This window comes from Sminthopsis crassicaudata, chromosome 2 (assembly GCF_048593235.1).
Source record: "Sminthopsis crassicaudata isolate SCR6 chromosome 2, ASM4859323v1, whole genome shotgun sequence".
NCBI lineage: Eukaryota > Metazoa > Chordata > Mammalia > Dasyuromorphia > Dasyuridae > Sminthopsis > Sminthopsis crassicaudata.
The window spans coordinates 132,511,537-132,655,715 of record NC_133618.1 but is presented as its reverse complement, the minus strand read 5'-3'; the positions used below and the strand labels follow the sequence as shown (position 1 = coordinate 132,655,715).

Here is a 144,179-nt window from a genome sequence, read left to right as displayed (position 1 = left end):
AGGAGGGTGGGGCCCCTCCTAGACTGGAGGTATTGAGATTTTAGGGTTCCTCTAACCCAGGTCCACCTCCCACCAAAGATTAAGGAGACACAGTTTACCTCATATTATCTCCAAAAATAAAAAGGTAGCTTGAAGAGATGGCTAGGTAAAAAGGAAGATGAAGACCTCTTGCCTAACAACTAAGAAAATAGAAATGACATTTGCTCTTACTATCCCTTCACATCCATCACTCCATCTCTCAGCTACATACCTTTGCATTATCAAATTACATATCTGGTAGGCATGCCCTCATAGGACACTTAGTTGCTTTCAAAACTAAGGGATATAGTAGGTGTTGGGAGTAGGTTTGTGAATTTTAAGAGGAAATTAAGAAGGAACTGCCAAACAAGTAGGGAGAGGAACTGGACAGCAGCTCTAAAAGGAGGGGCTAATTAGCAATGTCACTAATGAACTTTCTGAGGATAATAAAGACTACTGGATTTGGCAGTTGAAGCCATTGGTGAATAACAGAATTAGAGTGGGGAGAGAAGGTGATTGCTGGGAGAATTTGCAGAGTGCTTGAAGTAGGTAGGGAGGAAATCATGGTCAATGTAGAGAACTCATTTTAGAATTTTAGAAACAAAAGGGAGGCAAGATACAGGGTGATAAGACCCCAGAAAAAGATCATATTCCTGCTAGCAATCCAGAGTCTAGGTGAACCTTAGAGAGGGACAGAAGCAGTTAAGGCTAGGAAAGCCAAACTACTCCAGGGCAAGTTGGCATTATCAGGATTATCTAGACGCAGTGGTCCTCAAACTTTTTATATAAGGGACCAGTTCACTGTCCCTCAGACTGTGGGAGGGTTGGACTATAGTAAAATCAATAACTTACACTTTGTCTCCGCCCTTCAGCCCATTTGCCATAACCCTTAGTTTGAGAACCCTGATCTAGTCCTTAAATAGGCTTTTTGTTAAATGGGCCTTTATTTGCATTAGGCCCTTATTGAATCCCTAGCATTCTTTGCAGAGTCTTGACCCCAGTTACTGTATCCACTCTGAAGGCCAAATTGCAGATGTCAGCCCCCAGTTATTTTTCTCCTATAAAAGAACCTACTTGCCCCATGCCTCTTTTCGGGTTCTATGTAGGAACTACGTAGCTTATGGCAGCAAGTTCTCTAGGAGCTTTGCCACCTAAGCGCGAACTTGCCCCAACCTATTGGCATTTTCCCTCTGTTAACAGTGAGTTCTGCTAGGGAACTTAACCTGAGTCTTTCCCTTGTTAATCCTTAAGCTCCCTTTTGGAAATTAACTTGTAATCAGCAGCTTAATAGAGAGTTTGCCTCTTGATTTAGAGATAGTCTAAACCTATAGATTCTTTTGACACACCTTGCAACACAAACCCCAATACATTTTGGGGGTTCAGTCCCAACAGGTTGATGGTGTGATAGGATAGAAGAAAAGTGTTTTGAATTTTTTTGTTTATTATTATTTTAGTGCTGGCAATTTGAATATTTGTAGGCCATCAGGAAGGAGCAAGTAGAAAGGGAGAAATTGAAGACCTACGAGGAAGAGAATTGTTTTTGGTTGTTTGATCATAATTTTCTATTGTTTCTGATTGTCTGCTGATTCTTTGTGACCACTTTTGGGGTTTTCTTGACAAATATACTAGAGCATTTGCCTTTGCTTCTCCAGTTCCAGATATAAGCTCTCTAGCTTTTACCTCAGAAAACTGAGGCAAACAGGGTGATTTGCCAAAGGTCACACTGCTACTAAGTGCCTGAAGCTGGACTTCATTTACCGTGCAACCTACCTGCTCATTCATAATTTAGCAAACATTAAATAAAATTAGCATTTCCACAGATATTGTAGAAAAGAAGACTGTGGATGAAAGTATGAATCTATTGTGTTGAGCTTTCTACTTTTCCATAATAGTATTAATGTCAATGGAAAATGTCATTCACATTCAGAGAGAACTATGGAGACTGACTGTGGATTGAAACAGTGTTTTCACCCTTTTTTCCTCATGGTTTTTTCCCTTTTGGTGTGATTTTTGTTCTAACAGAACAAATATGGGAAAATGTTTAAAAAGATTACACCTATATAACCTATATTAGACTGATGTCCTCTTGGAGAGAGGAAATGAAGAAGGGAAGGGAAAAAATTTGGAACATAAAATTCTTACAAAAATGAATGTTAATATTATCTTTCCATGTATTAGAAAAATTAGAATATCGAAAATACAAAAACAAAACAAAAAACCTTAACCTTAACATATAACTTTCACAGCTATCTGATTTGTCTTTCTGACCTTCCTTCTATTCTTATCTGGGTTAGTGGACAGAGGGTGTTAGACAGAGAAAGAGAGGAGACATATCCCCTCTCTTCCTCCCTGGAATTATCATTAGAGCAAGGTCCCAGAAAAAACAGAACCTTGAAACTAAGATATCCTTTTAGTAAGATATTTTATGTGGCACTTGTGTTTAAAGAGGGGAAGGAAATGACCATTTATATAATATTTATTCTGTGCTAAATACTTTACAAATATTACCTCATTTGGTCTTCATGACAACCCTGAAAAAAATAGGTGCTGTTATTATCCCCACTTTATAACTGAGGAAACTGAGGCAATAGAGTTTAAATGATTTTCTTAGGGTCACACAGCTAATAATCATCTGAGGCCAGATTTTAACTCAGATTTTTTTAGCTTCACTAAAATAGGTTAAGTATACTTCATATTTAGGATTGCTTTCAAACTATTTTCCATTTTCTTTGGAAGAATATTCCAGCTTTTAGTACTGGCCAAAGATATGAAGTGTAGGATTATGGATAGTTCCAAGTGGAAAGAAATCATATATGTGGTCAATTATTTTATCAAGAGCAGGACAGATCATCAAGCTTGAATAATAATTTTTTTAATGAAGAAAACAAAACCAGGAGAATAATTTATTTATAAAATTGCTAGAGTGCTGTAGAAATAAATAGATCTGAAAGACTCTTATGAATGACGTGATCAGTTGTGATTCCTGAAAACCAAAGATGAAGAATGTTTACCTCCTAATAGAAAAATCATATTTTTGGATATGGTCAATGTGGGAATTTATTTTTTTCTTTTTCTTTTTCTTTTTTTTTTTTTTTTAATTGAAGCTTTTTATTTTCAAAACATGCAAGGATAATTTTTCACCACTGATCTTTGCAAAACTTCGTGTTCCAATTCCCCTCCCTTCCCCCCACCTTCTTTCCTTGATGGCATATAATCCAGTATATGTTCCAATACAGGCATATGTGTTTATACAATTATCTTGCTGCACAAGAAGAGTCCTATCAAAAAGGGAAAATAAATGAGAAAGAAAATGAAATGCAAGCTTGAATAATATTGTAAAAAACAAAATATCTTACCAAGAACTCCACTGACTCATTGATGAAGCAGGCAAGATTTATTTTACAATCTTGCAAGAATGAGTGCCTAGTGGAGTAGATACACTTTTGGAACTGAAAAGGCAATGTTTTATTTCCTATCCTGAAGAACTAGTCCCTCTCCCATTCTCCCTTAATTGGATGTTACAGAAGTCATAGAATGTGAATCTTTACCTCTCATTTCACAGCCATTCTCTGCCCCCAAGGAGCTTACATTCTTAAGGTTATCTTAAGATAACCCAAAATGCCAAGGGCAAAGAACAACAGATTTCTGGCCACTGCTCCTAATTACAAAAATATTTTCACAATTATAATAGCCAACAAATATTTTAGGTTACAAAGTGCACTCTTCCTCTGGCCTTTGGATTGTAAAGAATGGTACAATCCCCCTTTTCTGGATTTGGCCAGTCAATAAAATGCCAAGAAGAGTGCCAGGAGACAGAAAAGGAACAATATCTGCTTTCAAGGCCCTTACATTCTATCAGTGACTCTGATAAGCAAATACAGAGAATATGAAATAAATTTGAGTTGGGGAGGGGGGTGGATGAGGATGGAGGCGGGGATAAGGGGGGACAGAACTGACTAATGCAGGAATTAGGTAAATCCTTCAATATGAGTAAGTGCCTGAGCTGAGCCTGGAAGAAACCCAGGGGTGAGAAAGGTTTTAATTTTGACTTTAGGATTGTTGAGGTGGAAAACACCCCAAAGATATTAGGGTCCCCAGGTCAACGTTTGGGGTTAGTTTAAGATTTATTATGCAGGCTAAGTTCCAAAAGGTACTTTATGGGTAAAGAGTTTATTATTTACTAGTATTCTTTTGTTTCTGGGATAGATTTCTGTCTGTTTAGAGTGTAAGCCTGTACTCCTCAGCAAAGGGAGAAAAGGGGTCATATAGTCGTGTGTTTTGCAGTTTGTGCTTTGTACTCCTTTACTGATGACAACTTGTCTGTTAGGAGTTGCCCTTTCCCTTGAGATTGTAATAAATCCTTTTTTTGTTTTTTATCTTGAGAGTCTGTGATTTTAATTTGGGTTGGAGTCATAGCTGTTCCACACAATAAATAATAAACTTGTAATAATATGTAACATATAGTAATATAATAATAAATAGATGAGAAGTAATATGTTATAATGAATAGCTAAAGTTAGGAAGAAGTTTTCAAGTCTTGCTTCTGATAAAACGCTGGCTGAATGACTGGATAATGATAAAAAATGACTTGGTGCCCTAGGTTTTCAGCAGGAGATTTCAGAGAAGATATTAATTTATATATGGTTGAAATAATTTCCTTGTCTGGGAATTTTCTATATCATTGAAATGACAGATATATTTTTTTAATATTCTGACATCTATATAGTGCTTTAAAGTTTACAAAGTGCTTTATAGCTATAATCAATTCTAAGCTTCATAAAAAACCCTGAAATAGGTGTTATGATTTTTCCAATTTTACAGATGGAAAAAATATAATTTCCTCATGACGAAACTTAGCCTGAGAGAGGTTAAATAACTTATCCTGAGTAATAGTATTCTAACCTATTTTCCTGCCTCCAACCCCATAGCTCTATGCTCTACAATTGATGTATCTCAGTAAAATAATTTTTAAATAATTTAATTGGGATGTCATTGAATATAGGTAAAACTTCTGTTTTTAGAATTACATTGGTTTCAACTACCATAGTTGATGAATATTTCTCTAATTATTTAAATTTAACTTTTTTTGTAAAAAAAAAAAACAAAAAACAAAAAACAAACAAACAAAACAATTTTATGTTTATCTTCACATAGTTCCCATGTCTGTTTGGCAGGTATGCTTTCAGATTTTTCTACTATGTAGTTATATTAAAGATCCAAAGTGATATTGAATCACATTGGTGACAATGTTTTCTTATTTTTATCTTTTAATTAAAACTATTTTAACTTTAACTTTGAGATCATGATTACTATCTCTATTTTTTTTTATATAATAAATTCTACTTCAGCTTTTTAATTTTATTTCTGTGTTTCATTTTTATTGTGTTTCCTAAAAGCAGCATATTGTTGAATTCAGATTTTTAATTCATCCTGCTATCCATTTTCATTTTATGGATAAATACATCTAATTTACATTCTAAATGATTATTTGTGTATTTATTTATCTCCGTCCTATTTTTTCTCATTATCCATCTCTGTTTCTATTTACTTCTACTCTAATATGTCTTCCTATTTCTTAATGTACCCACTTCTGTAAGAGTCCCTTCCTTATGCTCTCCTCTTAACATCCACCTTAATCTATTTATCTTTCTAAGAGTTTCTCCTTTATCCCCTCTGGACTCCTGATTTTTAATGTGCACAACCTTCTAAAAAATCCCTTATTCATGTCCTATCCCCTCACTCTCACTTCTTCCTAAATTTTTAAGACTTTTATGCTCTTCTAGATGCATATATTACATCTCTTTAATCCATTTCTGATGAGAGTTAAGTTCTAGCACTACTAGTCCTTCCCCCTTCACTTGATTCTTCCTTTCATGCCTTATTTGTATGAAGTAATTACTCCATTTTATCTTGGTTTAAATTTTTTTTATTTTTTTTCTAGAATCACCCCCATCATACACAACTCAGACCAAACCTTTCTTTCTAACTACCCAAACGATGACAATCATAAGAGTATTGATATTATTTTCTTCTGGAACTCTGTCTCCCCAGAAATCAGATGGAGTCAGGATTATCAAAAATCTTTATTCTTGGTCTTTTGAGGTCACAGTCAGGGGATTAGATCTAGCAATCTCCACACTTCCTCTCTTTCCACCGCCAGGAGAATGCCTCAATTTCCTCCTCCTATTCTACCCACACCTGTCACTTCCCCTGCTTTGTCCACCCCCCCCCCCATCCAGCCAGCACCGAATAGTTGGGGAGGGTCATCCTTCAAACATGTCAAGAGAATTGTCCAATTGGCAATTAGTCTCAAGTGCTCCATTATCCAAGTGCATTTGCTCAGGTCTAGCCCTTTACAATTTTCATATGTAAGAAGGAAAGAGTTTGATCTTATTGAGTCCCTTATAATTGATCTATAATGTTTACTTTCTATTTCTCCTGGATCTTATCAATTGAATTTTTCCATTCAAGGTTTGTTGGATAAGTTAGCCTGGGTTGCAACTTTAGTTCATTTGCTCTATGAAATATAATTGTTCTAAAACCTTTGGTCCTTCAATGAAATAGCTACTAGATCTTGTTCAATCCTGATTGTAGCTCCATGATATTTAAATTGTTTTTAAATTGATATTGGCAATATTTTTTCCTTAATCTGGGAGTTTTTAAACTTGGCCAGGATATTCCTATAAGTTTTCTTTTTGAGATTTTTTTCAATTTTTTTTCAATCTTTTTTCATTTTTAAAAAAATTTATTTTAGGTTATACATGTACATTCATTTTTTATATATTTCTATATGAGTTGTGTTGGGAGAAAAAATTAGAACAAAAGGAAAAAAAACATGAAAAAAAATAATGAAAATAGTATGCTTCCATCTGCATTCAGTCTCCATAGTTCTTTCTCTAGATGCAGATGGAATTTTCTAATTCCAACTGGAATTGCCTTGGATCACTAAATTGATGAGAAGAGCCAAGGCTATCATAGTTGATCATCATACGAACATGTTGTTGCTATGTACAATGTTTTCCTGGTTCTGCTTGCTTTATTCAGCCAGTTCATAATTTTTTATAGAACAATAATATTTCATTATTGTTGGATGCTTTTAGAGAGGCCTGGGGAGATTTACATGAACTGATGATAAGTGAAATGAGCAGAAGCAGGAGATCATTGTTCATGGCAACAACATGATTGTATGATGATCAATTCTGATGAATGTGGCTCTTTTCAACAATGAGATGATCCAGGCCAGTTTCATCTCGTGATGAAGAGAGCCATCTATACCCAGATAGAGAACTGTGAGAACTGAGTGTGGATCATATCATAACATTTTCAATCTTTTTGTTGTTCGTTTCCATTTTGTTTTCTTATTCATTTTCTTTCCTTTTTGATCTGAACTTTCTTGTGTAGCAAGATAATTGTACAAATATGTTTACATATATTGTATTTAACATATATTTTCACAGGAGATTACTTGCCATCTAGGGGAGGGGTTGGGGGGAAGAGGGGGAAAATTTGAAACAAAAAGCTATGCAAGGATCAATGTTGAAAAATTATCTGTGCATGTTTTGAAAATAAAAAGCTTTAATAAATTAAAAAAATAATATTCCATTACTTTCATATAACTTATTCAGCCATCTGGGATTTCTTTCAAGTGATTGGTGGATTTATTTTTTCTATTTCTGTTTTATTTTCTCATTCTAAAACTTCAGGGAAATTTTTCTTAATGATTTCTTATATTATGCCAAGATTCTTTTTTTTTTTTAAATCATAACTTTCAGGTATTCTCACTATTCTTATGTTATGTCTTATGTTACTCTTATATTATCTGTTCTCTAGATCAGTTGTTTTTCTGATAAGATGTTTCACATTCTCTATTCTTTTCTTTTGTCTTATTTCTTGATGTCTTATAGCATCATTAGCTTTCCTTTGACCAATTCTAGCTTTCAAGGAATTATTTTCTTTCTTACATTTTTGATTTTCTATTTCCAGTTGGTTGACTCTTTTCATATTTTTCTTGATTTACTTGGATTGCTCTCCCCCCCCCCTTATTTTTCCTTAATTTTTCTTATTTGATTTGTTAAAGTTCTTCCAAGAGCTCTTTTTGTGCTTGTGACCATTTGAAGTTTCTCATTGAAAAAGGGGCAGCACTGGATAGAGCACCAATCCTGAAGTCAGGAGGACCTGGGTTCAAATCTGACCTCAGATATTTAACATTTCCTAGCTAAGTGACTCTGGGTAAATCACTTAACCCCAAATGCCTCAGGAAAAAAAAAAAAAAAAAAAAAAGTTTTTTTTTTTTTTTTTTTTTATACTCCACAATCTTACACTAAATATGAACCCAGATCTTCTCTGTTCCCAGTAACTATTTTAATTTTATTGCATTTTACAGTTTGTTATTATAATCAAGTTCTAGTGTGGTATGGGCAATTATTTTCTGAGCTTTATCCCAGGGCCCAACCTTAGTCACTGCTTTTCAGGATAAACCATTAGTAGGTCCCCAGCTACACTGTCCTATAAATGTTCCTGCTCCCTATGGACCATTCTGCAGTGGCTGCAAACTTTAGCTGCCCTCTCTGCCCTAGGACTGAAACCAGGGATTCCCTCTCCCGCAAGTGCCCACAACCAGCTCCTTCTCCCCGCATCTGGTCGGCATCCTTCAGTCTTCTACTGGGCCTTCCCAATCCCCTACTGTCTATGAGGTGCCTCCTCAGCCAGCAGCCTCCCACACTGGTTGGGAACTGAGCCAGAGATATTTGTATTTGGCTGAAGCTCTGTCCCTGGAGGATCAGGTCCATCTTAGAGTCTTCCCAAGCTACTTTACCCTGATTTCTGTTCACTTCTGCTATTCCACATTCATCTTTTTTTTTTTTTTGGGAGGAAATTTGGAGAACCTCAAGTTTTCTGACCTCCTCCACCATCTTTCCACATCCTCACCTGTGGGCTGCCATTGAGCATCACAATTAATGCATCTATATAATTTGATGTAGAAGGCAGAGAGGTGGCTCAGTGGATAGCGCAGTCAGGAAGACCCGAGTTCAATTAGCTGGGTAACCCTGTGGTCTGCCATAATCCAATAGAGAAGGAAATGTCGAACTACTCCAGGATTTTTCCCAAAAAAACCCCACGGACATGGGGTCATAAAGAACTGGTCGTGACAAACAACACATTTTGATAAACCGCATTTCGTTGCAATATTTTGCCATATTTGGAATGATTACAGCAAAAGAGCAGGGCCACATTACACCCCGCTTTTTGAAAAAGGGCAAAGCACAGTTCTTTTTTTTTTTTTTTTTTTTTATAATTATAACATTTTTTGACAGTACATATGCATGGGTAATTTTTTACAACATTATCCCTTGCACTTACTTCTATTCAGATTTTTTCCCTTCCTCCCCCAAACCCCTCCCCCAGATGGCAAGCAGTCTTATATATGTTAAATATATTACAGTATAATTTAGATACAATATATGTGTGTAGAACCGAATTTTTTGTTGCACAGGAAGAATTGGATTCAGAAGGTAAAAATAACAGTTTACATTCATTTCCCATTGTTCCTTTTCTGGATGTAGCTGGTTCTTTCCATCATTAATCAATTGGAATTGGATTAGCTCTTCTCTATGTTGAAGAAATCCACTTCCATCAGCATACATCCTCGTACAGTATCATTGTTGAAGTGTATAATGATCTTCTGGTTCTGCTCGTTTCACTCAGCATCAGTTGATGTAAGTCTCTCCAAGCCTCTCTATATTTCTCCTGTTGGTCATTTCTTATAGAACAATAATATTCCATAACATTCATATACCATAGTTTACCCAACCATTCTCCAATTGATGGACATCCATTCATCTTCCAGCTTCTAGCCACTATGAAAAGGGCTGCCACAAACATTTTGGCACATACAGGACCCTTTCCCTTCTCTAGTAGTTCCTTGGGGTATAAGCCCAGTAGTAGTATGGCTGGGTCAAAGGGTATGCACATTTTGATAACTTTTGGGGCATAATTCCAGATTGCTCTCCAGAATGGTTGGATTCTTTCACAACTCCACCAACAATGCATCAGTGTCCCAGTTTTCCCACAGCCTTTCCAACATTCATCATTATTTGTTCCTGTCATCTTAGCCAATCTGACAGGTGTGTAATGATATCTCAGAGTTGCCTTAATTTGCATTTCTCTGATCAATAGTGATTTGGAACACTCTTTCATATGAGTGGAAATAGTTTTAATTTCATCATCTGAAAATTGTCTGTTCATATCCTTTGACCATTTATCAATTGGAGAATGGCTTGATTTCTTATAGATTAAAGTCAATTCTCTGTATATTTTGGAGATGAGGCCTTTATCAGAACCTTTAACTGTAAAAATTTTTTCCCAATTTGTTACTTCCCTTCTAATCTTGTTTGCATTAGTTTTGTTTGTGCAGAAACTTTTTAATTTGGTGTAATCAAAATGTTCTATTTTGTGATCAATAATGATCTCTAGTTCTCCCTTGGACACAAACTCCTTCCTCCTCCACAAGTCTGAGAGGTAAACCATCCCATGTTCCTCCAATTTATTTATGATTTCGTTCTTTATGCCTAAATCTTGGACCCATTTTGATCTAATCTTAGTATGTGGTGTTAAATGTGGGTCCATGCCTAGTTTCTGCCATACTAATTTCCAGTTTTCCCAGCAGTTTTTGTCAAATAATGAATTCTTATCCCAAAATTTGGGATCTTTGGGTTTGTCAAAGATTAGATTGCTATTTTTATTCACTATCTTGTCCTGTGAACCTAACCTATGCCACTGATCAACTAGTCTATTTCTTAGCCAATACCAAATGGTTTTGGTGACCAAAGCACAGTTCTTATCCCCAATTTGTCATTTACACATAAAGCCAGCACTAGACAGAGGCTATATTTAGATGAAATTTGTAAAACATGCACGTCCGCTACAGCAGTGACTTTCCACTGTAATGGAGTCTAAATGAACTGAGCAGTTGTGTGCCCTTACTTCCCCCTTCCAAAGACACTTTCGCGGGTTGTAGCCGGGCTGGGACGGCACTATTCCCAGCGAGGGACAAGGCGCGGAGAGACCTGCATTTCACGGCGATTCCAGGCAGAAGCTACAGTCCCGGACCGCCTGGCGAGCCCGCCGTCAGGTGTGGCTGCGTCAGTTTTCAGGCGCCGCACCGCGGGACTCAGCGCGGAGGCGGCGAGAGCACAAGCTGGGCGAGGAGCTGCCGAGAACGGCGGCGGTGCTCCAGCCCTGCAGACTGGCTGGGCTCTGAGCAGGGTGGCGCCCCAGGCTGACCGCACTCCTGAAGATGCCGCTTGGGCGCTTCCTTCGCCAGCGCCGTTCCTGGCGCTCTCTCATCCTCTCACTTCAGTTGGGCCCCGCTTCGGTTTAACGCTTTGGAGATGTACCCATCGGTGGCGCAGGGCCAGACCATGTAAGGATGCTTATTCCGGGGGGGCGGGCGCGGCCCAGCTGTCCGCAGTTCAAATCCAAGTATAAAAGCGGTAGGTAAAGTTCCCCATCATTCAGTTCCCCTAGAATGCGCCTCGGGGTTAGCTTTTTAAAGTTCCCCTCGGAGCCAGCGTCCTCGGTTCTTCCCTCAGAGAAAAGTGGCATAGAACTGCGGTTCTCTTCTCTTCCTCCCTCGCCGCTGCCCAAGCTCAGCTGCTCTGCAGCGCGGTCTCTTAGGAGCCTCTTAATGTAGGTGAGCACCGGCAGGTAACTGCCCCAGGACCGCTGCTCTTCCCCCTCCCCTTATGTTCCCCCTCAGTAACCTGGGAACATCTCCTCTAAGGGGCAATAGCAGCCCCCTTCCCCCCAGCCTTGTCCGAGGGTCAGCCCAGAGAGGAACTGCAGACCGCGGAGGCGTACGGGGGCTGACAGGTGGCCGGCTCCGAGAAGGTGGAGAGGACTCGGGCATCAGGGAAGAGCCGGCGGGGCGGTCTCCGAGGCGCGGCCTCAGAACGCCTGGGGGGGAGCGCTGGCTCCGCCCGCGAGGTCCGGCGCGCCGGGCGGGGAGGAGGGGTGGAAGGTGGCCTCCTCGTTCTCCTCGCGGAGCTGGGCGCCGGCGGGCCCGGGGCCGCAGCGGCCGCAGCACAGGGAGAACAGGAAGGCCAGCACGTAGAGCAGACACACCAGGCCGAAGACGGCTATGGCCACCACGGCCGGGAGCTCCCACCCTGTGGCCCGCGGCTCGCCGGGGAGGTTCATGATAACCGGGCCTTCCCGCAGGAGCGAGGGCTTCAGATGGCCGGGGGCGGGTGAACCCGGTGCCTGCGGAGAGAAAGCACTCGTGGCAAAGGCCCGTTTCGTTGTACTTCCCCTCCCCCCTCCCCGCCACCCCTGACCCCTCAGGCTGAGAGGCCCACTGTGGTCCTGGACTCTGCGTCCTCCCTCGTGACCTTTATGAACTGGGGACTCCCTATTTCACGATGTGTTATGGTACCAACTCCACGTTATTTGTTTCCCTCAAGAACCCTTTGCTTCTCAGCAAATAAACAACAACCTGGACTCTGTTTTTGTTTTTTCACTATTGCTTTTTGTTTTTAAAATATTATAAAATGTTTTCAACATTCACCCTTGCAAAACCTTGTGTTCCAGAATTTTCTCCCTCCTCTTTCCCAACTCCCTCCCCTTTTCAGTAAGCAGTCCAATATGTGCTAAACATGTGCAGTTCCTCTACACATATTTCTACCTTTATCATCCTGCATAAAAAAAAAAAAAAAAAAATCAGATCAAGAAGAAAAAAAAAAGAGAGAGAAAGAAAAAAAAAAAAAGCCAACAAACAAAAAGTGAAAATGCTATGTTGTGGTCCACACTCAGTTTCTACACCTCTCTCTAGGTGTAGATGGCTCTCTTCATCACAAGATCATTGGAACGGGCCTGAACCACCTCATTGATGAGAGCCATGAATCTGGATTCCTATACTCCTGAAATTCTAGAGCTAGAAGGGACCTTCAGGAAGTGGCTGTGGGCAGTAGATGGAATGCCAGGTTTGGAATCAGAAGGCCTGGGTTTCAGTTATGACTCTCCTATGTGAGTTTGGGCAAGTCACTTAGTGTCTCTGGGTCTCCATTTTGTTACCCATAAAAATGTGGATAATGTTAATGAAGAGGGGACCCCGGAATTCTGAAAATCCTTGAAGGAGGAAATCTCCTTCAACTCTGCCTCAGGGAGGGACCCCACCCCGAGGGACAAACAGTTTCATCTTTGTTATCTAGGTGGGGTTTGGCTCAGTCCTGAAACTCACTGAATTCAATTCAAATTCTTGCTCAAAGCTGGAACCCAGCCACGAGCCAATCTGGGACACTACCCACGAGCCCCCTTCAGCTTGTAGCCAAAGCTCCCATTATAAAAGAGCCAAACTAAAACCCTCTCTTTGCAGAGGTTCCAAGCATGCCAGCCCTATGCTTGGCATGCCAAGGGCCTCTGTCCACTGGAATACTCTTTTCCAGTGCCATCCTCTCTTTACCCTCACCTATTTCCTTAACCAGACTTTAACCTTACTTCCAATCCCCATAATAAACTTCTTTTATCAATTTAGGTTTTCCGGTCTGTAAATTCTTTTACAGAGAACCTCCACACCGCCAGAAGGGAGTCCCTAAAACTCCCTACCCTTGCGCCAAATGCCAAGGGGGTGCAGGAACCTCTCCATTTGGCTCTCTGAATCCCAAATCTACCACTAGACCTTATCATTTAACTTCCTGACCACCAGAAATCCTAATTTCATTTTGGTTCCCTAAATCTAAACCTCATCACTAATACTACTCATATCTCATGGATCTGTTGTATTAAATGAGATAATAGATATAAATCACTCTATAATCCAAAAAGAGTTCTATAACTATCCACTATTACATAGTCCAGTGTCTTCTTTTGGTGATCAAAGATTCAGGGAATTTGATTTCCCCAAAGGTTTAAGTGGCAAAATCAAAGCTAGAACTCGTGTCCCTTGTTTCCCAGGCAGGGGTTCTTTCAGCCAAACTGTGGTGACAACAGACAAGCTGGATCTGCATCTCCTTAGATCTTGTAGAAAGCTTCAGACTAGTGGCTGCACGGCTTGCTAATCTCCCAGTTACTTTCCAGCTTTTTGGCTCTGTCATTCTCTGGCTGCCCTTAAGAATGCCTGGTTGGAAACATTTCCTAAATCCAGAGCTGGCAGAGAGATATTCTGATGGCAGCCAACCCTGCTCCTAACTAGGAGATGATGTCAGAAGAGAATTTTCTTGAGCTCTCCTTCAAACCAGAAAGGATAGAGCTAGACTCTCACCCTTCACCAAAATGTCAGCCCCTATCTGTGTGCATGGTACTCCGACCTGCATCTAATATTGGTAAGGAGCGATCACAATGACTCATTTTCATAGCACCTTAAGGTTACCCAGTACTTCTGTACAAGATCCTAAGTGGCTCAGTAGACAACAGGGAAACCATCAGAGAAGAGATCAAACACAAGTCGTTTCTCCCCCCTCCCCCCCCAACAAGTCTCTCTGAACTGCACAGCACTGACAGCTATCCTCTGCTGTGGAATAAACACTACAAATCATAATAGTTGGCTCTAACTTATATGGTGCTTTAAAGCACTTTATAAATATTATCTTATTTGATCCTCACAACAACTCTAGGAAGGAGTGGCTATTATTATTCTCATTTTACAGATAAGAAAACTGATGTGTAGAAAGGTCAAGGGATCATACAGCCCCTATCTGAGGTAGTATTTGAATTCAGGTCTTTTTAATTCCAAATCTGGTATTCTGATCTACATCCCCTCACTGCCTATACAGATTTCACTGAAGTAGTGACAAGCCCATACCTATCCTCCCATCCACCATTCCTAGGTAGTGCCCTGGTCTCCTTATGTCAAGCAAAGGCTAAAAATGGGGATCAAGGGAGTATGCAATAGTTGTAGTTGGAGAGTGCAGGATGACACGGTCTGCCCACCTACAGCATATAGCCGGTGGGTGCTTAATCAATGTTAGTTATTATTATTAGTTCCTTATATAACAGCACAACTAGGAGGTGGACGAATCCCCTCGCTACATAATGGGAAATGGACTGGGACTCTCTCCTTTGAATGACCCTTCCCAAACCATTAGATAGCCCCCCATCCCTGGCTGCAGCCCCAACCGCATCCTCAGATATTTCTCTTTCCCATTCTCAAACCCTCTTGCCCTCCCTGGTCAGAGGAGAGTGGGATGAAGGGTCTGGAGTTGTGTTTAATTGCTGGAAACAGAGACGGGGCCCAGTCCTTTGCCCCATCTGTTTAACGCTATGGGACAAAAAGCAATTAATTAATTAATTAATTGACCCTCTAGCCCCTACTCTCCCAGTCCCGAAGCCTGAAGAATTAGCCTGTTCTGTTGGAGAAAGCAGCTTATTTAGGGCTTCCCTACCTGTTCGGGCTCCTCCTCACAGTAGAACAGTCCAGAAGCAAACAGGGATCTCCTTCAGGCTCATTCTCCTCAGAGTCTACTTGAGCAGCCCTCCTCTTGCTTCTTCCGATCTGTTGACTTTTCCTTTGCCTTTTCCTCCTTTCTTTCCCTCTTTTTTTCTGATCTCATTCATTCGGAGGTACTTCTTGCCTGCTAGGCTGGCAGCCCCAGGGGACAGTGAGGGGATTTTGATTACTGTTGCTCTGGAAACCCTGTGAATTGAGGCTAGGTTCCCTGTGGCTAGCAGCCAGAGCTTTGAGGGAGCATCATAAGATCAGAAATTTAAGAGATTTAAAGCTGAAAAGGAACTTGGGTGTCATCTAGACCAGTGGGGTCAAACTCAGAAATGATGGTTGCTGGCCATAAATTGATTTAGAAAACCACAAATTAACATTATCTATGTTGTGCTGCATTTTTTAATAATAGCTTTTTATTTTTCAAAATACATACAAAAATCGTTTTCAACATTAACCTTTGCAAAACCTTGTGCTGTAATCCTCCTTTTCCCCTACCCCCTCTCCTAGATGGCATGTAATCCAATATATGTTAAGCATGGTAAAAAATATATATGTTAAATCCACTACATACATACATATTTATACAATTATCTTGCTGCACAAGAAAAATTAAATAAAAAGGAAAAAAAACTGAGAAAAATGTAAGCAAACAACAAAAAGAGTGAAAATACTATGTTGTGATCCACACTCTGTTCCTACAGTCCTCTCTCTGGGTGTGGATGGATCTTTTCATCACAAAATCACTGGAACTGGACTGAATCATCTCATTGTTGAAAAGAGCCCGTCCATCAGAATTGATTATTGTATAATTTTGTTGTTGCTGTGTATAATGATCTCCTGGTCCTGTTCATTTCACTCAGCATCAGTTCATATAAGTCTCTCCAGGCCTTTCTGAAACCATCCTGTTGGTCATTTCTTACAGAACAATAATATTCCATAATATTCATATACCACAACTTATTCAGCCATTCTCCAACTGATGGCCATCCACTCAGTTTCCAGTTTCTGGCCACTACAAAGAGGACTGCCACAAACATTTTTGCACATGTGGGTTGAAACCTTATTCTCTACCAAGCCAAGCCAGCATCTTAAAGACATTGCTGATAATGAGATTTGATTTTCTCCTCAATCTTATTACTCACATCTAGATGAGGAAGCCCCTAGTGTTCTACTCAGGTTTGAATGGGGATAAATTCTTTTTTTTTAAATTTTTTTATTAACTTTTATAATTATAACATTTTCTTTGACAGTACATATTCATAGGTAATTTTTTTTTTTTTTTTACATTATCCCTTGTACTCCCTTCTGTTCCAAATTTTTCCCCTCCTTCCCTCCACCCCCTCCTCTAGATGGCAGGCATTCCCATACATATTAAATATCTTATAGTATACCCTAGGTACAATATATATGTGCAGAACCGAATTTTGTTGTTGTTGTTGTTGCAAAGGAAGAATTGTATTCAGAAGGTAAAAATAATCTGGGAAGAAAAACAAACAAATAAACAAACAAAAAAAAATGCTCAGAGTTTACATTCATTTCCCAGTATTCCTTTTCTGGATGTAGCTGATTCTGTCCATCATTGATCAATTGGAATTGGATTAGCTCTTCTCTATGTTGAAGATATCCACTTCCATCAGAATACATCCTCATACAGTATCACTGTTGAAGTGTATAATGATCCCCTAGTTCTGCTTGTTTCACTCAGCATCAGTTGATGTAAGTCTCTCCAAGCCTCTCTGTATTCCTCCTGTTGGTCATTTCTTACAGAACAATAATATTCTATAACATTCATATACCATAATTTACCCAACCATTCTCCAATTGATGGACATCCATTCATTTTCCAGCTTCTAGCCACTACAAAAAGGGCTGCCACAAACATTTTGGCACATACAGGTCCCTTTCCCTTCTTTAGTATTTCCTTGGGATATAAGGCCAGTAGTAGCACTTCTGGGCCAAAGGGTATGCACATTTTGATAACTTTTGGGGCATAATTCCAGATTGCTCTCCAGAATGGTTGGATTCTTTCACAACTCCACCAACAATGCATCAGTGTCCCAGTTTTCCCACAGCCTTTCCAACATTCATCATTATTTGTTCCTGTCATCTTAGCCAATCTGACAGGTGTGTAATGATATCTCAGAGTTGCCTTAATTTGCATTTCTCTGATCAGTAGTGATTTGGAACACTCTTTCATATGAATGGAAATAGTTTCAATTTCATCATCTGAAAATTGTCTGTTCATATCCTTTGACCATTTATCAATTGGAGAATGGCTTGATTTCTTATAAATTAAAGTCAATTCTCTGTATATTTTGGAGATGAGGCCTTTATCAGAACCTTTAACTATAAAAATGTTTTCCCAGTTTGTTACTTCCCTTCTAATCTTGTTTGCATTAGTTTTGTTTGTGCAGAAACTTTTTAATTTAATGTAATCAAAATGTTCTATTTTGTGATCAATAATGGTCTCTAGTTCTTCCTTGGACACAAACTCCTTCCTCCTCCACAAGTCTGAGAGGTAAACCATCCCATGTTCCTCCAATTTATTTATGATTTCGTTCTTTATGCCTAAATCTTGGACCCATTTTGATCTAATCTTAGTATGTGGTGTTAAATGTGGGTCCATGCCTAGTTTCTGCCATCCTAATTTCCAGTTTTCCCAGCAGTTTTTGTAAAATAATGAATTCTTATCCCAAAAGTTGGGATGTTTGGGTTTGTCAAACACTAGATTGCTATTTTTATTCACTATCTTGCCCTGTGAACCTAACCTATTCCACTGATCAACTAGTCTATTTCTTTGCCAATACCAAATGGTTTTGGTGACTGTTGCTTTATAATATAGTTCTAGATCAGGTACAGCTAGACCACCTTCATTTAATTTTTTTTTTCATTACTTCCCTTGAAATTCTCCACCTTTTGTTGTTCCATATGAATTCTGTTGTTATTTTTTCTAGGTCATTAAAATAGTTTCTTGGGAGTCTGATTGGTATAGCACTAAATAAATAGATTAGTTTGGGGAGTATTGTCATCTTGATTATATTCGCTCAGCCTATCCAAGAGCACTTAATATCTTTCCAATTATTTAAATCTGACTTTATTTTTGTGGCAAGTGTTTTGTAGTTTTGCTCATATAATTCCTGACTTTCCTTTGGTAGATATATTCCCAAATATTTTATACTATCGACCGTTATTTTGAATGGAATTTCTCTTTGTATCTCTTGCTGTTGGATTGTGTTGGTAATGTATAAAAATGCTGAGGATTTATGTGGATTTATTTTGTATCCTGCAACTTTGCTATAATTCTGAATTATTTCTAATAGCTTTTTAGCAGAGTCTTTGGGGTTCTCTAAGTATACCATCATGTCATTGGGATAAATTCTTTAATTAGATTTTGCCCAGGGTAATTTGGAAGTAAATGACTTGATCAAGTCCCATCTCCCAGTGCCTCAATAGAATAAGTCCACCTGTCATTATAATATTCATTCTTCTCATTGATTGTTTACCAATCAGAGTTGTCTGATGGAACACCCACTCTTCTAAGGGCTTTTAAACATCCAGAAGCAGTCATAATTCCTCTTTGATCTTTGAGAGGCCAAAGAGCCCTTTTTGTTAAGCAATTGCAAGTTATGGTTGATTTAATTGATTATAATTTAGCCAGAAACTGTCTTTCAGAAGAATTTTTTATTTTTATTCACCACACACCCACCATATTAACATCCTGCAATCTGGCTTCCATCCTGACCACCCTACTGAAAAAGCCTTCTCCAACATCACTGAAATTCTAAATCCAACAAGAGCCTTTTAAATTATCTGTATCTTCTTGTGGCACTCAGTGACATTGGATGCTGTAGACCAACTACCCCTTCTTGAAACTCTGCTGCCTTGGCATCTGAGACACTGTACCTTCATAGTTATCTTACTTAATGATCCTTCTCTCTCTGTTTAACTGACTTCTGATCCTTATTTCAGCCCCATTTCTACCTTCCATCAATCAGATTTGATCCTTTTTCTCTTTTCTTTCCAAACTTCTTTCTTTGGTGATATTCTCTCCTGTGATTTTAATTATCACTTCTAGGTAAGCAACTCATATCTTTATCTCTACTCTAGTTTTCCCTCCAGAGTTCCAATCCCAAATTTTAGAGTCCTTTGTGCTTCTGTAGAAATTTTATCAAATGCCCTGGATGTGGTGACAATTTGTACCAGAAAAGTCTATTCTTAGAACCTTTCCTTTCAGTGAACACTCTGCCCCAGGCTGTCATTTCCAATTTCTGTGGGGGGCCTATGTACAGACTCAAACTTCCCAACCCCCAGTGCCTGCTGGTTTAGTCTTCTGAAAAAAAAAAAAAAAAAAAAAAAAAAAAAAAAAAAAAAAAACCAAAGAAAAATCCAGAATAGGCAATTATTCTTTTTTGTAGACCAGAGAAGAGGCTATACCAGAAGACCCTCTCCCTGAATCTCAGTCAGTCAATTATCAAAGAGCAATCAGGACCCTTGGAGCCAATCAGTTTTCCTGTCCTCTCAACAAAGGCATATTCAGACACCTCCCATTCAAATTCTGTTGCCTAGAGTTCCATGAAGTTCACTAAGGAATCCATCAAATTGGTTGGAGGGAATCCCCCTGCAATATCTTGGAGTTGTGCAAAAGAAATGAGCTTTGTGAGGTCAGTAGTGTTCCATCACCTGAGGTCTTTAAGCAGAAGCTGAATGAGGTGATAATCATAGAGGGGAGTCTTCTTCAAACAGGAATTGGAATTCTGAGGTAGTTTTGAACTCTAAGATTCTATGAAAAAGCTCTTGGCGTATTTTCCTGATTTCTCCCAGTTTCTCACTGACTTCCAAATATATAAAATAACAATCATGATCATTATTTAGTGCAGATTTTTTAAGGAAGAAAAATATATCAGTGAAATAGATACAAGTCAATTACTCTCTTGTTTCATAAACCTAACTATCTAAATCATTTGGGAAAATGAGGAAAAATTTTCTATCCCCCCTAAAAAAACCTAGAAAAATAGGAAATCAACTTGGCTACAAATAGTTTTTTTTTAATAATTTTTTATTATATATTTTTTTATAATATTATCCCTTGTATTCACTTTTCCAAATTACCCCCCTCCCTCTACTCCCTCCCCCCGATGACAGGCAATCCCATACATTTTACATGTGTTACAATATAACCTAGATACAATACATGTGTGTAAATACCATTTTCTTGTTGCACAATAAGCATTAGATTCCAAAGGTACATGTAACCTGGGCAGACAGATATTAGTGCTAACAATTTACATTCTCTTCCCAGTGTTTCTTCTCTGGTTGTAGCTACCTCTGTCCATCATTGATCAACTGGAAGTGAGTTGGCTCTTCTTTATGTTGAAGATTTCCACTTCCATCAGAATACATCCTCATACAATATTGTTGTTGAAGTGTACAGTGATCTTCTGGTTCTGCTCATTTCACTCAGCATCAGTTGATGTAAGTCTCTCCAGGCCTCTCTGTATTCCTCCTGCTGGTCATTTCTTACAGAGCAATAATATTCCATAACCTTCATATACCACAATTTACCCAACCATTCTCCAACTGATGGACATCCATTCATCTTCCAGTTTCTAGCCACAACAAAAAGAGCTGCCACAAACATTTTGGCACATATATGTCTCTTTCCGCTCTTTAGTATTTCTTTGGGATATAAGCCCAGTAGTGGCTACAAATAGTTTTGAACCAGCATTTGTACATTATGTCATAATAAGTTCCAAGTAGGTATACAATTTTTGTTTTAAAAGTCACATCAAAAATAATTGATGGAAAATGGATGAAGCTAACTTTCACAATCATGACTGGGACAAAATTCTTTATCAAAAGTTACGAGATATGAAGAGAAAAACAGACAATTTATTATTATTATTTTACTGAAGCAATTGGAGTTAAATGACTTGCCCAGGGTCACACAACTAGGAAGTATTAAGTGTCTGAGGCCATATTTGAACTCAGGGCCTCCTGACTTCAGAGGTGGTGCTCTATCCACTGTACCACCTAGCCCAAACAGACTAATTTTTATTACATGAAACTGAAAATCTTCAGTTTCAGTGAGAATTGAAAAACTGTTCAGTGGGAAAACATCATTATTTCAAATATTCCTAGTAAAGATCTAATTATTAAAATATCTGGGAAATTAGCACAAACAGAATAAGAGTCATTCCCCAATTAAAAAAAAAAAAGTTGTCAAAGGATATGAACAAACAGATCTCAAAGGAATTATTGTAAATTATTAACAACCATATTAAAGATTCCTCCAAATCAATAAAAATAATAGGAATGAAGTTTAAAAACAATTCTGAGTTTTTGTCTAATATAACAAACTGGCAAGGATGGAAAAAGATGGGATTCTGATAATGGAATAATCAGTGTTGCAAGGACTATGGAAGACAGGCTCACTACTAGACAATTGGAGGAGCTATGTATTAGTCTAAATATTCTGGAAAATGATTTGGAATTATGAGAAAAATAACTAAGAGGTAGAGCCATAGATGCAAGTTCTATCTTCCATCCAAGGAGGAAAAGATCAGAAATCTCCCATATATGCCACAAAATTCATAAATTCAGCACTTTTTGTGGTAATGAAGCAGATAACCTCTGATAGGGGGATGACTGAACTAACTATAGCCCTCCACATACTTTGAATGGTGGAAATTCTATTATATTTATTTTTATTACATCAGTCCTTTCTAGAAAGAACATCTGCAAATGATTCCATGTGGGCTGCTGCACAAATTCTAAGGTTGAGGCTACCATTGGCAAGGATCCTATTATGATAGAAAGAATAGCTGTAAAGATGCCCAATAACTCACAGAAGACAAGGACCAAAAAAAGAGCCAGAAATAAAAACTATGACCTTGCCTTTTAAGTTATGATAGTAGTTTCAGGAATAAAAAATGAGGGAATTTTTAACTTAAAAAAAAAACACAATAAAAAGCCAATCAGTTAATAAACATTTAGTGCTTACTATGTGCCAAGCACCAAGATGTCTATTCACAAATGCACAAAGCATCAATAACAAGCAAAGATAAACTTAAATTTCACAGGTATAACTGAGACTTGATGATTTGGAAACCATGACTAAAATATGACTCTGGAAGATTTTACCATTAGGAAAAAAAAAAAAAAATAAAGAAAGAAACCGAATGGATATATGTGAAGAAGAGCAGAGAAGAGAGAACTTGAATCTTATCAAGGTTGATAATTCTTCCATTGGTCCTTCTCTCTTATGACCCATCCATGAATTCTCCTTATATTCAATTCTTCCTGCTCCAAAAAACATCCATAGTTAGAACTTTTCTCTAGGTCTTTGGAGTTCTGTGTTTTGATCTAAGCACCATCCTTTAAGAAGGAAGGGTCTTGATAAGCTGGAGAATGTTGAAGGAAAAGTAAGCAGAATGACAAATAGCCTTGAGTTTATGCCAGATGATGTATTGATAATTGTGATTATGGTTTTTTATTGTGGGGGGGGTTAAGTTTAAAATTTCTAAAAAAAAAAAATTAAAATTAAAAACTTTAAAAACATTTCTTAATTCCTCAGGAATAGCAATGTTCTCCTTCCCCCAAATTAAAAAAACAACAACCCAACATCCAAAAACACAACAAAACTAGATCTGCTTCCAGTCCAGTTCCTATAGTTATCACTTAGAGAAGAAATCAATGTGGAAAAGGGGGCCCACCTTCCTTATGACTACCAGCAACAATTACTGCCCAACTGCCACCAATAGTCAGATGGGTATAGGAACCCTCAGAGTGGCTAAACTTCCCAGAGCACTTGTCTTGCTTCCTGGACAGCCTTCAATGCCATCATGTAAGACAGAGGTGTCAAACATGTAGCCTATGGGTCAAATCAAATTAAAATGCAGTTTCCATTTGATTTTAATGTGTTGGTATGTGAATAAAAAAACAAATATATATAAACATGTGGTTTTCTAAGTCAATATGTGTCCCACAGGGATCCTTATGTGTGTTGTAAAAGCCTGTTTTCTATTTGAATTTGACACCATTAATCTAGCCAGTCAGCTCCTGTAGAGAAGGGTCAACCATCCCCAAAAGCCAGCCACAGGGCAAAAAAAGACAGTCTAGCTGAAGCAACAAGACTCCTAAGGGAGAGGAAGCAATATATGCCGGGCAGATCAAACCACTACCACCTTAACTTCCTTTTCCTCTCAGATCTGATGGAGACAACCAGAATCTCTGAACCCAAGAACCTTGAGAACAGCAATGCTGGAAAAAATAATAGCAAAATTCATATGAAAGAAGAAAAAAATCAGGAACTTCAATGAAATAAGAGGAAAAATTATGTAAAGCTCTTATAATATAATTTAATAAGCATAAATTGTAAATTAGTAAGTATAAAATGGATAATTTCAATTATTTTAAATTAAAATTTTCTTGTAGACAAGAATAGAATGTGGGGGGAGAAACTTTTCATAGTTAATCTCTTAAATAGGATATGATCAGGTGAAATGAAGCGTGATGTAAGAAATGATGAGCTGCTTTTCAACACTGAGGTTATTCAAGCCATTCCCAATGGACTTGTGAAGAAGAGAGCCATCTGCACCCAGAGAGAGGACTGTGGAGATTGAATGTGGATCACAAAATAGCATTTTCACTCTTTTTGTTGTTGTTGTTTGCTTGCGTTTTGTTTTCTTTCTCATTTCCTTTGTGCACCATGATAATTGTGGAAATATATATGTTTTGTTTTCTTTCTCATTTTTTCCTTTGTGCACCATGATAATTGTGGAAATATATATGTAAGAATTGCACATGTTTAACATATTGGGTTACTTGCCATTTAGGAAAGGGAATAAGGGGAAGGGAAGGGGGAAAAAAAACTTGGAACACAAGTTTTTGCAAAGGTGAATGTTGAAAATTATCTATACATATCTTGAAAAGAAACAATTTTAATTAAAAAAGATAATGTCATTAAAGAAAGGAAATCATGAGCTGATTTAGAAAAACATGGACAGGGGCAGCTGGGTGGCGCAGTGGATAGATCACCAGCCTTGAATTCAGGAGGACCAGAGTTCAAATCTAGTCTCAGAAACTTAACACTTCCTAGCTGTGTGACCCTGGGTAAGTCACTTAACCCCAGCCTCAGGGAAAAAAAAATAGAAAAACATGGACAGACTTGAATTAATAAAGGAAGATGCTATGTACTTTCAGAGAAATAGATGAGGAGTGAGTGAAAATAAGTATAGTATGATTTTACATATTTGTGTATGATTGTATGTGTAAGTATGTTTTTGTTTATAAATATTTTTGTGTGTGAGTATGTATATATAGCTTAATTATAGCCTTCTTTGTGGAAAAGGGAAGTAAAAAAATATAATAAAAAATGTAGAGTAGAAAACAAAAGAAAAACAACAAGGGCAGCTTTGAAAACAATGTGTAGTTATTTATTACTTTTCTTGAAATGGAAATTTTTTATTTTACACTGAATCCTTTCTTATGTTCTGCTGTGTACATGGCAGTTTTCTCCTCATTTTGTATTTAAGTTAAAAATAAATTCTAAAATTTATTAAAAAGAGAGAGTCAGAGATAAAAAGAGACAAAGAAACAGAGGGACAGAGAGAAAGAAAAGCAATACTTTTAGCCCAGTGCCTTCAGCTAGCATCCTAGGAAGCAATAAACCTTTATAAAAACGCATCCTGGGAAATATTCCTGCAGCCACAGCTACTGAAAATCCATAAAACAAAGTTCTTAGCACCAAAGTTACTACCATTGTTAAATGCTTCAATGTCAGAAACTAATATTTCTTTATTAGTGGAAATGACAATTAAAGAAGAGACAATTGTGTCTCTGCATTCTAAGGACCATGGACACCTCCACCTAACTTGTAGCAGAAACTTTCTGTATATATTTTTTCTCCCATTGAAATGCGAGATCCTTGAGAGTGGGGACCAGCTTGCTTTCTCTAATTGTAGTCTCTCAACTCTTAGCAAGTATTTTGTACACAGTAAGCACTTAATAAATGTCAGTAATAAAAATGTAAGACAAATAATGTCTTAATAAATGTCATGAGAATCAGTTGAAGGAATAGCATGATGCAAGGATGTGATAGTCATCATGTTGCGTGGAAGAAGTATGGCTATGTGACTCAGTGGACAGAGGGCTGGACCTAGACTCAGGAGGACCTGATTCTACTCTCGCCTCTGACACTTACAAGTTGTATGACTCAGAACAAGTTCCTTAATCTCTGCTTCCTTAGTTTTTTTAATCTATTAAATGAACATAAAAATATCCCCAGTCTTCCAGATTTGTAAGGATTACCTAAAGTAAAATATATAAAGCACTCAGTAGAGTACATGGAACATAGTAGGTGCTATAGATTAGTTATTATTAAGGATTGCTCTTGTTAAATTTGGCCCTTTAGAACAGAACAAAGAGCAATGAGTGAAAGTTACAAAAAAAGGCAGATTTAGGCTTGATGTCAGGAAAATTTCCCTATCCGTTATAGTAATTCAAAAGTAGAGTCTCTTGTAAATAGAGTTTACCTCCACTTGTATTTGTGGATAGACCTCTTTGTGCCTGACACAGACATTAATAAATGTCTCACCAGAGGGCTTCTAATAAAGATTGGATACGTACTCGGCTGTATTTCAGAAAAGGTTCATTTTTGGATATGAGTTAGGCCAGATTATGGCTGAGGACACTTTCAACTCCAAGATGCTATGATATTTATATGATGTGAGAGCTAGCTTAGAACATGAGCTGTTCATCTATTATCTATTGCTTTCACTAAAGATTTAATTCATTTACTTTTTCTACTCATCTGTCTCTTTGTCACCACTCACACACAAGTTGTCTTTGGTGATATAGTGCAGCCTATTTATGCCCATCATATACCTCTCTCCTACTCTCTGCTGACACTAAATGTGAATGTTTCAGAGCTTTGTAACACTACATAATTTACAGCTATGTTGCATCATTAGAAAAATATTAACATAAAAAAGATGGGCTATTCAGAAAGAAGGTTGCAATCAGTGGGATTGATACATAATTGGCTGGGCAGCTAGGTGGTGAAGTGGATAGAGCATCAGCCCTGAATTCAGGAGGACCTGAGTTTAAATCTGGTCTCAGACACTTAACACTTCCTAGCTGTGTGGTCCTGGGCAATTCACTTAACCCCAGCCTCAGGGTGGGGGGGAAATAGATACATAATTGGCAAAGATAAGAAAGATGACCATAATCAATATTAGAGTAATTGAGGAAAAGGAAAAATAGGCAAACTCCACTATTGGTGGAACTATGAATTAGTCTGACTTTTGGAATGCAATTTGGAATTACACTATGAAAAGGTGACTAAAATATCCATGCTTTTGTGAAACTGAAGCAGTTAATGATTTTTTACTAAACATCTTGATTTGCTTGAAGAGCAAATTCAGAGGAAGCCAGACTGATTTGGGAACCAGAAGATAACTACAAACTCTTTAAGTTAAATGTATCAGAAATTCCTTGCAGTTATTTGCATGCTGAACCTGGAACTCTCCTTGCTATGTCACAAAACTAACTCAGATTGGTCAAATCTGGTATGACCACAACACTGCATCCTGAAAAAAGCAGGAATTTCTTTCTTGTAATCTTAAAAATGACCAATTGCCAAACTCCTTAATTACTGCTCTTTAAAACCTTGAGAATCTGTTAAGATGTCATTTTAGTAGTTCTATAATATTAGCTAACTTTATTTCTGTAGCCCTCAGCTTGGCCAGAACTAAGGTTCACAGGAAAAAATCAGGCTTTATCCCCTTAAAGCAAGATCTTAAGAGTCTTTCCCAGCATTCTAACTATAGGATGGAAGCTTTTTCTTGCTGGCTGCATTTTAAATCTTTCCAGGTAACAAAATCCAGCTTACAGAATAAACATGACAGAGACATTCTGCACAGAGACACAGTAACAGACAAAAATGACAGAGAAGACTGTCCCATCTTTGTCAAAAGCCATGGCAAAGGTTCCATAGGAGCTTTACTGAAAATTGCAAGAATTTCCAAGTCTGGGCATCTCCGGTTAAGGAAAATTTGCTGAGTGTAGAGCTCAAGATGACCCAAACAAGCCTTCTCCCAGGTGCTTGGGGTGTCCCAGCTATCTGAGTAAGGGATAAAACATGGGGGGCTTACTTTGACAAGAAGGGGATGAAGCCGGGGAGGCCAGACTCTCCCTGTACAGGACCAGCAAATGTTGAGATTTAGAAGGAGACCCCCAAGAGACTGGGGTTGCAAACCAGTGGCTCAAGGTGTCTCAAAGGAATTTGCAGGCTTGAACTCATCTCCGAGGCAAGGGGCCAAAGTTTATTGTAATTGTAATGGCAGTTGAAGTGGACTAAGTTTCAAAAGGATTTAGCAAAGAATGAAGAGAAAGAAGGTAAATTTGGGACAAAGTTAAAGAGACTAGAGCTTCATGTTCCTTATTTGCTAATTTTATGGCTTACAGTGAAATTTGAGGAGTGGCCTGTCTCAGGATCTTGGTTATCACTGACCAGCAGGTTATTTGACAGTCAGCAATGTTTATAGGACTACTATTTATTCTAAGACCAGAAGACTTCAGAGTCTTTAACAGACTGATTGTTAGAACAATAGCACTCTAAGGTCAGGGGACCTTAGAAGTAATGCTATATTTCCCTAGAAGCTGTACTTATCCATATTATTCATACAAACAACAAAAACACAGGCTTATACAAGTAGATGTAGAAAAGGATTTTGACAAAATACAATAAATACTCATTTATGTTAAAAACCTTAGGAATAAAAGTGCCTTTTTTGATATGAATAGAAGTATTTATATAAAACCAGGAATTATCACTATTTGAAACAGCAAAAGAGGAAGGTAGGAAAGAAGGGAGGAAGTAAGGGAGAGGGGCAAGAAAGGAAGGAAGAAAAGAGGGAGAGAAGAAGGTAGGAAAGGAAGGAAGAAAATCATTTCCTTTGAGTCCACCTGAAGGAAGAAAGAACTTTTATTAAATGCTTACTATGTGTTAGGTACTGTATTTAGTGCTAAGAACACAAATAAAAAAGACAGTTTTTACATTCTTTTCAAGAAACTTACATTCTTTTTTTAAAAATTACTCTTTAAAAATGATGTTTTCTTCACATTTTTAATAATGGCAGATAGAACTCTCTCAGTTTCCCACGACTGTCTACAAATATTTTTATATGTCTGTTATGTGCCAGGAATGTATGCAGTGAGAAAGATAAGAAAAGGACAAAGAAAAACAGGCCCTACTGTAGAGGGATAGAACTGAGCAAATGCACTTGGATAATGGAGCACGTGAGGCTAATTGCCAATTGGACAATTTTCTATTGATACATGTTTGAAGGACAACCCTCCCCAACTATTCGGTCCTGGCTGGATCCTTGGGTGTGGACAAAGAAGGGGAAATGACATGAGTGGGTGGAGTAGGAGGAGGAAATTGATTCATTCTCCTGGCAGTGGAGAGAGGAAGGAGGTGTGGAGATTGCTAGATCTAATCCCCTGACCACAACCGCAAAAGTCCAAGAATAAAGACTTTTAATTATCCTGAGTCCGGCTGATTCTAAGAGATCCAGGGTCCCAACACCCTGCCCTCAAAGAGCTTGCATTCTTGTGAGACAGTGTATATATGTAAAGTAACCAGAAAATGAATATAAGACAACCCAGAGGTATAAAGTACTCATGGAATACGCACAAAGTGGATACACGGGAGGAATAGCATTAGCTCCTGGAGGGGCCACAAGTGGTTATGAGAACAGTCTTGAACTCTTTCAGGTATGAGACAGACTGAAAACCCTCCATTTTGACAAAGAATAAAAAATAAATTCATTTTGTCCAATGAGTAATCTGAGGCCTAGAATGATAAGGATATTAAGGAACTTAACATTCAAATGGGGCAAGACACATAAAAGGGAGCTAGAACAGAATGGGTGTGATTAAGGGAAAGGGATACCCCCTATGTACTTTTCAATTATCCTCTTTGAGTCTCAGTTTTATCATCTGTAAAATGGTGATATTTATAGTAGTTACTTTGTATAATGGGTACAGTGCTGAACAGAGAAAATGCTCTTTAAAGCACTTAACAAATTTAGCACATTATCTCAGTCAGTCAATCCGAGAAGCAGAGTTTAATCCCCAATTAGTTACCTGCTTCACCTTGAGATGGTAGTTTGAATTCTGAGCCTTAGCTTCCTCATGTATGAAAGGAAGGCTTGGCCATCTGATCCCTTCTAGCTCTAAATTCCATGATCACTCGCCTATAAGATGAGTCACTGAACCTTGATGAAAGGCCACATTTCCTCACTTGTAATATGGGGATGAGAATATTTGTACTACATAACTCACAAGGTTGTGATGAGGCAATCCTGTTGTTCTGAGGTAAACCATTGTGTCATATAAATGTAACTTATTCTAGAACAGACAGCTGGTATTTTTTTGTGTGTGGGTCCACCTATTATGTATACATGTATGCATAATATGTGTGCTTGATGATACTGCCATTTAGTCTAGCTTCTACCTCCAGGTTCCATTAACATCTCTAACATTCAGTTCAACAAATGTTAATTATTAATTAAGCACTTCCCACAAACAGGTTCCAGGGAAGATGGAGCAACAAATTCCACAATCCCTGATTTCAAGAAGCTTAATATTTAAGGATAAGGCATGTAGATGGCAGGTGGGTGACAAAGTGGAGTTAGAGACACCTGACTTCAAATTTGATCTCAGATACTCAGGAAGTCACTGAACTCTCTTTGCCTTTGTTTCCTCCTTTGTAAAATGAGCTGCAGAAGGAAATGGCAAACTGTTCCAGTGTCCTTGCCAAGAAAGCTCCAAAAGGGGTCATGAAGGGTCAGACACAATTGGAAAAAACTCAGTACAACACATAGATAACCTATATGTCAAATTATAACAAATACATCACAGAGAGGCAGAATGATTACTTCAACTTGAATGACTGTGGAGTTTTCTTGACAGAGATCACAACTAGACCCCAACTTGGAAGATAGTCAGGAGGCAAAGATGAAGAAAGAAGCATGATTGATGAAAAGTTCAAGAGGCATGATCTCTGGGTAATTAATCATTTTATTAATTACAGCTACCATTTACTAAAAGAGGGTCATTTGGCTTCTCTCTCAAACTAAAGGCGGATTATGGTGACCAGTTGCTGCTTATATGCCTTTGGAAGAGTGGCTGTTCCTGACAGATGGTAATCAATTCTAACTGGTTAATAATTAATGAGTAGAATGAATGTGATGAGGTGGATTTATTCTAATGAGGAGGTGGGGGAACCCAACCTGGATTTTGTTTCTCATTCCCAGACTACCCTAGAGGCCACTCTAGACAAAAGCCACCCCCCCTCCGCAGAACCCAGAAGGAATCTCTCTCCCTCGTCCCAGCCCCACTCCTCCCCCAAACCTGAGTAGAACACAGGGGCTTCCCCAAGTGGGTTGGGTCTGAACAAGATTGAGGAGAATGTTAAATTTAATTGAGGAGAATGTTAAATTTAATCTCATTATCAATTTCTTCTTCAGGGGCTGCTGTGACCTGGGAGAGAATAAGGAGTTACGAAGAACCGGCTGCCCAGGGAGCCCCCTCCTTTTCAATCCCCGCGTGGTTTAGAACATAACCTCCCCGAGGGCAGACACTGCCCCATGTTTCTCGCGTTTATTTGCATGCCCCGCTCTTAGCCTGGCACCTGGCACAAGTAGGGCTTGGAAATGTCAGCTGCCTGCCCGTCTAGTCTGAAGGGCACTGGTGGGGTGAAAGGTTGGAGAGATAGGTCTTGACTGGCAAGCTACAAAGCGGATTCAGTTATTCGCTTCACTTGTATTCAGCGGGCCACGGTGAGCGCTCCGAGCTGCGGGTCTCAGACGCGGGCTGCTTATTCCTCGGGTGGGGCGAGCCTTCACTAGGGCAGCGGAGCGGATCTGCAGGAGGAACAGCCCAGCTGGAAGGGCAGGCCTGGGGAGGGGGCGGGGGGGGGGGGGCGGGCTGCAGAGGGCGCCAAGCTGCGCACCCCCGAGGCCAGATCCTTGCCTTCTGGAAGCTGAAGAAAAGTCTCCCACCCCCGTCACCTTCGTCATCTTCCCCGCGGGCGCTGACCCTCCCGGGCTTCCTGCAGCCCATTGCCACGCTTGAGGCAAGCTTCTCGCGTCAGCCGTATCTCAGCGCGCAGTCCTCTCGCGGGGAAATCCCGTCATCGAGAGTTCATTGCCTTGTTTTCTGCAGCTGCCCCGTCTGGAGGGCAGAGAGCGGCCCTCCCGCTCCCCGCTCCCCGTTCGGTCTCCGGATTTCTCAGACTTCCTCTCGGGGCCTTGGCCCTGGTGGAGGTCACTTGGCAGCTCTCCCCCCGACCCCCTCCCTCTCGGAGAGCACGGCGGCCCTTTGACGTCAGCCGCAGCCAGCGGGAAGTGTCGGGCCCTCAGTTTCCCCCACCCCCACCCAGAGCTGCCGTAATTCACACGGGGATGGCAACACCGGGACCTTGATCTTATCAGGGCTGCCTTTCTCCTGGCAGCCTCCTCCTCCGCCCCGCCCCTCCCCGCCTCCCGGTGACACTGAGCCCAGCTGGACCCTGTGCTGGACCCACGTGCTCACGTGTGCTCGCACCCCCACCCCCCCCTTTTCTCACTGTTCAATTACCGACTTCTTTAATATGTGAGGGGGAGGGGAGGGCAGAGGTTCTAGGCAGGACCCCTCAAGGCAGGGAGTAGGACAAAGGGGTTTTCCTCTCCCCCCCAGCTTTCTGCGGGTCAGCGATCTATGGGCGGACGTTCAGTGCCGTCTAAGTGCAGACGCTGTGCTTGTGCTCGGCGTCAAGGGAAGAAAAAGGATGCCCCAGTCTTTGCCTTCCTTTCACTTCCCTTCTACGGGGCAGACAAAAGAGGGACACGGAAAAATGCAGTAACAACTCAAGGCCACCAAAAATGGGGGGGCTGCTGAACGGCCAGGCAGGCCGGTGGTTAGAGCGCCGGCCGGCCCCAGGGACTCATCCAGTCCGGCCTCCCATACTCCCTGGCTGTGCGACCCTCAGCTCCTCATCTGTCAAATGAGCCGGAGAAGGACGAGGCAAACCAGCCGCTTCGTGTCTCCGCCTAGAAGCCCCAGGTGGGGTCACAAAGATCAGAGCCGCCTGAAACTGAACCAAGGAAAAATGAATGGGAAAGCGAAGGACTGGCTGCTCCGGGAAGCCGCGGCTTCGAGGCTGGCGGGCCTCATAATGAATCAGTGACAGAAAGCATTACTTTTATAAAGGGCGGGAGAAACAAATAGAAGCCCTGGCACGTTATCTGTCCTCCACGTGTTTGCGTTCCAGGGACACAGACCCCAGATCTGAGGGGAAGCCCGTGCTCCTCCGCGGGCTCCGGAAAGCACGGGCCACGCATCTGGTTTGATGCTTTGTTTTCCGGGGATCCCTCGGACAAGGCCTGCTTCATTCCTGCTCCTCCGGAGTCCAGGCTGCCTGGGGCGGGGGGGGGGGGGGGGAGGGAAGCAGAAAGATGGGTTCCTCGGGCTCAGGCAGGAGCCCTGCTAGGCTGCGCCTCCACAGGCGTTGCTTCCTGAGGGGGGGAAAATAGGGGGAGAGAGGGCAGGCCAGGCTCCTCCCTCCCTCAGTGGTCCTGGGGGGGGGGCGGGTATTGGTGAGGGAGGTGGGCCCCCTCCCGGGTGGTGGAGGTGCTGCCTGCGCTGAGGCTCGCGGGGTTGTGGGGGACAATCTGTAGCGAGGGCTTTCCCCACGTTACGGCACGTGATGCTGGGTTAGGGGAGCTCCGCTCCCCGGATCTGTGCTCTTCCTGCCCTCTAGGGTGTGAGAGAACGAGCCCCGTGCATCCCCGGCAGTTTCACTCCGGACTCCCAAACCCCTTGAAGCTCCCACCAAAGCGGAGTAAATGAGGAAGCGAGGTCCAATGCGGCCTTTAGGATCCCGGGGACCACTTAGACTAGAGCTGGGTGGGACCAATGGCTGCTTGGGTTCCGCTTCCCTTATCTTGCGATTAAGAAAGCGGAGGCTAGAAAAGCTCACTGTGAGGGCAGTTAGATGGCATTGTGGATGGAGCACCAGGATCCGATTTGTCTGCAGACACTTATTAGTTGTGTGACTGCGGGCAAGTCACTTCACCCTGCTTGCCTGATTGGTGGGCCACGCCCCCCAAAACATAGGTCATTCAAGTAGTTAGTCACTTTGAAGCCAGCGCGTTTTCCACTGCCCCACACTGCCTTGTATACTACAGGAGCTCAATAAGTGCATCTTGACTAAGTGAATGAATGAAATCTCCAAAAGCAGCAGAGAATCTCAAGAGCACGTGAGAGGCAGTTAGGAAAAAGGCAAGGAAGCAAGAAAGCAGAAGGTGCTATAACTGACCAGCTCTGGCTTCAGGCATGTGACTTTTTTTCTCTGGGCCTCAGTTTATCCATCTGTACAATGGAGGGTTTGGAATACAGAGTCTCTTCGGGTCTCTTTCAGCTTTATCTTTCTAACATTCTGTATTTGAAGGTTCCTTTGCCCTCTGATATTCGGGCTGGAAGACACAGTTCCTGCTGCAGTGCATAGCTTACCTCTCCAGACTCGATTTTAGTTGCTTCTCCTTGTTCCAATCCCCTTCCTTTGCACTTTCCTGGCCACAGCCACAAGCTGCAGCTGCAGGGTCTCCCCTCCCTTTTCCCTCCACCTTCCCCTCCTGAGCATCTCCGTGAAGCAATGTATCTCTATCCTTGACCCTTTCCTTCTTTCTGTGAATGATGGTCCCTTTATCTCCTCCTGATGGTGCTGCAACCTTCAGCTGTGGGCATTTAAGAGGGAGCACCCAGAGGCTCAAGAGCAGCTGCTGGACCGGGAGGCCGAATCTTCACAGGCCCAGAAAACTGCCCCGGGAAACAATGTTTTTGGCGACTTTTAAACTGTGTGCTGGGAGCTCCTACAGACATATGAGGAACATGAAGGGTGAGGACTCTGGGCTGGGACTGGGGACCTTTTTGAGGAGGGTCCTGGGGCTTTTGGACAGTAGGGTGCATTGGTAAGAGCACTTGGCTGGTAGAGTTAGATAAGACTGACACTAATCAGGCTTGGCAAATTCACTTCCTTTCCTTTTTTATAAAGGGACAAAGGGAGTTTTTCTGGTATGTGGATTTTCTGGGGAAGATCAAGGAGGATTTGAAGAAGGAGGCAAATTGTGGGTATTAAAGTGTAGGCAAAGGAGGAAGAGAATGAGGGGGGAATGGATAGAGTGGGAGAGCCATAGATAGGAGGGAAAAAGATGCCTTTGGTGGGAAGTAGTGCATTGATCCCATGCCAGAAGCAACTGGCCTCTCTCTGCCTCAAAACTGACCCGAAAGGGAGGTAATATGGAAGCCATGAATGGCTCTGTAAGATGCCCTCGGAATACCCAAAAGATTTAGTAATTCCAGTAATGAGGTTTCTGAAATGAAGTAGACTTGCTACTTTTCTCTCTCCACTTCTATCTCAACCTTCCTACCCCCAAAATCTGTAAAGGGAGAGATAGGAGAAAGGAATTACCAGAGACCAAAATAATTTGGGGAAGCAAGAAAGAAATCTAGATCTAAGTTCCAATCTTACTTCTGGCAAATTTACTTGCTATATTAACCATAAGCAAATCTTTTAATTTCTATTATGTCATCTGCAAAACAGGAATAATGAGAGGCATGTTAACTGCTTCAGGGCTGCTGTGAAATGATAAAGACATAGTCTATACAAAGAATTTTGCAAGCTTTCAATTTCAGGTTTTGGTTTTGATTTTGGTTTTTTTCTAAACTAAGGAGAGACATGAGCTGAAGAAAGAAATTTCATTTCCCCCTTGCTTTTAGTTTCCCCCTCTCTCTGCCCTTATGATCTCTTACCTCCCTTGAAAGTCACAAGCTGTAAGAATTGCCTGGTCATCTTAATAAAATCTACAGCTTCTGTCTCTGTTTTCTGAATGTCTCTGAATTGGGGCCAGGTTCTCTGAATGCAATTTATGGTTTCCAAGGGTGATTGGGTACCTGAATTTCAAGGATATTATGGATGACCATCAAATAATAACCTCAGTTATAAAGATACCAAGGTGACTCTGGCTACTTGTAACCTCAGGGAGATGGGGAGACAGGGATGAAGATGGCAGGTGAGCTAGCAGCAATCACAGAAATGCTTGGACAGGTATTCAAGAGGGAGGTTTCCTAGAAAAACTGAGCATAGACAATTTGTATAGATTTTTAGTTACTGAAACAAAGCTGCTCTGGCTAGGAAGGATGTCCAGTACAAGGAGTCAATTTTCCATTGAGTTCATTATCTAAAATCTGCTCTTGCAAAGTGGAGGGAGGTTTTTGGCTTTCATTGCCCTTGTCGCTAGCTTTGTCTTGGTTTTCATTGACCCCAAATGGGCTTTGTGCCCAGAATAAATATGAAGATTGAAAGGGGAATCTCCAGAAAGCATCTGGTCCAGCCTTCTGCTGCCAAGTGCTGAGCTACTCAAGATTGTAGTTTGTTTTAGATCTGGCCTTATTCATGTCCTAGCTGGGTGTTCCTGGGAAAGTCACTTAACCCCAATTTTTTTTTAAATTGTAGTCTGTGCTGGTTCTTACTTAGTCAATAGGGTATAGCAGAGACAGTAATGGAGACCAGGTGGAAGCCTGAAAATGTGTCCTGCAAGTAAGTCATCTCACTTGTCTAGGCTTCCCATTTCCCATTCATAAAAGAAAAGGATGGAATCAGGTGAAGGGAGAGCATCAAAGGATGAATGCTCGGCTGTGTGATCCTAAGCAAGTCACTTAAACTCTACAAGCTTCAGTCTCCTTATCTGTCAAATGGGGATAACTCCCTAAAAGAGTTCTAAGAGGCAAACGAGATGATGAAATAAAGGACTTGGTAAACCTTTGAAGTCCTATGTAAATATAAGCTCTGTTGAGCTCTGTCTCAGGCTTAACATTCTTGTTTCTCTCTCTCCTCCTCTCTGAAGGTCTAAGGCAACAGACCATTATGGCCATCAGCCAGGAACTGAGCAAGAGGGCACTAGGAGGCCCGTCACCCAGCGCCTGGATCAACCAGGTTCGTCGCCGGAGCTCCTTGCTCAGTAAGTGCTGGCGCCTCAGAAATTTTACCAGCTGGAGGGAAAATCTTACTCTAGCACCCAGGGGGCTTCTGCCCTTGCTTGTGCTCAGGGGGTTTCTGAGCAGAGAAGGTGACAAGCTGGTTTCCTAGAACCAGCCAGCCCTCTCCTCACCCCAGCATCCTTCACGTCTCTTTTGTCTGTCCCTACTTGCTTGTTGGAATCGGACGCTTTGGAGGAAGCTGAGGCTTCAGAGAACTGAATGATTAAAGCTAACGGGGGATAGAGCATGGCCCCGGAGTCCGGGGACCCCAATGAATCCAGCCTCAGACACTCAGTACTTACTGTGGCACCCTGGGCAAGCCCAGCCCCAGCTGCCTCGCCAAAAGAAACAAGTAGATAGACAAGACAGACAGAGATAAAGCTAATGGGAATTGGAAGCAGGTAGCCTGGAGAGACTATTGGGGTCCTGCCTTCCTCAAAGGGCCACTTTGCCTATAATCCCCAGGCTCTCGGCTGGAAGAAAGCCTTTACAGTGACCAGGACATGGCCTATCTACGACAGGGGGAGGAGGCCATGCAGAAAGCCCTGGGCATCCTTGGCAATCAGGATGGATGGAAGAATGAGATGGAGAAGGTAAGAGCGGGCATGCAGAGGACTTTGGTGCTTTTTTCCCCATAGGGATAGTGAAGTCTGCTTGAAACCCCACCCACATCTTCCCTGATTAAGAATAATCTTCTCCCCTTGCTCTTAAATCACCGACTGTATCATCCATGTCAGTTACTTAACAAGTATTGATTAGCCACCTGCTAAGGCATTGTGATAAGCCCTAAGGAGACAAAAAAAAAAGGGGGGGGGCAATTCCTGGCCTTAAGGAGCTTATTATACCTATATTCTCCTTAGATGTACAGAGGCAGCTTGGTGTGCAAAAAGCCCTGCATTTAGATTCACAGAGCCTGGGGTAGACTCCCAACTTTGATGTTTATTAGTTGTGACATGCAATTAGTAACTTGACTTTCCTGAGCCTCAGTTTTATCATCTGTAAAATGAGTGTTTAGAGATAAAGTCACTTTTAGGAAAGTGACTGGAAAGTCTCAGTGATAGACTTGAGATTTGGAACACAGATTTCATAGCAGGCTTCAGGATTCAGGATGGATAGGAATTTTATAGATCATTTAGGTCAGAGATTTTTAACTTGGGGTCCCTGGATCCCTTTTTAAGATCCCCTTAGGGGAGGTCTTGGATAGATTTCAGGGGTCCATAAACTTGAATGGGGAAAAATTAGATATTTTCACTAAGCTCTAATTGATATTTATCATTTTCTTCAATTGTGGGTTTTTAAAAATCATTCTGAGGAACCCATGACATGAAAAATATTAAAAACTGCTGATTTCATTTTACAAATAAAGAAACTGAGACCTGGGGAGGAAAAGTTATGCAGCTAGTTAGTGGCAGAGTTGGGACTTTTTTGCTTAATAAACGGTTGCTTTTTGAATGAATAAATCCTCAGTTACAGATGAGGAAACAAGTTCTAGAAAGGTAAAAAGAACTTTGCCTGATATCATAAGATAAATTACTGAATGGAAAACTTGAACCCAGTCTTCTGATCAAACTTGTGTTTTTTTCCCTGTAAGGTCATGTAGTTATTTATGTGCTCCTGACTATTCTACCAGTCAGTAGCTTTCCCTTGATGAATAGAGTTCAGAACTCTAGGGCCCTGTAAATTTGCTTAAGATTGGCCAAGATTGCCTTTCCTGAATCCAAAGGTTATTCCTATTTCCCATAACTCTGAAAACTTTTTGATCACCAATAGAAGCATTATTTAGAGATAGGATAGTGCTTGAAGGAGGATAATGATTGATAGGTTACATTCCTGAAGCACTTTAAGGTTTACAAAATCTTTTCACTGTACCAACATGGATATGTATATAAAGTTTCCATTTTCCAAATGAAGAATCTGAAATTCAGAGGTTGAGCCCGGTTACATAGTTCACCAGTTCTGAACTAAGACTAAATTCATAGGAGCAATATAAAGTGGTGGCAAGAGTGCTGAGCTTTGAATTGGGAGAGAACTGAGTTTGAACCCAACTCGATTTCTTAGTGGAATGACCAGATTACAAGTCATTTATCCCCAATGAACCTCCATTTCCTCAGCAACCAACTAGGAAAAAATATCTACTCCCTACTTCACAGGGCTGTTACCAGGATCAAAGATAATCTATGCAAGGTGCTTAGCAAATTTTTAACTTAATTACATTAATTTCACTTGTAGTTACCATTTCTATTATGCCATAATAGCATAGCAAGTTTGTGACTTTATCAATTACTTTCCCAAATTTTCTGGGATATTGGGCAATGGACAATCGGACTCACCACTAGTTACTTGGGGGAAGATGTGTTTGTACCTGTTTGGAAAGGAAAGATCACCATATCTCCTAGTAATATAGAGCTTTTTCTCAAATAACTCTGAGTGATCATCCAAGGTCAAGTCTGCCCTGGGCTGTGATAATATTCCCACTGGCATGGTCTGGGGGAGGCCATGGATGTTATCACATATTCCTGATTTTCTCATTCCCCCTTTGCTGCCCTACAAGAAGAGGAAAGGGATCTTCCTTCTTCCTCTCTGGACCCCCACCCACTTGACGGACCCCCCACCCACTTGACAAACCCCCTGCCAAGTTTTCATTCAGCCTCTGTAGAGGAAAAGTCTCTACCTTCAGCTTTTTACACCTTACTCTTAGTTCTGTTCTCTGGGCCCAAGCAGGACAAATGTAGCCCTTCTCCCATAGAACAGCCCTTCAGAAAGACCTTAGGATCAGAGCTAACAGTAATCTTGGTGGTCCTGATAACCAGCTCCCTCATTTGGGAGTTTAACTGAGGGCTAAAGAAACCAAATGATATTTGCCCAGCCTCCTGTAGCTGGTCTCTGAGGGGACCCTTCCTGACTGACAGCCCGGCACTGGACCCACCACACCATGCTGCTCTTCAGGTCCTCCCCCAAGCTCTGAATAGGCTGAGCTTTGGCTAGTCGTGGGGCATGAGCTCCAGGACCTGCGTTATCAGTAATTATGACTCTTCCTAACACGTGCTGTCAGGACTGAGTACAGCACCCTTGGGATGGTCTAACCAGGCAGAGTAGGATTTTTAGTAAGAAATAGTCATGGTTAAGGAAGACTCGGAGCCAGCTGCTTGGTGAAGGTCTCTGATGGATGCCAGTAACTCACTCCCTGGGCAGATGATTCGGGCTCCAGGGCCTTTTGAAGCCCTTTCTGACTCTTGGATATTCTGATTGTCTTACTCCCTCCCTTTTCTCTATGATCTTGTCTGGAACTGCTCTGAACCGAGGGGAAGGAAGTGTTTCTTCCCAAATGTGTTCCCAGCTCTCTGGTCCTTCTTCGTCAGGCAAATGGAGACAAAGTACTAAGCAAGATGGTCCCAGATGTGGGCAAGGTGTTCCGGTTGGAGGTGATGGTAGACCAGCCCATGGAGAGGCTTTATGAGGAATTAGTGGAACGAATGGAAGACATGGGGGATTGGAATCCCAATGTCAAGGAGATTAAGGTGAGGTGGTCTAGCCTTTAAAGCCCAACCATCATGCTAATTTCTTGCCTCCTTCCCTAATCCCTCTAAAACCCCTTACTTAACTCATTGTCTACTTTTTGAATTTTTCTAAAGTACATATTTGCAATATCACTTTGTCCCTTCATTAAAACCCTCCAAGGCTTCATGTTGACTGGGGAGTCACCTTGGCTGCACACCATGTCCCATGATGTAAAACATCCATGCCCATGGCAGGTATGTGCCAGGAGAAGACCTATGGGTCTGGGGCTTGGGTGCCAACCTAATTAAGCACAAAGTGATTCCCCACCACGATGAGTATTTCAGCCACAGCAATTCTTGCAGACCATATACTGAGGCCTAGAATGATTATGATCTTTATTGAGCAGAGGGTATGAACGGGTCCTTGAGATACTCGTTATTTGGGCACGTGTCTCCTATCCTAACCAGACGGGGACTGTATCTCCTCTATTCCTTCTCTCTCCCTCAGCACCTGGCTCTCTACACAGTGGGGTGTCAAGTTTTGGGGAGAGGAAGGGCCCCTCAGAAGCTGGAGTTGATGAGTCATTTCTCTCTTCCCTCCTTCTTGCTGACGTGTGTGCTTCTGTGCAGGTCCTGCAGAAGATCGGGAAGGACACGGTCATCACCCACGAGATCGCCGCCGAGACACCAGGCAACATTGTGGGGCCCCGAGACTTTGTGAGTGTGCGGTGTGCCAAGCGCCGGGGTTCCACCTGTGTGTTGGCTGGCATGGCTACCCACTTCGGGGATATGCCCGAGCAGAAGGGCATCATCAGGTAACCACCCTCGGGCCTCCACTTCCAAGATCTCTTCCAATGTATCTCTTGGATATGGCTGTGGAGTAAAGAAAGCTAAGAATTTCTCATGCCATCTTAGTCCCCTTCCCTTTCAACACCTCTCCTGCAAACCTCCCCCCCCAAAAACAGCAAAACCAAAACCCACACTCTTTCCACTCTGAAAAATGGGGGACCAAGGCAGGAAAACCCCAGGATAGGGCCTTCAGGTTCACAGGTATAGAGTACAGTCCCTTCATGTTACACACAAACAAACAGAGCCAAAGGGTGTAAGGCATTTGTCCAAGCTGACAAGTCCTAGAGCCAGCATCAAATCGAGGCTCACTGAACCCAAATCGATGCTCTTCAAGCGTCCTCTGCACTGGGGGCACAAACCCTGTTCTGACCCTTTTTAGAAGGACAGCCACCTCCTTTGGGTGGAAAATGCTATTGGCGTAGAGTGAGCTATGGAGACTGAAGGTAGATTGAAGCATCCTATTTTCACTTTCTTTCTTTCTCATGGTTTTCCCTTTTTGTTCTGATTTTTCTCTTCCAATATGACTCATGTGGAACACAGTGGGCAGAATTCCTGTCCTGAAGTCAGAAAACCTTGAGTTCAGATCCCACCTCACTTACTAGCTGTATGACCCTGGACAAGTCCCTTGACCCTGTTTTTCTCAGTTTCCTCATCTGTAAAATGAGCTGGAGAAGGAAGTGGCAAATCATTTCAGTATCTTTACCAGGAAAGCCCCAAATGGAGTCATGAAGAGTGAACATTAAAATGGGAATAGCAGCAAAGCGCCAAACTGTAAAGTGCTCTTGGCATAGTGACTGGCCCACAGTAAGGACAATACAAACACTAGCTGCCAGTATGAGGGTTCTAATATATATTATAGCATAGGTACTGGGTACTGTGAGTTCCTGTCTCATGACTTTGATTCTGCTCATCGCTCAGGGCTGAGCATGGTCCCACCTGCATGGTCCTCCGCCCTGTGACTGGGAACCCTTCTAAGACTAAGCTGACCTGGCTGCTCAGCATTGACCTCAAGGTGAGTGGGTTAGGACCACCCAACTTCAAATCTGGCCTGGGACCATGTGTGACCCTGGGCAAATACTTACCCTCTGTTTTGCCAGTTTCTTCAACCATACAACAGGAAGCATGGCAGTATCTACCTTTCAGGGTTATAAGGATCAGATCAGATATTTTATAGTGGTTGTTCTCTCCCTCCTCTCCCCTCTTAGGCAGCTGTAGTTTTAGTTTGGTGCCTCTTAGTTTTAGCTATCTCTTTACAAATTTTTCCAAGTTGGGACTGTGGTCAGTGAGGCTCTGGGACCAATATTACAAGCTGCCCTGATTTCCTGGGTAGCATTCACAAAGGGGATGGTCATCTGGAATTCCAACACACCACATAGTGATGTGGGGCTTGTGGTTGGTGGGCCATGGGGCTCTCCTTGCTAAGATCTTTTGGCTCAAAGGAAACCTTCTACCTGTCTCACAATACAGGGCTGGCTACCCAAAGCCATCATCAACCAAGTAATGTCCCAGACGCAGGTGGACTTTGCCAACCACCTTCGCAAGCGCCTGGTCTCCAGTTCCACTTCCGCCATCAGTTGTTGAAGACCTCCATACAGCTCCTAATGATCCCTTAAAAGCAGTGTTGCCTACACAACTGACTAGCAAAAACCCAGCTGGAAAAAACCTGTGGGTCTATGCAAAATCTCCTTTCTAGACCACATGATAGGTGGGGTGGTGAGAAGGGACTGGGGGTGGGGGGTTGGAGGGAACTGCTTATAGTACAGCAAGTTAAGGGCAAAACTTTCAGAGCCCAGAGAAACAAGCCCATCAAGAAACAAGAGCCTTCCAAGATCACGGTCAGGGGGTGCTGGAAGAGAGCAGGCAGTGACGAGGCTAGTCCAAGGCCTTTTAAGTCCTCAACTGCTAAAAACATTTTAAAGTACTTTTAGCCCCTTGGGTGACACTGAAGGGGAAGACGCGAGGAAAGAGTCCTGCCCTTGGAGTTGAAGCTCTGGGCTTGAATTTCAAGTCTACTACACATGTAGGCCATCCCTAAATGTTTGTGGACCTCAGCTTTCTCTGTTGAAAAGGGTCCCAGACTAGATGGCTTGTGATGGGAAGGTAGGGAAACTAAACAATTATTTCTTTGGCAAACTAAATTATAAACCTGAATCAGTTATAAAAACTTTCAAGTCAGAAATGAACAAAATGAACACCAAAGAATATGAATGTCTATTTTGTTTACTTAGAAGAAAGGAAAGAATGTTAAATAGAAAGGAAAAATAAGAATGCTAAGAAAGAAAAAAAAAAAGAAGCAGGGTAAGGTTGACCAAAACTATCATTGTAGCTGTTTCCCAATAGCTTAAAAAACAAAGATGATTCTTGTTGGAATAGCACCCAGAAAACCTGTTTTCAAAGTCCTAGGCTCTGCCACTTAATTGCTCTATGATCTTTAGCAAATTATTTTCCCCTTCTGCACTTCAATTTGCTCATGATAGCATTTCTGTTTGGGGTATTCAAGTTCAGTAAATTGTATGTTCTGTCTTGAGTCATAACTTCAGGAGACTTTAGGAAAGTAGTTATGTGTTGCCATAGCCTATCATTTAAAAGACTCTTTAAGCCTAATAGATATAGAAATTTTGGCCAAAGAATTGATATATTAATAAATTGATGCTTGACTTTTAGATGGTCTCTTTGCAAGTTTCAGGCACTTCTCAATTGGGGCAGGTTTTTTGTTGTTAAAAAGATTTGCAAGCAACAAAGAATAAATCTGTTCTCAAATATTTTCCCCTCTACTTCACAAAATGAAATAATTAATAGGATGGAAGGTGCATAAGATGTGGAAGCAAGGCTTTTATTTATTCAAAATACTATTTGGGACATTGCTATTTATTGTTTTAAGCTTTACAACTTAAGATGGTATTTATTACTATTTATTTTGATTATTCCAAAGAGCATGAACCAAACAGCTATTCTTACTTTGGATATAAATGTCAATTTATATGACTTGCCTGCCTAGAGTGCAAAGATCACAGAGGGAGGTGAATTATTATTAGCTCACATTTATCTAGTACATTATGGTATGACTAATTAACAACAATGACTTTCAGAGTAGAAAAGATCACTCCTTTTTTAAAAATACACAAAAGAACCTTAAATTAGAAAAGAGACAGCAATATGATTGCTGTTTTCAAGAGAAAGGAGAACAGACTCCTAAAAACACAGACCCAGGTTTTTTAGGACAACTAAAAGCTGTGGCATTTCAAGGATCATGGGACTTCAAGAAGGGATTCCTTCAACTATTTCCAAAACTCATTGTATCTATGCTTGAAATCTGACATGGTTTTAAGACTTTTAATTTTGGTTTGGAATAAAATAACCTGTTTGATGATCCTAACATGTTAATTGTCATCCTCAGGAGAATGTGAATTATAGGAATTCAGTCTTCATTCAAATAATCTTTTTCCCAAAGTATACACTCACTTTGAATGTAATAAACACACAGACAAGATCCCTCTACATGTGAACTCTGGGATGTAAAAAAGGCCAATATACAAAACTTGCAAAACATTACAAAAGAATTCACTTCGGGGTTTCTTTAGATACCATCACCCCAATTCTAAACTCTTCAGGCTAAGGATGGTAATCTAGGACCAGACTAGCCTCCTCCTTCTCCCCTTCATTCTCCAACATCATCACTTTATCCCTCAATGGACTTATTTCTATATAGAACCAACCCAGATTTGAAACTGTATATACTGCAAATGTCAAAATAAAAGGGACTCAATTACAATAGTCACTAACTTAATGAATACCTCTCACTTATATAAAGGCTTGGACACTCAAGGGACCCAGAGGTATGATATGCTGATATGCAGTGTGAAAAATTACCCCTATGTCCTTAGGGAGCCCCAGGGCGAAGGCTACCATCAGGACTGTAGACTGTCCAAGTTAGTGGATTTATGGTTGCAAAGCCAAGGCTTAAGAGCTCCTCTGATGTACTGTTTTATTTTGCTCCAAAAAAATGTCAGGGAGGCCATTCGGGAAGTTGATTTAACCTTGGGGGAAGGGAAGGAAGAGAAGAGGAAATCACATTCACCTCTGGTTCAGTCCTATTCAAGTACACTGGCAAACTGTCATTTAAACATCAGTTTTTAAAAAGGAACATAAGCTTGGTATAAGACAACAGTTAAATGCAGCAAAATCCATAAGGAAATAAAGGCTAATATATGTAGGATTATATCCATCCTTTGCATATAACTGCTGCTGCCATCCTAGTCAAACCTCACTCTTACCTGAGACCACTACAGTCATGTCCTTTCCAGTTTCCATACTTCTCTAATTTAGCCTATGCCTCACATTGCAGGTTTCCCCTCCACCAAGTGCATAGGTCTGATCATATTACCTCACCAATCAAAACTTCTGATGATTCCTTACAGAATATCATTTCCAATTCATTAGTCTAGTTTTCAAGGCCTAATCTACTTTTCCACTCTCATATCACTGTTTACACTATATCCTCTTTTCTTTTACTCCATTAAAATCTTAGCCTATTCTTCAAAGTCTTTCTTAAATTTTACCTCCTCTACATAGCTTAAGACCTTCCCCTTCTTTTTTCCTCCCAATAGTATTTTATTTTTCCAAATACATGTAAAAATAGTTTTCAACATTTTTGTAAGACTTTGTGTTCCAATTTTTCTCCCTCCCTCCCTTACTTTCCTCCTCCCCAAGATAGCAAGCAATCTGATATCACTTAAAATTTTCCATTATTTGTCATGTGCAAGAAAAATCTGACCAAAAGGGGAAAAACCACAAGAAACAAATGAACAAAAAGGTGAATGCTTTGATGCTCTTTCAGTCTCCATAGTTCTCTCTCTGGATGCACATGGCATTTCTATCCCAACCCTATTGGAAGTGAGATCCCCTCCCCTGCATCTTTCAACTTTCAATGATCTCTCAGCATTTCCCCCCACAGCGCTGTATTTCTCCTTTGCATTTGCCATCCTCTAATTTGTACTTCAATTATTCATCATTCCTACTCACTTTTTATTCCTTGTCTTCATCTCAACCACCTAGCATAGCATATTGCATTATACAAAGTAGGCGCTTGAAAAATGCTGAATATATGACATGGAAACCTTTTTGTTCTGAAATTACAGAAAGCCACGTTGGCTAAGAGTAGTATTAAAGCAAAAGATTGAAGTCAAAACCTATCATTTCCCTACAAATAGCACTTCTCTTACTCTGGACTACCTGAGCCTCTGTCACCTGATGGAAGGAGTTCAAAGGCACTGTGTTCCACAAGAGACATAGACAAAGTACCAAAACAAAATTATTTTCAAGTTTTATTTCAGACTGGTTATTATTTCTTTCAAAGTCACAAGCAATAAAATCTTTCACAATTACAGTTTCATGCACTTGGCTGTCTTGGCATTTTAGAGATCCTTGTATAAGAAAACTATTTACAATTAAAAAAAAAAATTCAAAATGAATAGTTTTTAGAGCTGTTGGAGCACAATGCTGCTCCATAGGGATCACTAATTCAGTTGCTCCTGGAAATGGAATGACTGTCCCTTGCAAAAATCTGAAGAATGGGACAAAGTTGATATCTACACATGGAAATGTTTAAACAAGAAAGTAGCTTGAAAAAGACAACTCCCTCAGTATTAGAAATTTGGCTGGATAAGCAGCCTGAAATCTAATGACATGTGGCACAGCACCAATTTCTCAGGAAGCTCATTGGATTTTGAAGAGTCAGGAGTTTTCAGAGCATGGTACACTGGTGAAGAGTACTCATTCATAAACAAGGGACAACAGTAGAGGACAAGGGCTTGCCTGTCCCTACCCTCCACTGCTAATCTAACTTGAGAAAGGAGATGCTGAGCTCTGCATGGTCCCTTTCAAGGTGAGGACATTTGAAACTTAAAAAAAAAAAAAAAAAAAAAAAAAATCAAAGCATATGACACACCCAGTTTCATTCCACAGAAAAGTTATGACGAGCAAGAACAGGGAAATCTGATTATTTATGGCTCCCATGGGGGACTCCGTCTCCCATCCACTTCTGTTTCAACATGGTATAAGACATCAGCTAGTGTGTGCTCCACCACGGCACCCCAGCCCATGTCACTCATCTACAAGTTGGAAGACAAACAGGAATAAGATCATTAAAACAGGGCATGAGACAGCCATAAAACAATGCTGACACTTTAAACCAATACTCACAGGGCGGTAAGTGAGATCTCTTGGAGGAAACTTAAAGCAGGGTCCAAAGTTGATAGAAACCTAAAAGAAATTTCATATACATGATACATACACATCGATGACTCTTTCTCATTAAATCTAGCCTTAATGTTTGGGGGTTGTCCAATTACAGAACTTTAGGATGTTAACAACTGAAAGAACAGGATCTAATCCTCTGGAAAACACAGTTCATTCAGCAAAGTTGCTCCAAATCACGAGTCAAATGAGTGAGCATCTCTTGACTTCCAGTTCAGGTTTTTCAATAAATCAGGAGATTATACATACACTGACTTCTAATTTAATTTTCTATTTAATTTTCCACATCTGCCACCAAAATAATAATGAAAGTTCAATTATTAGCCTAAGAACAAGAGTAGCATTCTCATTTAACAAATAATTGATAAATACTATAATAATTTCTATTCAATTAGAGATGTACAGTTTATGCTTAATACACAGTAACTCATCTTTTAAAAAAATTTTCATTTAAAACATAGAAAAAAACCCCACAAATTATCATATGCATAGCAGAACCTACAAGGAATCTAAATATGTAACAACATATTTCCATTTCAAGGAAGCATATTTAATAATAAAATATTATATTTAGAACCATCCATCTTTTCTTGTTCCCTTATAGTTTTTCTGCTGTTCTCTTTTTACTTTTTTCCCTCCTATCTCCCTCAAGCAGGCTACAGTTAAGTATGGATATATTTATTTATGGACATAAATGCACACACATACACATCCATACAGATATACCTGCACATATGTATTATCCCGTTTCCTATCTTTGCTAACTCTACTTCTACCAGTGAACCTGCCTTACTATTAACTTCTCCCATCCCCCTATTAGGATCCTGCCCTTATCCTCTCCTTCCATTCTTTTCCTTTTTTTTTTTTTATCCCTGTCCCATTAATCTCCATATCTTATACCACTCTATACTCCCCTGCATTATCCTATTCTTTCCTCCTGATTTTTAAAAATAGATTTTGGAGAGTGCTATATTGTGTATTGTTTCCTCTTTAACCCATCCCAATACGAATAGTTTTCAGAATTATTGGCCCTCTTTTCCCATCAAATTCTTCTGTGTTGGTTCTTGCTATTTCATTTCATTCATATGGCATTACTTTTTCCTATATAGTTTTGTTTTTTAGAATCACATCATACTCAGCTCTACCCCAATTTTTCTTTTGGACCACTCAATTACTAATGTTAATCTTGGACATATGGTTTATATTTCCACATATAAAACATAAACATTTGTCCTTATTAAGTCCCTTGAAATTGTTTTTGATGTTGGCTCTTACATGTTTTTTAAATAGTATTTTATTTTTCCAAATATATGCATAGATAGTTTTCAACTTAATCTTCGTAAATTTGTGTTCCAAATTTTTCTCCCTCTCTCCTCCTCTACCTCCTCCCACAGACAGCAAGCAATCCAATATAGATTAAACAGTTGCAATTAATATAAACATTTCTATATTCGTCATGCTATGAAAGAAAAATTAGATCATAAGGGGAAAAAATGAGAAAGAAAAAAAAGTAACAGTAAAAAAGTGCACAAATACTATGCTTTGATCCACATTCAGTCTCCATAGTTCTCTCTCTGGATGTAGATGGTACTTTCCATCATAAGTCTTTTGGAATTGTCATGAATCACTTCATTGTTGAAAAGAGCAAAATCCATCAATTGATCATTACATAATCTTGTCATTGCTGTGTATAATGTTTTCTTGGTTCTATTAATTTCACTTAGTATCAGTTCACATAAGTCTTTCCAGGCTTTTCTGAAATCAGCCTGTGCATTACTTCTTACAGAACAGTAATATTCCATTATATTCATATACCATAACTTATTCTTGGCTCTTGTATTTTTATTTTTGTGTTCAGGTTTTTTTGTAATAAAATCCTGAAAATCTAACAGTTCACTGAATGTCCATTTTTTTCCCCATTCAGTATCATTTTTAATTTTGCTGAATATAACATTTTTTGGCTGTAACCATAGTTCTTTTGATTGATGATTTATATTATTCCAGGACCTATGGTCTTTTATTGTAGCCACTGATAAGTCTTGCTTGATTCTACTTGTAGCTCTAGCATATTTGAATTGTTGTTGCTGGTTCTTTTTGATCTGAGGGTTGGTTTCAAAATTTTGCAATCATGTTTTTCTTATACGAATTCTTTCAGGTGATGATTAATGGATTTTTTCCTACTTCTATTTTCTCCTCTCGTTCTATCACTTCAGGATAATTTTCTTTGATTAGTCTTGTATTATATATTTGGTCACAGCTTTCAGGTAGTCCAATTATTCTTATTTTCTCTTCTTGATGTTGGAGATCCAGATCTCTAGATCTATTGTTTTTCTTATGAGATGTCTCACATTCTCTTCTATTTTTTCATTACACTTTATTATTTCTTGTTCTTTTAAAAAGCCACTGATTGACTCTTGCCCAATTTTAATTTTCAAAGAGCTATTTTCTTCCTTAAGATTCTGGATCTTCACTGATGGTAACTGAAGTGAGTAGAACCAAAGCAACATTATACATAGCAACATGTTTAACTCTGATGGATATGGCTCTTTTCAACAATGAGGTGATTCAGGACAATTCCAATAAACCTGTGATGGAGAGAGCCATCTACATCTAGAAAAAGGACTGCAGGATATGAATGTGGATCACACCATAGTATTTTCACCCTTTTTTGTTTTAGTTTTGCTTACTTTTTTCTTCTCATTTTCCCCTTTTTGATGACTTTCCTTGTGCAGATGATAAATGTGGAAATATATATAGAAGAATTATATATGTTTAACATTATGTTTAACTGCTTGCTGTGAGGGGGTGTAGGGAAAAGGGAGAGAGAAAAATTTGTAACACAAGGTTTTACAAGGGTAAATGTTGAAAACTATCTTTGCATGTGTTTTGAAAATAAAAAGCTGCTATTGTTTAAAAAAAATCAAAACAAAACAAAAAAGAAAATGGATCCTCTTTCCTAGTTGGTTTTTTTTCATCTTATTTTTCTTTGATTATTTGTAATTTTTTAAAGGTTTTTCTTTAATCTCTCTCATTTGATTTTTTAAATCTTTTTTGAGTTTTATGAATTCTTTTTGGGCAGGTAACCACATAAATTTACTTGTTGGGATAGGAAAGGCCTTTTTTTTTTAAACTTTAATATCCTCCTTTGAAGATGAACCTCAGTTTCCCCTATTCCCTTAGTAACTACCCACAGTTAAGTTCTTTCTCCTTTGCCTGATCTTTTTTTCCCCCAAAGTAAGAGCTTGTTAGTGGGGGGTGGCAGTGGAGGTGAGGATTTGGGGGAGGAATGGGCCTCTGGCTTCAGGCTTTCCTTCACTTCTCCCCTCTATTAGAAACCCAAACAAAAACCCTACCTTCCTGTTAGTACCCATAGCCAGCAGCTGCCCTGCCCCACTGCTTCTGCACCTAGCATTAGTGTGTTGGTTCCTTCTGGCCCACGATGGCATCTCAACAGCACAACTGAGTGTGGTGTTCCTTATCAGTTGAGGTGCCCTCAATCTTCTTGGACTCAGATTCCAGCTTCTTCACCCTCTGAGGGAGGTAAAGGTTCCTCCAAAGTTACCTGCCCTGGGGTTCCCCGCCTGCTATTTTGGTGGAGCTTATTTGGACGTGTTTATACTTTACACTGACCAAATCTTTGTCCTAGGTTCTTTCTTTGGATTTTCTCTGGGTATCCAAGGAGGACCCCTGTTCTATCCCAGTTCTTATTTGTTTTTCATCAGTCTATATGCCCTGAGGGGCAATTTTGTTTGTGAGGAAATTCTGGAGAGCTTACAATTGTCTGACCTACTCTGTCATTTTCCCAGAATCATCTGCATCTGACTTTATATCTGAGCATGATAATGATATAAAGAAGGTAGGAGTATTCATTTTACAGTTGCTCACTTAAGAGGTGAGGAAACTGGAGCTTGAAAGAATAAGTGATTTGCCCAGCTGCTAAGCTTATACCTAAGCTTTATAGTAAACATGGTAGACACTTAATATTTTAAATTAAATTTATTGAATTCTGACTCCTCGTCTAAGGTTTAGTTCTAGGTATTATTCATCACTCTATTAGATTCAAAACATTTGATGCTATAGTAGCCCTTGGTGAAGCCAATAGCTTTTATAACAATTAAATTTAGGACAGAAGTATTAAGAAAATTCAATCAATTCAATTCAATTATTCAATCCTATTATTCAATCCAATTCAATAAACAGTTATTAAGTACTACAGTACAGAGAGTGGAGTGGGGAAGATTCAAAGACTGATATTATAGATTGTGCTCTCAAGGAACTTCTAATTTAAGAAGGAAAGATATGTACATTAATAAATGATATAAGGCAAAATATGATGGAATCACAAGATCACAAATTTAGAGCTAAAAGGAACCTCAAAGGTCATTTAGTTTTACAGATGAGTAAAGACTATACTGTTATGGAGTAGAACAGAGAATTTGGCTCTAGGATTTAAATCCAGTGCACTTTCCATTGCACCTTTACAAGAGAAGCATGCAGACAGTGCTGTGAGAATTCTAAGCAGGCTAAGACCACTTACAAGTGGAGGTAGATGGAAAAGAAAGAGTTTTATGAAGGCTTCATAGACAAGATGGCCTAAGCAAAGGGATTTGTCTTCATTCTGCAAGAATGGAGAGTGGGTGCATATTGGACATGGAGAGGACATGAACAAACATGTGGAGTTGGGAGAATACAGGTAAACACACATGAAAGTTTGGTTAGAATGTGGAAAAAGTTTGGGGCGGGGGAACAGATTAGAAGATCAGGATGAAAAGGTCATCCTTTTCCTTCTATGTCCATGAAGAGAGGAATTAGCAATAACAGGTCCACAAACTTCTGTCCCTCATAGCTAATGTTTCCTGTAAAGTTTCCAGAACTCAGCTCTGGTTCTGAAGAATTTAATGATACTGACTTTTTTACTAAAAATAAATGCTCATTCTACCATTCTAGACCTATTCTGATTCCTATTGCAGAACCTAACAACTATTCTCTTCCCCCACCATCTCTAGGATTTGTTTCAGAAGATGATCCCAGACCTACCGTGCAGCTTTTATACAGTGAGATGGCAGGAAAGTAGACTCCTTCAAAAATTTCTTTGTAGGCCACTCCTTGGCTGATACCATTTTTGAAGAATATTATCTGCAAGATTAAAATCCAACGGCTTTAACTTGGAATGATGCCCAGGAACTTTTGAAGTGTGCATCTTAGCTATAGTCCCTGACAGAGAACAGAGAGGAGAGGGGCCCCTAGCTGCAGAAGTACTTAAAGCCACTCTTTTGGTGATAGCAGAGTGGCTGCTCTCCCCCTTCCCTGCCTCTGTCGAAAATAGCTGAGCACATTACACTGTGCCACAAAAAGGGTGAAAAGGAATTGTTTCCATGAAACCTGCAAAGATTTGTATAAGCTGGTGCAGAATGAAGTGAGCAGAACAAGGAGACAGCATAACCACCACACTGCACAAACAAATGACTTGGAAAGACTTAAGAATTTCAATCAAATCAATGACCAACCATGAGGAAGAGGATGCTATTGCCTACCTCTTTAAAGAGATATCATGGAATCTCTGGGGTGGAGTGGGATGAGCTTTTTTTTTTTTTTTTTTTTTTTTTTTGATACAACCAATGTAAGAATTTGCATTGCCTGTCTATATTTGCTACAAGGGTTTTGCCTCCTGAATTAGGGGTGAGAGGTAAGTAAAGAAAAGAAAATTTGATTTCTGCTCATTGAAAAAAAAAAATAAAATTCAATTAAAAAAAAATAATGGCTTTAGGAAAACTCTTACAAGTATTTACTATCTCTGAAAAACATACTGGGTTGAAGGCTTTATAAGAATGGACAATAAAGTACAAGGAATACATTCTGGTTTATATAAATAGCAATTTTATACACACACACACATACATACAAACAATGGTAATTATGTTTTATGTCTAAATGTCACTTTCTAAGTTTTGAAGCATTTTCACACTTATTATTGTCATTTACTCATATTCTTCTTTTTTTCACTGAGGCAACTGGGATTCAGTGACTTGCCCAGTTCACATAGGTAGGAAATGTTAAGTGTCTGAGACCAGATTTGAACTCAGGTCCTCCTGACTTCAGGGCTGGTGCTCTACCCATTGTGCCACCTTCCTGTCCCTACTCATTCTTTTTATCAGAAAAAACATATATATGTTAAACATATTTGCAAGTGTTCTGCAATCCTCTACCAAAAGCCAAAAGTTTTCATAAACAAAATAAATTCTCATTCCTTTTGGCTCAGGGATTCTTCAGTGTATTGTGCTTAATTGTGCTTTGAATTCTACTTTCTGTTGTGCTTTACAATGTGTTTGTAAGCTTTTTGAGGCTTTTTAAAATTATCTTTTTCTTTTTGTCCTAATCTACACCTCTTGTATGAATGTGAGATCTCTGCAAGCAGGACTGCTTCATTCTATTCTCAATGTCCCCCACAGTGCCTGTCACATAGTCAGTACTTAAATCCTCGACTGATCCTGGAAGTCCTTTCTACTAGGTTTCTTCTGTCTTAGTCCTTTAAAGCTTCCTTGTTGTTCTCTACGTTCTCTTATCTTCTGTTCAGCATTTTCATCCTCAGAAAAGGTTTTTCTGAAGCAGGTTTTTGAATGAAGCACCTTCATTCAAAAGTGTAGATTACCTTTGTTCTTTTCGTTTCTTGCTGAACAGCTGCTCATCCCTATTTACTTCATTTTCATTTATTGGTTTTTTTCTAAGATGCTCTGGAAACTATCTTATTATTCACCCACAGTTTTTTCTAAAGTACTACACTTTCTCCTCATCCTTTTCTTTCCTGAAAACCCCAGATGACTTGTGCCAGATACCACCAGTTCAGCCATTTCATTCCCAATGCTGTCTAACCTTCAAGACACTGGCTCAGCTACACATGCCTCATTTTTAGTCTCACAATTTTGAGTAATGTTATTTTTACAATGGCCTTGTGAGCTACATGGGAGCAAGTACTTTTATCCTCATCAGACAGATGAGAAAAGGGACAGGACCAGTCCTGTCCAAGCGACCTATTCAAAGTCAATCTCCTGAAATCTGAGAGCTTTCCACTGTAACATGTCACATTAACTCTTCATGATGAATATCATGCACATTTTTTAGTGGGATTTCTATGCTCTCTTCTTTAGACTTTTTTTTTCCCTGGATTGATCCCAAAGCAACTTTTGGGCAAACTTTGCCCCACAAGCTTTAACTACAACTTCAATAAAAAATGTAAAAACTATTCTTAACTTGTGGGCCAAAAGTCACCTTTGAACCAAGGGCCATAGTTTGCCAACTCTTTCTTTAGATCTTTTAAATACAAAGTTTAACTCACTTGACTATGGGGAGTCTGCTTGAGGCTTTTCTCAGCTTTATCCACAAAATCCTTTTCTTCAAAATATAAGTAACTCTTGAACTTTATCAAAGCCTTGAAAAGCAAGAGAGAGAGAGAGAGAAAGTAAGAATCATGAAGCATTATCTTTAGTATTATTTCATGATACGAAATAACAAAATAACATATAATTGATGTCCAGTCTTAACCCTTTGGGATTGAGATTCAAACCCCTCAGGCACTGAAACACTCACCATGGGTTGATTTCACAACTGTCTTCCTCACTTCCCAAGAAGTAATTCAGTGTATATTCTGTATGAAAAATTGTCATAAAGACATTTGCTGACCCTTTATAAGTTCAGTCTGGACTTGCTTATTAATTTTGAATTGATTCTTGAATTTTATGTAGCTATACTTCATAAAAACCAAAAATAAAATTGAAATTTATGTTTTATATATATGTTTTCTTATGGGAGAACTTATAAAATGCATCTGTGGATATAGCAGAAGTTCTTAAACTTTTCTATATCCTGGGTCTTTCTGGCAGTCAGTCTAGTGAAGCCTCCAGATAGACTCCATCTCAGAATTACATTTTTTAATGCTAAAATAAAATATATGGGGGCTAAAAAGGAAGCCAACTCTATTGGTTTAGATTTAAGAATTCTAATCAATCATGATTTGAGAAAATGAAGTACATCTATATCTATTATATATGACAAGACAACTGGAATTAAGAGACTTGCCCAGGGTCACACATTTAATAAGTATCAAGTGTCTGAGTTCTCCTAACTCCAGGGCCATGCTTTATCTTCTGTGCCACCCAGCTGCCCCCAAAATATTTCTTAAAAAAGTAACTCTAGGGACTTTCAGGTCTGGTACCTCTGAATAATGACAAAAAGAATGTCGTCTAAATGTTTCTTTTTTCTATTCCTGAAGATTTGTCTGAAACAAGCAGTTAAGGGCACAATATTTAATTTAATTCTCTAAGTCACAGCAGTCACAATACAGCTAGAAAACATGCTGGTAAATCACACTAACTTTTGATTTTCTATACCATGTTCTACTGCTTCCTATTTTCCACCTCAAATCACAGTGTTTCATGAGACTTGATGAAAAGACGAGAGGCCCAGACTTACTTGACAAACATTAAGTGGTTAAGTTTCTATCATACCATCCCTAGGCCCTCTCATATACTACCTCTTCAGAATCCCCTTTCTTTTTTAAAGTATAGTCTATTCTTTTTTTATGTACTATTACTAGTAGGAATTTGTGTTTAGTCTACAGTGAATTCTCAGGATTCTAGAATATAACTAGATTATAGCTTTAGATTCTAATCCAGTTTACCCATTTTGCTTACCTATTTTTCTTTTCTTTATTTATTTTATTATAGCTTTTTATTTACAAGATATATGCATGGGTAATTTTTCAGCATTGACCCTTGTAAAACCTTGTTTCAAATTTCCCCTCCTTCCCCCCACCCCCTCCCTAGATGGCAGGTAGACCAAAACATGGCTTAACTGTTTTTCTTTGTTGGAAGGGAGTAGGGATTTATTAGGATATAAAAATGAAAAGGCACAACACCACTTTAAAAAAACTAAATGAAAAACAACAAAGGGCCTGCTTGAATGGTATCCCCATCATGACAATGAAACACAAGCTGGGAAGGGGAACACTGACCTTATCTTTATAGGTGTCAGGCAAAGACTTGGCAGTTTCTGTCTCCTCAGGAAGATTGATATAAAAACCCAATATGTCACCTTGACCATAGCCAGAGGAGTAGCGCTTGCCAATGGATTGATGAAACTTGGTCCCCTTTTTGCTCCGCCATGAATAACTGAATTTGTCATAGCCCAGAGGAGCTTGGAGGTTACCTGTCCCAACAAAATATATGGAAGTCAGAGGGTCAGGTGTACTCTGGTTTCCTACAGTAATGATTCTTTTTACATTTCTGTCTGATTGCTTTACTTTCTTAATATGGCCCCAACTCAATGTTTCTGAGACTATAATTACATTACATGTGCTCAAGATTCAAAGCATTGACAATAGTATCAAAGGAAGTGTATAAAATGCTCATCAGAATTCTGGCCAGCAGCCATACTCAGCGTCCCCTTTACTGCCGCCTGCTGGGACAGAGCTTACCAAGAGGCTGGGACCAGCCCAGCCTGGCAGCCGTGTCTGGAGGCATCTCATCCACCGAGATCTCAAAGTACCAGGCCCCTTTCCGAACTCCATGGGAGGCTCGAACCATTGAGTAGCCCTTCTCTCCGATCACAGTGAGTCGGTCATCTGAGATCTTTAGCTGAGGAGCTGTAGTGATGGAGATCAAAAGATTGCTTAAAAAGCTAACTGTTCTTGGGCTAATGAGGATAATGACTCATTTACACAGTTTCCAGATTAAATATTTTCCTTGCAACAATCCCCTAAGGTGAGAAATGTTATTTCCCTTTTCTACAGTAGGAAATTGAAGAAGTAAAGAAACTTGGATGGGTGGACCACAAAGCTAGAAAGCAACAGAGTTGATGTTCAGTTGTAAATCCTCTCACTCCAATCACTTTCTTAGAGAAAGAGCACAGAGAGGCACACAAACCAACCAAATAGACAAAGACCCAGGATTTCAATGGAATCCATTCAGATATAAGAAAGTCTGGCAATACACAAAAATTACTCTCCAAATGCAGGAAGCACCGATTTAAAAATAACAACAATCAAATACTAGCTGTATCTTTTCCTCTCCTCATTTACAATAATGATAGTAAGTAAATGTCCCAACATCACTTGTCCCATCTCACCAAACAAACTCTAGTCATTCATTTGGCTTTCATCTAACATCTGATTATGGTAGAAAGGCTAGTGCTCCCCAACAGATAACCTAGTTCCAAAAGACTGCCATCGTTGACAGTTTTACTTTCTTGGATTTAAATCAAACAATAACCTGGGCAATTCCTTGCATGTCTTGATGAGTTTCAAACTTAAGGATTTAACCATAAGCCTCCTCTGAAGCTTATCATCCAACTAGTGAAGGGATTCTCCGGCAAAAAGATCATCTACTAAACTAACTGAAGAAGGGTTCAATCTGTATTAGGAGAGGAAATACCTGTATCACTGAAATTAGAGATACTTAAAAGTATTGAATGAAGTAGAAGTCTCCACTCAAGTCCTCCTCTGCTGACTCACCATGATGTGGAGATGATATGGAATTCTCAAAAAGTTATGCAACATAGCATAATCTCTGGTCAGTCTTACCAAGTTAGGAAGGCTGACAGATAATGTATATCTCATCTGAATGCAAATCCAGCTAACTCTGGTGAGGTATATTAGAGGCCTGACCTCTCACGAAGACTGTCTAGCACAGTCAAGGAGCAAATGTGACCTTCAGTAGTTGAAGAAATTCACCAAGACATGACATTATAGATCTTGTAAATGCCAACGGAACAGTGTCTGAAAAAAGTTAACTTCCTAAGGGACAAAGTTAATGATATCCATTCTAAATGACACCTGACTGTTTTCTGGCACAATAAGCATATAGCGTACCTCGGTCGTGAAGCGCTAACAAAACTCGTTCATAGAGACAGGCTCGGTAGAGGTCTCCTGGAATAGGCTTCCCTGCCCAACAATCTAGTTCCAACTTCTCAGGATCTGGAGCATGGGGGTCTGGTTCTGCAAGAATGTACCGATAGCCATCTTTGTTGAATGGGTGTTCCAATGGATAGCCATGAGGGGGAAGGCGCTGAGCAGAAAATAACGGGTCACTGGAGAAAGGAAAAATATAAGAAGTTAGCTCAGATATCAATAATATATAAAGGTTTTTTTACATGGTCAGATTTCCTTTAAAAATACATTCCTAATTCCCACATATTTTTTATTCTTTGAATGCATCATTTTTTTTCTTACAAGCAAACAAGAATGGCACGTATTTAGGACAATGATTTCTCAAACAACCTCTCACCTCGAAAAACTAGTTATTCTCTAGATGCTAAATTGAAATTTAAGGCATGCGATTGGTGTTTATGAGAGTTCCTGAGAACCGATAAAGGATTTTTTTTTAAAAAGAGGATTATTCATATATTTCTACCATGTTTAACATATATTGGGCTACTTGCCATCTAGGGGAAGGGGATAGGTGAAGGGGGAGAAAAACTGGAACACAAGGTTTTGTAAGGGCTAATGTTGCAGAATTATCTATGCATGTTTTGGAAAATAAAAACCTTTAATAAAAAAAGAAAAAGAAAAAGAGGGTTATAATAGATACCCCATACTAACATCTGACTCTGATGCTTCACTGTGGTTCTTGAAGACCATACTGATAAAAAACAACCTTTGGCAGATTCTATCAAATGTAAAGATTCTTTGTAAGGGGGCAGCTAGGTGGCGCAGTGGATAGAGCACCACCCTTGAATTCAGAAGGATCCGAGTTCAAATCTGGTCTCAGACACTTAACACTTCCTGGCTGTGTAACCCTGGGCAAGTCATTTAACCCCAGCCTCAAAAAAAAAAAAAAAAAAAAGATTCTTTGTAAGGTCTAGCAATGGACTGTATTTTCAGGCCTAGATTTGCTAAGTTTGTAAAAGATTAGCCAAAGGAAAGAAAATCAAATAATAAATTTTTGAGGCCACACCAGGACATTTAGTTGCCTAAATTGTAGAAGGATGGCAATCTGCACAAACAGAAGGGTCATCCTCATAAAATTTGGATCACAGAACCTTTTAATATTGAAACTGTGCTTGAAAGGCAATGGGAGAATAAGGAGAAAAGGTGAGATATCTGTATTACTGAGTAACTTTTCTGCTACCAATTACGACCACTGTTGTCAATCTGGGTAAGGAGTGAAAAGGTTGGTATCAATTTTCAGATCTGAATCAAAGATATGGAAGAAGTGAGGGGACATATGAAAAACCCTGTCCACGAACATCACATCAAATCCTAGTTTCACTCCTTCTTCTCTATTCCCCATTCTGCCCTTTGTCAAGATCCTCTAGTTCTTATTTCTTGTGATTCTCACCCCAACACTACGAAAAGGCTCAAGATCAAACAGCTGGAGATGGATTGAGAAGGGAGCATTGAGCAGGGAGGTTCTGCTTTGCAATAATGTCAGCATAGATAGGATAGCTGGTTTCTGAGTCCCCTTTACTGCTTAATAAACTCTTGTTTAATGTGTAATATATGTTGGATTGCTTGCCACCTAAGGGAAGGGATGGGGGGGAAGGAGGAAAAATTTTGGAACACAAGGTTTTGTAAGAGTTAATGTTGAAAAATGATCCGTGCACATGTTTTGAAAATAAAAAGCTTTAATAATAAGAAAGAAATGAAAGAAAGAAAGAAACTCTTGTTTAGGAGATTAAATGACGAGGAAATTCTCTTTTTCCAATTCAACCTTTGGAGAACATGCCTCTTTAGCTATTAAGGTTACTGCCAGAACCAACTGGTATACTGGTGTTTCTCTTTACCTTCGAGCCTTCTTGGTTGTTCCTGTGGTCCCTCCATCCTGCTGTTTGCGCTTTGCTCCTCTTCCTTTTCCACTGCTTCCTGCTGCAATTCCCCCTTAGAAAAAGAGGAAAGCTCATTATCAATTGGTTGTGATGGAAGGGAGACAAGAGTTGAGGACAGAAGGGACTAAAAAGCTGAAGGGCATCTGTGCGTTACCAAAGGCAGCCTTTTTAAAAGGACAACAAACTTGATTTCACCCTGATTCTGAATGACTCCACTAGCTAATAAATTCTATGAGCATAGGGATCCTATCTCCACTAAACTCTGACTCCCCACAAGGTGAAGCACAACACTGGGTAGTTCTGTTTTCAGTAGATGCTTAATAGATGTATGCTGAATTGAGTCTTTTAAGTATTTTTCTCTCAGGCCAAAATGATTCAAATCATAATACACAATACTCTAAGTACATAAAAAACAATATTTTCTTTATCAAGAAAACAAAACTAATAGTTTACTTCCTGAGGGTATAGATAAATGCAATTTCATTCACAAGTTTCCAAAAATCCATAGCTAAAAAGAACAAAAACAAATAGATTTTTTTTCCCCTTTCAAAATCAGAACAAACATTTACATAAAGAGAATATCCTCATAGTAAGCAGATTTCTACTTGCTTTAATAGCACAAAGTACACACCCCATAAGCATAATAAAAACACAAGGTCTGCTAAAGCAGTTAAGCATTTAACTTCAAATATCAACCAAATGAAATACACCAAACAAGGAAAAACAAAAACAAAAGCACTAAAAAAGGTGTTTCTCTCCAGTGCTGCCTAGTCAATTTCCATAGTGACCACTTAAAATATGAATTTTACACAATTCAAACAGGTAGTTTTAAAATTTAGCAAGATTTTTTGGAGTCTATTTCATAGTAATGTACTGAGTTTCCAAAATATTAGATTCAAGATTGACTAGACCTGGGCTGTGATATTAAATGAAAGTATCAGTGTGAGTGGATGTGTATATGTATATATATATATATACACACACACATACATGTTTTATAAACAAAAGAACACATCTACACACCAGACTAGTATGTTGGATATTTCTGAAATAAGGAAATCAGTATTGTTCTGCCCATTTCTCTCAAATGAAATTAGTTTAAATATTTTTATGTAACTGTAGGCAAACACCTTTATGTAAACAACAACTGCATAGAGTACGGTATCTAGAAGTGTAGCAAGCTTGTAAAATATCAGCATACCCCTGTGGCAGTAAAAAAGGAACAAAGTCAAGGAACAAGATCATATTCTGCCCAAGCAGGTCAAGGAGTATTAGAGAACTAAGTTCTTAAATTATAACAAGGAGATCAACTGGTTCCTCACTAAATTTTCTGATTATTAAAATGGAACCCAAATGTTTCTAGTTTAATTTGGGTTATCCTAACACATTTGGCATTTTGGGGGGTATAATGTACATTTTAATTCTTAGTGATTTTTTGGGTTATTTTGAATAGAATAAAAGGCATTAAGAAAACTGGCCATGCCAGGCAGAATATGACAGTGTAAAAGCTTCTAATTACTAACATCAAAACTGAAATTACAGTTTCATATTAAATTCTATGGTCACCATTTTAAGAATGCTTTAGATTTTTAAAAATTGGTTTTAGCTTCTAGGACAACTGAGCAAAAAAGCACTTTTCAAACCACACAATACTTAAGGTTGAGAGGCTGAGAGGTAAATATTCACCTCCAAAAGAGGCTCCACCTGTAAGAACAGAAGTGGCACCATGTATTTGTCAAATATTAACAAGTCTAAAGGAGAAAAAAAAATCAGTGTTTGAAAGGAAACAAACAACATCCTTACTAATATCTGTCATAAGAAATTCTTTAAAGTAGTTGGAAAAGCTTAGAAATTCAAGAAGACATGAGTATTCTAAGAGATTCAATTTTTACAATGAAAACCTGCCCACTGCTAACCACCCACTTCACCTGAGGTCATCTGACCATAAATTAATTTCAGGGAGAGATTGATTACCAAAAGGAAAAGCTGTCAACAAATAAACAAAGGCTGAATTTGAATAAAATTTTTGAATAACTTAAAATTTAGAGTAAGAAAAAGAAGAAAAAGGGACCTTCAGAACAGGAAGGCAAATTCACTTGTTATAATGCCACAGAGCAATGAAGCTCTGTAAATGAAGTGCTAGAGTCATTTTCAAGGATCTCCTTTCCCTGGCATGGGGAATTCTTTGCCCTAGGTAGATCCCAAACCAGAGTAGAATGTTTTCCTAATTTATTATGCAAAAATCAAAAATTGTCACTAGCAGTCAACCTAAGTGGCATCATTATTATGGGATCAATTTAAGTCTTCAAAACAAACCAAAACAAAAAAACTAAATTTGACTCCAAATGAGAAAGACTAGTCTGTGGTTTACAGTATGATGAACAGTCCTACTACATTACCCAACTGCCTAACTACAAAATATAAAGTGATTATTAAAAAGTAACTTTGAAGAACTATTGATTTTTCCAAACCCAAGCATTCCTATTTAATATCTTGAAAATATTGTAACAATAAATAACTAAACACTTGCCATTTAAATTTCCACTAGTAGATACTGTGCTGCTTTGCTTCTGGTTGTCATAAGCTGGGCCAATATTACCAAGATCCTAGAAAAAAACATGTAATTTAAAAAAAAAAAAATCTCTTAAAACAGCTTCATCAAATCAAGTCCAAGGAGACAGAGAAGGAATTAAAATAACACAGAGAAACTGCAAACTCCTAAAAAGTCTGAGATTTGTAAAACACCAAAGTAAAGTTATTTTCCCTTAATCCTCAAGATATATCATATTTCTCAAAAACAAAAGAATGCTTTCTACATATGCAAACAGAATACCATCTCTGGAAGCATTCTTAGAGACTGGTTACAAACAAAAAACTTAAAGCAGAACCCTAATTAGAGCTTAGACCTGCCATATCCTAGCCTTCTCTTTCCACATGATACAATATAAACCTGTGCACCTGATCCAAAAGCCCAAATTTGGGGTAATCTTCTTCCGGGTCTTTACTTCCAGGATCTGGATGTTCCTTCACCAAAAATACATCCCTTTCTCTACTCTGAAAAGAAGGAGAATTTTAGCATTAAAGAGAATTTTAGCATTAAAGGCAGGCAACTTCTGAATACATTACCAACCACAAAAATATCCCATCAGTGTCCAATTCTTAATCAAACACCCAACAGATTAGTTATTAAGCCCACTATGTGCCAGATGTCAGGGTTAAGAAAAAAATCAAATAGGCTGAGCTCTGGGGGGAACTTGGATCCTAACAGGGAAGATGATAATGCACTTGCCCAGGTACATATGACACATGTGGATGGTAAATGATGAAGAAAGTCCTGGGCATAGGGTGGCATTAACTTAGTGTTGAGGGAAACCCAGGACTATAAGAAGAACTGAGGGAGGCAGACAGTTCAGACATGGGGACACAAAGGTATGGCAACAAGTGACAGATTGCTGTGTGGTTAATAAGAAGTGGGGTGTTAGGGACTTGATGAATCCTACTAAATGCGAGGATGAAACTGTCTGATTTTCAATGTAGCAACTGTGAAAAGGACTGGAGTGAGGAGAGACTGATGGCAGGGAGACTGAAGAGAAATAGCCCAGACAAGAGGTGATAGGGCACAGCTTAATGGGGAATAATGCTGAAAATAATCTATTTATCTGAAGAAAAAGTAGCCAGAGTTCTATATATTCTGGGTATGGTTTGATATGGGTCTATGAATGTTTGTACAAAACTGTGGAATACAAATAGTTTTAACATTTTACCAAAGACTTCCAAGAAATTAACTTATAGAATTCTTCATCTGAACAAAATCTATTTTAAAAACTGATTAAATTCATCCTTGGAGCCTATTCTTGCGCATCCTCAATAACTAGCTATCAAGTAATTCTCCTTTATGCTAGTATAGAGAAAAAGACTAGGAAGAATAAACTGTTCTAAAGCAAACTAGCTCTTAAAATATCTGATTTCCTCAATTTTCTTTTACTTACCATTGTTTTAACAATGTTATTGGGCCAAGTCATTTTCCCAGGTCTCTGTCTGGTGGTCATACACTCCCAATACTTGTCAATGAATGGTATAATATCCTATTTTTAAAAAACAAAGATGAATTAATATCTGTATTACTGCTTTAAACATCACAGGTCACTGAAGAAAAAGAAAAATAATACATTAAAATTTTTTTTTAAATCTTTTAAATGAAAAGAAGAAGCCAAGCATTACTGCTCATTATTTTAATTATTATATCCCAAGCCCATACTATATTAATGACAATGTACTGGGGAACAGAGGGGACCCAAGAAGTATTAGATCACCTTTGCCTATAAGGAGCTGACAGTTTATTTTCAGAAAGCCACAGGGAGAATAATCAAATTCATTCTATTAAATGACTTTAACCCTAAATGCTGCTAAATTTTTCTTGCAGCAAGCCTATAATAGGAACTATAAATCCTCCAAATATTTTAAAAATAGTTTGTGAAGCTATTTGGAGTTATATTTCTATTATATTTAGGGCTATACTTCAGTTTCCATTTGTCTATACTTCAAGGTCTGGCCTCTTAACTGTAGCTTCCGAATTGTAATGCCTTATTAAAGTTAAATCAGAAGGGAAAAATTAACTCACAGTCTCAAAGTCTAGGACTCCATCCAAATGACACAAGAGAAACTAGAACACTTGTTCTAAAAGTTCACATTTTTTACAAAGATTAAAAAGAAAATACCCTCTCTTTTGCAAAGAATTTTTCTTTGTTTATAAGCACAGTAATTTGATAAAAAAAAATGATAAAACAGAAAGGAAAGAAGCAAATTTAGTAAATAGATAATATAACTAAGTATGACATATAAATGACATGCAAAATTGACTTGTCATCCATCATTTCTAGCTAGTATTTTATACCAGTCAACAAAGTCATCTGCTATACTCTGGCTTGGCCACATAAGTCTACCTGGGTTAGAAAGTATTTCAGTCACTATTGTCAATAACATAAAATAGACTGCAAAGATAAACATGCAAAATAAGTAAGGATTCTACTCCTCAGGTAATTTTATCCCCTACTACCTTTTTGTATGCATTTTACTGTTTTACAATAAATCTCTTAATCATTTTGGCTCTGTGGCAATTACAGAGGCATAATCTGTGTCAAAAGTGACTTGGTGTCTATGGATGCTAATGAAATTGACTTGCAGAATTATCAAATCAAGGACATATTTATTATGGCTATGTAAAATTAAAGACCAAGAGGAAGCAAGGGAACATATCAGTAAAATAAAAGGCGTAAGTAGATAATAAAGAAAAATGCTGTCATAGAACTGAAGTTTTAGTCTCCTTGAATGGCAACTTCCTGAGATATTTCCAAAACCTATCACAACGGATGTCATTGAAGGGTGTAAAGCTGGTCTCAAATATTGCATCAGTGTCAGAACCAATTCAAAGATGATATTCACTGATGTGCTTGGAGGATGATACCCTACAAGAGCAGGTTCTAAGCCTTTCAAGAGTTTATTTTCTTTTTTTGAGTTAGTTTTGCTGAGTCAAAAATTGTTTGCACCGTGAAAAGACTGTGTATTCATGGATGCAAATAAAGAAAATGCTGTTTAAAGCTGGCAGATGAATATTTTTCAAGTTAACAGAAAGGAAAACTCAAGAATTTTTTAAAATAGATTAATCCCAATTCTTTTTTTTCTAAACCAATTGGGATTAAGTGACTTGCCCAGGGTCACACAGGTAGGAAGTGTTAAGTGTCTGAGGCCAGATTTGACCTCAGGTCCTCCTGACTTCAAGGTTAGTGCTTTATCCACTGTGCCATCTAGTTGCCCCTTAATCCCAATTGTTTCTAGACACTAATTTTGTCTTAGTGTACTTTTAAAGCAGAAAAATCACTTCTTAAGCAGAGCTTTTTGATCTTTTTAATTTCCAGTTAACTACTCAACACACATAGAGGTAAGGGAAACAATGATAAACATGATAGATGCAATGTACAGGGAGAAGATCAACAGGCTGTGAAGACCTCCTGCTATTCAGACTAGAACCATTAAAATGAGGTGTCCACAACTGTCTCCTGAAACTTTGCCTATCTAATTATTCTAACAATAAGGACTTATTAAGCACCAGTCAAATGACCCTCTGTAGCAAACTCAAAAAGCCCATTTCTGGCCCTGCATGGATTTCTCTGAATTTCTACCTTTTCCTCAGATTTCCATTTTTAAAAAAAAATTCCTACGAAATGCATCATGCAATTTAGCACTTAATGATACATATACAAAATTATATCATTTCTGATTATGCAAAAACCTTGGCTCCCCATCCATATTACAAACTGCTTGAGGGAAAGGATCATATCTTATAATGTCTCATCTGTCACAGGGTATGGGCTAAGTATGCCAAGCACATAATACATCCTCAAAAAAAAATGATGAACTCAGCATTTGACCACAGAAAAAGAACTGCATGTTTTTCAAGCTGTTATTGTTGTTGCTACCAGTAATGATGATGACAATGATAAGATTAACAGATTTTGAGCTGGAAGTTACCTTAAAAGGTATCAGGTCCAATATTCTCATTTAACAGCCTCAGAAATCAAGAGAAAAAGGTTAGGTTATTTGCTCAGGGTCACACAACTGTCCATCTAGAGGGAAAATTTGAACTAAGATCTTTCTGACTCATAATCTGACTCTCTAACCACTATGCCATATTGCTTCTATACAAATCATGTAACATATAATAATACAGAAAAAAATATATATACAGAACAAGTAAAAAACATTGTACTTGAATCCAAAGCCAATCTTTATTCGGAAATTCATCAATTATTCTAAAAGCTTATATCCAGAAAGTTCTGACTTTTTGGAGCTACTGTATTACTAACACTAGAAGGAATATAATGACTCTACCTTGTCTTTGGAGAACATGGTTTTAGGATGTTCATCCTGTGTTCGGGACTGCCATGTCAGGTTGGCCAAAGCACTAAGGCACATTTCTTTTAAGTCTTTGAAAGGAAAAAAGGAAAAAGATTTAATCTGTGATAACAGATATGTCCCCAAGCCAAATAGATATTTGACTCAAAATCCTCACGTAATTGTGCCATAATCAGAGATGTCCACCATTAACAAAGGTAACCATCAATTCAACTGAAATAGTGAAGGGACAATAGTGGCTGGTGGACAGGCTGCAGAGAGCAAGCAGTAAGGTAGTAGACGGTCACTTGGTTTAATAAGGTCTTCCCCTTCCTTCTCAACCTTCCACTGTAGCAGACCAAAAAATTTCCCATTTCTACACTTTCATAGGATTTGTACATACTTGCTTGCTTTCGGAGGAAATAGGTGTTCCCACTGTGATGACACACATTGCAATGAAAACTGTAATTTGTCATAAAAGGTAGGCAGGATCTGTAAGGAACCAAATTTAAACATTTTACTTTGCATATATACATACGCAGTTTTTTTCCTTACTAAAAACCCTGTACAATTTTAGTTTTGATATAGTCCTTAAACTCCCCCAAAATAAATAAATAAATGAAGACTCAAATTTACTGACCCTAACAATAAAAAGCACCCATAAAAGGATTTTTCCCCCGAGTCTTGCTCTAATAACTGTATCTTACAAATGGAGTCAAATCTGTTTTTGCTCTGTTCCAAGTGATTTATTGTAAACATAACTACAAATATCTATCATTGAAATACCCAGCATTAGCAGATAATGTACTAGTTCAGTGTAAGATACAAAGTACAAGAGAAAAGCTTATGTTTTCAAGGAGCTTATGATCTCATTGAGAAGATATTAACATGTGAAAGTTAAGCAATAAAGGATGATTAGTAAATCAATTCTATAGTCAGTATTGGAGAGTCCAAAGGACTAAGCAATCACTTTAGGAGGAGGTGCTTAGGGAAGACTAAGCAAGATTTAAGAAGCCACTGAGAAAGGGCAGGGCATTTCAGATATGGGAGCATATGTCACAGAGGGATAGAAAAGGTAAAGCATATGAGAATAGAAAAGTAATAAATAAAATAACAGTAGTAATAGCTAGCATCTGAAAGCTTGCAAACTGCTTTACAGATATTCTTTCACTTAATCCTTACAATAATCCTGGGCAGTAGATACTATTACCCTCATTTTACAATTGGGAAAATTGATGCATAAAAAGATTCAATGACTTGTCTAGGGTTACACCACTTGTGAGTATGTTAAGTTAGGTTTTAATTCAAAGCTTTCTGACCCCAGTATAGCACTCTATCCACTGTTCTTCCTGGCACCTAGTTTGGGTTGAGGCTGGGAAAGACTCAAATATCAAAATAAATTTGTACTTTATCCTCTAGGCAATTAATAACCATTGAGCACTGGAAGGGATCAAAACAAAGTCTTCAGAAAATTAGTTTCATTGATTTATATGAGATGATGCTAAGTGAAGTGAATAGAATCAACATGGCACGGCAACAAGATTATGTAATGATCAACTCTGATGGATGTGGCTCTTTTCCTTTTTTTTAAACGCTATCTGCTGCTCCATCTCACTGGCTCTTTTCAACAAAGGGGTAATTCAAGGAAATTCCAATAGAATTGTGATGGATAGAGTCATTCACATCCAGAGAGAGAATTATAAAGACTGAATGTGGATAAAAGCACAGTATTGTTACCTTTGTTGCCTACTTGTTTGGGAGTACTACTGGTTTTACTAGTTTACTTTAATATTAGGAAGTATTAAGTGCCTGAGGCCAGATTTGAACTCAGATCCTCCTGATTTCAGAGCTGGTGCTCTATCTACCATGCCATCTAGTTGCCCCAAACTATTATTATTATTTAAAAGATTTAAAAATTGTGGCATCCAGAAAAAAATAAAATGGGAAAAAAAGTTTTATTATAATATGTGGGATGGATTAGAAGAGAAAATCTGGAGGTATGGATATGGAAGCCTGCAGTGATTATACAATAAATAAAAACCAGTGAATTAAGGCCCAAACTAGAATATTATAGAATAAGGATTATTAGTAAGGGACATAAGAGATCATCTAATCCAGATCTCCATCTGATGAATAACATTTTGATAATATCCTCAATAAGTACTCAGTCAGGGTCCTCTTGAATATTTCCAATGATGGAAAATTCATTACCTTAAGGGGAAGTTTATTGGCAGAAAATTCTAAATGTTCTTATACTGAGCTAAAATTTGCCACCCTACAAATTCTATCACTGGTTCAAATCCCTCTGGGGGTATGCCAAATAAATCTAATCTTTCTTTCACAAAATAGTCTTTCAAATATTTAAATGCTACTATGAAATTCTTTTAGACTTCTTCAGATTAAATATACTCAATTTTATCCCCAATCATCCAATTCATGATTTTAAGGCTCATCACAACTTAATCATCTCCTCTAAATACACTCCAAGTGATCAATAATCCTTTCAAAATATCACAACCAAAAACATAATACTTCAAATGTGGGTCAGTCAGTAAGGTCAGACTTTTTATTCGATAAATGTAGTCTTAGAGCACATTGGCTTTTTTGGAAACCATACTATATTACTGAATACTGTAGTCAAAAGTAGTCCCTGGTTCTTTTTCAGTTGAAATGGTGTATAATCAATTCTCTACACTGTATTTATGACAGGAAGGATGGGAAAAAAAAAAGGTAGAAAATAGCAGAACTTAGTGACTAAGTGGTAAAAGTATGTAACAGGTAATTTGAACCAACAAATTGAAATCCATGAGTTGTAGATATAGGTTAGATAGAAAGTAAAAAGAGACCTACAAAGAGACCAGAATGTGACTGAGTGTGAAGGATGAACTTCTGGAATGAATATTCACATGTATTGTAATGGAAGAAAGAATTGCTAGCTAGAGATAGATGAGACTTAAAAGTATAGTGTACTCAGACGAAGAAATTGAAACTATTTCTAGCCATATGAAAAGATGCTCCAAGTCATTATTAATCAGAGAAATGCAAATTAAGACAATTCTGAGATACCACTACACCTGTCTGATTGGCTAGAATGACAGGGAAAGATAATGCAGAATGTTGGAGGGGATGTGGGAAAGTTGGGACACTGACACATTGTTGGTGGAATTGTGAATACATCCAGCCATTCTGGAGAATGATTTGGAACTATGCTCAAAAAGTTATCAAACTGTGCATACCCTTTGATCCAGCAGTGTTTCTACTGGGCTTATATCCCAAAGAGATCTTAAAGAAGGGAAAGGGACCTGCATGTGCAAGAATGTTTGTGGCAGCTCTATATGTAGTAGCCAGAAATTGGAAACTGAGTGGATGCCCATCATTTGGAGAATGGCTGAATAAATTGTGGTATATGAATATTATGGAATATTATTGTTCTGTAAGAAATGACCAACAGGCTGATTTCAGAAAGGCCTGGAGAGACTTACATGAACTGATGCTGAGTGAAATGAACAGGACCAGGAGATCATCATATACTTCAACAACAATATTATATGAGGATGTATTCTGATGGATATGGCCATCTTCAACAATGAGATGAACCAAATCAGTTCCAATAGAGCAGTAATGAATTGAACCAGCTACACCCAGCGAAAGAACTCTGGGAGATGACTATGAACCACTACACAGAATTCCCAATCCCCCTATTTTTGTCCGCCTGCATTTTGGATTTCCTTCATAGGCTAATTATATACTATTTCAAAATCCGAGTCTTCTTGTACAGCAAAACAACTGTTTGGACATGTATACTTATATTGTATTTAACTTATACTTTCACATATTTAACATGTATTGGTCTACCTGCCATCTGGGGGAGGGGTGAGGGGAAGGAAGGGAAAAGTTGGAACAAAAGGTTTTGCAATTATCAATGCTGAAAAATTACCCGTGCATATATGTTGTAAATAAAAAACTATAATAATAAAAAAGAAAGTATAGTGTAAGACTATAGTCCTATTTAAAGATTATTGAGTATCTTCCAAATAAATGTACCCATATCATAGGCATCAAATTATTAATACACAAAACTTTTACTACAAAAATGCCTTACTTGAAAGCTTAAAAAATTTAAATCCATCTCTCTACAACTTACTACTGCATTTTTGTTCTTTTATCTGAGACGCTGAGCTCACATACCAGTTCACAGTGAGGTTTAGAAACTGTAATACACTCTATTCTGGGTTGAAAAAACTTCCCTCTTGCAGGAAGTCTTGAGTGCACAGTATCTTATAATAAATGCTCACTAAATACTTCCTAATTCAACATCTTTATCCCATCAATTGAAGGAAAGGGGACAAATAAAATATATCAGAGTCTACATGTTAGTATTTATATTTACAATAATTCTAAAAATTGCTATCTATTGCATCCATTTTAAACATTGAGATCTTTATAAAAGTTGAAGGAAATACACACGTGGTATCAATGCCAAAAGTGTCTGCTGTGAACCACTTGGTACATATCCCACACTGCAGCTCCACCTCTCCCAGCTGTCGACCATTCTCTTCATCCACAGAACCAGTCTGAGTATCCATGACTTCTGAACTGTCCCCAGCTCCTTCCTAGTTTTATGAAATTTTAGAAGAAAATAAGATCAAATTTACAGAGAGTTGTAGCCAGACAGACACTGTCTACACAAAAATCCAAATCAAAAGAAATACTTACTAGTGTATCTTTTCCATTTGAGGATTCTGTCTCCAAACCAGCAGATACATCAACCAAGGTAGAATCCCTAAGAGAATGCATTTATGCAAATAAGATGTATTCAGGAGAAACACTACCTAATGAAGAAAAATTTAAATTTCTAATCTCTTGTTTAGCCAAGGATACTTCCTGGACTACATATATGGGTAGTAAAAAATCAGGTCACAAAAGCCCATGGGAGAAGAGATGTAGGGATGTAGATAAAGGTAAAGACATCAAGAAAAGGAAATGTTGAAAAAAAAAAAAGGAAATAAAAAAAGGAAAGGAAGCATTGGATGGACACGTTTGCCCTTGTGCATGTTGCCTATGTTTATAATGATGGTGGCTTGCTGTTCTCAATTTAAGTTGCAAAATGAAACTGGAGCTACTTTCTTATAGAGAGATATAGAAACTTACAGATACGACTTTTGCAAAGCATGCCTGGGAATAGTGGACAGCCCATAAATGCATTCTTAATTAAACTGAACTGGATATGCCGGGCCTCAGCCTAAGCTTCAGTCTTGGCTACCCTATGCTAAGTATAGGCCAGGCCATGTGTGGAGAGTAGCCTTTTGGGGGGAAGTGGGGCTCTGCTCTCAGGGGGGTCAGGAGATTGTGACAATGAAGGACCCAGGGCTTTAGGGCAGTGGGGGATTGGGCTCTCGAGGACCGCTTTTATTGGACTGTGTGGGGGTGTCCGAAAGGGCTTCATAGAACAGAACTTTAAGGAGGGGAAGGGGGGTCACCGCCCTTGCACCTGGCCCAGGGTCAAGAAAAGGTCTCCAGGCTCCTCAGGGGTCCGAGGTCTGCGAGGGGCGGGGCCAAGGGCAAGCAAGAGGGGGACAATCCTGTGGTCAGAAACAACTTGGGGAGAGATCCCAGGCAGGCAGTAAGTTCAAGTGTTGAAAGGAGCGGGATCAGGATAAGGAGGTGGGGATACAAGGAGGGGTGCTCAGTTCCCGGTCCTGAAGAGGCGGGGCTCAGGGCGGGAACAAGTGGAATCCCAGGCTTTCAAAGAGCTCCACTATAGGAAGGGAAGGGGCAGGGCCCAGGGAGGAAAGGGGAGGAGCCTGAGGCACAAGGTGGGTTTCAGATTGGGAGGGATCTCAGAGGTTAGACCTAGGGCAGATAGGGGCGGGACTTCGCGTTGAAAGGGGTGGAGACCAAGGCGGGAAGGGGCGGGACTAATGAAATAAGGGGCGGGACTAAGGATGCAAGGGGGCGGGACTTTAGGCGTGAATAGTAAAAAAAAAAAAAAAAAAAAAAAAGTAAATTGAAAGCTTGGGCCTGGGGAGTGGGGGCGGGGCGGGGCGGGGGGGAAGATGCCCGGGATCTCAGGTTGTCTCACCCGCTTTCGGCCTCCCCGGAATTCGGATCCGCGGTAGGGGTTGCCGACGTGCCCTCTCCGGCTGGGGCGGCAACAATCGCTGCTGCCGGTGGCGTCTCTCCCTCCTCAGTTCCCGCCGCTGAGGTCGGCGGCCCCGCGCCGGCCCCGGCCCCGGCTCCCGCCGCCGCCATCGCTGCCCGCTGTGGTCCTTCTCGCGAGATCAGTGGCCGAGTCTCGCGAGACTTGAGGACCGAGCCCGCCGTCTTTAAATTGCTGAGGCGGTTGGGAGGCGGTCCTGCCCAACGGCTTCTGTTACCCCGAAAAGAGATTAGCTGTGGCTGAGGGGCGCTGCCGACTAGTTAATTCTGGTGCAATTTAAGAGGATAGCGTTCTGGATAATATCCACTAATCAGGAACAACCAAGTCGAGATTTTTCCTGGACCCTGAACAGCGTATAACCCATTTTAACCTCCGGCTGCCTCAGTTTCCTCATCTGTAAAATGGGGATTATCCTAGCACCAACGTCAGAGTTGCCGGTACTTTATAAGCCTTAAAGCCTGAGATAAATATTGGTTTATTCTTATTGTTATCATTGCCCTCGTTTGTGGGTCAGTCATGTTCTGGCGTGTCCGCGTTCGGGGCCCAAGTGAATTTCCGTCTCCAGCCCATGTCTCAGATGAGGAAACTGAGCACGCAGGGTCACACAGCAAAGCAACATCGGAGGCTGGATTTGAACTCGGGTGTCTAGGCTAGCGCTCTACACACGGGGCTCCCAGCTGTTCCATTTACGCAGCTGCAGAGGAGTAAAAGAATCGTTTCCCCGCGCAGTGGGGGGGCCCTTCTCCAGGGGGAACTCGCAAAGCGCCAGCTGACAGGTGAGGGATCTGGTTCTTTCCACTGCTGGGTAAGGCAGCCGGGGCTCGAATCAGGAAGCCCTTGGTTCAAATTAGGCCTCGTACATTTAGTGCCTGTGAGACTTTGGACAAATCACAGCCTCTCTTGTCTTAGTCTTCTCATCTGTAAAATGGGGATAATAATAATAGCACTTCCCTCAAGGGCTGTGAGGATGAAATAAAAGAATAATGGCAGTGTCTTTTGTAATCGATTTGTAACCATTGACTATGTAACCCTGTATGTCAATTTCCTCATCTGTCAAATGAGCTAGAGAAAAAAAAGGCAAACTATTTAAGCATCTCTGCCAAGAAGACTCCAGGTGAGGTTATAGTGAGTTTGATTCCACACAACAGAAATTTAAGTGTTTATGCTTATTGTTATATCTGTTAAAAATCTCAGGGGACCTTGTCTGAGAACTGCCCTCTCAACAAAATAGCTCTGTGTTGAACCCTTCTCTGAAGCCTCCATGACCTAAATGATCCTGGACTGGAGCTACTTCTGGCTCTCTCCTCTGTCAACTTAATTTCTAAAATTATTTCAGGTTTGGGGGTTCATTCTCATGATTTTTAACACTATATTCTCTGGGGTTTTCTGAATACTGCTCTCTATTCATGGGCTTATCTTGACAGCTTGTTCTCAGTCTCTGCTGGATGACAGATCATCAATGCCATGCCCCCAAGTAGATCCTCCAAGGTTTGGTCTTGACAGTCTTGACTTCCTATGTTCTCTCTCCTCTCTGACCATATTACCCCTCTGTTCAATAAGATCTTTGGATAATGCTTGGTTTGGGCTGCTGAGGTCTTTGAGGGGGAGGAGAGCAAAAACCTCAGAAATCTAGATTTGTCCTGGGATTCAGGAGTTCAACTGCCCACTTTCTTGGCCTCTGGCCTCAGTCTCTCAGGATCTCCCAGAATCCCTAGTTCTTTGTAACTCCTGACTTTTCACAGAAGGGAGAAAGCTTCTTGTGGTGTTGCTTTTCAGTCACATCCAACTGTTCATTCCTTCACTGGGAGTTTTCTTGGCAAAAATACTGGAAAGGTTTATCATTTTCTTCTCCAGATCTTTTGACAGATGAGGAAACAGAGGCCCACAGGATAAAGTGATTTGCCGGGGATCACACAGGCAATAAGTACGTGAGGATAAATTAGCTCAGAAAGACAGGCCAAGCACCCTATCTACTGCCCCACTGTCTCAGTACTCAAGGATCTTAATCTCAGAAACTCACCTAAAAGTTTTATCCTCCCCCCCCCCCCCCCACCTTACACCAGGCAGTGAGGAGTTGGCAAAAGGTAGGGATTAGAAATTTCCGTCTATTCAGCCTGTCAGGCTTTCTCTCACTACTTCCTTTAGGGAGTCTTTTTATTCACTGTCTAGTAAAGAGAGTACAATAAATTATAGCTAACTATAATGTTCATGGATAGATGGATTAGAGCTATGCAGAAGAAAGTGCTGAATGAGATCTGAGGGGAGAAATTTCTATCTGACAAAGGAGACCAGAGAAAATTGCATAGAGAGTTAGTGTTTGTATTGTACTTAAAGGAATGGGTAAGAATTTAAGGGGTAAAGTGAAAGACTTTCCAAGGCAAAGTTACCAATAATCTCTTAATTGCCAAATCAAAAGGACTTTTCTCAAGAGTGCTGGATCTGGAATCAGGAAGACCTGAATTCAAGTGTGGTCTGAGACACTTAACTAGATAACTTTGTGAGTCCTTTAATCTCTGTTTGCCTCAATTTTCCCATCTGTAAAATGGAATAATATAAATAGGATTATTGTGAGAATCAAATGGGATAATCTTTGTATAGCATACAGTGTGCTGCCAGTGTGCCTGGCATATAGTAAGTGCTGTATAAATGTTAGCTGCTATTATATTATCCTTTTTGAGCTTTTGACACTGCTAATAACTCTCTCCTTGATATTCTCTTCTCTCTAGGTTTTCTGCACATTGCTCTCTCCTGATTCCCCTCTCTCACTTATCTGACTTTATCCTTTGCTACAACTTCATCCATTTCAAGCCCACCAACAGTGGGCATCCCCCAAGGTTCTATTCTGGGCCCTTTTCCCTTCTCTCACTGATTATTTCATTTGGTTATTTCATCACTTGCTTGATTTTAATTATGTCTATCTAGATGATTCTCAGATCTTGTCTAGCTCTAACTTTTTTCCTGATCTCTAATCTCAGATCTCCAATTGCCTTTTAGACTTCTGGAACTGGATATATTCCATAGACATCTTAAACCCAACTTGTCCAAAAGCGAACTCATTTTCCCTTCTAAAACCTCTCCTCTTCCTAACTTCCCTATTACTGTCAAGGGCCTTGCCATCCTCCCGGTCACCCAGGCTAACAATCTAGGAATCATTCTCAACTTTTCATTCTCTCTCATTTCCCTTGTCCAACTAATGGCCAAACCCCTCCATTTCTGCCTCCATAATGTCCCTTAGAAAAGGCCTCTTGCTGCCACTCCACTGCGTCAGGTTCTTACCACCTCGCACCTGGACTACTGTAACAGCCTGCTATGGGTCTGCCTGCCTCAATTCTATCCCCACTCCAATCCATGTTCTACTTAACTGTCAAAATGGATCTTCCCAAAACACAGATCCCACTAGATCATCTCTTCCTTCAGGAAATCCCTGTGACTCCCAATTATTTCCAGGATCAGATATGAAAGCCTCTGTTTGGCTTTCAAAGCCCTTTATACTCCTTTCCTGCAATCCAGGGAACCAGCTTCTTTGCTGTTCCTCTAACAAGATACTCCATCTCCAGACTCCAAGAATTTCCACTGACTAGAATACTCTTCCTCATTTCCACCCCCTAAGCTAACCAAGCTTCCTTCAAGTCTCAGCTAAAGGCTTCTCTGGTCATAATGATCCCTTGCAAAATTATCCCCAAATAATCCAGTATTTAGTGTATTTGTACATAGTGTATCACTCTCATTTCTTTTCCCAATTTTTGTTCCATCTCTGATTTGACTTTTAAGCCCGCTTCAGAGGTCTTTCTGAGTTCTGGGCTTGAGACCTCTCTTATTTTTCTTTGGGGTCTTGTCCTAAGTGTTTTGACACTGTTTTCTTCTGAACTTGTGTACTAATTTTCCCTGTCACTATAATGGTTTTCTATGATCAAATAATTTTTTGTTGTTTTGCTCATCTTTTCTGCCTTTTCCTTTTAAATTTGAGTTCTGCTCCAGAGATAGAAGGGGCACTGTCTCAGGCTTCTTGTGCAGGGGTTGTAGTCCTTAGCTGCTTCATCACAGCATGTGGGGGCTCCTGATGCTGGCAGCTGTGCTGAGTTATGTATGTGTGGGGTTCCAGCATTGCTATCTGCCCTTTTGTTGCCTCACCTATAGAATAGGTGTTTGTCTAGGATTATGCTGAAGCACACGGAATTCTCAGCTGGCGTCTGCCCTTTCTGCTACAACTTCATCCATTTCAAGCCCACTAACAGTGGGCATTCCCCAAGGTTCTATTCTGGGCCCTTTTCCCTTCTCTCACTGTTTATTTCATCACTTGCTTGAGGCATATGGGGTGTCCTGGTGTTGCCCTGTTTGTTCCATCACCTTGGGGGTTAGGATCTCCCATTGGTTTACTGAGTTGGGGCTTGCCTAGACTGTGCTTTTCTTTTAATCAAGTGAGACAAACCTTTCCTTCTGACCTTCTTGGGTTAAAGGATTGGTTCACCCCATCTTTCTGTTGGTTCAGCTGTTTCAGGATTTGTTTGGGGTGCTATTTTGTAATTGTTTGGAGATGAATATGGAGAGTTATGGTGACTTCTTGCTTACTGTACTCACTATCTTGGCTCCGAGAAGTAGTGATTTGCCGGTTCTAATTTTGATCTTTAATGTTGTTTTAGTCAAGTTTAAAAATGAATACTGTGTTGGGTAACAGTTCTTGTTATTCTACGCGGATAATCACCAAAGGGTTTCTATTCCACCCACCCCCCAACAGAAGTAAATGTTTTATTTGTCCAGGGTCACACAGCTAATATCAGAGGCCAAATTTGAATTTGAATTTTACTTATCCTGACTCCGGCTGATTCTAAGATATCCAGGGTCTCAATAATTTCCTAATTGAATTTGATACCACCGCTACAGGATCACACTTGCTCCTTATACTTAAATATTCTTTTGAGCTCCTTTTTTTTCTCATCTAACTTACCCATGGTACAACTTAATTGTCTCTATTTGGAAAATCTTATGTAATTTAGGATTTACTAATTGAAAGCATTAGAAAAACTCATCTATGATTCTTTTAGGACTAGATATTATTTTGCAGGTTTAATATTCAGCTAGTCACAATATCTTCCTTTATGATCATTCCTTTTAAAATTAATGCCTAAACAAGAAAATGGTATTTACACACATATATTGTATCTAGGTTATATTGTAACACATGTAAAATGTATGGGATTACCTGCCATGGGGGGAGTAGAGGGAGGGAGGGGATAATTTGGAAAAATGAATTAAAAAAATAAAATTAATGCCTAACCTATTTGTGTGCATGCATATGAATATAAGCATCCTGGTTGCTGCCTCTGGTTAATTTCCCACTGGACAACATCATACCTAAAATGTGTTACCTAGAACTGAACATACAATTCATATATAGTTTGACCAGGAATCCAGAGGGTCCTGTGTGACCTTGGACAAATCACTTCAATTTCCTATCTGCAAAGTTATAGAATTGGAGCCTCAAGGTTCCTTTCACCTCTGCCGCTAGCAGAAGACTGGAGTAAATCTTCCTAAGCTCCAAATATCAGATGAGCTGGGCAGAGCAGCCACAGAGTTTGTCTTATGCCTTCTAGATTTTCCTCTTTAGACCTGATATGCTGAATATAATGAACAGTTCACTAAACTGACATATCCATTGTTTGCCAGCGTAATTACAATACACTTCACCTAGAATCTATGATGAAGAGAAGGAAATGTATTTTTTCAATTCCTTAATATGGAGCGGTCAAACTCAGTCCAAGTTTGGCCAAATACAAGCCTGCAGAACTCTAGATGTAGCCATACTTAGATTTAAATATAAATTGAAAAATGTTTTATGCTTGGAGAATGACCCTCCCCAACTATTCTGTGCAGGATGGGCAGTGTGGACAAAGAAGGAAAAGAGATGAGGGGGTGGAGTAGGACAGGGAGGATCATTCTTTTGGCGCTGGAGAGAGGAAGGAGGTGTGGAGATTGCTAGATCTAATTCCCTGACAGCAACCCCAAAATACCAAGAATAAAGACTTTTGCTTATCCTGACTCCGGCTGATTCTAAGATATCCAGGGTCTCAATAATCTCCTAATTGAATTCTATACCACTGCTACAGGATCACACTTGCTCCTTATACTTAAATATTCTTGACATCATCAGATTAAGAAAAGGGTGAGAAACCAAGGAACTTTTATGTAGTCACACAGCTAGTGTCAGAGGCATGATGGCAACCTAGGGCTTCTCATCTCCCAATTCAGGACCTCATACTATGTGGTCCTTTCCTACTTGTTTTATTGATCCTCAGGAACCACATCCTGCTATGGCTCAGCTCCCACATACTCCCTCACTCCCATTAATAATCTCTCCCTCTTCAAACAGATCTTGAGCACTTTGCTCTTTTTTAAATCAAATTTTGTATTTTTGTGGTTACAGCTATCTCAGAAGAATGGGAGTTCATTAAGAACATTTTATTCCTAGCTATGCCTTGATCACTGTTTAATCCCAAATCACTATTCCAAGATTTTTCTGGAATGCAACTGTTCTTTTTAAAGACCAATTCATCTTTCTCTAATTGTTCCCTCATTTGAAAATGAATTCTCTCAAGTTTTCTTAGAATATTTTCCCTAGATCTCTCCTTTGTCTCTGTTATATTTTACCCAAAAATATCGTTGTTTTCGTGTGGATGCTATTATCTCTATTCTGTTATGGGCAGATATTAAGTTGAAGTGAAATACTTTTTTGCCTGACTGGTCTTTTCATTATGTTAGTCAAACAACCTGGTCTTTATTAACCCTCGAACCACAATGTCCTCTCTTATTATTTGCTAAAATAATAACCCTTCAAGACCCAGCTCAAATACTAGCACCTGCCTAGTGATCTCTCTTATCATGCTCGTAAATGTGTGGGACTTTACAGCATCTCCTGTTATCTTAATTGGTTATGTACTTGCCAGGCTTCCCGGCAGGTGCCCTATGTTTCTCACAAGGTCAGTACATAGTAGGTATCCAATAAAATATTTAAGTAATTTGATTAAACCAAGCCCAACTCAAAAGCATGGGCAACTCCCTGGAAGTGAAGGCCCAGCCCAGGTTGCCCCCCCCCCCCCATGTCCTAGCATAAGTCCTGAGAGCGGGGAGGAAAGAGGGACTCATCAGATGGGGTTGAAGGTATTGGAGAAGAAACACTCAGATAGGCCTTAGCTATCGGCTCTGGGTCTAGAGTTGGCCGACCAGCTTTTATTTCCTCTCTGGAGGGGACATTCCTGTGCCCTTGTGTGGGGGCCACAGGGCACACACTTGAAAGGGGTGGACACATCCATCCAGGATGAGACCTGAAGAACTAGACAAGTTCACAAGGGCTCCTCCTGCCCCTGATTTTGCCCCTCAGCAGCCAGGGTTGGTTTCTGTAACAATTCCCCTGGAAAGGGCAGCTCCTGGCATTAATGGAAGTATCTGCTGGTGCTGGCTCTGGGGAGAGGGGAGCTGCTCCACTGGGGAAGGAGGAAATGGGACATCTTGCCCCATCCCTGTCATCTGCTCTGGAAAAAAACTCCTATAAGGCGTGACTGGTGTGTCTCCTCCCCTGAACGGGATTCATGGGTCTTGGGGGCCACTGTTCAATTCTGGTGGCCGGCCCTTTAAATGTCCATCTCAAATTGTGACTCCTCATCTGTGGAGAGAAAAGATAAAGATCAATAAACCAAAGAACAGTTAGATTGAATTGGTTTCTTGGGAGTTGGTTATAGGGTCTTCAAGCAGAGGTTACTTTTTTTTTTTTTTAAGGTTCATTTTGACATTGCTCTTCCCTCCTCATTCAAGTTCATTAGGGAATAGAGGAAGGAAAGGAAAATTTCCCTCATGTCAAGTCAGGAGGCAGTTTCTAGATTTTGCCAAGCTGCTGTTTCTTCCCTTAACCCCAAAGGAAATGCAGCAAGGGTAGGCTTCCAAAGTCCCAACCTACTCTGGACTCTGCTTAACCAAGAGGCTTTATTTAGAGTTCAGCTTTTCAGTTTATAGAAAAAGGAATAAAAGTTAAGATTAGGCAACCTGCCCAAAGTCAAGAGATTAAATGTCAGAACCAGGATTCAAATTCAAGATTGCTGATAACCAAATCTCATAACTTTACTATTCTGATTGTTTCTCTGATTTGGGGGTAGACAAAACATCTACCCTACACAATTTTCTAGGAAATGCATGATAAAGCAGATATGGGGAAAGAGGAAGGGTGGAATTACTTACTCTTATCTAGGCCATACATATTCTCCTCAGCTAAGAAGTTCTAAAGGAGATGAAAGGATGCACTTTGTTCATTTTTTTTTTTTTTTTTTTTGCAATGGTCAGGGGCCTCTCAGGATGAACTATTGCTCATACCATTAGACTGCTTTTGCTGACTAATTTTTTATCTTCTTTTTTCAGAGCCTGGTCTTCTCTATCTTTCCAGTCTTTTCATACCTTCCCCTCATTCACTCATTCATCCTTCAGTGAGTCCCCACTTGCCTCCTGGCCATTCCTGACACCTCACTGGGGGGCCCTTCAGGCCTCATTTTCCCTTTGGGCTTCTCAGGATTCTTTCAAGGCTCCTCTAAAAATCTCTCCTATAAGAAGTCTTCTTTAGGCCCTTTCAATGCTAATGCCTTTCCTCTGCTGATTATCTTCAATTTACTCCATACTGACTTTGCTTATACATAACTGTGGTTGCCTGGTTAGAGTGTGATCTGGAGTGAGGAAGAACTAGTTGAAAATCTGCTTCAGACACTTACTAGCTCTACAACTCTAGATAGGTTTCTTAAGTGCTGCCTCAGTTTCCTCATTTGTAAAAATAATGGTACTTATTATTAATAATAATAATGGTTCTGAAAATCCAGTGACATATCATGACCCTTTAAAAACCTCAAAGTGCTATATAAATACCATCACCCTTGTTCTTCATTATCATTATTAATCTTTCTCTTCCCACTGTTTTCAGATCCTAAGACCATATTCAATCTCTACGCCCCCCCCCCCCATGCTAGCAGCTGCTCCTGTTTACCCATTTTTCTTGCCAGCACTGTGGCACTTTGGGCATCCTGCTGCCAGGCCCCTTATGCTGTGGGATTCTGAATTTTCAGTGGTTCTGGACTCTCCAAGTGCAAGTGTTTGGGGCACCCTCAGAATGCAACAGTCTCCCCAAAGCCCAAACTACTAGCCTTCTAGGCCCTGGGTTCACTGACAGAAGAACTAACTACTGATAATAGACAGGGGGGCTAAGAGAAGAGGGTGAATCTCAGAGTGATAAGGCTAGGCAAAAGAAAAAGAAACGGGTGGGTTTTTATCTCCTTTCCTGGAAACAGCAATCTTCCTAAATACAGCATTTCAACAATTTCCAACAAGCTGGCTGCTTGTGTGCAGTAAGAACCAAAAACCACCTCCTGCTGCCCTTTGTTTTATCAAAGGGATGGTTCTGGGGCAAGGGAGGGAGACCATGGGAAATATAAGGCATGTAAAAAAGAAAATTAGCAAGAATGGTGAAACCAAAGGAGGAATCTACTGAAAATAAAACCTACAAGAAAAAAGTGCTAATAGGAATGATAATGGAAATTTGAAGGAAGGAACAGTAGATTGACAGACTCAGAAATGATTAGAGGTTCCTTAACCCTTTCCAGGGGATGAAAAGAATGAGGCTGGGAAGCAGTGAGGTGGTAAAAATACTAGAGGCATTAGGAGATGGTTAAAATCCTGTTCCCCTGTACCTGTATGACCCTCAAAAACAGGCAACTCTCGTAGCTTTTGTAAAGTTTTATGCTCTGGAGTGCCATAAATCCCAAGGAAGCTTACCAAGTGTGAGATAAATAACCACTATACCAAAGGATGTCACTCATTTCCCAATAATGAACTGAGTCATGATAACGATGGTATAGAGGGGCCCATTTTTATCCACTTCTGTTTTAAAAGGGCAGCCCTGCAGAACTTCCTGCTACCCAGGACTTAGAATAATTGCACCATCTTCTCCCCCTGGGCTTCTGGAGTTTCCCCTCTTTTAGTGAAAATGAAGAAACAGGAAATTGTGCATTTTCTATAACATCTCTTGGGGTACACCTGACCTCACACATGTATCATCCTTGCAGGGATGAGGTTTATGGGGGGGGGGGCATGAAGGATATGGGAATGTGGAAAAGGCCAATTTGTTCATTTCTTCTACCCCTAACCCTGGAAAGTATCTTAGCTGAAAGTTGGATCCTGGAGGTGGATATCTACAGTGCTAGTTCATGGTGTGTGACTCCAGGAAATGTACTTTTTCATCTGGACCTCAGCTTTGTGATGTGCAAATGAAGAGGTAGAACAGATGTTCTCCAGGGTGCCTGCACAGCTCAGGTAGTCTGTACTTCCCAAGTTGTCTCCACTCTACTTACGGCTTCCTGGCTTGTCCTCATGGCTGTTGGGGAGGTGGTTTGGGGTCATTTCAGTAGCGGGTTCATCACCGGGGGGACTGGTGACCCCAGGGATGGTGGGCAGATCCCGGGGAGGTGTTTTGGCCACAGGAGAGTTACGACATTCCATCAGAAATTTTCGGTCATAGATGATCCTGGTACCTAAAAAAAAAAAAAAAAAGCACAAAGATGGGTCCATCAGGCATCTATATGGATGCTGATTCCAACCAAAGTCTAGGTAGCAAAACTTAGGCTGAGAGAAACTACGGGGGCAGGGAGAAGCCAGGGTTCTGAGGAACAACAGACTTAGGGAGCTGTGTCCAAATGCTGGCTTTGCTAATTAGGAGCTCAGACAAATCTCTCCCAAGGACTGAATTTCATCTGTAAAATGTACACATGGTGCTATGCCAAGTGCTAAACATAACCACCATTAAAAACAAAAGTCTGCCCTCAGTGAGCTTACGTTGTCCTAGCAGGATACAGCAGAGAAACCTGAGTTGGAAGGGGTCCAGGAAGCACCATTTTCTAGAAAACTGGTCAAGAGGCTAAATGGCTTTCTCAAGTTCACATGTATCAAGTGACAGCTTCTGTTTGAGACCAGACCCTGACTCAAATTCAGCATTTTCCCCATCGTCCATTACCATGTCCCTAACTTAGTTAGACACAAGTAGCTGGAAAATAATACCAATTTCAAGATGGAGTCCTAATAATGAGTGGGGTTGTATGAGGTGGCTCCTCCGAGATCCTTTCCAGCCTAACTAGCTACAGCCTCTGCCTTTGATCTATGGCCTCTTCTTTCTAAATATTCGCCAACATCTACCTTCATATTCACCAAGCCTGTGGTGGGTAGTTTCTGATTAACAACCAGGAAATCTCACCAAAGCGGAAGGGACTCACAGCCTACCTCCTGTTGTCCCTTTCATGAGACCCCCAACAAGCTGTTTGGTCCACACCTCCACGACATCATGGGGCAGCACATCCCATTTTGGCCTAGACAGGGCATTTCCCCTCATACTTATCTGATACCTGCTAGTCTGTGCCTTGCTTAACCCCTAGGACCAAGCGGAATCCCCGTCTAATTCCTGACTGATCCAGGACCACAGACTTTTAGGGCAGAATGCTGCTCTGCTAACACTGCTCAGACAAGACTGTTCTCAACATCCATGTTTATTCCTGCTTTTGTCCTCTAGCTCCAGATTAAGAAAAAACGGGGTTCACATTCTGACTCTGCCTCTCACATGATGTGCGGCAGTACCTGGGTCTGGGCTTCCTCCTTTGTGAAATGAAGGGACTTGATTTCTAAGATTCAGATCAGGTTCTCACTTCTCAATAAAACCTCCTCTGACCCTTTTAGCCCACAGAGACCTCTAGTGTGGCTGAATTTTAGCAAGTTAACACCTCGGATGTCTTTTGTATATGAGCCAATTTCATGTGTGGGTCACATATCCTCACCTAGAACACAGCTCACTGAAAACGGGTTCTTTGTGTTCCACAAGGGGTGGAGCCCAAGTAAGATCCTTAACATACTCTGCAGACTGAACAGAAAAAAACTTTACATTCCCCTCCCTAAACAACATATCTTTTCTCTTAGTAGATGGTCAATTATCTTTTTTATTTTTTTTCCTAATTTATTTTAAATACATATTACTTTATGAATCATGTTGGGAGAGAAAAATCAGAGCAAAAGGGAAAAACCTGGTTTTGCTCATTTCACTCAGAAACAAATGTAGATCTTGTAGCTCTTTCAGGCCTTTCTAAAATCAGCTTCTTTATTTTTTATAGAATAATATTTCATTATCTCCATGTACCATGGCATGTCCAGCCATTCCCCAATTGATGAGCATCCACTCCTTTTCCAATTCTTTGCTACCACAAAAAGAGCTGCTACAAACATTTTTGCCCATGTGGGCCCTTTTCTCTATGATTTCCTTGGCACTTTTTATAGTCCTTTGGACATAGAGCATTTAAAGCATGGCTTTAACATCTGAAAACTGTTCATATCCTTGGTTAATTATATCTCATTACTACAGGAGCACTGGGGAGGCACTTCTAGAAATGTTTTAGTTTTAGTTTTCTTTTAAATTGAGGAGTAGCTAGGTGAGGGAGATAGAAAATAAATGCTTATTGAAAACTCCACCACGGAACAATCTAAGCACTGCCTTCTCTCTTATATCACAAATACCAGCCAGAAGATAAACAAAGTTATTTCATTTGACTAAGTTTGGCAAACATTTTCCAAAGGTTCTCTGAGGGTGGCAAGTAGGCCTAGGCATCTGAGAGGACAGCAACATAGAAAGGAGGTAGTAGAAGATGGGGCCCCTCAACAAAGGCAAATGCTACTTATTTTAGCCTTTTGTGTAAGTATGATGGTTTAGAAGCCTGAACTGCTCTGTTCATTTGAGATAGAGATAATAAAACAAGTTGGGACTTTCTCATCCTTACACAGAGTCTGCAGGAGAATCGAGATTAAAATTCAAAATATTTTTTTATTACAATTCTGGAGTCTCTGTGAGGAGGTCTAGAGGAAGAACACTGGATTGGAAAGCTGGAGACTTATGATCTCTCCTCAGATCTGCCATTAACTAGTTGTGTGATTTTAGGAAAATCACTTTCCTGGAGTAGGAGGGGTGGGTGGAGAACTGGAGCATTCAATGAGATAAATTAGTTCTAAACTTCTGTATTCTAAAAAACTCTCCCTACTCTAATACTTCCTCTCTCTACTGTAGCATGTATTTTCTTTTCCAAGATCTGCTGGAGTGAATTCTTCTGCCAATTATCCTTTAAATGAAAGGCACAAATTCTTTACAAAGGGAAGAGTGCCTGGCCCTTCAACTTTTTAAGAAAAAAATTTACATTCTACATTTTTGAAAAAAAAAAAAAAAAAAAAATGCAGGTTCAACTAACTTCTGGAGTACCTCTTAGTATTAACCCTCAATCTTTGTAAATTTTAGTTAAGTATTTTATTAGCAGGATAGATTTTCATAGGATCATAAGTCTCAATTTAGCTGATGTTAAAAAAAAAATACTCTTTTCATAGGATAATAGATTTAAAACCTCTAGAAGGGTCAAGGTCTAAACCCTCTAGCTCAACTCCCAAAAGAAACTGAAGCCAAGAAGCTAAGTCATTTAAACCCCAAATCAATGAGACACCAAGAAGAAGGAGGAGAAACCCAAGTCCTCCCCTTTTCCCCTAAAGCAAAGCCTGGACTTTAAAAATTAGAAAAATACCCATCTGACAAGACAAAATTCCTATCATAAAATGCCGCGAGAGGCATTTCCACAGAAATTCAATTTCAGGATATGCCAGCAAGGGAAAGGGTGAAATTTATTGTGCGCCTAAAGTCAGTTGACCGTGGCAGAGGCTGCAAAGAGAGGGAGATGGGCACAAAGCTACCTTTGAGTGAGTATTCCCTTCATGGGGCAAAGGGTGGGCCAGCGGGGAGGATCCCAGTGTTGAAAGGGCCTTAGTTCCCAGAAATATGACCCCCGACAGATGACAGTGGGATCCCCAATCGGGTTTTATAATCCAGTCCTGGTACCTGGGGGCCAGAACAGAAAAGGCTCTTCTCAGCCTCTGAGTCTTCACCTGCAAAATGAAGGAGTAGGATTGGGGGTCATCTCTGTCAGAGGCTTTCCAAACCATTTCATTTCAGTTTTCCACGTGATGATACTGATCCCTGGTGAGGGTGCCTGGCTCCCTGCTGTTAGGGGGATCCCATATTCTTCTAAGGGCAGCTAGGTGAGCAGAGGATAGGGAGCTGAACCTGGGGTCAGAAAAACTCGGGTACCTGAGCTCAAATCTGATCTCAGACAGGCATTAACTGGGTGACTCTGGGCAAGCCCCTTCATCTGGTTTCCCTCAGTTTCTTCATCTGTCAAATGAGGAGGAGAAGGGAATGGCTAACCACTCTAGTTATCTCTGGCAAGAAAATACAGGTCACAAAGAATTAGACATGGCTGAAATGGTCAAAAAAAAAGTATATTCCTCCTGGAATGCTGGCAACAATGTGGACATTTGGGCTATGAAGAGGGAGAGTTTGTGATCAAATGAGGGATAGAGTAAGGCGTCCCAGTAAATGCTTAACAACCAGTTCAAAAAAAAAAAAAATGCATGCCTCATATTTTAAAGTTTAATATGCATTATTAACACTTTAAGTCTAGACAGTCAACAATGCAAAAAACCAAGCCCTGATTTGTAACATTTGCTGATTTCTGAAGTTTAACAATCGACGTTCACCTGTACTAGCTGGATCCAGGATGATCAGAAGAGATAAGAAATTGATAACCACCACATGCCTATTTTCAGGGCCTCACACTGATGCCCACTTGGAGAAGCACAACTCTGGGCACATTCACTCAATAAATATCAAACACCTACTTGCCTGCTAGAGGAGATGCAAGTTTTAGACTAGATTACATGATCTCTTAATGGTATCTCTAAGCTTAAATCCTGTGGTCTGCTAAACTATTCAAGTATGGCTTTCTGCTCTCATGGGCTGATAAGAGTTTGACATGGGCTTAATATAGATACAAAGCAAGGCCATTAGGTACAAAAAATAGCCCTGTGAGATGCAAGAGGAAAGATCATTATTGTTTCCAAAGAATGGTGAGGGCTTCTTAGAACAGACCTAAGTTGGATTTTTGAAGTTTTGTAGGAATTCAATGAGTGAACAGAAGGAAGGAAAGCTATTCTAGACACAGAACACCAGTAAAAACTCAGAAGGAACAGCCAGGAGGAGCAATGGATAAAGTTAGTTGTGACTCTAGGTAAGTCACTTAACCTTAATTGCCCCACAAAAAGAAAAAAAAACAACAAAACAATAGATTGGGGATATATGTTCAGGGAGCGCATTTATTGGGGAACAATAAGGTTGAAAAGGCAAAATGGTGCCAGATTGTGGAGGGCCTCAAATACTAAGTAGTATTTAACCAATAGTAGGTAACTGGGTGCAACTTAAGATTTTTGAGCAATTTGTGGAAATAGTTATAGAGGAATTGCACATATTTAACAGATCACTTGTCCACAGAGGGAAAGGGAAAGGAGGAAGGGAGGGGAAAAAATCAGAACAAAGAATTTTGTAAGGGTGAATGTCGAAAATTATTCACGTAGATATTTTGAAAATAAAAAAAAAACTTTAATTAAAAAAAGATTTTTGAGGGGTCTGAGAAACTTTAATCATTTCAGAATCCAAAGTATGCTGGATGTGGAGACTGCTTTTAATGGCTCTCTCCGTCCATTTTCTCCTATCTCTAATCTATCCTCTACTTAGCTGCTAAAAGAATCTTTCTAGAGAACCTGTACTCTATGACACCTCCTGCTTGTGCATCTTCCTTTGTTTTCCAGGATAAAATGACAAAATAACTTAATCCACTAAGTAGTCCCCCTCCTAGCAATGTTGATTCTGATTTGATTCAATAAGCATAGGGTTAAGGTACTAGGTATGGTCTGGGGATACAAGGACAAAAACCAAATATTCCTTGTCCTCAAGTTGCTTACTCTTTTAACATCCATTATGCTTCGGGCACACTAAACTTCTGATCTTCTGATATTCCATTTTAAAACAATTAACATCATCTAAAGATTTCAAAACAAGCTAACCGGAAGTAGTGAGTTCCCCATCAGGACAAAACCTGCAGGCCAGACAGGACCTATATGCTCCCTTCCCAGGCAAAGCTTCCTCTCATCCTGACAGACAGGAGCAGAACTTGAGTGTCTCCCGCCTTTCTCCCGACCCCCCACTGGAAAACTCAGCAATTTTACTTTTGGCCTCAGTTTCTAGCTCCAAAAACAAAGTATGTGTGACTTTTCTCTTAGCAAACACGGGCGGGGGCTAGGCCTTCTGATCCTGTTACATCCCTCTCCAGTGCCTAGGACGGTGCCCTTAGGCCTCTGGGGAGGTGGGAGTGTTCACCCAGCCTGAGAATGCTGGCCTTTACAAGGGCAGAACTCGCCTGGGGCTGTCCCAAAATACAGTCCCCCTGGAGCAAGGCCAAGGGGAGCCTTGGAGGGAGTACAGGGTGGAATTCCTAGAACTGCGGCTCCCATTCCAGGGAGAGAGAGAACATTTCAGAACGAGGTCAGGAGAGGTTCACGTTTGTGGGCTTAAAGTCACGAGCTGTCGGCTCCAACCAGACACTCCCAATAAAGTGGGAGCACATGTTCTGGTCAGTGCAGGGACACGTATAAACCTGAGCAGGAGGCGGGGCCAGGCAGCCCCGCCCAGACGCAGAATAATCTTCAGTTTGTTTATTTCACTGGCAAAGTTGAGAAGCCATCTGTGGCCCCCTGGAAGTTAGTTTAAAAAACAAAACAAAGCAGATTTTTTTTAATGCTAAAAGACTGGAACTCGGGTGCTGACCAACTTTTTTAGCTTTCAAGGAAATTAAAAAAAAAAAAAAGGTGGTGTATGGAATTGAAATATGAACCTAGAGAAGGTAGTTTGGTGACAGAAATAAAACTGTCCAATTCTTGCTCTGTAAAATGAGGCAGGGTTAGATTAGGGATCTCTTAATGTCCTTCCCACCCGCTTCTATTTCCCTTTGGGAATAACTGAAATCTGGGTGTTTCACTATTTATTATGTCTTAACCTCTCCAACATGGAGGGGCTAGACAGCTTAAACTAAGAAGCAGTGCTCAGTTCTAGATAAATGATAGGAAATAGCTAATGTCTTCCCAATGTTACCAAATCTGTATTTATTAAGCATTCACCTTGTGCTTAGTATTGTGCAATGGGGGGGGGGGGGGGGGAAGCTAAGGATAAGTGATTTTTGATGTAGCAGAAAAAACCAAACACTAGACCTGGAGGCAGAAACACTGAGAACTGCTGGTTATTGGTCTTTGGGCAAATTACTTAAGCCTCAGTTTCAAGGAGCCAGGGAAAAAATGATAATTATCTTATCCAAAATACTCCCATGAAGAATAGTAGATTTGTGGCTTAACTCCCAATTGGAAGAACTAGGACTAATAGGGTTACAAAAAAGGGTACATTTAAGCTTAAAGAACACTATTCCCTTAAACTGAACTAAAGTCCCAACTAAAATCCTCTCTTCTGGAAGCAGAGTGCTTGCACATTCAGCATGTCCCAGAGTCAGCCCCATCATCCTAAAAGCAAAGATTTTTCCTAAGGAGAACTCTAAACTGAACTTTCCCAATTCATCCCACAACCTAGACCCAGGAATGAGTCTTCTCCCCATGGTTTGCCATTTGCACCTCCATTCATTAATTTTGAAATGAAGAGGCCCCATGAAAAAGGGGCTCCAGCAGGCGCTGCTGCAACAGGAAAGAACTCAGCATTTTTTGTTTTTCTATTTTCCTCAAAGAAGCTGTAAAGAGCTCTTGTCTTTTAAGCATTGGCTAATTAATTTTCACCCACAACAGAACTGCATGACCCAACTGTGATATTCCAAACTATGCAGTGCTATGAAAAAACAAGGGAAATTTGGAGGTTGCTTACCCCAACTATGGCCTTGACCTTCCTGTTGGTACTGCCCTTCACTCTTACAACTTCAAAGATCCCTGATTTTATTGTTGTGGTACCCTTTCCATACAGACATGGCCCAAACCCTCTATACCCAGTTGTTGGGTACAAAAAATGGTAACACTTGGTGGCCAGCCTTCTAGCCAGCAGTCCCCAAAGTGTGGATGCTGAGTGATACTCCATCAATAAATTCCCACTGCCCAAGGGAACAAGATCAAATGGAAGACACATGAAAAAATGAAACTCTTAAGAGGCAGCTGGATGGCACCTTGGATAGAGCACTAACAATGTAGTCAGGAGAATCCAGCCTCAACATTCAACATTTACTAGGAGTGACCCTGGGCAAAGTACTTATCAGTTGCCTCCACTGAAAATGGGCTAATAATAATGCTATGCCACAGTTCTCTTTTATTGTCCTGACTCAGTTTCTCTAATTGTTCATTTTCAGTTTATAATTGTCTGCTCAGTCCTGTGGAAACCTCCCCTCCCTCTTCATCAGAATATTTGATAAGGATAAAAGATCTTATGTTTTAGAATATTAGAATGCCTCCCCTCATCCCAAGCTATCAGAATATCAGATAGTATCTTAGTAAGATGCCTCTCCCCATCTCCGGAGGCTCACCCCACCCTGTCAGAGTCCTGTTCCCACTCTCAGCACCCTGTCTCCGCCCCTGCCTCAGTCTATCCCCTGAGTATATATGTCATTGAGAACTCACATTGTTTGTGGATTCTTGGAGATGATAGTCTCAGCCCTGGGACCAAACCATGGATCCATTTGGTCCCAATAAAGCTCTCCCTTTTAAATAAATTATTAAATACTCTCCAATCTCTATCTTGCCTCAGTTTCTCCAGTATTACAATAGCAGCTACCTCCCAGTGTTGTGAGAATCTTATGAGATAATTGTAAAGCAGTCATCACAATGCCAGACACAGAGAAAACATTACATAAATTAGTCAGACCATCAAAATAGGACGCAGTTAATAATATACTATCTCCAAAAAAAAAAAAAAGGCTTTCTTTATAGTTTTGGACACTTTAGTTTTCAATTGCTCCATGAATTTGGATGGAGGAAAAATGTTATCTTTTATTTTCTACTAACCTCTAATTGACATTTGGCATTTCTTCTGATTATTAATTTTTAAAAATTCTGAAATGGGATCCACAACACAGACACATATTAAGAAACCCTGGTTCAGGTTAAGAGAAGAGTTAAGGGCTGAAAATCTGTCAGCCTGGGACTAAATCCTCCAGATACAAGAGGGGGGCACCGGGACTTTTTTCTTTGCTTTCACTTAGACTTTCAAAAGGCAGTTTTATATAGAAAAGAAAATGTCCTTTGGTCCCAGAAAGCAATGGATAAGAATGCTGGACCTGGAGCACTTGGACTCAAATCTTGTTTCTAACAATGAATTTACCTGTGACAAAGCTAAATCTCCTCTCTAAGTCTCAGTTTCCCCATCAGTAAAATGGAGAAAAGATTTATTGACTATCTCACAGAACAGCTAAAAAGCTGGAGAGGACAGAATATACCAAAAGTATTAGTGAAGTCTGAAGAGCTTAAAATATTATGTACCATGGAAAGTGTTGTACAAACCTTCAAGGGCTGCATTAATGCCAGTTTTTACTATTATAGTCACAGGTAAAGGCTCTAACAAAAGGAATTCTAAACCCAGATGGCTTCTGCTGCAAGGAACGCCAGGATGTTTCTGATCTCTGCCCCCTCTATCAGTCACTGTTCTGGAAGGATATGAAGAAGACCAAATTCTTTCCTGGGCACTGCTACTGACTGCTTAGTTATTATGAAATAATTTTTCACTTCTCTTCCTCTACTTCCCTTATTTGTAAAAACATAGTGGGAAGGGGAGAGGGAACAAAGGGAGGAAATTTCTGTTTTTTCCTTGTGCTAGTAATGGCATTCGTGGAAGAAAAAAACCGATACCCTTAAACCAAAAAGTTTTGTTTATTTCTTTTCCCGGCTCATCAAACCTGCTACTCTCAGCAGAACATGACCAAATAAATCATGTGTCACTATTCTTAGAAAGCTGTCTCAACTTCCTCCCACTCCCCAGTCCCACAGCTCCCACGGAGGAAATTCTCTCCACCAATGCAGATACCATTTTGAATCACATCACCTGAGGGAAAGACCACATCTGGAATTGTCAATGTGTTGTTTTCTTATTAGAATATAAATAAGCTCCAGAAGGAACAGAACTTTCTTTTATGCTTGCATACTGAGATGGCACACAGCAAGCACTCCCTGTTACTTCATTTATGTATCCATTCAAAATGAGGAATAAATCAAAAGGGTGATTGATCTGGCTCTTCCCTGTAGACCTGACTTGCCTCCACACCTAAGGGCGGCTCCAGGACAGGGCAGGTCCTCCCTGGAACTTCCATACATCGTCCATATGGCTCTTTAGGTTTCTCCTGGCTGGTCTATTTCTATACCAACCATCTTGTCCAAGTCAGCACTTTCCCTTCCTGACTCCCCTTTCTCTTATTAAATACTATTTTCTCCAATATAAAATCACAGTACCATAAAGTCAAAAAGATGAAGAAGCTTGGGTCAGCTACAAACTTTCATTTTATAGAATAGGAAACAGACCCAGAGATTTGAAACAGCCTTTTGCTCAAGGTCACACAGGTAGAAACTGGTGGAATATAGGATTTGAATTTGGGACCTAAGAGTCTAAATTCAGCCCTCCAGTCCCAGTGATTTTCACAAACTGTTCAACAAAACCACCAGAACTCCCGCATTTAAATAAGTATTCTTCAGTCAACAAAATAGGAGACCCCACAAAAGGAGAAAAGCAAGCTTGAATTCCCAGTGGAATATAAATGCCTCTTGGGCAAGGACCAGTCTGCTTTTGTCTTTAGCACAGTACCTGGCACACAGTAGCAGCTTTAAAAATCCATCTTGTGGTTGCTTAAAAGTGCTCTTGTTCAAAATGTTCTTGGAACTCTTCTTTGGGAATTAGCTTTCAGAGTTCAGGATTAAGAAATGAACCGAATATGAGCCACACCACAAACAAAAACCAACATATACTATTACCTAGTTCAATGGTAATTATTAACACTCAGAAAAGCCCTACTCACACATAATCCCCTCTCAGTTTGGTGGAGGAAACATTATTCTAACGAATGTTCTGCCCAGAGTCTCAGAAAAGAAAAGTATTTTGCCAGAGTCCAGGAGTGCTTCAGAAGCCAGGTATTCTAGACTCCAACTTACTTTGATAGGCCCTCTTAATTACCTCATTTATTCACTGGGTATAGTTTGGAATGTCTTTTGAAAATTAAATTCTACTTACCAAAAGGACAGAGATTGGCCACCACTGTGATTTCCAAAGAACATGCTTACCCCTGCCTCTGCATGTTTTCTTCAGGAACATATGAAAAGTTCAAAAGACAAAGTTTCTGAGTAATTAATTGTTATTAATTATGCCAGTAATTAGCATAACTCCTGTTGGCTAACAAATAATGAGAATTATGAATATTATGAGAGGAGTGGGCTTATCCTAATGAGGATCCAGGGGACTGATTACTCAGTCTTGAATTTATCTATACCCAGACCAAACTGTCTAGGATAATCTAGACAATAGGAGGAATCCACTTCCATCTGGTCCTCAAAGACTAAAACACAAAAGACCGGAATCCACCCATTCACCTAAACTAGAATTTCTATGCCTTTTGATCAGATCTGAGTTTTCCTTGCCATTCATTATCAACCCTACATTTTAAAGGCTGCCTAACTAACCAATAGAAGCAGATTTCAGAATGAGGGAATAAAAAAAAAAAGGGAAAAACTTTATTCTTAATTTAATTTGACTATTAGTATAAGAAGTCATTATTTCACTTCTCTGAGGTCATCCCAAGTGTCGAAGGGGAATACATTTATCTGAACACCTTGGGTGAAATACAATGAACTATGGATTAGGAATTACCTGAATTTGAACCTTGGCTTGGCCACTACTTGTATGAATTTGGGCAAACTGCTTAATTTCCACATATGCCCTTATTTCTTCATCAGTAAAATGAGAGTTAGAAGGGATCTTGGAAATCACTTTGCGCCGGTAAAGAAGAGGAAGCCCAAGTCATGAGATTTACCCACTCAAGGTCATTCAGGTCACCAGATGGTCAAGCTTCTCTTCAGTTCTAAATCTCACCTGCTTTAAAAATCCGTCATTACTCAATAGTCACCCCATTAACTATTACTTTAAAAACACTAGCTACTATAAAAAACAGGGGTACATGAAACATGAAGCCCTGACTATGGAGTGAGATGTGAATTAAAATTCCACCCATGTGTTGTGGCCCTATTGCCATCAAGTCATTGAACTTGTCTGTATTATCCACCTCTCAGATTGTCATTTGAATATTATGTACTATATAGTAGGATGCACATACACAGTTTCATCTGTAAAGTAGGGATAACAATAACGATCTCATGGTGGTTGTGGTGATAAAATGCTTGGCAAACCTTAAAGTGCAGTAAAAATGCTAGCTTTTATGGCTGTTGTTCAATTGTGTCCAATTCTTTGTGAACCCATTTGGAGTTTTCTTGACAAAACTGGAGTGGTTTGCCATTTCTTTCTCCAGCTCATTTTGCAGATGAGGAAACTGAGGCAGACAGGGGTAAGTGGATTGTCCAGGGTCACACAGCTAGGAAGTGACTGAGAAAGGATTTGAACTTGGGTAGATGAGTCTTCCTGACTACAAGCCTGGGATTCTATCCACTGTACCACCTTCTTTTGTATTTTCAAAAAGAAAAAAAATTGATACCCTGCATTTTCCTTCCTAGATAGTGAGCTCAGTGAGATGAGGAACTAATACCCTTGCTTAAAAAGTTTCCCTGTTAGGTACCTATGGAGTTCTCAATAAATGCTATCTCCACTTTATCTGTTTATTTATTTTTGCTGAGGCAAATTAGGGTTAAGTGACTTGCCCAGAGTCACATAGCTAGGAAGTGTTAAGTGTCTGAGACCAGGTTTGAACTCAGGTCCTCCTGACTTCAGGGCTGGGGTTCTACACACTATACCAACTAGCTTTCCCCCACTCCCACTTTAAATGGCAAACAGGGTCCTTAGTGAATTTAGCAGTATTCTAAATAAAATTGTATCTGTAGAAGGGCTATAGGGTAGAGATTAAGTACCCAAGGTGATATAAGGCAGTGGTTCTAAACCTAATGTGCCAAAGACCCATTTGGCAAATCAGTAAAACCCTCCTCAGAATCATGTTCTTCAAGGCACCAACCATATGGAATTGCAAAAGAAACCAATCATGCTGAAATAGTTATTAAATCGCCTCTGAAGTCTGCAAAGCGCTGCATAGTTGGCCAGTGCTGTGATTGCTAGGGAGGCAGTTGTCCACCCTGTGGCTAAGAGAGAACTTTTCGTTTCCTTTGCACTGATTTACTGGAAGAATATTTCACAAGAATTTTCCTCCCAACTTGGGCGGTGCAGCAGGACACAGCCTCAGTACTGTGAGGGACAGCCTGGAATGCTGTCTTGTGTTCTGAGCAGGGACAATCCCCCAATTGTCTTCAAAGCAACATCTTGTTCCACAGCCTCTTATTAAGAGACCCCTCCAAAGCAAGCCTCCCAGGCACAGGCTTCAGTTTGTTTTAACTTGAGAGATTTTTACCAGGGAAGGAGTCGGCCAGCTCCACATGAATGATTATCCTTGAATAGTCCCCAAATAGTTATGACTTCATCCAGGTCTGAACTGAGTTCACCAACAAAAATTTTGCTTACATGACTTTTTGTGGTCAAGAAAAATTTTACGTGGTGTCCAACCTTTTGCTGATGAGTTCCGGATTATGCTGCAAATCTTTCTAGTCTGGTACAATCTGCCAGAATTTATGTACAGCTGGCTTGCTCTTCTATAACCCAGCATTTCTTATATAGGGGGTGAGAGAAGAAAGCTTTAGTGATGATGAACACTGCTGGGTGCAGGATTTGGGAATGCTTACCACTCACTATCCCCACCTAAAAACCTCCCATTTATGGAGATTCTTCCCATAAAGCTGTGTGTCTATTGGGAACTGGACCTTGGATTTCTTTCCAGCATGATCGCAAGCAAATGAGCAGCTGTTCTGCAAAGTATAGTGATCATCAGGGGTCTCAAGAGTCACAGAATGTTAAACTCACTTCCCTGTCTATTCCACCACAAGTATTACTGTTCCACTTTTACAGACATGATCATTAATATTTAAGTACCTACAACAAGAATCTGTGTCAGGGATAAAAGGAGGTCAAAGCCAGTCTCTGCCCTCAAAGACCTTACTTACAAGGTAAAGACAGAAATCGAGCCTTAAGGACATGAAGGTCTGCCGGACTCTCCAGGAAAGGGGACCTGTGGAAAAGGAGGATTCCTGGTATTGTTCAAAAGCTGTCAGCCGAACAATATTATTATTATTATTATTGGTATAATAATAGCATTTTTAAGAGCATTTTACAAACATCTCATTAGATCCTCACAATTACCCTGAGAGGCGTGTGCTATGACTGCTTCCACTTTACAGATGAGAAAACCGAGGTAGATAGACATTAAATGACTCCTTCTGGGTCCCACAACTGGTGTCAGAGGCTAGATGTGATTGTAGGTTTAGTGCTCTATCCAATGTGACATTTATACAAAATCCACCTTAGCTAAAACTTCCCATGGAATGTCAGGGGAAAAGATCAGGTGACTCAGTTGGTTGTGGGCTAATGATCAAAGTGGCTCCAGTCTGCCCAGGGAGCCCCATTAAGACCACTTCAGGGAGATAGCTCCTAACAGCTGCCTCTTTTTTCTACAGAAATAAATTATCTGCACTTCCCCTACAGCCCTAGTGGCACTGGAGAAGCTAGCTATTTTTATTTTACAAACCATTTGGCATTTGCAAATGAAAAAATAAGTCATTTCCTCTGGAAATATTTGACTGGAGAATCTCTAACTTACAGGGATTCATTTTCCCTTGCCTCATTTTCTGATATTCCCCAGAAAGATCATAAATCCTTAAGCTGCAAAGGAACTCAAGGTCTTCTGGTTTCTTAGAGTGGGCTAGGAGTGCCAAGCCTGGAGTCAGGAAGGGCTGAATTCAAATCCAACCTCAGCCAAGGTGATCTTGGGCAGTCACTTAAATTCTGCTGACCTCGGCTGGCTCATTTATAAATCAGGATTAATAACTTCTGAGGTTGTGATGATCAAATGAGATAATCTATAAAATGCTTTGTAAAGATATTTTTATTGTCACTATTATTAACTTCCAACCACTGCTTAATAAAGGAAATTCAAAATTCACCATCTGGTGCGGATCACACAGGTAGGTGGGTCAGGAAGCAAAGCCATGGTTTGAGCCTGGGTCCAGACTCCAAAGCAGTCTCTGCTGGGTAGCACCCTCTCTCTCCCAAAGGAACCTTAACTCTCCACAAAAGCCCCAATTCTGTTCTACTCCACAGGTTTGGGGTTCCCTGTCCCAGCAGAAAACCTGGCCCCAGAGAAAGCCCTAAAATATCCCACACAGAGCCCACTTATCACTTATCATTAGCTGTCCCTAGGAAGCTGCTCCCAGTTACCTGTGGCTAATCAAATTTGTGACCTGGAATAAGCCACATGGGGAAAGGGTGACTGGTTTTCTCAACTGCAAAAAAAAAAGGGATTGGACTAGATGTTCAGTCCAGCTCCAAATCTTTTTACAGCCCTCTTCCCCCCAAGGAGGAAAGAAATGCAACTTGTTAATTCCATCAAGCTTTCTTAAGCTTAAAAAAGGGCCCTGGGGACAAAGGTATGAATATTTTGTGGGGAAAACTGGATGGAGAATGCAGAAAGCAACTAACTAGTCTTTGCTACTGTCTCAGATCTATTGATTCTGGCAGGTAAAACCTGTTGACTTGGCCTGAGGTGCCAATGGGACACCCAAGTTATGATTAGCTTCTGGGGGTTCTTGTTTTCCTATTCTTTAGTTGCTCTGAAAGAACTACCACTTTCCCATTTCTTTTTTTTCCCTGAGGCTGGGGTTAAGTGACTTGCCCAGGGTCACACAGCTAGGAAGTGTTAAGTGTCTAAGACCACATTTGAACTCGGGTCCTCTTGAATTCAGGGCTGGTGTTCTATCCACTGCACCACCTAGCTGCCCCCCACTTTCCCATTTCTAACTGCAGATTTTCAGGATAAAATACAAAGTCTTCTGGTAAGCAGCATTTATAAACTGCTTTAAGATTTGCCACACACGGTACATATGCTAACTCATTTGATTTTCACAAAAAACAGTATAAAACAAGGACTGTTTTAAGCCCCATTTTTGTTGTTCAATCATATCCAATTCTGTGACCCCATTTGGAATTTTGGGGCAAAGACACTAGTTTGCCATTTGCTTCTTTAGCTAATTTGACAGATGAGGAAACTGAGGCTGACTGGGTTAAATGACTTGGTCAGGATCACACAGCTAGTGTTTGAGGCTGAGTTTGAACTCAGGAAGAACAGTCTTTCTGACTCTAGGCTCCAGCATACTATTCACTTCATCACACAGCTGCCCTACTCATCTTACAAAAATCCATTTTACAGATGAGAAAGCTAACTGTCCCTGGATCACACAGCTAACAAATCCTGAAGCAGGACTGGAATTCAGGGCTTCCTGCATTTAAGGTTCTTCCTCCCCAGTCCAGCTGATGAGGGTTGGGGTCCCTTTAAGATTCCTTTCTAATTGCCCAACCCTCATCACAGCTGCAGGGGTTGCTCTTTCCCCAAGACCCTCCAGCTCTATCTTTTCTCTCTACTCCCTAGAGGTAATTTTTTTAAGCTCCTCTGTAACTATCTTATTTAGATGCAGCATACTCCACTCTCTGTGGCCTCTCTCCTTCTCCCCATTGCCTGGTACAGAGAAAGCCCTTAATAAATGTGTCAACTAAGGAAGGAAGAGGTTAATTCAGGCTCCCCCCCCCCCCAAGCAAGACATCTTCATTACTCAAAGGAATACAGGAAGAGGAAGTAAATCTTTTTCTGCTATTTAACTTCTAATTGTGTTTAAAGGGCCACAGGGGGCTGAATTCAAAAGTGTCAGGGATGTCCCTACCACCAGTAACACAGGGCCAGACATTTAGGGAAAAATAAGCATTTATTAAGTGCCTCCGCCAGGCCAGGCACCGGAGCAGAGAAGTATAATACAAATAAGACCTCAAGGTATTTAGATTCTAATAAAGACAACCTACAGGAAGCAGAAAGGCTGGAAAGAACAGCTAATCCAGCGCTGTCATTTAAAAAAGGAGGAAACAAAAGTTCTTCAAGAAGGAGAGTCAACACAAGTCACTGAGAAATGTGACAAAGAATTGGGTGCAAGGAGATTTATCTGCTTTGCCTTCACCTGTAATTGAGGTTCCAGTCTGGCTGGATAAATCCTTTTTCACTGAATTCCACAGCTGGAAAATAATCTAAAGGCCAATACAGTCTGAATCTCTGAGCTTCAGGTTTATCATCTGTAAAATGGGGATAACAGTAAAAAGAGAAGCCCTTTGTATGTCTAAAAGGCCATTCTCTCCATGAAATCTGGACAGGACAAAGGGACTTTCCATCTGACCAGAGGAACTCCCTTTTAACCACCCTCGGCCTCAGTTCTCCCACTTGTAAAAGAGGCCGGGTTGGGTCATTTCTAAGATTTCTTCCCTGCTGCCACATTTCAGGATTCTGTGTTCAGGGTCAGGCCTGCTGGGTGCCCGAGTCGACGGGACTGGCGGCAGCTGTGAGTCTCCGCCTGAGAAAATAAACATGTGGCCCCAGAAGGACAGGCCAGCAGATAATCCCCAGCCTTCACTAGCCCCTCCCCGCCCCCACCCCATCGCAGCCCCAGTTTCTTCTAGACTCGGCCCGGTTTCTGAATCAAGACCCTTTGCCCCACCTTTTAGGCAAGGCCAGCGCCGGGGTTCTGGGGCTTGGGTTTTGTCCCCCCCTCCCCCACGGACTGGGAGAGTGGCAAGGGGCAACGAGATCAGAGGGAGCGGTGAGCCCGGGTGAGCAGTTTCATCACGCAAGCCCGAGCGCAGGTTTCATCAGCTCCTCCAGCACAACTCCCCGCGGCTTCATGGGAATGCTGTGTACCCGAGGAAAACCCGGAGCCGGCCCCCACCCCGCTTCTCCACCATGTGCCAAGCCCAACTTCCTCCTCGGCCACTCAGGACTTTTACTGGCAAGTCGGACAGACGCTCCCCTCGGGCCACCTCCCCGACCTTCCCCGGGCTCAGGGGGAGAGCCCACTAGCTTTTAAGAACTGCCGCGGCGCAGGAGAGAGACCAAACACCCCAGGTTCTGGGGAGGCGGCTCGGCGCAGCCCCCCTCCCCAGGCGGCAGGAATACAGGGGCCCCTTTCACCGACCCCCTAAAATCCCTGGGGAGGGCGATTTCGGGATTGCGGAAAAAGGAGTAAATACGGGGGCAGCGGATCCCGCTCCACCCTCAGCGTTCCCTGGGGATGTCTGTGCCCCGCTCCGCGGGCTCGGCGCCCGGAGGGTCACGCCAGCGGTACCCTTCACTAGCATGGCAATGCCCCGCGAGGGCTGAGGGGCGAGAATGGCGCTGGGACGCGAGTTAGCGGAAGAGTTCTTTGTCTCTACCGTCCGTCGGGAGCTGGGAGCGGCGGCCGCGGCAGGAGGCGGGACGTGCGCTCTGCAGCCCCCGCGCCGAGGTTTCTCGGCACGCACCAGGTGCCGACCCCTCCCAGGTCCCCGAACACATGCGCTCCAACTGTCTCCTCCAGGATCCCGCGCTGCACGTGCCGTCGGGCTGCCTTCCACCGCTCCCTCTCCCAGCTTGTCGGGCTCCCCCCCACTGCAGTCCCCAGCGTGCCCCGACTCTCCGCGGGCGGGGGTCCCCCCACTCCTCCCCAGGGCCCCCACCCCGGACGCCCCCCACCATACCTCCGGGGGTGGTGCTGAAGAGCGTGCCTCCCGGAGTGGTGCTGTAGTCCCCGGGCGGCAGCGGCGAGCCGTCGCTGAGCACCACCCGACGAGTGGCCGGGATGGCCCGGCTCGGGGTATGGCCGCAGCTCCCGCCCGCAGACATGGTCTCGGCCTCGCTGCAGCCGCGGACCCCGGGTGCCGCGGGACCGCTTCGCGCCCACGCCCCGTTCCGCCCCCAGACCGCCCCTTCCGCCGCCGCGACTCGGTAGCCCCTCGGGACTTGTAGTCCTCCCCCCTCCCGAACCCCCAGATGCCAGGCTGTCCAGGGACACGGAGGCACTAGAGATGCCCCCAAGACCGCAGAACCGCCCGCGGGGGCCCGTGCCCACGGAGGAGGCCGACCGCCTGGAGCTGCCCCCGACGGGGGCTCCGCACGCCCAGCAAAGCCCCCGCCTCGGCAGCTCGGGGCAGCCTCGGCTGGACGGCAGCTCTCTCCCTCGGACTCTGGCATGGGCCCACGTGGGGGATGAAATAGCTTCTCCCCACTAAACCCCCTCCTTTGGAAAGCGCGTGCTCATCCCCTCCAGGGCCAAGCTCCCAAACCCAGACGGGACTCCCGAGGCTTCCCAGACACTTTAGAAGGCCACCTGCAGACTGCATTTCCCAAAATGCTTTGGGCCAAGAGCTCTATTTTATCAGAGGAGCGCTGGAAATCTCTGTGGACTACATCTCCCAGAAGGCTGTGAGCTTAGTAACGCCACCCTTCTGCTCTCTGATTGGTTGGGATGGCTTACAGCGCCTTCAGTTAAACAAACAAACAAAAAAGTGGGTGAAGGGGGAGAAGGGTAGTACTTGTGATGGACGAAATTTCTGGGGGGTTTCGTTATCAGGGAATGTACGGAAGCTTGCTTGGGTCGGGGCAAAGATGACTTCTGAGATCCCTTCCAACGCTGGATTCTGTGATTCTGAATACAGAAACTAATTAATCAACCTCAAAGGGCACCCTCAGCAACACTAACTTCCCGACGCTGGGCAAATCGCTTTAACGCTGCATGCCTTAGTTTTCTCATCTGTAAAATGGGGATAATAATAGCCCTTACCTCTCGGGCTTGCAGTAAGTATCAAATAAGATATTTGTAAAAAACTTTTTTTTTCTTTTTTCTTTTTTCTTTTTTTTTTTTTTTTTGCAAACTTTAACGTCTATATAAATGCTGCTTATTACTATAGCCTCCATTTTACAGATGAGGAAACTGAGGTTGAGAGCAGTTAAATGATTTGGTCAGGATCATACCACTAGTATCTCAAGTAGCATTTGAATTCAGTCCCTCCTGAGTCAAGTCCACCATTCTTTTGACTGCAACTCCTAGTTTAGTTTGCACTAGTGGTAAAGGAAGTTTTTGCATTGGAAAGGATACTCCAGGGAGAGGGGAGGAAAAGGGCTCAACCCTTGGCTTGGCTTGTCAACTCAAAGAAATTGTTTGGATCCGTAGAGCTGAGGAGAAATGTAAAAATATTCACTCATCAGCGCTTTATATTTTGACAGTTTTAACTCTCAGCCTTCTAGGAGAACATCATAATAGATAAAAGTTGCTAAATTGTGTTTTGAATTTCTGTCTTTTTTTGTGTTTAGCATTTTGTGCGTGTGTGTATGTATGTGTGCAAGAAATAGCTATTGTATCCAATTCCTGACTCATTCATTTGTTCCAGTATGCCATGAATATCTATTTCCCCTTTGGGGATATTCTAGACATGAGTCAGACTCAAAGTTTTAAGTATTCTCAGACTGTCAAGGTGAGAGTGTAGAAACCAAAAAGAACAGGAAAAAAAAAAAACCTGACCTTTTTTTTTAAGTGGTCAGGCTCCACTAGGGCTGAACCTGTATGTGGATCCAGAAAAGAGGGCCCCCTTGGTGGATAGGAGAGGGTGTAATTCCCCAGGCCCTTGCTGTGGTTTTAACTGTTACCCTGATAGAGCCGCTCAGCCTTCCTCTCCAAAACTTCTGGTGACTCATTGTTTTGCTGTCAGGACCAAGAAGAACAAGTTTAATCCCTCTTCCAAATGACAGCCCTACAAACCCTTGATACACGTCATCTCCATTCTGTCTTTTCTTTCCTAGGTTAAATATCTCTAATAAGCTTAAGCAGATCCTCTTGGGGGTGATAAGTATCTTTCTCAGCTTTCTCTCCAGTATGTTAATATCCTTTCTCAAATGTGATTATCAGAAACTGAACAGGATGCCCAATTTCATCTGACTGAGGCAGAGTATATGCAGTGTGCGTTGGCTTTGAAGTGAAGACAGCCTGGCTCCAAGTGCCATTCTGAGTCTGCTCCAGTTTGGTTTCACTCAGTAAATAATAGATTTTATATCTATGACATTGTATACTTGACAAAGTGTTTTACATATGTAAGGATGGCAATCTATTGACTCAATGTCTATTCCACTGAAAGTAAATAACATGACATGCTCTACCTTGATATTTGTCAGGGGAGAATACATCTGTTGAATCAGACATTCAATTGGGTGAGAAAAGTCCTTTATTAACTTGCAAGAAACAACGTTTCTAGCCATTGGGTGAAATGAAGTGGTGCTACAGAGAAAGTATATTGGGGTGGATCGAAGAGTTCGTCATACTCTATGGGCTGAGATAGAAAGAGCAGGCTAGTTTGTAAATAGGCATTCCAGTAATGGGCCAACCTAGTGTCATAAGTAGTCTCAGCCAAGTCCCATCCCTAAAAGCTGATAAAGTTTAGCTAATTTATATCAATTGATAATCATTAGGGAGAGCACAATAATGGGGGAGTGGGAGCAAAAGTATTAGAAAAGACCACCTCCTAAGGATGATACCTAAGAATCCTAAGGAAAAGAAGGTAGCTGACTTTTGCAGCTTCAACCTCAGGTACACATATGGGGTTGGGATAGTGAATGCAGGACCTATGCTATACATCCATATATCTCATTGGATTCTTTACAACAATACTAAGGGCAGGTGGTCTTATTCCAATTTTACAGGTAAGGTAAACTAAGGACCAAGAGAGGTTAAGTAGTAAGGTCACAAAGCTAGGACTGTATGTCAGTTTAACTCTTTGAATCTTAGCTTCACTACTTGCAAAATGATAGATTTGCATTAAATGATCTCTTCAAACTCTGGGAGATGACTATGAACCACTACATAGAATTTCCAATCCCTCTAATTTTGTCCGCCTGCATTTTGGATTTTCTTCACAGGCTAAATGTACACTATTTCAAAGTCTGATTCTTTTTGTGCAGCAAAATAACTGTATGGACATGTATACACATATTGAATTTAATTTATACTCTTAACATATTTAACATGTATTGGTCAACCTGCCATCTGTGGGGGGGAGGAGGGGAAAAATTTGAACAAAAGGTTTGGCCATTGTCAATGTTGTAAAATTGCCCATGCAAATATCTAGTAAATAAAAACTATTAGATATGAAAAAAAAAAAAAAAAAAAAGATCTCTTCAGTCACTTCCAGTTCTAAAAGTCTAGGATTCTCCTGAAGTAGCAGATGATTCACTTCTATGCCTCCCACCTCTCCTCCTGCCATCAGGCCTACTTAGGCTAGGAAGGATTGAATCCACAAGGAACAGTTAGACTAAAAATGTTTTTTTAATTACTGGGGGTGGTGGGTTGAATTTAATGAAGATTTTAAAATGTTTATTGTGTACTATACACGTATTAAGCAGAGGGGATACAAAACTTAAAATAAATCAACCAACATTGATTAAGTACCTACTGTGTTCTAGACATTTAAAAATGACATAGGCCTCTCCATCAAGGAATCCACATTCTACCACATAAGGTTTCCTGTCTCCCCGGCAGATTGATAGTGTCTAGAGATTAGGAAGGAAGGAGGTTATCTGAATGAGGGCCTAGAAAGATGGTTGGGGGTATACATACCAAACTGGTTTGGCTGATATCTATTCTCAAGCATTAAGCAATAATCTAGCCAGGGAGGAGAATAGATAGCAGGTATAACTGATTTCAGCCTACCTAGGGTGTCCCTTTCTACACAAAGGGGAATGGAGGCCCTTAATTCCTTGCTTGAAAACCTTCTAGATTATTTTAATACACAGATGCTGAGACATACATTAGGGCTAAAGGAAAACAGATTGTGTAATTTTAAGATCTATAGAAAAGGAAAAGGAGAAGAACATAATAACTTCTATTTTTACACCAAAGCATTTTGTTAACTGCCCAATATGAGTTTTAATATATTAAGTAATGGTACTTAGCTTTAGTTCAGCTCTATAGAAAACTTGATTAGTGTCAGCTGAACTCTACAGAAAGATTAATTAGTGGTACTTAATAGAGGTGGGGTTGGCTTCTAGGGTGAGATAGAATTAAGGCATCTAGTTTAAGGGTGACTGACTTATAATTTCCCGTATCAAATATACTTTTGTTAGAAGGAAGGGTATTTTGGTGGTGGAGGAGGGAGCTAGTGATACAAAAAGAGGGAAGAGAAAAAAGGCCCTAGGAAAAAACCTAAAAGTGCACAGAAGAAACCAAGGAGGGATTTTGAGGGGAACATGATGGAACAAGGCAATACCTTTACCCAAAGGGTCTCAAACACTTCATTCAGTGAGATAGGGGAATGTCCCCATTAGAATGAGAACAATTTGTTCCATTGGCCACTAAGACTGAAGCAAGTGCAATGAAGTGCTTAGAATTTCATTATATAAGTCATGTGGCCACTGGCAAGTGATGAAGCAGCAGGTGCAAGGACACTGGGAGCTGTAGTTACAGGTGGCCCATACAGGTGCCTGGATTGGATTGTGTTCTCACTGGACTGAAGCAGCAATGGGATTCTATAGTCCCTTGGGTGTCTAAGCTACCTTTGTGAAAGACCTCACTTGTTTACCTCCTGGCATGAGGAATGGGATAGAAAAGGCACCTTGAAAATTGTCTGCTTCCAACATGACTAATGTAGAAACATGTTTAATGTGATTGCACATGTATAACCTATATCAGATTGCATGCTGTCTTGTGGAGGGAAGATGGAAGAAAAGGAAAAACATTTAGATCTCAAAAATCTTATAAAAATGAATGTTGAAAAATATCTTTACATGTAAGTGGAAAAATAAAATGCTATTCACTTAAAAAAAAGTAAAATAAATTGTCTGCTCCATTCAACTCTGGTAAGTGAGAATCCCTCACTATGGTTGAAACACAAAAAAATATACAAAGACTTTTACGAAGATGATCCCATTTACTATATGTAATGTGCACACATTACTGGACAACACAAAACCCAGTAGGCCTGAAAGATGAGCAGCTTTTGTTGTGAAAGAATTCAGCAGGTATCTTATTCAAAGAGCAGCCCTGAGTAAAACCTGACTGGTAAATGAAGGCCAGCTTATTATTAAATGTGGATACATTTTTTTTTTTGAGTGACCATAGTGAAGGGAGTTCTATGAGGCTGGTATAGATTTTACAATCAAAACTAATTTAGACTAGAAACGCTAGCCTCGGCAATAAGAGCCGAGAAAGAGATTCAAGGAATTAGAGTAGGAAATGAGGAAATTAAACTATCACTTTTTGCAGATGACATGATGGTATACTTAGAGAACCCCAAAGACTCTGCTAAAAAGCTACTAGAAATAATTCAAAATTTCAGCAAAGTGGCAGGATACAAAATAAATCCACATAAATCCTCGGCATTTTTATATATCACTAACAAAATGCAACAGCAAGAGATACAAAGAGAAATTCCATTCCAAACAAATGTTGAGAGTATAAAATATTTGGGAATCCATCTACCAAAGAAAAGTCAGGAATTATATGAGAAAAATTACAAAACACTTGCCACAAAAATAAAATCAGATTTAAATAATTGGAAAGACATTCAGTGCTCTTGGATAGGCCGAGCGAATATAATAAAGATGACAATACTCCCCAAACTAATCTATTTATTTAGTGCTATACCAATCAGACTCCCAAGAAACTATTTTAATGACCTAGAAAAAATAACAACAAAATTCATATGGAAGAATAAAAGGTCAAGAATTGCAAGGGAACTAATGAAAAAAAACTCAGAGGAAGGTGGTCTAAGTGTACCTGATCTAAAGCTATATTATATAGCAGCAGTCACCAAAACCATTTGGTATTGGCTAAGAAATAGACCGGTAGATCAGTGGAACAGATTAGATACAAAGGACAAAAAAGGGTACATCTATAGCAATCTAATCTTTGACAAACCCAAAGATTCCAACATTAGGGATAAAAATTCATTATTCGGAAAAAACTGTTGGGAAAACTGGAAATTAGTATGGCAGAAATTAGATATGGATCCACACTTAACACCATATACCAAGATAAGATCAAAATGGGTCCATGATTTAGGCATAAAGAGGGAGATAATAAATAGATTAGAGGAACAGAGGATAATCTACCTCTCAGACTTGTGGAGGAGGAAGGAATTTATGACCAGAGGAGAACTAGAGATCATTATTGATCACAAAATAGAAGATTTTGATTACATCAAACTAAAAAGTTTCTGTACAAATAATACTAATGCAAACAAGATTAGAAGGGAAGTAACAAATTGGGAAAATATTTTTAAAAACAAAGGTTCTGACAAAGGTCTCATTTCCAAAATATATAGAGAACTGACCATAATTTATAAGAAACCGAACCATTCTCCAATTGATAAATGGTCAAAGGATATGAACAGACAATTCTCAGAGGAAGAAATTGAAACTATATCCACTCACATGAAAGAGTGTTCCAAATCACTACTGATCAGAGAAATGCAAATTAAGACCACTCTGAGATACCACTACACACCTGTCAGATTGGCTAAGATGACAGGAACAAATAATGACAAATGTTGGAGGGGATGTGGGGAAATTGGGACACTGATACATTGCTGGTGGAGTTGTGAAAGAATCCAGCCATTCTGGAGAGCAATCTGGAATTATGCCCAAAAAGTTATCAAACTGTGCATACCCTTTGACCCAGCAGCGCTACTACTGGGATTATATCCCAAAGAAATACTAAAGAGTGGAAAGAGACATATATGTGCCAAAATGTTTGTGGCAGCTCTTTTTGTTGTAGCTAGAAACTGGAAGATGAATGGATGTCCATCAATTGGAGAATGGTTGGGTAAATTGTGGTATATGAAGGTTATGGAATATTATTGCTCTGTAAGAAATGACCAGCAGGAGGAATACAGAGAGGCCTGGAGAGACTTAGGTCAACTGATGCTGAGTGAAATGAGCAGAACCAGAAGATCACTGTACACTTCAACAACAATACTGTATGAGGATGTATTCTGATGGAAGTGGAAATCTTCAACATAAAGAAGATCCAACTCACTTCCAGTTGATCAATGATGGACAGAAATAACTATACCCAGAGAAGGAACACTGGGAAGCGAATGTAAATTGTTAGCACTAATATCTGTCTGCCCAGGTTGCATGTACCTTCGGAATCTAATGTTTATTGTGCAACAAGAAAATGATATTCACACACATGTATTGTACTTAGACTATATTGTAGCACATGTAAAATGTTTGGTATTGCCTGTCGTCGGGGGGAGGGAATAGAGGGAGGGGGGGCAATTTGGAAAAATGAATACAAGGGATAATATTATAAAATATATATATAATTAAAAAAAAAAAAAAAAGAAAAAAAAAAAAAAAAAAAAAGGGAAGAAAAATTTGATTAAAATGTGCCTTTTTGCAAAATTTGTATTTTTGAGAAAAATTTTTCATTTGAAACATGACAACTCAATTAAGTTGTAGTTTATTTGATAAAAAAAAGTTTGAATTTTAAAAAATGACTTCAAGCAAGATATGAATTCAGGTTCTCTGACTCCATAAAATGAGCTTTTTGCAAAGTTTATATTTTTAAGTAAAATTATTAATTTGAAACATTGTTTAGTTAAGTTTTAGTTTTTTTAATCTGATGACAAAAATAACTTTAATGGTTGAATACTCAATAAATGATTTAAAAAAAAAAAAAAAAAAAAAAAACTAATTTAGACAACTTGCTAGCATACCTAGTAAAATACAGATTCATGATAATGTGATTGCTACTTGTGCAGGAAAGTGCCATGACACTCTCATCAGTACATAGACTCTCATCATGACAAACCCTGATAAGGTCAAAGAAAAATTTTGTGAAGATATGTAGACCTTCATCATCAATATGCTGAAAGAGGATGAACTTGTAATTATTTTTAAAATTCATATAAATATATATAGTATATAAGATATAAACTTATATAAAATGTTTTAAATTTAAAAATTAAAAAAATCATTTTAATGCAGAGAAGATACAGACTATCAAACATTATAGGAAATCCTTGGAAGGAGTGGAGTTAGAAACAGCAGCAGCAATAATCATTTACTATTGAAGACCTATGCATTTCATGATCTAATCACCAACACTGAATTTCATTTATCTAAATGCAATAAAATTTTGTGGGTGTATCCTTGAAACAAACATTCATATTTAATAGATTATATCTTTGTAAGGAGAAGAGACAGATCATATGTAAAAGTGAATGTATGGCATGGAGTGCTGGGCTAATCACAGATTTATTCTGTGGTCCCAAGGCAAGAGCATCTAATGTCTATAGAGTACTGAACTTTTCTAAGTCGAAACCTAACTTGGAGGAAAAGGTGAGCCAACACATGGTTGGCAACAGTGGAGCAGAAAAGGAGTGAGCAGCTTTCAGAGGTTTGGTAGAAGGCACTGAATTTATACATCTGAATCAGAACATCAAGACTGGTTTGTCAAAATAATGAGGAAATTCAGAAGCTACAAAACAAAAACAATCCAAGAATTCCATAGGAAATTCTGTCCAACAGATAGTTCATCCATCTCTAAGAATGCAGAATTTAATTCCATCACAAGTAAAGCATAAGTGAAGCTTAGGGGGGTGCAGAGTTCTTGGCTCTGTAAGAAAGCAGATAAAATTCAGTTTTCTGCTGATAGTAACATTCCAAAGTGCTTTTATGATTTCCTGAAGGCAACTATGTAGAGCTGATAATGATATGGAATGATCCTAGAGGACTGAACACTTTCTGGTGTTCTCAACCCACCATCATCAATCAATACTGAAACCATTGACTAGTATTTATCATGTTTAAGTCAATTTTCTCTAGCCAAATTTCCAACTGAAGAAGAGGTTTTGAATGCCATTTGACTCTTCTTATGTGGCAAAGCACCTGGTACTGATTCTATTCCATCTAAGATTACTGGGTTATGTGACAAAAGAAGGTTATTCTCCTGGAGTTCTCCATTGTCTGTCTTTATAAAGGTAAAGGAGATAGATTGTCCTGTGACAATAATAGGAAAGTCTCTTTTTCAGTCATTGCTGGTAAGATTCTTGCTAGAGTTCTCCTTAACAGACTGAAGAACAGTTAATATGGTGTTTGTAGTCTGACAACTTCAAGAGAAATGCCAGCAGAAATGTACCAACCTCTGTTGTCCACCTGACCAAGGCCTTTGATGCTGTAATTGTGAGGGCTTATGGGAAATTAAGGCAAAATTTGGTTGTCCAGAGAAGTTCATCAATTTTACATGTTAATTTCATGACAACCTGCTTGTCCAGATTCTGGATAATGGACAATGAATGCTCTCGTGCTTTCCTGATCATCAATGGAGCAAAGCAGGGCTGTGGGCTTGCTCCCATGCTTCTTAGCATTATACTTTCTTCAGTGTTGTCAGAGACCCTCAAGAGATGGAGATGGCATCAAGATCACTTGAAATGGCTACGAGTCGAGTCTAAAATGGGGGAAGAGTTGATGTATGACTTTTTGTCCACAGTTTGTGCGCTCAATACAGTCTGAAGCTGAGATGTAGCAGAATATGATCAATTCTCTGCTGCTTATGCTAGTTTGGGCTTACAATTAAAATAAAGAAAACAGAGGCTCTCCACCAACCAGCACCATACCATCGGTACAAGGAACCATCAGTTACAGCAAATGGAGAAATAGTGAATGACGTGGACTAAGTTCACTACATTAGTTCCAGGGATGTCCACATAGGTGATAAAACTGATGCATGTATTGCCAGAGCTAGCTCAGTGTTTGGGAAGTTCCAAAGGGAAATGTGGGAGAGAAGAATTATTAGGTTGCCAGCCAAACTGAAAGTTTACAGAGCTGGGCTAACCTCATTATCGTGAGTCCATGAAACTTGGGCAAAGTAGCAGGAAAGTGACCGCTTCCATTTGAATTGTGGTAGGAAGATTCTGAAGATCATCTGACAAGATAAAGTACCAGACACAAAGGTCTTTTCTTGAGCTAATTGCCAAACATTCAAATCTGTAGCAGAGAGCACAGCTCCCATGGGCTGGTCATTTTTTGAATGCCAAACATTGTTTGCCTAAAATATTATTTTAATCTCTAAGTCACTATTGATCAGAGGAATGCAAATTAAGACAACTGAGATACTATATACCTCTCAGACTGGCTAAAATGACAGGAAAAGATAATGGCCAATGTTGGAGGGGATGTGGGAAAACTGGGGCACTGTGACTTTGTTGGTGGAGTTGTAGACGGATCCAACCAGTTGGATCTGGAGAGCAGTGCAGAATATGCCCAAAGGGCTATCAGGCTGTACACACCCTTTGATCCAGCAGTGTTACTACTGGGCTTATATTCCAAAGAGATCTTAAAGAAGGGAAAGGGACCTGCATGTGCAAGAATGTTTCTGGCAGCCTTTTTTTGTAGTGGCCAGAAACTGGAAAATGAACGGATGCCCATCAGTTGGAGAATGGCTGAATAAATTGTGGTATATGAATATCATGGAATATTATTGTTCTGTAAGAAATGACCAACAGGATGATTTCAGAGAGGCCTGGAGAAGCGTACGAACTGATGCTAAGAGAAATGAGCAGAAACAGATCATTGTACAAGGCAACAAGATTATACAATGGTCAGTTCTGATGATGTGGCTCTTTTCATCAATGAGATGATTCAGGCCAGTTCCAATGATCTTGTGATGCCATCTAACTCAGAGAGAGGACTGTGGAAACTGACTGAGGTTCACAATATAACATTCTCACTCTTTGTGGTTTGCCTGCATTTTTTTTCCTTTTTGATCTGATTTTTCTTGTGCAGCAAGATGATAACTGTATAAATATGTATGCCTATATTGGAGTTAACTTTTTTTTTTTTTTTTTTGCTGCTGTGAGGCAATTGGGGTTAAGTGACTTGCCCGGGGTCACACAGCTAGGAAGTGTTAAGTGTCTGAGGTCAAATTTGAACTCAGGTCCTCCTAACTTCTCGGCTGGTACTGTATCCATTTTGCCATCTAAGCTGCCCCCAGAAAAAAGCACTTCTAAAGCTGAATCACAGCTTTCAAGTCTGCAGTTTAGACCTCATAGAAAGTAGAATTAAAATAGAAAGAAAATTAGTTGAATGCAACTTGAATCCCAAAGCATATTGGTAAGGATTTCTCACTGCTACAAATCAGTGCCCTGAGGGACAGGAAGGAATTTAAAGGGAGAGGAAATATTAACAGAAACAACAACAACAAAAATCACTTTACATTTTTTTTACTCATTTAAGAGCCACCTTTTCTCCTTCTTATCTCCCCCCCCCCACTCAGTTGAAGAAATTATTCCTTTCACCAAAAAATCCCTTTCACAAATATGTTTGAACACTGAGTGAAAGAGCTCCACAGGATGATGAAATCACAAGTCCTTGAGTATTTCTGCGAAGTTTGCAAAGCAACTTATGTCTCATCTCATTTGATCCTTGTAAAATCTTGAAAGCAAAGTATTATAGGCATAAATGTCTCAAAATAATTTTACTAACCAGCAAAAAACCAAAACAAAACCAAAAATAACCCAGAGAGGTTAAGTGATTCCATGATCACACAGTCAGAGGGAGGGGCAAGATTCATGTCCAGGTTTCTCCCGTCTTTCAGGTCAGCCCTCTTTCCACCTCACCATCCCATCAGTTAGATGAAAGAATGTAAGTTTTCAGAAATGGGGAGAACACTTAGAAGATCATGTCACAGCCCAGACTTGAGGTGCTAAGGTCCTGCATTATGGTGATGTTCTTCTGAAAAGACAAAGAGGGAGAGATGTTGGAGAAATTGACTCTAGTCTACCGCCCAGCTTTTTAAACTATGAATTATGAGCCCATAAGGGGTCAAGTAACTGAATGGGAGGGGGTTAGGAAACTATGATTTATTATCAGTAAATGTTATATTTTTATACCTATTTTTATGTGAGATCACATAAAAATTTCTTGGTGAAAGGGGATCATGAGTGGAAAAAGTTTAAGAAGCCCTGATCTGAAGGATAGGGGAGAAGAAGGATTGGGGGAGAAGATGGGAGCATGTTGGACATGAGGAGCCTTTAGGAGAATGGAATAAGATGCTGGTGCTCAATCGAAATTCTCATCCAAAATAAGAATGTGGGTTAGGAATCGTGTTAAATGTTACAATATTTGCTGTGCATTTTGTGCTTGGAAAGGTTTTATCTGCCACTCTTTGGGATAAAACAACTGATCCTCAGAGAATGGAAATTATTTACTCAGTATTTCTAGAACCCAGCTTTTCTGCCTTGAACTTCAGTGCTCTTTTCATTATACAAACTGATTTCTCAACATAAAAAAGCCCAAATGACTTCTTCAGGAATCTATGGCTTGCCAATAGCCAAGTTCTGACTAGTGGGTGATGTGATATAATAGAGGGAGTGTTGAAGCCTGAGGCAAGAGACCGGGCTTGGCTCCTAAAAGCTTTGTCAGTCAGTCAACCAACATTCTCCATGTCCCAGACATGGTGCCAAAATCCGAGGGTACAAAGAAAGGCAAAAACCCAAACCAAAAAAACCTTTGAACCTCAGTGTTTTCATCTCTAAAATGGTCATTTAAGCCTTGCACTTTGGGCCCCATAAAGTTTATAAACCTAATCCCTACAGAAAAATGGACTTTTAGTGTTAAAATCCAGCCTTCCACCGCCAGGCCAGTGATTCAGAGTCTGAAACTCTGCTTTTTCTATTTCAGAAGACAAATCTGACATTTACCAAGCCCTGGCTCTGCCCTGGACCCTGTCCACAGGTAGACGTCATTCCTCATTGTTTACCTTCAAGTTTATACAAGAAAAAAAGAATTAGGCAAGTTTGAAAGGAAGGAAGAACATGGGAATCGGGGATGAGAACTGCAGGGGATGGAATTCATTTCTAGGAAGGAGCCCGAGAATGGGAAATGCCTGGAGCCCAAATCCCTCTCCTCCCTCGGGGAGCACATTTCCCCATGAGCTTGTTTATGGAACAGGAGTTCCCCCTACCGGCAGCCTCTGCAGCCTGCCCCACCCCCTTTTTCTCTTTAAAAGGCTCATCCTGTTATTCTTTGAAGAAGTTGGCCCTCCCTTTCCAGTCCTTGGGACTTCATTTGTCTGATTGTTATTTATATAACTGAAATGAATCTTTAGCAAGTGTATCGCCCAGATAAAACCATTGCACATTGTCTTGGTGAAGATCTGGTTCTAATTCTTTTAAGGTTTTGTGCAGTCTTGCCTAGGGCATTTATCTTCCTCGGCCAGAGACTTAGAAAAATTGTTTACCAGGCTGATGGCAGATGATTTGTATTAGGGTATTTTGTGTTTTTTTTGGTTTTGTTTGTTTTTGTTTTTTGCTTCTTTAATTATTTAATAATTTAATTATGTAATAATTTAATTTTTTTCCCTCCTTACTCCCAGTAGCTCAGTACCCTCCTTATCTGGCCTATTTCTGGCTCTCATAAAACTCCCTTTCTGATTCCTAGCCTGGGAACGGGTAGTGTGTGTGAGGGAATACAGTAAGGGGAGGAGGGATGAATGTGGTCTGCTATCTCCCTGAATCTTCCTGTTCCTTCTTCCTACTACTTGGTGCCATGGATGGAATGTTGCACATGGACTGAGAATGTCCTGTGTTTAAATTCTACTGCAAAACCTGCCATCCTGTGTGATCTAGAAGAGGTCACAACCTCTCTGAGCCTCAGTTTCCCTGCCCTGTAAAATGAAGAGAATCATAGCATCTGCCTTCCAGGATTGTGGCAAGGATTAAATGAGATGAGATTTGTAAAGAGTTTAGGCAAATAGTAGGTAAATTGATACTTTTTTAAAAAGTAATTTTATTTATTTTATTCTGAACTTTAAGGAATAAAACAAGCATTTCCGTAACATAATAGAAGAGGGAAAAAAATATTGTACATAAATCTGTAAACCTATTGTGTACAACTTGCTATTCCTTTTAAATATATAATAAAATTATCATGTAATTTTTTCCCCTCCTTTTCCTTCCTCACTTTGCCCTAGAGATGGCTCCCATTAGATACAAATATGCATGTGTCTATGTATATATATACATATGTGTAAATACACACATATATATAATGAAAATTCAAGCCAGCTTATCCTCTCCCTAAGGCCAAAATTTCTTAATCCACTCTGAGACCATGTCCTCAACTCTCTCCTGATTTTATTCTTCAAGCATTCTTCCCAACTCTTTTATGGTTTTTCCTCTCTTTTGTTTTTAAAAATTACCCTTTCCAGGAAGCAATAAACTAGGAAAACATTTTTACATTCAAAGGTTCTGATAAAGACCTAATTTCTAAAATATGTAGAGAATAAGCTCAAATTTATAAGAATTCAAGCCAAATGGTCAAAGGATATGAACAATTTTCAGATGAAGAAATTAAAACCATTTCTAGTCATATGAAAATGTGCTCAAAATCATTATTGATCAGAGAAATACAAAATAAGACAACCTTGAGATACCACTACATACCTTTCAGATTGGCTAAAATGACAGGAAAAGATAATGACAAATGTTGGAAGGGATGTGGGAAAACTGGGACACCAATGCATTGTTGGTGGAGTTGTGAATGGATCCAGCCATTCTGGAGAGCAATCTGGAATTATGCCCAAAAAGTTATCAAACTGTACATACCCTTTGACCCAGCAGTGTTACTACTGGGCTTATATCCCAAAGAGATCTTAAAGAAGGGAAAGGGACCCACATGTGCAAGAATGTTTGTGGCAGCCCTTTTTGTAGTGGCCAAAAACTGGAAACTGAATGTATGCTCATCAATTGGAGAATGGTTGGGTAAATTGTGGTATATGAATGTCATGGAATATTATTGTTCTATAAGAAATGACCATCATGATTTCAGAGAGTCCTGGAGAGACTTACATGAACTGATGCTAATGAAATGAGCAGAACCAGGAGATCATTGTACACAGCAACAACAAGATTATATGATATTTAATTATGATGGGCGTCTCTCTTCAACAATGAGATGATACAAATCAGTACCAAAGATGTTGTGATGAAGAGAGCCATCTACACCCAGGAAAAGGACTGTGGGAACATAGGATTTTCATTCTTTTTGTTGTGGTTTAATTTAATTTTATTTTCTTTCTCATTTTTTCTTTTTGATTTTAGTTTTCTTGTGCACTAAGATAATTGTATAACTATGTATGCATATATTGGATTTAACAAATATTTTTATCACATTTAAAATATGTTGAATTACTTGCTATCTAGGGGAAGTGGTGGAGGAAAGAAAGAGAAAATTGGAACACGAGATTTTCCTTCTCAGGTTTTTTTTTCTTTTTAGATCTGATTTTTCATGTGCAGCAAGATAACTGTATAGATATGTACACATATACTGGATTTAACCTATAATTTAACATATTTAACATGTATTAGACTACCTGCCATCTAGGGGACGAGATGGGGGGAAGGAGGGGAAAAGTTGGAAAAGAAGGTTTTTCAAGGGTCAATGTTGAAAAATTACCCATGCATATGTTTCGTAAATAAAAAGATATAATAATAATAAAAAAGAAAATTAAAAAGCATTAATAAAAATAATTGCCTTTTCCCAAAGTATGGCACAAAATCATATTTGGATTTTGTCTGTGACCTAATTTACTTTTCAATAAAGATATCTTTTGGCAGGGAGAATATCTTGTCAATTTGTCACAATATTTGTTCTTCTTTGGGAAAAATTGTCCTCCTGAACCTCTCCATTATACACATGTAAAATCATTCTATACACATTTCTATTTATCACTTTTTTCTCTGGATGCAGATAGCATCTTTATTTATATGTCCTTTGCATTTAATTTGGATATTTACAATAGTTAATAACACAACAGCCAAAATGATTTATTCATTCAAAATTGTTCTTAAAACTATATTGATGTTACCATATCCAACTTTCTCTTGGTTTTGCTCATTTCACTCTTCATTATTTCATGCAAATTTTTCCATGTTTTTCTTTTTTTTTCCTAGAAATTATCTATTTTTTCAAATAATAGCTTTTTATTTTTTCAAATACAAAGATTGTTTTCAACATTCACCTTTGCAAAACCTCATCTTTCTCCCTCCCTTCCTCCCTCTTCTGTCCCCTAGACAGCATACAATCCAATATAGGTTAAATATGTGCAATTTTTGTATACATATTTCCATATTTGTCATGCTGCACAAGAAAAATCATATCAAAAAAGAAAACACAAGGAAAAAAAACAAGCAAACAAGCAACAACAACAAAAAAGGTGAAAATGCTATGTTGTGATCCACATTCAGTTCTCATAGTTCTTTCTCTTGATACAAATGGCTCTCTCCATCACAAGTCTATTAGAATTGCCTTGAACCACTTCATTGTAGAAAAGAGCAAAGTCCATCAGAATTGATCATCACATAATCTTCTTGTTGCTGTGTACATTGTTCTTTTAGTTTTACTCATGTCACTTAGCATCAGTTCATGTAAGTCTCTCCAGGGTTCTCTGAAATCATCCTGCTGATTGTTTCTTATGGAATGATAATATTTCATAACATTCATATACCATACTTTATTCAGCCATTCTCCCAATTGATAAGCATCCACTCGATTTTCAGTTCTTTGCCACTACAAAAAAGGGCTACAAACATTTTTGCACATGTGGGTCCTTTCCCCTTTTTTATTGATCTCTTTGGGATACAGATCCCAAAGATCCCTTTATGATCCCATAAAGACACTGCTGGATCAAAGGGTATGTACAGTTTGGACCAGTTCCAAATTTCTCTAGAGAATGATTGGATCAGTTCACAACTCCACCAACAATGTATTAGTGTCCCAGTTTTCCCACATCCTCTCCAATATTTGTCATTATCTTTTCCTGTCATCTTAGCCAAACAGAGGTGAAAAGTAGCACCTAAGAGTTGTCTTAATTTGTATTTCTCTAATCAATAGGAATTTAGAATATTTTTTCATGTAATTAGAAATGGTTTTAATTTCTTCATCTGAAAATTGTCTATTTGTATTCTTTAACTATCAATTGGGGAATGGCTTGTATTCTTTCCATTTTGTGAGGCAATTGGGGTTAAGTGACTTGCTCAGGGTTGCACAGTTAGGTATTCTTATAAATTTGAGTCATTTCTCTATATATCTTAGTAATCAGGCCTTTGTCAGAAATAGTGGATGTAAACATTTCCCCCCAACTTTCTGCTTTCCTGTTAATCTTGGCTGCATTGGTTTTGTTTGTAGAAAATCTTTTTAATTTAATATAATCAAAAATATCCATTTTGCATTTTATGTTCTCTAGTTCTTCTTTGGCCATAAATCCCTCCCTCTCCACAGATCTGAGAGTTAGACTACCCCTTATTCTTCTAATATGCTTAAAATATCATCTGTTATGTTTAAATGTTAAAAAAAAAAATTATGAACTGATTTCGACTTTACCTTGATATAGGGTGTTATGTGTTCGTCAATGCCTAGTTTCTACCATACAATTTTCCAGTTTTCCCTAGCAATTTTTGTCAAATAGTGAGTTCTTATCCCAGAAACTGGAGTCTTTGGATTTATCAATTGTCTGTTCATATGCTTTGACTACTAATCAAATAGGGAATGTAAGTAGATATATTAAAAAAGAAAAGAAAAGAAATCGGACAAGCCATAAATGAGCATCCTAAGGAAAAAAACCATAAGAACTTTATAAGTGAATTTTATTAAATATTTAAAGATAACTAGTTCCAATATTAAATAAATTATTTGAAATAATAGACAAAGAAGGCATCCTACCAAACTTTTTTTTAAAGAAATAAATATGAGACTGATACCTAAACCAAGAAGAGTAAAAACAGAGAAAGAAAATTATAGACCACTTTCATTAAGGAATATGGATGCAAAAATCCTAAATAAAATATTAATTAAAAGATTATCACATCTGATTTTTCCTGTACAACAAGAGAATTGTATAAATATGTTTATACATATTAGATTTAACATCTATTTTTTAAAAATTTATTTAATTTTTACAAAAATTTTATGCATAGGTAATTTTTCAGCATTGACAATTGCAACACCTTTTGTTTCAACTTTTCCCCTCCTTCCTCCAACCCTTTCCCCCACATGGCAGGTTGACCAATACATGTTAAATATGTTAAAGTATAAGTTAAATACAATATAACATCTATTTTTTTAAAGGTTAATTTCTTTCTTTTTTTATTATAACTTTTTATTTACAAGATATATGCATAGGTAATTTTTAGCATTGACAATTGGAAAACCTTTTGTTCCAACTTTTCCCTCCTTCCCCCCACCCCTTCCCCCAGATGGCAGGTTGACCAACACATGTTAAATATGTTAAAGTATAGGTTAAATACAATATATATATATATGTGTGTGTGTGTGTGTGTGTGTGTGTGTGTGTATACAGTCCAAACAGTTGTTTTTTCCCTGAGGCAATTGGGGGTTAAGTGACTTGCCCAGGGTCACACACCTAGGAAGTTGTGTCTAAGTCCAGATTTGAACTCAAGTCTTGCTTTCAGGGCTGATGCTCTATTCACTGCACCATCTAGCTGCCCCTGCTACATTCTCCCTCCTTTTAAAATTTTTTTTATTGTAAAGAATGGATTTTTGGGAGGTGGAAGAATAATGGATTCCTTGGAAAATGGGATCAATTAAAATTTATTTAAAACATATATATAAAAAAAGAAAAATACAAGTAATTTTTTATTGAGAGGGGCACTAGTAGTTAGGAATTTCCAGAAAATTTTCACATAGGAAGTGGCCTTTGGGGGAAAAAAATAGCAGGGATTCCAAGAGGCAAAGATGATGAGAAAATGTGTTGAGGTCAGTGGAGAGCTGGAGAGAGTTTAAATTTGACTGGTGGCTATGTGAGTGAAGGAAAGAAACAGATGCAAGAAATGTGGATGTAGAACATGAAAATAAAATTTGGCAACTGTTTGGCTGGGCAGGAGGAGGGAGGGTAAACAGTTAATAGCTAGAAGGATAATGCCCTTGACAGAAACAGGAAAGTTCAGAAGAAGAGAAAGATAATTGGTTATTTTAGGCATGAGTTTGAGAAGTCAATGGGACACGGTATTCAAAATTTCCAACAAGCAGTTGTTCGCCTGGAACTTAAGAAAAAGACTAAGGCTAGACATATAGATTGGGAGTCATAAATGCAGTCACTGAGAGCATCTGAGTATAGAGAAAGAAGAGAACAGGACCCAGGACAGAGACTTGGATTATACCCACAGTTAGTGGACAAGATATGGATGGTGAGACTGGGAAGTGATTAGATATGTTGAAGGAGAAACAAGAGAGGAGAAATTATACAGGAACAAAAAGGATGGTCAACAGTATTAAATCCCCTTGGGAGGTCCAGGATGAGGAGTGAGAAAGGACCATTGGATCTGACAATTATATCACCATTAGTAACTGTGGAACAGTTTCAGTTGAATGATATGCCCAGAGTTCCAATGTTTTTGTGATGGAGAGAGACATCTGCACCCAGAGAGAGACTGTGAACTGTGATCCACAACATAGTATTTTCTCTCTTTTTGTTGTTTGCTCGCATTTTGTTTTCTTTCTCATTTTTTTTCTTTTGGATCTGATTTTTCTTGTATAGTATATTTGTGGAAATATGTATAGAGAAATTGCACATTTTTAATATATATTGGGTTACTAGCCAACTGAGGGAGGAGGAAGAAAGGAAAGGGAAAAATTAGAACACAGGGTTTTATAGGGGTGAATGTAAAAATTATCATGTATATATTTTGAAAATAAAAAGCTATAATAAAAAACATATATTGGATTGCTTGCAGCCTAAGGGAGGGAGTCGAGGAAGGGAGGGAGAAAAAAATTTAGAACACAAGGTTTTGCAAGAGTGAATGTTGAAGATCATTTTATGCATGTGTTTCGAAAATAAAAAGCTTTAATAAAACATATGACCAGAAACCATCTTATAATGAGTTAAAGATTCAGTGAGAGTAGGTGTAGGCAACAAGGTATAAATAACTTTTTCTAGGAGTTTGCTTGTAAAAGGAAAGAGAAATATAGCAAAGATACTTGAAGGGATGGAAGGACAAAATGAAGGTGTTTGGGGGAGGGGAGAGAGAAAGAAAGACTGTAGCACTCCCTGGAATGAGCTGGTAGAGAGGAGAGATTGAAAATAAGGGAGAGAATGTGATGATTGTGGGGCAAAATCTGCTGGAAGAGATGAGAGATATAAAGGGGCAGTTCTTGGGAAAAGAGCCCCTCTTCATCAGAGAGAAAGGAGAATGATGAAAAAGGTTTTGAGATGTAGAATAGGGAGGAAAAAGGATTTTTTAGGAAATGACCACGTGGAGATGGCTTCTGCTGAGAGTCAATAATTTAAAATAATAATTTAAAAAAATCACATCTACCTAAAACAAAGTGGATTAAATAAGATGATAATGTGTGTAAAGAGCTTTGTAAAACTTATCATTGTTTATAAATGTCAATTATTACTATTCCCTATGTTACAGAAATCTGGTTTTGTGTAGGGGAAAGAATCCTGTACGTACAGCCCAAAACTCCGGGTTTGTGCCTTAATGCTTCCACCTTCTAGATATGTAACTTTGAGCAAAACTTTTCATCTTTCTGAGCTCTGGTTTCTTCTTCTGCAAAGTGGAGATGCTACTAATGTTCCTTACTTGTGAGGAAAGCACCTGGTAAACCATAAAATACAAAATAATTTTATTTGGGGGGAAGAAGGCATTAATTGTTGAGAAGATGAGGAAAGTTCTTATGGAGAAGGTAGCATTTAAACTGTGAGATGTGAATTGAAGTCTGTATGATAAAAGAAGGGCCCTGGATGCCATTCAGCAAGAGTATGGGAAACTTTTTTTCTTTACTGGGTTTTAATTAGAGCAGTGCTCAGGCCCTTCCCCACCCTTCCCCCTTTGAGGACCTCAGTGAGAGTGAGTTTTCAGTGTGATCAATCATGGGGCTCCTCTTTCCTTAAGAAATTGGCCAGCTGGAAAGATTTACAAGAACTGATGCTGAGCGAAACAAGCAGAACCAGGAATACTTTGTACACAACAATGGCAAGAATGTGTGATGATCAAGTGTGAAAGGCTTGGTTCTTCTCAGTGGCTCAGTGATCCAAAGCAATCCTAATAGATTTTGCACAGAAATTGTCATCTGCATCCAGAAAAATAACAATGGAGATTAAATACAAATCAACACATGCTATGTTCACTTCTTTTTTCTGCCTATTTTTCTTTCTCATGGTTTTTCCCTTTTGTTCTGATTTTTCTCTCCCAACATGATTCATAAAACAATGTGTAATAAAATAAATATTTTTAAAGAAAGAAATTGGCCAGCTCTGCTGTATGTTGGCAGCAAATATTTTCCCCTTTTGCTTCATTAGCTCTGAGCTCCTCCCTTTCCCTTGCCACAACTACCTTATTCTACTCTGTCCCAGGGAGTTTCATGACCTGAATTAACCCTCATTCCCCAGTAGAAGGTTTATCCTGGCTGAAAGTTGGAAAGGGAACATCATAGAATTTTAGGGGAATCTTTTGGTTTGGGACTCATACATGAGTTTCATTTGGCTCATACCTGCCCTGGTGCTACCAACCAGTAGCAAATGAATATTCGTATGTCATCCCAAGAGAGGCTGAAAGGATGAAATATTCTATTTTTTCAGTCATGACCTTTCGATTCAGCAATGGTATAATAGAAAGGTCATGGGATATGATGCAAGAAACCTGAACTCTAGTCCTAGTTCTGCTGATAACCAGTTGTGTGACTGTAGCCAAATTCTTCCTCTTCTTCATGTTTTCTCCTCTGTACAATAAAGAAGTTGGCCTACATCAGTGACTTCCAAACTTCTTTAAAATTTTTTTTAATTATTAAAGTTTTTTATTCTCAAAACACATGCATAGATAGTTTTCAACAATCACCCTTGCAAAACCTTGTGTTCCAAATTTTTTTCTCCCTTCTTTCCCCTCTCCCTCTTAGCATGTGCAATTCTTCTAAACATATTTCTACAAATATCGTGCTGCACAAGAAAAATCAGATCAAAAAGGAAAAAAATGAGAGAGAAAACAAAATGCAAGCAAACAATAGCAAAAAAAGTGAAAATACTATGTTGTGATCCACACTCAGTGTTGACAAATTCAACTATGCCCTATCAGGTACTCTGGAATCCCTGCCTTGTTTTGCTATTGCCAATCATATTATGACAGATTCTAATCTTGGATTAACTGTACTTTCTTCTTCATCTACTCACATGCTGCAGAATGTTGTTGAAGGAATTTGTGAAATAAATCAGATGGGGTTGACTGTCAATTTGTGCTATCCAATCCCATCTGGATCCTGTAAGGCAATCCTTTTTTCTTCCTTGTGATGTCCAGCAAACAGTACCTCTGAAGGGCAGTTTAGAGGTGAAGTATTTTTCATCCAATCAATCAATCATTCATTTAGCATTTATTCAGCACTTACTATGTGCCATGCACTGTGCTAAGTACTAGGGACAAAAGAGTAGATAGAATTGATTTTCCTTAACCACATCTGAGACTTAAGTTATAATCTGTTGAGATTTCTTCTTCAATTTTCTCTTTTTACTTGCTTTTGGGGGCAAAGGTGGGTGAAAAAATGCAAATGCCCCCCAATGAGTGACTCTCTGCTAGGAAATAATGAAATGAATTTGTGATAGTTTTAATTTAGGTTTTGTTTGTTTGTTTGTTTTACAGTTTAATTTATTGAAAAGTTAGAAAGCTTAAAGATACAGATTATTTTTAAAAATTCATACATCTCTGGGCCTTCATGTGATCCTTACTATAGCCAAAACAGAAATAAGATTTCCCCAAAAGTTGAATTTATTGTAATCAATTAGTTACAGTTTTTCACCTCCCATTCCCATCTTATTCTCTATAGTGAAAATATAAAATAAAATTATCTGTTATTTTTTAGAAAACCATTTAAATACAGATAAACAATAAGCAAAATTTAAAATAGCAAAGGAACATTTAAGAATAGATCATGCTGCTCATTGCATGTGGAAATAAAATCAGAAGGAAGGAAAAGAAAGTGGAGTAAATTCATTATTGTTCTAGTGGTTTCTCCAGGTAGACATAATTCAGTCACTCCCTGTGACTGTGAATCTTTTTAATGTAATGTGTGTGTGTAGTGTGTGTGTTTATCCGTATTTACATCCATATAGATCTGTCTAGAGGTGACTTTCAGAGAAGCAAGAAAGATATTTCCAGTGTCTCTTCCCCACTATTCTCTCTGAAGGAGCTATTGATTCCTGTTAATGAAGTACGAAGTTGGGGCCAGAGGCCTGAAATTCTGCTCTCCTCAAACAGAGTGCGTACTGTGTAGCTTTATGTCTCTTTCTGTAAAAATTATTAGTCTAAGGAATTTATTTTTAAAATTACTGTTTCTTAGTGAGGAAGGAGAACCCTTAAGATTGAGCTTTTCCCAACCATAATGGACACATGTAACAAATAGCAAATAAGCCCATTAATCCAAATAGGTAGCAGATGAATCAGAAATCAGGGAAAATATAGATAGGAGAATGTTGTTGATATTGTTTGTTTTGAAAGAGAGCCAGTGGTATCACAGGATGATGTATGTACTCAATGGAAATTGGGTTTAAGTGAAGCATGGGATAGATAGATGGCGCAGTGGATAGAGCATCAGCCCTGAAGTCAGGAGGACCTGAGTTCAAATTTGATCTCAGACACTTAACACTTCCTGGCTGTGTGACTGTGGGCAAGAGAGTTAATCCTAATTGCCTCAGGGGAAAAAAAAGAGTTTAAGTGAGGCAATTATAAAATATAATAGTGTATATATAATATATAATAAAAATATAAAAAATACATATCTCTATATAAATAACAGTTATAGAAATAACAGCCTCTTTCTTCCAGAGTCATAAAAGTCCAGTGGCAAGACAACAGTTAGGATGACGGGTGGATCAGGACACAGGACACAGGACACAGTGGATCGCTGACATAGTTAATGTCCTTTTTTTTTTTTTTTCCCCTGAGGCTGGGGTTAAGTGACTTGCCCAAGGTCACATAGCTAGGAAGTGTTAAGTGTCTGAGACCAGATTTGAACTCGGGTCCTCCTGAATTCAAGGCTGGTGCTCTATCCACTGCGCCACCTAGCTGCCCCTTGACATGGTTAATGTCTGACCCAGCTCTAAGCATTCCAGGTCCCGCTCCAGCTGCCTTCCAGGATGCTGGAACAAATTGTTCCCATCTTTCTCTGGGGAAAGTTTTCACCTGCTTGGGGTAGATAGACATCCCCTTAACTGCCACCTGGACTGGCCCATCTGCTGAGACAGTTCTACATGGCAGAGGCACATGCTTCTCTTGGTTCTCCCTCCTATTAGCCTGACCACTCCTCAGGCTCCTTCCTTGAAACATCATCTTGTTCCTGCCTCCTATGTCCTGGTTCCTCTTTTCTTTCTCTCAATTGCTCCCTATTACCTAAAGAAGAAAAAAACTAAAAAAAAAAAATTAGTGAGATAATTAAGTAAAACTAATAATTCAGTGATGGCATTTGAAAGTACATGCAACTGTCTACATGTTGTGGCACATTTAGCTTCTCTATTTTAAAAAAGTATATATACTATATACAAATATATGATGCAGTTTTTGGGGTAATAAAATCAAATAAAACAGACTCCTTCAATAATCATATAAACACACATGTATACACATAATATTTAAGTCTACATAGTTATCTATCTAAATGTAGATATATAATACTATATATATCCATATCCATAGGTAAATGATATTCTATATATCTTTATCCATAGTGATATATACTTTATAGTTAATTAAATATCTGCAAATAGAGATAAATATCTATATCTATCTATCTATAAATCTACCTCTCTATATCCCTATTTTTGTTTAGTTGTTTCAGACATACCTGAGTCTTTGTGATCCCATTTGGAGTTTTCTCAATAAAGATACTAGAGTGGTTTGCTTTTTCCTTCTCCGATTCATGTGACAGATGAGGAAATTGAGGCAAACTGGGTTAAGTGACATGACCAAAGTCACACAGCTAATAAATATTTGAGGTCAAATTTGAACTCAGGTCCTCTTGATTCCAGAGCCAGCACTCTATCCACTGTGCCATCTAGCTGTGGTCTTTCCCTCCTTCCTCTTCCCTTTCCTCCCTCCCTCCGTCTCTCTTCTTCTCCCTTTCTCTTTCTCTTTCCTCCCCCCTCCCTCTTTCTGCCTCTCTCTCTTTCTCTGTCTTCCCCCTCTCTTCCTCTTTCCCTTTCTCTCCCTCCCTTCTTTCATCCCTCCCTCCATCCTTCTCTCTCTTTCTTCCCCCCGACATCTTTCAATCTGTCTCAACTTCTATCTCTATGTTTGTCTGTCATTCTATATTCCATATCCATCACCTCAGTAATGAAGAGTATATTTCATCATTTGTCCTGTAGAATCATGAATAATCATTATATTGATCATGGGCCTTAGAACTTTCAAAGATATTTGTTTTACAATGTTGTTACTATTGTATAAAAAATTTCATGTTCTGCTTATTTCATATTTCATCAGTTTATAAAAGCCTTCAAATTAGAAAAATTTCAATATTGATGTCATAGTACAAATTGTTCTTCTGATTCTGCTTACTTCACTATATCAAGTTGCATAAATCTTTCCATACATTTTTGTAATAATTATAACAATTTTAGCTAATATTCATACAGCATTCACTATATGCCAGGTACTTTGCTAAGTACCTTTGCAAAACACAGGGGAGGTAGGTGCTATAATTATCCCCATTTTACAGATGAGAAAACTGAGGTAAAGAGTTTATAAGTGACCTGACCAAGGTTACACAGTGTCTGAGGCCTAATTTTAACTCAGGTCTTCCTAATTCCAGGCCAGGAGTTCTGGCTACATTGCCTTTCTGTGGCGACTGCGTTAGAACCCTGGACGCCTTAGAATCAGCCAGAGACAGGATAAGCAAAAGTCTTTATTCTAGGTCTTTAGTGATAGAAATGAAGAGAGTGGACAAGTAGGATCCCTGCGACCTCACCTCTTCTCTCTGGCTGAAGTGACCCTGGTTAGTTTCACTGTACTTCCTAGTCCCTCCCACAATTCTCTGTATACACCAAACAATTGGGCCAGCACAGAATAGTGGGAAGGGCCATTTTCCAAGCATATTCTTATAGAGTATTGTCCAATTGTAAATAGCCTCAAGTGCTCGATTGTCCAACCCCAGTGCATCAACTCAGAGTTTCAGCCCTTTACATCTCACGTTTTCTTTTGTTTTAGAACACAGGTGGTCCACGCCACCCCTGACTTCTTAGGGAGGTGAGAACCCCAAAAAAGGAGGTGATCACCATCTCCCTGACTTCTCAGGAAGGGAGATGAAAAGCACCAAAGGGAAGTGGGGATTGCTGGCAGATTTCTGGGCTGAAGGATCTTACTAGAAACAGGTATGCACAGACCCTTCATCATGGGAGGTATTAAACAAGCACATAGCAAGAATGCACAGGCTATTAGTGATGACTCTCTCCACAGCCAGTGCAGGCTCAACGTGGTGTAACAAGCATGAATTGTACATGCAAGTAGTGGTATAACAAACAATATGAATCAACATGGTTTTGTAAAAGAAGTCCTAGAAGGAGGGTGTGTAAATGACAATCACACATATATCTCCTTCAGCAGCCAAGAAATAGTCCAAAACCAATCTATTGTCCATTGCTTCACATGTCAGGGAATCCAATGATGCCAGCAAGTTTTTGAAGTCCTGCAACAGTCTTTTTATGTGTTAGGAAATCCAATGATTCTTGCAGATTTTGAAATCCTGCAACAGTCTAATCATTTCTCAGAAAATCCAATGATTCCTGAGGGTTTTCAAGTCCTACAACAATCTTATCATGTCTCAGAGAATCCAATGATTCCTGAGGGTTTTGGAGTCCTAAACAATCTTATCATGTCTCAGAGAACCCAATGATTCCTGAGGGTTTTGAAGTCCAGCAATTTTTGATGTCCATGAGTCAAACGCCATAACTGCCATGCTCTTTCAGTGGTGGGCACAGCCAGCAACAGAACCACTTGATGTTTCTTGGGTCTTCTCCTTTGTTTGGAAGGTCTGCTCCATCTCTCTCCGATGGACAAGGCGAATACGGCTCGTTGGCACCTATGTGATTCCTTCTCCATCTGTAGAGATACAAGCAAACCCTCTCCCCCAAGGAGTTAACCTATCTGGTCCCTTCCATTCACTACTTTCTGGGTCTCTCCACATCACCTGGTGATTATCCAAAGATAGTGGAGCTGCTCCCACTGGACACTGCCCTTCCTGTGGGTCATAAAACCTATCTGCCAGAGCCAGTGCATCTTTGTCAAAAATTAGGAAGTTAATAGTATAAAGAACTAGATTTAGAAGTTCTCTAGGGTTACCTGTGGCTTCCCCTTTCTTTTGCTTTTGGAGGAGCGTCTTAATGTCTCTGTTTCTCCTCTCTACTATTGCCTGATATTGAGGACTAAAGGGTATGCCAGTGGTGTGTGAAATCTTATACTGTACAAAAAAGTGTGCAAAATGTTTAGAAGTATGTACAGGTCCATTGTCTGTTTTTATTGCTTGTGGCACACCCATAATTGCAAATGCTTGTATAAGGAATTCAGTAACCACTTGGGCTGTCTCTTTTGCTGCTGGTATTGCAAAAGTGAATCCTGAAATATCAAAACATGGATAAAAGACAGACAACCAAAAGATTTATAATGGGTCACATCCATTTGCCAAATTTCATTGGGTTTCAAACCACGAGGGTTCTTTCCTGGAGGGAGTGTAGGGGCATGGAAAGGAAGGCAAACTGTATAGGCTTTTGCTATATTCCCAGCTTCCTCTCTTGTTATTCCAAATTGTAAACGTAAAGCTCCAGCAGCCTTTTGATATTTAGTATGAGATTCTTGGGCTTCTTGAAACAAAGGAGTATTGGTCAACATGGTTAAAAGGCTATCTGCCTTTGAATTACCATCAAAAATAGGACCTGGAAATCCACTATGAAAGTGGACATGCAAGAAATAAATCTTACCTGGTTGCTTTCTCACTTGCTCTTGAAGTTCCTTAAAGAGCTGATATATATTAGAAGCTACAAATTTTATTTGAGCTGTGGCAATTCTTTGTACCACATCTACTGAATAGGCCGAATCAGATGGTATATTTATATCTCCTGGATAATAAGTAAGAACTAGAATGATTGCATACAATTCATTCAATTCATTCTGCTGAGTGGACTGAAAAGGAGTTCTGACTACTCTCTTTATATTTAAATCACGAGAGTATACAGCACAAATATTATGTTTGGATGCATCTGTAAAGACAGTTGGTCCTTTAAGAGGAACTTTAGAAACCTTTCTTCAAGAATCCATTGCCAATTATGTAATAGTCTGGTTATCTTTAATGAAGACCCGTGTGTAAAATTTGGAGCTGTGCCCAATAAAATTTGCCACTCTGGGATGGTTTCACAGCATACATTAATTTGTGCATTGGTATAAAAGGTGTATCAGGTCTTATCCCAGATAATTGTACTGCTGGCTTAATGGCCTTTAATAAAATTCTAGTCACAAGCACTGGGTAAGGAGTAAGCCTTTGTTCTGGTGGTGCTGAGAGATTCACCCACTCAATCACACTGTCTCCTTGATGAAGGACTGCTGTGGGTGCCTCTTGTGTAGCAAAAACTGATACTTCCAAGGGTTTTTGAGTGGCTCTTTCAACCACATTGGATAAAGCAGTTCAATTTCTCTCAAAGCCTCTTGAGCTTCTTTTGTAAGCTGGCGTGGTGAGTTTAAAGCACTGTCTCCCCTTAAAATGTCATATAATGGTTGTGATTGATAGGTAGTCAAGCCTAACACTGGATGCATCCATTGGATATCTCCTATCAATTTCTGAAAGTCATTTAAGGCGTTCAGCTTCTCTGTTCTTAAGTAAAGTTTTTGTATTGTAAGCACCTTAAGGTATTGAAAATATTGAAAAGAAGCATGTCTTTGAATTTTTTCTGGAACTATGTGCAATTTGTAGTTCCTTAGTGTTTCTATGGTCTTTTGTAGACATGCTTCTAATATTTGCTCCTCAGGTGCATATCCCAATAGATCATCCATGTAGTGTAATAACATTAATTTTGGAAATGCTTTTCTTACTGAAGTAAGAGCAGCAGCAACATACATTTGACACATAGTAGGACTGTTTTTCATTCTCTGTGGCAAAACTGTCCATTCATATCTTTTATAAGGCTCAGCTAAGTTAACACTGGGCACTGAAAAGGCAAATCTTTTCATATCCTCCTTATCAAGAGGGATAGAATAGAAACAATCCTTAATGTCTATAACTCAAAGAGATCATTTTCTAGGCAACTGAGCAGGAGATGGAAGTCCAGGCTGAAGAGTTCCCATAGTTTCCATCTGTTCATTTACCTTTCTTAAATCAGTCAACATCCTCCATTTTCCAGATTTCTTTCTTACAACAAATACTGGGGAATTCCAAAGACTTAGAGAAGGTTGTAAGTGCCCTTGATCAAGTTGCTTCTATACTACATCCAATAAGGCCTGAATTTTATCGCTACCTAAGGGCCACTGTTCTATCCACACTGGTGTATCAGTTTTCCATTGGACAGGAACTAGTGAAAATGTTGGCAGGCCTTCAACAGCAGCCCTGCCTAAAAAACCAAAGTACTCATTTTTAATCCTAATTGTTGTAAAATGTCTCTTCCCTACAGATTGATGGGGATTTTTTCAACTATAAAAGGAGCAAAAACTCCTGTTTCACCTTCAAATATCCATCTGAAAGGGGTAACACTAACTTCAGCTTTTGATCCTCCTACACCAGACATGTAGGTGTCTGCCTTAATCTTTGGCCAATGACTGGGCCAGTTGGCATCTCTAACGACTGTGAGATCTGCACCAGTGTCTACCAATCCTTCTAATGGTATGCCATTTATATAGACAGTGAGCATAGGTCGGTCAGCTGTCACAGCTGCTGTCCAGTATATTCCTGGGTTTGTTGCTTGAAGTCAGAATTTGGGCAACTATCACCAGATTGCTTATTAGGAGTCTGTATCAGTAAACCTGATGCTACTACTTCTCCTGGTTGATAAGTCACACATTGTTTACTTGTATTAGTGACTGGGACATTATCTACACATTCCCCAGTTTCCCACATCAGTGTATGGATGGACACTGTTTTATAAGTACTCTCAGGAGGTGAAATGGTCAAGCCTATTGTGCCTGGAGGCAAGAGGAACAGATAGGCTGGAGAGGAACAGATTTCACCTCTCCAGGGGGTATCTCAGTTGTCCCAGCTGCATACAGCTCTATTCTCCCCAATTGTAATCTCTTTCTCCCATCAGGTTGCTTCCTGGCTGATTGGTCATGTCTGAGTATTGGACTTCTAGGCACTCTCTGGGTGTAGCATTGGCTGCCATCATGCCCCAAGTATTTTTTGTCCTGGGCTGGGTCCCTCATCCCATTTTCCTGAATCAGTCTACATTCTGATGTAATGGAAGCCTCTGTGTCATTTTGGACATGGGGTTTTGGGTCTTATTCTCCCACCCTGTTTTCTCATTCTGTCTTTGTGCCAGCATTGAGCTTTCAGATGCCCTACTTTACCACATTGACAGCATAGACAGGTCAAAGTCTCTTGCCAAAAGGGACCCTGTCTTCCCATGTTGGGATCTTGGGAAGTCTGCATCATAGCCTGGCTATAAAAGGTATTTTTGCCCACTGTGGCACAGTGTCTTATGATCTCCTCTAAAGGAGCATCCTTGCTTAGTCCTAGTGTAATCCTTCTGCAAACCTCATTAGCATTTTCTTTAGCAAGTTGCCTTATAATTTCTGTTGCTACATTTTCACCAATAGTTCTTATGGCAGCTGTCTGCAAACATTCCACAAAATCAGCAAAGGGTTCATTTGGCCCTTGTGCAGTTTTTGTGAAGGCCTCACCCTTGTCATTTTTACTGGGGATAAAAGCCCATGCTTTCATAACAGCAGCAGCATATGCTGCTAAGGGGTAATTAATCTGTACTGAAATGTCTGCATAAGAACCTACACCTGTTAGTTGGTCATAGGTGATTGGAGGATTAATTACACTATGACTATTTTGTTGGACTTGTATCCTACAGAGCTCACTATATTCAGAAAGCCACAACAAGTTTTGTCCAGGTTCTAAGCATACCCTTGCTATAGATTTCCAGTCCATGGGTGGTAAGACTTCATAAGCCAAATTCTGTAATAACATCTTAACATAAGCTGATGTAAACCCATAAAGAGAGCAAGCCTTTTTCAGGTCTTTGAGGATTTCTATAACAAAAGGAGTGTATCTTCTACTCTCTTGACCTGAAGAGTTAAACTGTTGAATCATGGAATACATATTGATTTTAAAATCAGCTAAATCCTGGCCTTCTTCTGTGGCTTTTAGTAGTGCCTTTTGCAATGTAGTCATAGGAGGGGGTGATTTCTGGAGGGGAGGTGGTGGTGATATCACCCTCACACTATTCCTCCCCCCTCCATCTGGGAAGGTGAAGTTGATGGGGGGGGTGTGTGTCAAGAACCAGTTCCCTTTTAGGCAAGGTTGAAGCTGCCTGATCAGAGGGAGAATCACCATACCCTCCACCAGGCCCTTCACTAGGCCCTTCATCCTCACTTAACTCCACATGCCCTCAGGTGATATTGCTATTAATCCAATCATTGTCTTCCTCTTTTTCCTCACACTTCCTTATCTGGCTGTTTTTAAAACTTTCCTTTTTTCTCTAACTTCTCTAACTCTATAACTTTCTATAACTTCTATAACTATAATTGCAGGATTCTTTAAGGTCAATTGTATTATGTTGTATGTATAGAATGTTTCCTTGGAAATTGAATCAGAAGCATTATCATTATAATATTCACAAAGTTGATCTTCTACTAGTTTCCAATTATCTGCTCCTATATCTTCTTCACTGAAGAACCAAGGGGAGTACATTCCAATGTATCCACAAATCCATAATTAAATCCTGTCTCTTTATCAGTCTGAGTATGCTTTCTATAGTGCCCCTTGAGGTGGGGGTGGGGCTTGTGTTGGGGGACAATCTTTTCCTAATATCTGCCCCATTTCAACTAGAAAAGGTTACTAGTTTAGCTCTTAACAAAGTGAGTTCCCTGTTTATCTATTAAAATACTCACCCTATTTCCTGGTCCCCAAGGGCTTCTTCAGTGAAAGTAGGGTCCTGGGACCCACATTGGGCACCAAATGTGGCGACTGCGCTAGCACCCTGGACACCTTAGAATCAGCCGGAGACAGGATAAGCAAAAGTCTTTATTCTTGGTCTTTAGTGGTAGAAATGAAGAGAGTGGACAAGTAGCATTTCCCGACCTCACTGCCTCTTATCTCTTCCAGAAGTGACCCAGGCTAGTCTCCTTGCACCTCCTAGTCCCTCCCACAATTCTCTGTATACACCAAATGATTGGACCAGCACAGGATAGTGGGAAGGGCCATTTTCCAAGCATATTCCTATAGAGTAGTATCGAATTGGTAATTAGCCTCAAGTGCTTGATTGTCTTACCCCAGTGCATTAGCTCAAGAGTTTCAGCCCTTTACACCTTTCCCCCATTTTGTTTAGCACAATAGTATTTCATGATATTAATATATTATAATTTATAAACTATTCCTCGACTGACAATCATCTCTTTAGTTTTACATTTAGTTTAGGTTTTTTTTGGTACCATTAAGAAAGGACAATTAGGTGATGAAGTCAACAGAGACTCATCTTCCTGAGTTCAAATCTGGCCTCTGATACTAACTTGTGAACCTGGGCAAGTCATTTAACCCTATTTGCCTCAGTTTCCCCATTTGAAAAATGAGCTGAAGAAGCAAATGGCAAACCACTTTGCCAAAAAACCCCAAATGGAGTCATGAAGTGAAAAACAACTGAACAACTGCATTGAAAAAGAGCTGCTATAAATATATTTTTACATATAATATTCTTTTGGGTACAGAGATATAGCTGGATCAAAGGGCATGTATTTTAGTAATTTTTTTTATTTATAATTCTAAATTGTTTTCGAGAATGGTTGTACCCATTCTCAGACTAAGCAATAGTGCATCAGTATGCCTGTTTTCCCACATCCCCTGCAACATTTATCATTTTCCTTTTTTTTTTTTTTTTTTTTTTTTGTTATCCTTGGCACTCTACTGAGTGTGAGGTAGAATTTTAGAATTCCTTTAAATTGCATTCTCTATTTAGTAATGATTTGGAACATTTTTGTTCCACATAGCTATAGATAGCTTTGGTTTCTTCCCTTGAGAAAAATTTTCTTCATATCCTTAGACCATTTATCAATTAAAGAATGAGGTTTTTTTTTTCCATTAATTTCAATCAGTTCTTTAGATATCTTGGTATTCAGACCTTTGCCTATAGGATAAAATAGGGAATTGCCAGGCTCTTATTTAAAGTCCTCCACAGTATGATCGATCTGCTTTATTTCATAATATGTTTCCTCTTCCAGCTGAATTACTTTACTGGCTATCCCCCATACATGATATCCCATTCCCCACTTTCCTGTGTCTGCAGTATAATCCCTGATCATCTCTGCCTTATAGAATCCAAAACTTCCTTCAAGACACAGCTCAGGTGCCACCTGCAACATGCAACTTTTTATCACCTTCCTGATTCTTAGCATCCTTTTCTTTCTGACATTAGTATTTATTACTTTGTATTCCCTATGTATAAAATATGTGCTGTTGATTATGAATGTTCATAAGAATTGTTTAAATGCATTTCACAAAAAGATGTGGATAGATTTCTGAAATCTTGCCTGGTCCCTCTAAGGGAGACTAATTCCTGCCTTAAGTGGAGTGGGAGATGGTCCATTATATTGGCTTCTCTGTTCTCCTCTGGGAGAGGGGACATCAAACTAGAATTATATCCATCTGCTTCCCTAAGTATACTAAAGACATTATTTTTAGATTCAAAAGCAACAAAGCTGTTAGCTTTTCTGGTTACTATCCTTTATAAAATACTTCAAGCTAGTATCCTTAGGCTTAATTCCTTCCCACCGTATGCTAATTACACAAAAGACCATTGCAAAGAGTGAATAGTAATCTGCTTCTCCTAGCAGGGAGTAAATGGGAATTGGAGAAATTTTACAGCTTGAAGTATATCAGAAAAAATACAAGTAAAAGATGAACTCTTTATATGGGAGTGAAATATCTCAGCTGGCCCACAAGAAAGGCTCTGATCTCACTCAAGGGGAAATTCTCCAACGTCTCTAGGGAAGGAAACTGGAAATCAGGGACTTGTTGAGGTGCCAGATTCCCATACATATTTGCCACTTCCAAATCCTTTTTGTCCTCCCTCCCTGTTGTCTGTGTGGAAGAGAGTTTGAAATTGCACGTATCCTTTCTCATAAAAGGAATGAAAACTGTTTCTCTCCTCCATAGTTCTTGAACCAATTTTACCCCTCATGTAGTCATGTATTGTGGAGTTATCTATACCAATTAGGAAAGTCTCATGAAGAAAAAATCCCAGATTTGGTTGAAAATCTGGGTTACATTTACATTTACTATTTGTATACATGTTTAATTTCCCCCAATAGAAGGTAAGTTCTATTGAGGTCAGGGACTGTTTTATTTTACTTTATTTTATTTTTTGTAGAATTGTATTGTGGATAAAAGAGTAGTTTTGGAGCAAGGAAAGAATAATTCAAATTCTACTTCTTGGCAAGTCACATGACCTCTCAGTATCCTGGGAACTTTTTTTTTTACCTTCTTTTGTGTTTAGTCAATTGAACTTTTAAATAAGTTGTTTTGTTCATTGGATTTTTTTCTTTTATTTCACCAATTCTTTTTTTTTTTTTTTTTAGGTAATTGTTCTCTTTTTCCATTTTGCCAATTCTGTTTTCCAAGTTGTTTGCTTTTTAATTAATTAATTAATTTTATTTAGCCAAATCTACTTTTTTAGAGTTGTTTTCTTCAGATAATTTCTGTGTTTTTTATTTCCAAAGCTCTACTTTCCTTTCCCCATTCTTCTTCTTTCTTTTAAGATTCTTTTTGAATTCTTTCAAGAGAGCCTTTTGAGTCGGAGACCAACTGATATCATCCTTTGAGGCTTCATCTGGAGATGTTTTGACTTTTTAAAAATCATTTATTTGTTTTTAAATTTTTGATGTTTTGCCCTTAATGTCCTCAGGATTTGAAGTCTCTTTTTCCTTGTCTCCACAATAGCTATCTATGGTCAGAGCTCTTTTTGTCTCTTTGCTCATTTTAAAAGGTTGAAGTCTACTCTTAGGGCAAAAGGGAAGATTGTCCCAAGCATAGGCAATAGGGGCTTCACACTGCCTTGGAATCAGTGCTGCTGGATTCTTTCTCTAGGTAACTTTTTAAAACTTTAAGTTAAAGATAAATTGTAGATTTGCATTGGTGAAGCCAGATATGATTGGGAATGCCCGAAATCTTTGCTTCTGGGAGTGTTGAAGCCAGTGCATCCCTTCATTCCAAGGCTTCAGAGGTATAGTGTACTAAGCCAATCAGGTGTCCAAACCAAGTATGGCCCCAGTCCAATGAACCCCAAGAGGAGGGGTGCTTGGGGAGGCCATCAGCCTGCCTAAAGAGCAGCAGAACTGGCTCAAAGCTTCTGGTAGTAAGATCAGTGGCTGCTGCATTTCTAGCCAGGGTGAGATAGGGAGACTGAAAGAAAGAAAGAAAGAAAGAAAGAAAGAAAGAAAGAAAGAAAGAAAGAAAGAAAGAAAGAAAGAAAGAAAGAAAGAAAGAAAGAAAGAAGAAAGAAAGAAAAAAGAAAGAGAGAGAGAGAGAGAGAGAGAGAAAGAGAGAGAGAGAGAGAGAGAGAGAGAGAGAGAGAGAGAGAGAGAGAGAGAGGAAGGAAGGAAGGAAGGAAGGAAGGAAGGAAGGAAGGAAGGAAGGAAGGAAGGAAGGAAGGAAGGAAGGAAGGAGGGAGGGAGGGAAGGAGGGAAGGAAGGAAGGAAGGAAGGAAGGAAAGAAGGAAGGAAGGAAGGAAGGAAGGAAGGAAGGAAGGAAGGAAGGAAGGAAGGAAGGAAGGAAGGAAGGAAGGAAAGAAGGAAGGAAGGAAGGAAGGAAGGAAGGAAGGAAGGAAGGAAGGAAGGAAGGAAAAGAAGAGAGGGAGGGAAAGGGAGGAAGGAAAGGAGGGAAAGAAGAGGGAGGGAGGAAAGAAGGAAAGAAGGAAGGAAGGAGAAAGAGAGAAAAAAGGAAGGAAAGAAAGAGAAAGGAAGGAAGGAAGGAAGAAAGAAAGGAAATGAGAGAAAAAAGAATTTTTTAAAAAAATTTTGCATTGGTGAAGGGAATTCCTAAAAGTAGGAAATTTCTAGGCCCATGAAATCACACATCTAGGCTAATCGACCGATCCAAATATCTGGATGGAACATTTTGTTGTTTAGTCATTGTCAGTCATGTTTGTCTTTCTGATCCCATTTGGGTTTTTCTAGGCAAACATATCAGAATAGTTTGTCATTTCCTTCTCTGACCCATTTTACAGATGAGGAAACTGAGGCAAATGACTGAAAGGTCATACAGCTGGAAAGTGTCTGAGATCAGATTTGAACTGAGGAGGGTGAGTTTTCCTGACTCCAGTCTTGGTACTTTATTTAACCACTGAGCCACTTAAATGTATCACCTGGAATATCGCAGGAGCTTAAATAACTGTGTGTCGAATTTAATTTAATGAATTTAGTGATGCTTTTAAGTGAATTTGTATTTTATCAATCATAGCAGAAGCTATACAAAATTTGAAAAATAATGATAAGTATAGGTGTAACATTTATTCTGGCTACAGGAAATATGTTTGCTAATTTATCATAGTGAGTCATGCTGAATATTTTGTTTGAAATAAAGATGAAAATAAGTATGCTTGCTGAAATTATGGATTTAAAGATTCTCTGCAATAATACTGACCCCTTTTCCCTCCCGGGATGTAAAGGTTGGGAACTACTAGAAGGTCCCTTCTAGTCCTTATACACTGTGATTTATCTGGAACTTCTGTGACTTTAGGGGGGAAAGAGCCGTTCAAATCAAGATAAGTGAAGGATGCCATGTGGGACAAGGGGAAGGCACTCAAGTCAGATACAGCTCTTCATGGGTTATCCCAATTTCTGAGGGAAAGAGCATCAGAGGACAAAGGTTTCCTCACTTTGCTTCTTTTATCAGCTAAGGCACAGAGCGGTCATTTGGGGCCCCGGGAGGCTATTAGAAACCCAAGGGAGATCTATTTCCCAGAGACCTTTCACCAACTTCTTTGGCCCAGGTCCCTTGCCCTCTCCTCCACAAACTGTCACAGAGAAGGGACTATAGTGAGAGAGAAAAGATGCTCTAGTAGATAAAAGCCATAAATTCCAAAGTTTTTCCTGGTTTCCCTTTGGTTTTTCTCTCTCCTTGGACCCCCAACCCACCCTCCAGTTCTCTTGGAAGTCTCATCATCAATGATTAATGTGTGAGTACGACATTTCACTTGGCTGACCTTTTCTTCTAGGCACTCACACACTAAAAGAAATCAAGTGAAGTCAATAAGTATTTATTAGTATCTATTATGTGTCAGATACTATGCAAAGCACTGGAGAAGAAGAAAGAGGAGGGGAGAAGGTTATAGCTCAAGAATAAATGCAGGGGGCAGCTAGGTGGCGCAGAGGATAGAGCACAAGCCCTGAATTCAGGAGGACTAGAGTCAAATCTGGTCTCAGACACTTAGCACTTTCTAGCTGTGTGACCCTGGGGAAGTCACTTAGCCCCAGCCTCAGGGAAAAAAAAAAAAAAAAAAGCAATATATTCTGGAATATTTGTAGTAGCACTTTTTGTGATAGCTAATAAATGGAAACAATGATGGGGGAATGGCTAAACAAACTGTTGTATGTAAAAATAATGGAATACTGACACTCTGTAAGAAATGATATGGGTGACAAATATAGAGAAGGATGGAAATATTTACATGAACTGATGTACATAGAAGTAAGCAGAGCCAAGAAAACAAGTACATAGTAATTACAGCAATATCAATGGAAAGAACAACACACTAGAAAAATCAAAAGTGAATATAACACAATTATAAAGATTCTAATGAAGAGACATGAGAAAATACCCTGAATCTACCCCATGGTAGAACTGGGAAGACCTTAGGTGGTATACAATGCTTATGTGTTCAAATTTTCTTTTTTCTCCTCCCTCCTTCTCTTCTTCCTTCCTCCCTCCCTTCCTCCCACTCTCTTTTTTCTTTCTTTCTCTCTCTCTTCCTTCCTTCCTTTCTCTTTCTCTTCCTTCCTTTCTCTTTCCCTTCCTTCCTTCCTTCCTTCCTTCCTTCCTTCCTTCCTTCCTTCCTTCCTTCCTTCCTTCCTTCCTTCCTTCCTTCCTTCCTTCCTTCCTTCCTTCCTTCCTTCCTTCCTTCCTTCCTCCCTCCCTCCTCCCTCCCTCCCTCCCTCCCTTCCTCCCTTCCTCTTTTCTTTCTTTCTTTCTTTCTTTCTTTCTTTCTTTCTTTCTTTCTTTCTTTCTTTCTTTCTTTCTTTCTTTCTTTCTTTCTTTCTTTCTTTCTTTCTTTCTTTCTTTCTTTCTTTCTTTCTTTCTTTCTTTCTTTCTTTCTTCTTTCTTTCTTTCTTTCTTTCTTTTACATTTTTCATCACACAGCTAGGAAGTGTTAAGTGACTAAGGCCAGATTTGAACTCAGGGCTAGTGATCTATCCACTATACCAGCTAGCTGCCTCAGACTTTCTCAAAAGATGGATCATTTTTGCTGATTATTTTTTCTCGCCTAAAAGACAAAAAACTATTAGTCATTTGGAATGGTTCTTGGGGAGGATATATGGGATACTATGGTGATATAAAAACAGATAAACAGCAATAAAAATTATTTTTGAAATAAAAAGGTTTATCTATTTTATTTGTAACTTCACAGTAGAAGTTAAGGTTTTAATGAGGGTCAGAGGATTAAAGTATCAAAATACTTTGGTCCTTCTAATATGACTCTAGGCAAATCATTTACCTTTTCTGTGGCTCAAGTGCAGGACTTATAGATGTGATTTGATTTTCTTGGTGGAAGGTATTCCTCCACCAAGAATTCTCACTGACAAATCACAAATCATTCTCCTATACAAGAGAGCAGACCTATGAGCTGAGGATGGGAGTTAGAAAATAAATAGAATGTAAACTCCACCAAGTATTATTAAGTGTCTATTATGTGCCAGATATTGTTCTGGGGTTTGAGAATAACAAGAGGAAGAAGCTTTCCTCCTAACAGGGAGACAAGAAAGACTTAGTATAGTATATATCCTATAAATAAACACAAAGTAATTAAATACTAGGGAGTTAGGGAGAGAGGGTACCAGTAGATGGAAAGATCATGGGAGCTTTTATATTGAAGGTGGCAGTGAGCAGGAAGAGAGGTGGAATGCATTCCAGGCTCTGGGTTCAGCTAAAACAAGGACATTTACACTTCACACCTAGAACACTGCCAGACACATAACAGGTCCTTAGTAATCCTCCGTTAAATGGAATTGAATTGTGGTTGCACAGGGGCCAGTCTTGGCTGAGGAAAATAGCAGCTGAATCATGAGAACCCACATTGGAATGAGGAGGGAGGAGGTCCCTCTCCATGAGAGGCTGGATGCCCCATTTCTCCTGCTTGTTCCTAGCGGGGATTCTGACTGATAAGGAGGCTGGATTAGCTGGTCTCAGCAACCCTGAGATCTTGGGATTCTGTAACTGGAATCATCTCCTAAATGGGGTTCTTATTCTGTGCTTAAGGTTTTGAAAGGAGACAATTTTTTGCTCTATTGGGCTTCCATGTCATCTCTACTAGGAATGGAATGAATGGGTAGGACCCCCCCTGAAGGTTCCTTGTCGCTCTACCAGCCATGGTCCTTCCTGCTGCTCAAAGCAATAAAAGCTTTGTGTGAGGGTGTGAGTGTGTAGATGGAGTGACATAATGGAGCTCAGAGGCGAGGGGACACTGGGACCTTCATGGATTAAATTCAGGTTTCTCCTTCCAGGACTGACCACTGAATCCAGTCATCCTGCTGTGTGATGACTTAGCTGTGGCCAGAAGTTAGAGGTCCCCTGCTGCTAACAAGACAACCAAGTGCCCTGTACTTGATTGAGCTAAGATCCCAATTGAAATCAAGAAGAACCTATTAAATACCTACTAGGTGCCAAGCACTGTGCTGAGCACTGGCAATACAAAGAAAGGCACCCTCCCAACAAAGAAAACCAAAATAAATCAGTTTTTGTTCTTAATACACTCACAGTTGAATAGGGAAGACAATGTGAACACAATTTTGTTCAGACAAAAAAAAAAAAAAGATAAATTGGAGATTACTTCAGAAGGAAAACTAGTATTTAAGGTGATCAGAAAAGGCTTCTTGCAGAAGCTGAGGAGGGAGCCAGGAAAGCCAGGAAATGTGGAAAGAGATATGAGGGTAGAGAATTCCAGTCCTGGGAGACAATAAACATGCACAGAATGGAGAGAGAATGTATTTGTTTGAAGAAAAGCGTGAAGTCCAATATCATTGGTTCATAGAACAGATGGAGGAAAGTGTGATATGAAGACTAGAAAGGTACAAAAGGATCAGGTTATGAAGGGCTTTAAAAACTGAATGGAGAACTTTATGTGGGATGCTTGTAGTAACAGAAATAGGTCTGGAGTGGGAGTGGGAAGGGGATTATATGGTTAGACCTGCTCTTTAGAAACGTCACTTCAAAAAGAAAAGAAAAATCACTTTGATTGACTGGAGGAGGGTCTGGAGAGGTAAAGAATTTGAGACAAGAAAACTACAGGATATTTCAATATCATGAGATGATGTGGGTCTGGACCACTGTGGTAGCAGAGGAGATATAACAACCATCTGCATAGAGATAATAACTGAATATGTGGAGTGGAGGAGGAGGGACATATGAGGGATGTAACGAAGATACAGTCAGCAGGCTCTGACACTTAATTGTGGTCATAGAGACTAAAGAGGGGGATGAGAGAGGGTGAGGAAGGGGAATCATATGTAGCTTATAGGGTTACAGCAGTGTTAGAGGAGAGAGGAGATGCAAAGATAGAATTGATTAATTAATTAGAAGTGGGAAAGGAAAAAATGAGGAATCCAGAGCCTGGATAATTAGGAAGAGAAGAGGGTTTGGTGGGAAAGATGATGACTTCAGTTTTGGATTTGTTGAATTTAAAATAACTATGGATATCTAGTTTGAAATGTTCAAAAGAGAACCCTAAATTCTAGACTGGAGGCCAGGAGAGATTGCTGTTCAGTCATGGTCAACTCTTTATGACGCCATTTGGAGTTTTCTTGATACTGGAGTGATTTGCCATTTCTTTCTCCAGTTCATAACACTGAGGAAACTGAGGCAAACAGGGTTAAGTGACTTATCCAGAATCACAGAGCTAGTAAGTGTTTAAGTCCAGATTTGAACTCAGGAAGAGGAATCTTCCTGACTCAAAGCAGAGTACTCTATCCACTGTGTCACCTCCCCATCCAGAGAGAGATTAGGGTTGGATAAATGGATGTCAGAAGCATCTGCAGAGAGATGCTAATTGAATCCACAGGAACTGATGAGCTCACTAAGCAAAATAGTAGGAGAAGCCAGGAAGATGCAGTTCAGAACCCTGGGGACATCTACTGATTCTGCTCCTGACAGGGATGAAGAGATAAAATAGACTAAGAAGAGGTTGGACAGGTAGAGAGAATGATGTCATGAAGTCCTAGAGAGAAGAGAGGGTGTCTGAAAAATTCATGATCAGAGATCAAGAAGGATGAAACCTAAGAAAAGATCCTTAGATTTGGCAACTAAGGTGTCATTAGTAACTTTGGAGAGAGCTGCTTCAGTTGAACAATGAAGCCAGAAACTGGATTGCAGAGCTTTGAAGAGCATGAGAGGAAAAGATTCCTAACCAAATGGATAAATTTATGGGTTAACCTTTCTTGGGAATCTTTGGGATGCATTAAGTGGCTTGGGCTATAGGAGAGAGTATGGCCTTTTCCCCTTTCTGGAGAGCTCCTGGGAAAGCAGCAGAGCTAATAGTGGTCCTGGGTTCTGGGGTTCAGGAAAGCCTTGTAGGAATAAGCTCCCTCAGTAACCCAGCGTTTCTAAGGGGCACATACTTTTTCCCCATTTAAAATTTCTTGCTCTAAGTGTTTCTCTCTGAGGGAAGTCCAAGCCACAGGGTGGCACTGTAAGTCTGGATGAATGGGAGAAAGTTGAGATTC

The 144,179-nt window shown here is 39.7% G+C and overlaps 3 protein-coding genes and 2 long non-coding RNA genes across 7 annotated transcripts; 2 read left to right on the top strand and 3 right to left on the bottom strand.

Annotated features, from left to right (window-relative positions):
• Positions 1–8,362: 8,362 nt before the first annotated feature.
• On the top strand, positions 8,363–11,964 carry LOC141554884 (uncharacterized). Its single transcript, XR_012485997.1, has 2 exons — positions 8,363–9,284; positions 10,853–11,964. It is a non-coding gene; the product is annotated as an uncharacterized LOC141554884 (long non-coding RNA).
• An 18,555-nt stretch (positions 11,965–30,519) lies between these two features.
• LOC141554896 (uncharacterized) lies at positions 30,520–31,737 on the bottom strand. The gene is made up of 2 exons (XR_012486000.1): positions 31,528–31,737; positions 30,520–31,380 (listed from the first exon to the last, which is right to left on the bottom strand). It is a non-coding gene; the product is annotated as an uncharacterized LOC141554896 (long non-coding RNA).
• Positions 31,738–33,255: 1,518 nt separating this feature from the next.
• STAR (steroidogenic acute regulatory protein) lies at positions 33,256–44,257 on the top strand. Of its 2 annotated transcripts, XM_074287252.1 has the most exons (8): positions 33,256–33,830; positions 34,234–34,394; positions 36,403–36,516; positions 37,001–37,128; positions 39,895–40,053; positions 40,663–40,847; positions 41,800–41,893; positions 42,349–44,257. In XM_074287252.1, exons 2-8 carry the CDS (start codon positions 34,331–34,333, stop codon positions 42,460–42,462), a joined length of 858 nt encoding a protein of 285 aa, XP_074143353.1. In that variant the 5' UTR covers positions 33,256–33,830; positions 34,234–34,330; the 3' UTR covers positions 42,463–44,257. The 2 variants fall into 2 exon arrangements, with proteins under 2 accessions (XP_074143353.1, XP_074143352.1); XM_074287251.1 differs by lacking the exon at positions 33,256–33,830 and having other exon boundaries at positions 34,229–34,394; positions 41,800–41,939; positions 42,321–44,257.
• Positions 44,258–46,192: 1,935 nt separating this feature from the next.
• On the bottom strand, positions 46,193–73,128 carry ASH2L (ASH2 like, histone lysine methyltransferase complex subunit). Of its 2 annotated transcripts, XM_074287248.1 has the most exons (17): positions 72,926–73,128; positions 71,560–71,626; positions 71,311–71,456; positions 67,247–67,335; positions 66,841–66,935; positions 63,942–64,037; positions 62,911–63,006; positions 62,483–62,558; positions 61,639–61,656; positions 59,911–60,004; positions 57,998–58,215; positions 56,606–56,773; positions 56,144–56,337; positions 54,470–54,562; positions 52,174–52,272; positions 47,083–47,142; positions 46,193–46,991 (listed from the first exon to the last, which is right to left on the bottom strand). In XM_074287248.1, the coding sequence occupies exons 1-17, from the start codon at positions 73,093–73,095 to the stop codon at positions 46,884–46,886; spliced, it is 1,887 nt and encodes a 628-aa protein (XP_074143349.1). In that variant the 5' UTR covers positions 73,096–73,128; the 3' UTR covers positions 46,193–46,883. The 2 variants fall into 2 exon arrangements, with proteins under 2 accessions (XP_074143349.1, XP_074143351.1); XM_074287250.1 differs by lacking the exon at positions 61,639–61,656.
• Positions 73,129–80,183: 7,055 nt separating this feature from the next.
• On the bottom strand, positions 80,184–101,985 carry EIF4EBP1 (eukaryotic translation initiation factor 4E binding protein 1). The gene is made up of 3 exons (XM_074287253.1): positions 101,763–101,985; positions 83,380–83,559; positions 80,184–80,660 (listed from the first exon to the last, which is right to left on the bottom strand). Exons 1-3 carry the CDS (start codon positions 101,905–101,907, stop codon positions 80,629–80,631), a joined length of 357 nt encoding a protein of 118 aa, XP_074143354.1. The 5' UTR covers positions 101,908–101,985; the 3' UTR covers positions 80,184–80,628.
• Positions 101,986–144,179: the final 42,194 nt, after the last annotated feature.

What these genes read in the sequence shown, in the direction of transcription:
- STAR (XM_074287252.1), top strand. Translation starts at nt 34,331, where the DNA reads ATGTTTTTGGCGACTTTTAAACTGTGTGCTGGGAGCTCCTACAGACAT. An exon ending in GAGCAGAAGGGCATCATCAG is followed by an intron (nt 40,848 to 41,799) that starts GTAACCACCCTC and finishes CTCATCGCTCAG; the next exon opens with GGCTGAGCATGGTCCCACCT. An exon ending in TGCTCAGCATTGACCTCAAG is followed by an intron (nt 41,894 to 42,348) that starts GTGAGTGGGTTA and finishes CTCACAATACAG; the next exon opens with GGCTGGCTACCCAAAGCCAT.
- EIF4EBP1 (XM_074287253.1), bottom strand. Translation starts at nt 101,907, where the DNA reads ATGTCTGCGGGCGGGAGCTGCGGCCATACCCCGAGCCGGGCCATCCCG. An exon ending in CTTCAGCACCACCCCCGGAG is followed by an intron (nt 83,560 to 101,762) that starts GTATGGTGGGGG and finishes TTTTTTTTTTAG; the next exon opens with GTACCAGGATCATCTATGAC. An exon ending in TGAGGACAAGCCAGGAAGCC is followed by an intron (nt 80,661 to 83,379) that starts GTAAGTAGAGTG and finishes TTCTCTCCACAG; the next exon opens with ATGAGGAGTCACAATTTGAG.
- ASH2L (XM_074287248.1), bottom strand. Translation starts at nt 73,095, where the DNA reads ATGGCGGCGGCGGGAGCCGGGGCCGGGGCCGGCGCGGGGCCGCCGACC. An exon ending in CACTGTATAAAAGCTGCACG is followed by an intron (nt 47,143 to 52,173) that starts GTAGGTCTGGGA and finishes AATTTCTTTTAG; the next exon opens with GTTTCTATCAACTTTGGACC. An exon ending in GAGATCTCACTTACCGCCCT is followed by an intron (nt 46,992 to 47,082) that starts GTGAGTATTGGT and finishes TCCAACTTGTAG; the next exon opens with ATGAGTGACATGGGCTGGGG.